Genomic DNA, 123609 nt, shown 5'->3' with positions numbered 1-123609 from the left:
AATCAATTTAAATTGTGAATATAACTCATGATATGGTTTATCTTTTATGAAGGAGAAAAAAAGGGCAATGATCCTATTCTTCCACTTTGTCAAAAATCTAGCTGGAGTAGGAAAAATGACAGCATGAACATCAGAAGAGTTGTTCTCAATTTCTTCCATTCTGGGACATCTTTCCTAAGGCTTTCTGTTCCATGGGCTCCAATAGCTCCCCAATAGCAACTAAAAAACTTGAAAACAAAAGAAAGATCAGAAAACACATCCCAACAAGCTCCTAACTTGTCCCTGAACTCTTCTTGAACACACAAGACTAACCAAGGTTGGGACAGAAGTAATTTATTTACAATAAACACTTGCACACAAAAAAATAGAAAACCTCAACTCCCTTAACTAATGGTTTCTAAAAATGCTTATTCAAACTGACATATGCATGACAAGTTTTGGCTGAGTACGATTTAAGGAGGAGGAGTTATACCACCCAGAAAAATGGTGTTTATGACAGAAATGACAAAGAATCATTCATCACGGGATTTTTCTATGTGGAGCTGTAATAAAGCCTAAATGAGACTGCACTTCACTAGTAATTTATTTCACAGATCACTATATATACACAAATAGCATAACTCTATTACATTTTTATAGTGCCATTTATTACTGTACTTCACATACTATATCCACATGGCAACACAGAAATGCAGCTTTCTCTGGGGAAGACAACAGCAGCCAACTGCAGAGCAGCACACAGGGAGGAAACCCTTCTGAGCCAGAACAGAAATAAGAATTCTCAGACGAATCAAGAAAAGGACGATATAAAACAACAAAACTGAACCCCCAGAGATGTGCAGCTAACTCAAAGAATAGTGTTGCGCCATTTTTGCTTGCCTGATACCCCATTTGATTTAGAAAGTAGAAATAAGAGGAAAACTGAATACCCTTGCCTTGTTCAGTCAGAGTGACCAACAACAGAGACTCCCACCAGAGCTCCCTGGCTGAAATTCTCTCTCCTTTTACTTGGTCCTTGAGCACTACACTGGCATTTTCCACTTGCCATGGGAAGGAAAAGAACATCAGCTCAATTGCTTTCATCAGTCTGTATCTGGGATGCCACACTTTAGGCATAGCCAAGGATGTATTCTCAAGACATCAAGAAAAGAGATGCATTTCTTTCTCTGCTATGACTTCTGCAAAGTGAAGGTTCAGGGCTATTCCACTCTCCACCAGAAAACAATTTTCAAACTATCACACTTAGAGGCCAAACATTTCCATTACACTTCCAGAGATGACTGGTGACTCCTGCCTTCCAAATGCAGGTGAAAACCTGGTATGCTACACAAATCCACAGAATGCTGTGAGAAGATGACAGATGGAAGGACACCTGCAAATGTCTCATCACAATGTTTGCTTGTGAAGTAACAGTGTCCAATTATGTAGTGTTGGGCCTCTGAAATAACGTATTATATGCATTATTTGAATGCCTTTTGAAATAAAAGTTTAAAAAATGCATTGCTTTTAACTAGTGAGGCATGTTTAAATTCAACAAATATTCTCTTGATTTTCTTGCCAAAAAACTCTGCTGTAAGAACACTGATAAGAAGGTAAGTGGCTTGTCAGCTGTAGATACTCCATTGTTAAAAATAAATTTTAATGTAAAAAACTTCTAAATAAAGACCCCATACTTGAAATGTAATTTATGAACATTGGGTCTTTGATGCTTGGAGAGAAAACATGATTTTACCTAGTACATTTTTTTTAATCTCTTCTATGAATTAACTGGAAAGAGAACAAAAAATCCAAACTATCAGGAAAATGTGTGCTGGGCACTAAGCAAAATCTGTTTGACAGCAGGGAAAAAAGTTTTCTTAAAACTTGTCAATATTGACTTTGACTGCATTGTGGGAGCTTGAGAATAAGTACATTTACACTGTTTGTCCTATGGATCTTGTTTTGATGTTCCTTATCAAGCATTCTGTTATTAAATGCATAATTACCATCCACAACATATAGTATCTAATTTGATAAGAGGCTGAGTAAATGTACATCAGTACAATTGTTCTTTCTCTTTTTGTGTCATATTGCATTTCTTCTCCCTGCTTTAGTGGTAGACTAACTACTTACAGTTTAAGAAATGAAACTTGCAATACTGAAATGAAATATTGATTTAAGATGCAGGTTTTAATTAGTCATTTAAATTATCTGCATTCTCAAGTTATTACATTAAAAGAGGGATACTGACCATCTGCAAAAAATATAATGCCCTATTTGGGTAGGTTAATGAGTCTGAATTAAGTGTATGAGTATTCATCATTGAAAATGGTAAGACTGTTTGAATCCCTAAGTGAGGCAAGTGAGCAGATGAAATTGGTTTGCACTCTCTCTTCTGTTTTAACTACTAGACATGCTGGAAAGCCTTTTTTATCACTCTAAGAAACCCTGCAATCTTACCACCAAATGCAGGAAGGAACAGACATTGTAGGAAAGATCATGAAACTGAAATTTTATTTCCAGCCTGTTACTCTCCAAATCATTTTCCTCAACAGATCTGAGCACAAAGCCTTAAGCTCCGGAGAAGATATTCCTTACAAAAGTGTGAATGAGTGGACTCAGTGCACTGGAGCTGAGAAAGCATCCATAAGCTTGTGTGAAAGGTGAAGGGCAGGAGAACAAACTAACAGAACTAATATTGACCTGGACATTGCTGGTAGAGCACCAAGGATGACCACAGGTGAAAAGAGACCCAAAATAAAGCAAGGCTTGAGAATGAGAAGTTTATCTTCAACACCATAGGTAGAAAAGCTAATTAAGTGATTTGGCAAGTTTGAAAGATTTGCTGCCCAGTTTCCATTTAGACAAATCAGGGAGCTGCACAGTTTTCAGGAAGCAAAGAAGCAGGAGCTGGTTTTAATAGATAAAACTTCACAGTCATTCTACATCTAACAGTTTTACCTAAGAAAGAACTGAATTTTTCTCCTTACTCTGTCCTGGAACAATTCCTAGTCAGTCAAATCAGCCTACACAAACACACTGTAAAAAAGTCTTATTAAAAAAAGAAATATTATACGATGCTACTTACCTGCCTGTCTACTTCTGGAAGCAAAAGCAGGAGGTATTGTTGAAAATGCTGAGGTAAAGAAGCAAAGGTGTGTTTATTTATTAAAGCCCTCAGGTTAGTGTTCACTAGAATAGATCCCGGAGTTTCTATGTCAATATCCTCAGCTTTGGTCCATTTCAAATGTCCTGGAGTAAATAAACAGAAATAACTTTAAACATAAATAAAGGAAGAGAGTAGGAACAAGACTTCTTTTTAAGTTTTTAGCTTTTATTGTATAATACAGTAAGCACTAGAGAAATGGTACTCTGAGAAGGGTAACACAGCCTTTTCTAGGTGTTATTCTAGGTGTCACAGCTTTTATATTCCCTGCATTTGTCTCTTGACCTCTTACAGGATCCATGTTCCACTCAACATCACAGCTGACATATTCTTACTTCCAGCTCGAGACCAACTCAAATGAGCAGCCGCAGAAAATAATCCTGTCATGTCACCACCAATAATTATATAAGCACCTATTTTCAAGCAAAAGGCTACTTGATGAGGCTGATGTGAATCAATCATTATGGTCAGCTTCTCTGTTATCATCAGCAGCGCCCTATGGCCTGCACAACTTGTCCCATTGCACCTGATAAAACTACCTCTGTGAATAGAGAATGATCAAAGAGATGAGAATATTTAATATGTTAATGTCTGAAAGCATGCATTTTTCAGAATTCTCCTAAGAACTGATGATCTAAAATGATCAACACACAGAAGGCAGCAGCAGGAGTTATGAGATTAAAAAACAGAGTATGTGAGGGACAGTACAAACCCAGGAGTAAGATAAAGACCCAGCAGAGGGAAAGGGAAATACACATATGGCTCATGCACAGTGCTACAGAACAATGTCTTCTTACTTTACCCAGTGGACAGAAGGACTATCAGCTTAAATTCTTGCACAGTAAGAAGTATATCTGTTAAGATACTGGGAAAAGAAAGCTTTCACCCACCAAGAACAAGGAGACACTGGATGAGATCCATAGGGAGGTATTACAGTCTCCATCAGTGGAAACCTTGTAAGAATATGTCAAATACCTGTCAGTAATGACAGATGCATATCTGATTTTGACCTATGACTGATGAGCAAATTAGATGACCACTGGAGATCCTGTGTGGTCTGATTTTGTTAGTATTTCAAGGATAATATTTAGAAGATACCTTTTAAAAGCTTCTTAAAGAGCTACCTGCTTCAAGGTATATATACTGCTACAATCCTTTTTTCCTCTAAGTTTTAATATATACAAGTCCAGGTGAGGTGGCTGGAAAAACTCAAGAGCTTCTAAACGCTGGCCCCCCCCCCCCCCCGAAACTTTTTCAGGTTTCAGTCCGTGGTACTTTCAAATATTTCAAAGATGGTGTAAGAGGGATCTGATCTATGTAAAACACACACTCCATCAGAATCTCTAAAAAAGTGATTTAAAGATTATTCTGCTGCTATGAGCAATGATGGCATTTGGCATTTACATAGGACCTCTCAGCAACAATCACAACTGACATGTTAAGAATAAATTATGCTTTAAAAATGAGAAAATTTGGGCATACTGATTATTAGGAATGTCTCAAATGCTACAAGCTACTTAACAGTAACATTAATAGCAGGAATGCAATTATGCTTGAGATTTCTTAGAGGACCTGTGGTGGTCTCTTCCCTGAAAGTCTGTAACCACAAAATATACATATGCAAGAAAATGCAGATTGGTAAATTCTAAAAGCTCTACTTCAGTCACAGCCTCCTGCAAACATTCTTGTAATTTTATTTTATTTTTCAGCAGACAATAGTACCTGAATGAGACGAGGACTACTTTGCACTCAGCACAGGATAACCTTTTCCAACACATATTTCCAACATACTTTATTTCAGTACAGCAAAGACTCCATTACCAACAAATGAATGCCCTGTTATACAGGACAATTGCATGGAAAAAGTGCCCATTTTCATGAATGCATCACAATAAACTATCTGCACCATCTGTTCCACCCACTAAATATAAATGTAGAAAGAACACAGTCCCTGAGCATAACACAAGTTGTATGATGTATTGAATTTTAATGCTTGTATGTATATTCTCTTCTTTAATCAATACAAAATACATATCCCCCTCTTCTAAGTGACTCCAAAATAGAGTAACATTTTCCCCAGCTAGCACTTCATATCCTATGAGAAGGCATATACACAGAGATAATCCAAACTCAAATAAGATACATGACTGCAAAATCAGTAACATCCTTCAGTGGCAGATATTCTCAGAGCGTGAAAAGCCCAAGAAAAAAAGACAAACCTAAATTTTCTGATTTATTTGACCTGCTATCACTTACAGAATACTATGGAGGTTTTATCAACTTCTGGAAGAAATGTGTGTATTAATTCTAGGCCAGTAGCAAACTGTGGATCCCCACCACACTCCTATTTAAAAAAAATAACCCTCAAAATCTGTTCAGAAGAACAACAAATTTTCTCTCCTGCACCCTTCCTATGGCTAATTTAGGATCTGTACAGCAGGTCCCAAGTTTGTAATAAGATTTAGTGAAGTATTTGGGAGCAGCATGGAAGCATGACACTACTGCATCACGAATCAGAGCTCTGAGAGGAGTTTATGACAAAACATGTGCCAATGTTTTCTACGTTGTTTTCCACAGAGAAAGGCATTTTGAATCCTTATATAGTTCAGAGGTATCACTGTCCAGATCAGAAATAGGAGCTGTAAGACAAGAGAGAAATTCAGGCTTGCAGCCTTGGAAAATACGAGAACAGTCTCCAACATAGAGAATTAACTGTAAGGAGATGGGAGCACCATGGTTCTACATCAAGGTATAAAAATGAAAACAGAAAAAGGACAGAAATCACACAGTTGGAAGAATCTGTTAACTAAAAGGGAAGAAAAGTCATATTTAATCAGAGCTCAGAAAGTCTATCAAACACAACATGTACTGAATGTTGGGCAGATCAGCAGAGTTTCAGACAATGAAACAGTATCTGGAGCTGAATTGTGCACTATACAGGACTCTGGACCCATTCTCAAAGCTGCTCTACAACTGCACTTTTAGCATCTCAAGAAATGTTGTGTCATGAGAGAAACATTTCAGCAAGTACAAGAGCAGAAACGCTTAAACCTTATACGAAGTTCCCTACATTCCGTGTGTGGTGTCCCAAAAGGCCAGAGAATTTATTTTCCAAAATCCACCAAGAAAACCCCTAATGAATTCATTTGATATCATTAGCCAACAGCTAGTATCTGAAGATGGGGAGGAATGTATACTTGAAATGATGTATCTCAGTCTTAAATGTAGAGAAAAATTACAGGAAATCATCTAACATTGAACATAACTTTGCACAGCAAAAGCTGTTATACTGAAGGAGTATTGTCTATTTAGAATAATGCTGTTGGATCAACATAGAGAAGTATCTGTCCATACGGGACTGACAGATAATCTGCAGAAAGATCATGTATGAAACCAAAGTACACTTTCATGGGAGGCTGTGATACAATAAGGCCTGTAGGTTACATTTCCAGGAACTGGCAATACCATACTGAACAAATCACCCATGGCATTTAAGAAGCGAAGTGCCTTGGAGCTAATTTACAGGATCATTATGTATAAAAATAGGACAAGGATGGATGACTAATAAAGAAGAACAATCTTATCCCCACAAAGACAGACAGAAAATAACTTTTAGGATTTAGCCACGACAAAAAGCTTGTTGGTTATCTTTTCCAACATGGCCACATTGCAAAATACTTCTCTAAATGATTCAGCACTCGGCTGAATGCAAAAAGTACTCGGTAAAGATAAAGAAACAGTTATGTCATTATTTGACTTTACTTAAGCAGAGACAAGAGTCTTAGTGAACACTATATTTTGTGCTCCCTAGGGAACTTTTCCAATTAAATTTCATGCAGGGCAGGAAAATCTGCCTATCACATGGAGATTGAGAATTTACTCTTAGCATCTCTTCAGAGAAAATTCTTTGTTAATTACAGAACATGATCCATGAACCTTGCTAAAAAACCCACAGAAAATAAAACCAGAACTGTATCTACCACCTCAAGAGATGTAGCTTCAAAATAATTACAGATCCAATGAAGAAATAAATCAGCCAAAGAAGGAGAACCAACCAAAAATTTTATGCCAAATCTCTATATGACATGCAATAATGCAAATGAAGAAAAGAGAAGGTTATCTCCTAACAGGGCAAGGATGTAAGCAAATATGCTACTAACTCTGGGAATAAATGCACATTAGATGGCAAGCAAATTCACCACAAAGAAAGAATTTCTGTTACACCCTGCCTCCATCCCCCAAAAACTCATTATGTAACAATCAGATTCTAATTGCTAAATCACCTCTCTGCCTGCAGTTGCTTAGCTCTGTCAAACTTTCAAAAGCGACTACAGACAATCATTCTGAGGAGGAAAAAAAAATTGACCATGGATTTTCCAGGTAGACAGAAAGATCTCTTCTTGAGAGAGGGTCAGCTGCTGAGTTTGAAAAAGGGACAAGTAAACAGAAAAATAAAACTTTTCAAGAGAACACAGAGATTATAAAAATATAAGTAAGATATTTATTTTACTCCTACTCACCTAAACCAGATTTTTTTAACCTCTTTAAGTGCTGGCTTGTCTGCTTTCCAGTTGGAGACTTTTGCCCATGTTTCATCTCTTTCTCAGAACCATCTGCTTCACCATTTTTAGATTCAGATCCTTTGAAAAAAATAAAATCCCTCAAATGTGATGCTTTTGCACTTTTACTAACAATCCCCTCAGCACCCCCTACACCGTAAACAAAACAAAAATAGGATTTTAAAAAAATTGACATCTTCTTGCTGAAAGGCAATATACTTTTCTGGTCACAATACAATTCCTACTCATCAGAAGAATTGGAAGTAAAAGCTCAATAAATCAATTAAGTGCTGAAAACTAAAGTTTACTGAACCCGTAGTCAATAAAAATGTTCACTGATCTAATAAAAAAAACATAGTTCTATAATGCCCAAGAGGTATTTTAAAAAATATTTTAACCTCAAGTTATGGGGCAGTAAAGCAATCTACGGCTGAAAAAAGATCATTTCTTTGTGAAGAAACATTTAAAGAAAAGATGTATTTGGAAATACAACTGTCAATTTGTGTTAGACATAGACACAGAAATCTCTTAAAATGAAGCAACTTAACCACCAGAGCTAAAGGTCAAGGTTATGCTGCAGTGATAAGCACGGTATAAGAAGAAGAAAAGCTAACAAAAGGATTTGAGTATTGCAACGCCGAACTGAGACACAAATTCACATTCACAGAGAAGCTTGCCTTCCCCCCCCCTCCTCTTTTTATGGCATTGAATACCAGCATGTGGTCCTCCATTAGAGCTCCAGAGCCAAACAAAATGTTACTTTGCATTCCTTTAAAGCTGCTGATATTACCAATTGTCATTCTACTGTGTGCCTTCAATTCTTTATTAACGAAAAATCTCCATCCTTGAGACACGAGACTTGATAAGGAAATAAAGATGTTAAACAAAGCCACCCAGTGGAAATATTATTTCAGCAATTCCAAATTCTGTATGCTACACAGCTGATTCAGAAGAAGGCTCTGTGACTAGAGCTGATCTTGCAGACGGTCCTTTAGCTATTTACCTGAAGGTGAATCCGACTGCTCATCGGACACCTTTAATGGTGTCAAAACAACACGAGGAACAGTCTTGTTTACCATCATTGAGACTCCATTTCTTCTTTTCTGCTGTTGTCTTAAAGCCTACAAAAACGATAACAAAACATAAAGCTGTAGCAAAAGATAATGCTTGTAAGTGAATTACACATGACATTTCTCTACCATTAAACTGAAACCCTTAAAATAAGCATAATTTACACAGCTACTGACTTGCCAGACTTCACACTCGTCCTCTTTATGTCATTTTCTTTTAAAATATAAATTCAGGCTTTTTTCCCTTTTTTTAATAGAGAAAGAAGATGCACCTTAGATCATTTTCCAATCCAGTTTTGACAACAAAGAAGCATGTAACTGTTTCCTCTACCTTAACAGCACAACGTGATAACCCCTGAAATGTGAAACTAAGACTTCCAAGAAAAAAAAAAAAAAGTAAAACCAAAATGTTTCAAAACCAGAATAAAAATATATATGTCTGCACATCTCTCGCAGGTGCATCCTCTCCAGTATACTGCTCAGTCAATCAAGTTAACACAGAGTGTCATCAGTATGTACAGCATGTAAGGACTACAGTATTGATGCACTCACTCAGCCGTGAGTAGTGCTGCACAAAATCACTGAACATGGCAGGAATCATTTATTTTCGTGAAGGGAATCAGTCCTAATCTTGGAAACCTTGCAGCATTTGGCTTCTGTCTGTTTGACTTTGGGCATTAACCTTCAGAACACGAACATGATGGTGTTCTGGCAAATCTGGGGAAAAATGATACACGAATAAATCTCTACAAATGGTAGTGCTTTGTGTTTCATAAATGTATCAAATACAGGGCTGGTAGTGTAATATAAAATATCTACAGACTAGAAATAGCAAATACCCACCAGACTGTTTTATATGGAAAATGATACCTCATTCAAAAGGTCTTAAAACATACAAATATGAACACCTGCCAATTAATGCATCTGCAAGCATTAAAATTCTGGAATTAATCAGAATGGGATGGGCTTAATACAGATCTCTCCTAGCCTCCTGGCTATTTTTCTCCATTCTTACTGTGCACTCTATTTTTACAATTGTGATTTGTGTTAGGAACTTTGGGGATTTATTAAAGTAATATCATATGAACAAGGAACATATTTGATATGAATTATCCCTATAGGTTTATGAGCATGAATGACTGATACCCTATAAGGTTTAAGTCTGTAACTTTAATGGATTGTAATACCTTTCCAAATTGTTCACATAGCTAAATAATAGAAGGAAAAAAAAAACCCTGAGAAGAAAGAAATCGATATCGGTCTATTCCTCTAAATAACACTCTACACAGTATAAAATACACCAGGCCACATAGAAGCTATTTCATGGATTAACCCATTTTATTGTACTTCTTAAAAGACACGTAAGCACTGTGCAATAAAAAGTAAATTAGAACACTTGAAACCAAACAAAGAAAGGAAGCTGGTCAGATCTGCACTGAACCAAAGAAGCAGAAGAAAGCCATAAAGAACAATCTATACTTCAAACATTTTTGAGACAGAAAATTCATACTGCTAATGAGCAAGCACAGCCAGACCTGTGGACAGAAAATTCTAAAGTGCTAACATTTCTCAAAAATTCCTCAAAATTCCAAAAATGACCCTACAAACCTAAGTGTCAAACTAGGGGATCCTTAATTAACAGTAATACCATGGAGACAGTGGGAAACAGTTCACTAAAAATTAACAGAAAAGACAGGCAATGTCTGCACTAACAACACACCAATATAACACAACCCAAACTTTGTATCATGGTGCGCCACAGCCTGATTTGCCAGATGCCATCCTCAAGCCATCCTCCCTAGACAAACAGTTAGAGCCCAAACAATGCTCCATGCTCTCCTCCTGCCTCCTCCTGACTTTCCAAGACAATTTCCACCTCTACCAAGGGTACACAGCCTTGCTGCCAGCATTCATATGGAAATACCATCTTAATGATTTATACAGCCACTGTGGCAAAGGGAGATTCTTTGTCAAGCCTTCTAGTCGATTTTCAATCCTTAGACTGAGCTCCCATGAAGGAGAGAAAGGAACCAGCAGTGTATCCACCACCAGTGACAGGCACGCAATGTTCATACACCTCAGGTGACACACGTGCTGCTGGAGCGAGGGCAGTACCCAATCTTTGTCAGGTGCACCACTTACCTTCTTTTCTGTTACTGGAAGGCCCCTTGTGGCCCTTAAGGACACATTTATGCAACCGATTTGGCATTTCCAAGAAGCACAGGCCAACTCATGCTCATGAAGCACTAATGCAAGGCACCCCCTGGACAGATAGATGAGGAAATACAGCTGGGAGCAGACAAAGCCACCAGAACTATTTACTTCGAGGCATAGCACACTTCTTGAGCTACAGGCTAAGCACCTCTATATGTGAGGGTCAAGCACAAACCTTAAAGACACCATTTCCTTTTGATGCGCATTTGTTTTTCAGGGTTTCTTTTTCCTCTAACACCCATTGATTCACTGCCAGTCCCTTCCCCAGCTCCTCCAGCTTCACAGCACAAGGAACCGATCACCAAACAGGGCCCAAGTTAAGTCTGAGAATCAAGCTGACAGTAAAGCCACACGCACCTGAAGGAAAGGCTGTAGAAACCTCCCCCCCCGCCAAATCCCCCACCCCAAACCCAACCCCCGCCATGTGGATATTAAAATCTAAGTAAAACTTTTAACACAAAGTGAATGAATTATCAATGAATCACCCTGTGTACAAAGAATAGGCACATAACCTTCCTCATGCCTCTCTGTCTTTTCATTTGTCAAATGAAAGACATGAGGCAGGGGAGGAGGGCACAAAGATATCAAGTAAATAATCTAACATATGATTTCCAGAGCAAAGAGATGGCTGAGATTCTGCACAGACATTCTTGTGATATGCCTGGCTAATCACAACAATTTTGTGTTAAATTCTCCTTCGATTTTGAAGCTGCAGGGTCTGAAATTTTGGATAGACAAATCTTTGCAAGACAACACTAGGAGCAACCCATCGGTGGGAGAAACTGCTGATTGACACCCAGATCCAAGGGAAGCCAAATACTAGAAGGAGTTAAGTATAAATGAAGGACAATCTCTGTAGTCTCTGCTGAGGACAAATATATAACTTCTCTACACCTAGCCTGAGGGATATTAATTTTAGAATACAAGACTACTGTAGGATAAGACAAGAATCTTGTAACCCAAGATTAATTCTACTTAGCTGGGAAGTCAATGAGATTACTCCAAGTGAAACATGCACCAAATGCCTGCTATACTGAGCTTTTAGTGCACCAAGCTAATTTAGTGCTTTCCTAGTCACCACAACCAAATAAATCAAATTTATAACTAGCACTGAAGAAAATGAGAAATGTTGTAACTCATTCCACGGAAAAATGGTTCCAGATATCACTGCAGATATGGAAACAGTAACTAACACATACTAACTACATTGTCATCCTTTACCGACACAGCCTTTTGCATCTCATCCATATTTAGAGATATATAACCTCCTAGCTGGACTTCCTGCAGAACTGCAAGAAACAGATGATGATTTTACCAAATGGTAAGGTGTCATTTTCCCTATGGAAAATTAGAGAAAAACACATGTAGTGCATATGATAGCTTACATAAAGAATATTTTTCTTTAACGAGGCTATGTTTACATTTTAAATGCATTCAATCAATTCATGCTAAATGCCTGAGTTAAAAAAGCTGCAAGTTTTAAATACCTAGAACTGATCACTGTTGAAGTATTCTGTAAGACATTACTACCATCCTGTTTGTACATCAAATAAATCAAAAGAAGGAAAGGAAATGAAAGTTCATGTAATATACAAGGTAAAACATTAAAGGGTCTCTTAAAATTACCACCAAAATATAATACTTACATCCAGCCTTTCACAAGCAGATTTGCAAAGGACATCTGTGACTCTCTTGCACATAATGAATATGGAGAATTCCCAATATTCCCATTCATAAAAATGAATCTGTGACCATCTGTTGAATAACACTGCCATGGTCATTATACAGTGCTTGGCATAATTATTTGGTTTAATGAAGTTATTTTTATTGCCAAAATCTTTAAGTAAACTATCAATCCATTTTCATCCAAAGAACTCAAAATAAAATAAAAAGATGATAATTAAGAAAACATAAACTCTGAAGATAGATGGCAAAAGAAAAACACCATGAAATTAACAGTGAACTTCTAATTCCAAGAGTTGTTTTTTTTTTTTTTAATAAAGACGTGACAAGAGCAAGGTTCCTTTTTTTTTTCAGGGAGTTTCTATCCCTACTGGAGTATGGCAGTATTTTGGAGGTTTCATGAATGCCATTATATGCTCTTAATAACAATAATGTCATGTTTAGTTGATCTTAACACAGGAAAGGCTTCTTCACCCATGTAACAAAATGGTTGACTGTCTTCATTAGAAACTCATAAAGCCATCTTTCAAGTAAGAATAAAAGGAAACAATATAAACCAAAAGATAACTGGAGATGGGGGCAAAATACCTCCCCAAAAGAGCACCAGAAGCAAAATGTCAACCTCTGTGCTCTGATTTTACCGCTGCTCATCAATTTTCTTTTTGTTATTTTTCTTTCCCACATCTTTTCAACTCAGAATGAAAAAATGCAGCACACAGATAAACCATTAATGCAGAAAACCACTTTCATTTGAGCTTAAATGCGTGACACGCTGAGAATGTTAAAAATTAAGTTATTAACAACAAAGACATGTAACACTTGGTTGCATTAAGCAATATCTTCCCAGATTTCTACTTGTTCCATAAACGTCAAGTCTACATTCTGAAACTCATATCATGAAACATAGCCTTTGAAATTTCACACATTTCAGATCAGAAATGTAAAGCTATGGAATTCTTCCATTCTGCCATGTGAAAATACAAGCTATGACAGACTGAGCAAAGTCTCTCGCACAAAATAAATAACAGCTCCACATCATGGTTATGGATCCCAAATTGACAAAGATGGAACAGGTTTATGGTTTATCACTGATACACTTAACACCACTATAAAATTCAGTCTTTGTCCTCTCTCTCACCCTCATTTTGTTAATAAAATAAGAGCCTTTAAGTCCCACGTCTGTTAAATTAAAATTTCTCAGTGGCAACCTGTTTCACAGACAGACAGAGCAGTTAAACTAAAACAGTAAGCACCACAAATCACAAAGAGTAAAACCCATTATTGTTTCCTGGATGCCACTAATTCTTATATTAAACATAAACAAAGTACTCAGTTATAAGCATGCAAACATAAGATTAAAACACAATAAAGATGTCCTATGAAAACAACTACAAGGTACAAAGTGCCATTTCCAAAGCAAATTAATTTACTTCCAACCAGACCATACACTAAACATGTCGGTATGGTGCCAAGTGTACACAATTATCATCTGGAGATGAAGAGCAGTGTCAGAATCAGCAGGATGGAAGTTTGGAGACCTGGGGTTTATTTTCAAACAAATGCTAATACCTCCTCAAATAAGCATCTATTCTTGTCCCGTGCTATCCTCCTTCCTTGTGATATTTACATCTGTATTTGGAATAAAAAGAATGTCTTGCTGTGTATTTGTTCTTTAGCTCTCAGTAGGGCTCAGGGTCTTTCTGTAGGACTACAGTACACATTAACACTGAACATTTACCTGTGTACCAACCAGCTCTGAAGTGCTTGGACCTTCGTGGGGCAGAGACACAGAGATTTGTGTGTTCATATGTGTGTCTCTACACCTGCAAGCCAGCACTACTTTCTACGGGATTGCAATAATGCAGGCACAGCTACAGTTGCTGCAGATCACAATGGACTGCAAAGCAAATGTTTTTGGTGCTTTCCCAAGCACAGAACCAAGGGCAAAAAACACGTGATGCGTTCAATGTCTGTTTTGACTTGCATGTGAATGGGAATGATGATGGCATATGCATCAACTCAGTGAAAGCTTTTTTACAGAGAGAAGAATTGGGATTTTTTAAATGGTTTGTGTAGTATTAAATTAATAACATCTATCAGCTGAAAAGTGTTTTATGGGGAATCTGTTCTTTGGCACAACAAAGCACATATAGGTAAGTAAACAGTTTGTAGAAAGCAGCTTAAAAACAAATTAAAATAAAGAGAGCAACATCAATACAAAATCTTAAAAACTGTAATCAACATTTTCCATGAGGTTAAATTTTCAAACACACTCTGCACAGGGGCCAAAGCATACAGCAGGGGCTTCATGTCTAGACTTCCCAGGCAAAAAAATCTTCTCACATTACCCCTCAGAGAATTTACATTGCACCAGCATAAGCAGTGTAATGTCTTTCTGCCTGACATCCTGTTTGAGCCTGGGTACTCCCGCTTGCCCACACATCCTGAGCACACAGCCTTCTGGGGACCTACCCAACAGCTCCTGGAACACCATTTGTAGATAACTGCTTCTCAACATTTTGTAGGAGGCTTCCTAGAGCTCTGAAGAGTTGTGAGCTGTTCCAAATCCTGTCTTTTCCTGAAAAGGCCAGCATTTTCTAGGACGCACTTCAAAATCAAGACATGATTCATTGTCACCTGGATATAATTTCATGTTACAAACTATTCAAATCAAAAGCTGTTCTTTTCACATGGCCCAAAAGAAGATACTCACACAGATATTCACTGCCACTATAAGGAAAAATCAGGTAACACCACTGGAAAAGCTTAACTGGGACTCTAATCTCTAGTGATTATATTTTCATTAATACAATAACAATGACCAATCCATCTGAAATAGTTCCCCAGGCTACTTAAGGGACAAGCTACTTAATGAATCAGACAAAGCAAGGCTTAGAACTAGGCTGCTGTCTTCAGCTTGACTATCTGAGACTTGGAAAAAGCAACTGCATCTCTACAGAACAGAAGAAAGAGAACACTTTCAACCCATATTTGGGAAGAAGATTCCACTATGTAGCAGTGGTAGGTTTAAACAAAGGTAATGCTCATGCCAGGACATACTTTAAGTGAGGGGTACTGTCCTACACTGAGGCAGAGGGGCAACTATGCTTCAGCACAGTAGTTCTGAAGTTGCTTTAAAATTCTTTAGTTATTTCTCAGACTAAGAAATTCTGTAAAATACATTTATTAAAACAGAAAAGGTGCAGGAGCGCCGTAAAAAGCATGCTGTGCAAACAGCCCCAGAGGAGAGACAAGCAGAACGCTCCAGCAACTGGGAGCTAGTTACTAAAAAGCAGTACAAAAAGAAAGCAGGGATTGTGTGGATTCCTGTCCCTTTCTTCCCATCACAGGTAAGGGCTGAGGACCAGGGGCATGACCCAGAAGAGAGTCTCATAAACATTGTCTTGCGTCTTACCAAAGCACTGTGTTGAGCAGCTGGTACATGCTGCCCATGCATAGGGACCTTTAGAGGGACATACCGTGCAGCCAGCCTTCGGGCAATGCATGTACTCCCTGAACAGCTTCTGCTGGAACTCTTGCTCTCCCAGCTTCTTTTCCCCTTTATGCAGTCTCCCTGCCATAGTTTCTCTGTCCTCTTCCCTAGACTTGTCTTGGCAATCAGAAAATCAGTTTAGCTTATCCTCTTCGAACTTCCATTCTCCTGAATGCATTTTGTAAACTCCAGTGTCCCTTCCCATGTCTCTCTAGAAGTCAAAAAGCAACATGTTTTCCTTCTTTTCCATTTGTTGTCAGGAAAATTTGTCAAGAATCATCACTTATGTTGCCAGACATCTGATCAAATGCTTCAGCTAGGGAACCAGAATTCTCCAACTGGGGCCTTGGTACATTTGTGGCATCTGAAATGAAACATAGGAAGATGGTTAACAGAGACAATGAGCAAGTGCAGCAAACTCTCTATAACGAGGAATTCAGTACAAAAAATATCTCTCAGTTCACAGTGGATTTTCAGAGCCTTTCAGGAAGACACCCTGCACTTAAATTCTAAGTGATTAGGACAGAATCATCATAATGATCTCCTCTGTCACCTTTGCTTCTTTGGGGTGAGGAAAGGAAAGCAGGGCAGGCAAATATATCAGGCTTATATTAGAGCATGTGTAGGAGCAGTTGCTCAGATGAGTCAAAGGAGAGACACCACAGACAGACTCATACGGGATTACTTTCTATGGACAGCAAAATGCTTCAAGATAACCTGCATCTGGCTGCAGTCAAGGAAAGAAGTCCTAACAGAATGAGTGTGGAGGGAGCAAGACTGGTGAGTTTGCTCTTGTTCTTCTCTCAAAGAAAGGTAAGCAGTGTGAGCTGAAGACAGGAAAGCAAATTCACACCAGCATCATGGGAGATCAGGATTCTACCTTCAGTGCCAACCTAGGCACTTGGACACCTGTGTCCAAAAAAAAAGAAACAAACAAAGAAATCTTGATAAACTAGTTCTATAGATTCGGGTAAATCAGGGCTAAATTACAGCGTTAACCATCCTGCTCTGAAATTTAGTCTCTTGTAGGTTGGTTTCTAATAAGAATTACAGTTGTGGTAGAAACGTCAACCTGAAATGTTATTTGGAGCTGTACAGGTCTAATATCCTACAATTCAGAAGCAACACATGAGCTAAACCATAACCTCCCCACTTCTCGGGGTGTGGCAGCATCCACTGGAAAAAAAAAAAAAGGGGGTGGAGTAGTTGCCAATTCTATTATAAGAACAAATCCTACAAATGGGTGCCTTCCTTCTCTTTAAAAAACTTCACCTACCCACTTTATGAATTAAATAGTGGCACATATATGAACCCAGCCACCAAGCATGCAGACAAAGCCCAAAGTTAAGAAAAACAAAACAAACCATGGCAGTGACATACCTTGAGTTGATTCCCTTATTTCCTGAGCTTCTCTCCTCCCAAACCCACTTGGCTGCTGTCTCTGGAGTTTCTGTCTCTACAAAGAGATCTGGATGCCCAGCACAGTCTCAGACATGTCCTGGTTCTGTATTCAGATCCTGAGTCTGAATGGAGTATCCTTCTCTTCTCCCAACAGAAATTTTATGGGTACCCTTCTTGGTGCTGATTCCAAAGTGCCAAAAGTGAGGCAGGATTTTCTTCCATGTCTGGGAGGTCTATTATCATCCCAGACACCATTATAGCGCATCTTCAAGTTCTTTCTCCTCTCTTGGTACTGCCCCAGGGAACACCTGGTACACTGACGGGCAAGGTGCTCTTACACTTGGCTATCAGAGTCCAATAGACACTAACACCACCTCAATGTCCTGGATATTCACACATTCTCAGTGTTACCTACGTGAGGCCAGTTTGCAGGTATGATCGCTTCTTCTGAGAAATGTTCCAAGAACATCTTGATAGATACAGATAAATCTGTATACAGTGAAGACTTCCAAAAAAAGTGTCACCTCAAGTCAATGGAACAGAAACTGGACCAGACAGAAGCATGTAGATACTATGCCATGACTTGATGTCCATACTGGAGTTAGCTTTGTCCAGAGCAAGAATAATGCACACAGTAGTGTGACCATGTACCACTGCTAGCAGATGCAGGTGTAGTTCAGCACTTTCCCAGGAAGAGGTCCTTACATGGGTCTGCATGCCAAAACTCTCGAGTGTCAAAATGAGGCAAATCAGTATGGAACTGATCAGTACTGATAGGAAATCAGCGTGTGACAGCGTGCCATAAGCCTTCTTTTCAAAGGTACAAGAGCAGCAACAGCTGGGCACACATGCCCAAGCACTTCCAACAGCAAAAAGGAAACAGAAATCTGTAAAATCTGCCATCAGAAAGCCAAGCATAAAAGGCAGCTCTACACCATAGGCTCTTTTGTCTAAACCCTCATGAACAGGAACTGGTTTGTGGGACATTACACTCAGAGCAAAGTGTAAGCATTATACAAGAGCAAAAATGAAACTCCCTCAGAAACCAAAGAGAAGCACAAGACACACTCAGCAGTGAAACACTCAAAATCTCTTTCCCAGCAAGGACACCATGGAAGGTGGTGAAGCTAGCAAGTTTCCAGACCAAAATGGCAGCCCAGCCTCTGAAAGGTGAGGACCAAGTTCTGACCTGTAACACAGACCTTATGAAAATCCACTGCAACTGCAAACCTCCTTAGTCCCCAAATCCAAATCCAAAGTACCCCAAATTCACTGCTACCTGAGAGAAATCAAAACCAAGAGCCAGACAGGGCTCAAAAAAGCCCTTTCTCCATGCTCCTTGCAGAGCTCAAGAAATGCAGCATTGTGACTAATTTGATTCATGAGAACATCCTGAAATGCAGGCTGTTACAAGCCAAACACGAGATTGCTCTTTGCAATCTAAACCCAGGAATATATCTAGAATTCATTAAAAAACAAATCATATGTAAATCCAGCACATAATAATTTAAAGAGAATTACATATGAGTAGAGTGGTTAATAAGTAGATAAACAGTAGAGAAAATCTTCTAATTCTAGCTCAGATCTTCAAGCAGAACTGGACATTATCAACTTCCCTCTCACTTTATTTTTAGTGGTTACAAACCAAATACGCACAAGATCAGAGTAATGTGAAGAACCCACTGGTTTTAAATAAATTGAGTAGGAAACTGAAAACTATCTTGTAGGTTTTCATTCTGTAAAGACTGTTTTGCAGTAGATAAAAGGCAATAGCTAAGGAAGACCCCATTACAATATATTATATACAGTATATACATGTTTATATATTACAAGCACTTCCTGAGAGTAGGATGATGGCTTATCCTCTGTTACTTCAGCATGGAATCAGTAAGTTTGTATCAATTTGAAGAGTGTTGCATAGCATGTCTAAAAGCTTCTTCAGTATTCAAAGTATTACAGGTTCTTTGTATGAATTTTAGGTACTATGCATCCATAAAAGCAATTGAAAGATTGGAAAGTGAAAGAATAAATTTCCAACAGCAATTTTACAAATAAAATCGCTGTTAAGGTTTATTCACCTCTGCTACAGTAACAAATCAAACCTGCAATGTGTATATATGGCAGTAGCCAACACCTGAAACTTTAAGAGAGAACAATGCAAAAATCTACTATTCCATCATACAAACGTCCATTTATCTCACACTGTGCACAGAGAAAACATTTTGCTGGTATCTGTAATGCTGCTCTCATACTCTGAACTACAGGATCTAATTACCATCAACTTACTTAAAACTAATTTCTTTTTATCGATTACTTAACTTTCTGATGTTGCTTTAACCCTACTGCCTTAGGGAATGTTTTCAAAGATTCACATCAGTGTTATGACTTTTTATATTAATTAAGCTATTCTGATTAATTTGCCCTTTTAAAATTATTTTCAATGCTATATATCTGGTAAGTGACAAATGGTAGAGTTTAAACAATTAGGGAAGTTCAAACATTTGTGGCTTTGCTCTTTTTTTCCCCTTCTTTCCCCTTCACCTTTCCCTTCGCCTGCTCCCTCCACCCCTAGGGAAGTGCAGAGATCACAAAAGATCTGTATAGGAGAGTTTCCAAGAAGTGTGTGTTTTTCATATCTTAATGGTTAGTGAGCTGCTTTGTGCCCACTGCTCAATTTTCCTGAACAAACACATATAAGACCTCAATCTAATAATCCTTTTCAGTCCTTAAAGCCTCTAAATACAACATAACCTTGTGTGAATGATAAACATCTATTAATTTTACTGGATTTAAACCCAGCCTGCATGAAAAACTAAAGCGTTTAGAGGGGATGTGGACAGGCTTTGCTTAACTTAAGCCTAAACCAAGAACTGAGCAATAAGCTCATATGTAATAGATATACTCATATATAATAGAAATACTAGATCTCCATTAACCATAACTCGGAGAGCAGTGGTGAGAAAAATTACAACATCATCTCATTATCCTGACACTTTAGAAAAGTCACATCTCAAAATGGAGAAGAGGTAATGATAATTTTTTTTTAATTCTAGTTTTTTAGTTTTTCATTTTTCTGGCTGTAAGCTGAATTAATTTGGCAATGTTGGAAAATAATTTTCACATTATCATGCTTTCAGCTAATAGCTGACTTTGAATAAACAGCTGCTTTTGCAAGCTTTAATACTTATCATGGAACCTAAATCATCCAAATCATAAGTTTTTTTAATAAAAATAACCCTACCCTACTTTTATACCCTGTAGTAGCAAATACAGCATGAAAAAAATTATTTAACAGATCATGAAGAAAAACTGAACAAGCATACCTAGATTCCTACCTATCTGCAGCACTTTTCAAATTTTTTTTAAAATTTATTTTTAACCTCACATAAAATTTTCAACACGAATGCTTACGTAGGAAAAGCAGGGGTGTGATAATATAAAGAATTCTGCTTACTTGAAATGCACTTAAAACCCCTTTAAACTCACAACACATAGGACTGCACCCTTGCTAAAAACACAGCAAAACCCCCAGCAAAACACCACTAAACATAGCACTAAAAATCCTCGGAAGACTCTTTAAATTCTGCTGACATCCCATTCACATAGGAATGGCAGAGATGCTAAAGGGAAGCCAATTGATGATCAGTCAATACAAGCTTACCTGTTTAAGTGCTTTCTTGGTGTGCTGCTGGAAGGAAGATACTAGCTTGCTTTGCACCGGTGCATTAGTAAGGCTTGAATCACGATTGGAAGACATTTCCTCAGATGTCTGCTTTGGGCAAACTTTACAAAAAGAAACAAAAAATCAGAATACTGTTATGGGGGTTAGCTTCCCTGTTTCTTAGAGAGTCATAAGGGTGGAAAAATAAACCAATACAAGCAAATTCCTCAAACCCAAAAGCTTGCTGCAAAAAATTCAGCTGATCATGAGGTACACATGAGCTGAAAATCCAGCCATATTCTAAGTAAATGCATTGCTTCAGAAGTATTTGTACCTCATCATACCCTTTCTATGCAGTTCAGGAGGCCTTGCATATTTTGCCTTTCAGGTCCTGAAAGGTAACTGGAATAGTTTAACAACAGATTTCACATAGAAGCTAGATAAAAACTATCTTCCTCACCAACACATTTTAATGGATTACAAGGTATCTAAATGAGCATTTATACAAGAGACACTGATGACCCCTGAATCTAGAAAGATTCATATATATGTAACTTCACAGCAGATTGTAATGCCTTCTTAGGAGCCAGACTCACCTATTTTACAAGTACTTCTTGGTAAAGCAAAGAACACACACTTTCCTGTTTAATGGGTAGACTGGAATATCCTGCAAAGATGAATTCTGGTTTCTCAGGTAATACAAAAAATGCTGCTATACTTGTCAGCCTTCTAAATAATACATGCTTTAATGAACAAGTACTACAGCACTTACATTAAACAGCCTCTTGAATAAATGTGTGAGATACAAAAAAGTCTCCTGGTTAAATGATTAATTTTTGTTTTTTAATATGATTAATTTTTGTTTTTTAAGAAACAGCTTTATTAAACAGATATGAAGCTGTGAGAATAGCTGGAGGATCCTATTAGTCTTGATGGTCAGGAAACTCAACTAGAAGGGCTGTAGAAACTTTTCCACTCTTAATGCCTTGCATTACTATTACTCTCACTAGTATCTTAAGGCTGCCCAGCAAAACCAGCATTAGCATGGATCCAGAAATGGAGCAGCTTTTCTCCCATTCTCCTCTGCTGAGTCAGTTCAAGTCTGCCTTCCAGCAGTGCTCAAAGCTGGTTTGCATGTTAACATACCTTCTTTATAATGTTTTGCAGCAGTAAACGCTTTTCCAAGATTTGCCATACTTTGCACACAACCAGAATAGTCTGAAGACACTCAAAGCAGCTGCACAGACATGTGCCAGAAATAATGCAGCCCAGTATTCACCTATTTTCTCCTCTCATCCTTCAGTGGGATGAGCAGACACCTGAAGTAGCTTTCTAAGTCCCCTGCCTTAGCAAAATTTCATAGAAGAAATTTTTTTTGTTTTTTGATTTGTGTTTGTAAGAAAAAAAGACACAGACAATTTAGTTATCAATAATTAATGGCCATCATAAGATGCATGTGATATTCTACCTTTTTTTCACACTGAAAGAAAAAATATTTAATACTTACTTCAGTAACAGAGAATAAACTCTATGGCACTGCTGTTATGCCAAGATAATTGTCAGATTAAAATCTTTCATTACCAGGTAAGAGAAATGCTGTTTTGTCACAAGATTTATAACTGATTTTTGTCTTTTTTTTTCCTCACACTTGAAGGATTTGTCAAAATATACAAAGAAGTTGCAACACAAAACAAGTTCTGAGTTTACAGAATCACCTGGTTTGGATCAATCTTTTCCACATGATGAGAAATGCTCACTATCAAATAAGACAATGTAAAGGAGCAGCAAACAATGGCTGGTTTATATAATCCAAATCACTGCAATACCTAAGCTCCTGAGACAAAGAACATCTACACCGAAATAAAAGCCTGACATTTCAAATTGCCAGATTTTGTCTTCTCCTTCAAAGAAACTTGTTTTTAACTGTGTTCTGGAAAATTTTGAGAGTCAAAAAATTGAAGAAAAAAATCCAGAAATAGTATGTGCACACAAACCCTGAAGTTAACCAGTAGAGAACAGAACACATTTAAAAATCCTTGAAGAATGGGAACTGTTAAACTTAAGTTTCCCTGCCAAAAGAGGATAGATACAACATGACCTGTCATGATAAACCTACTCCTGTCCCCCAGAATGACTGCAACTCCTATTACATTCTTGTTCAAATGGGAAATTCTGATTTTCATTACGGTGATATAGGATATTATCCAAGAGTCTCCCCTATTTATTTTGGTGATAAAGTTCATCCTGAAGAGGTTTGACAACACTATCTGATGATGCTCAACACTACAGCCATTAATGTCAAAGTCATGATACAGAAGGAATAAAAATAAGCATAGCTCTATATTAATTTTGTACTTTCATTCATTTCTCTTTTAACAATAAACCTGAAGTTGTGACAGGATTTATAAGAGGCCATACTTCTTATTTCTATCATTACTTCAATTTTGCATAAAACTATTATCAGTGTATTGGTTTATTTTGCTTCTCTTCCTTTGAATCTTTTACAACAAAGTTAAACCAAGGAACAGTGACTGTTGTAGTGGCTGAAACAACTGGAACTGAAACCCACTGAAACAATAAATAGCTTTCCATCACTGTAATCTCTCCTACAGATACAGAAGGAACACCTCATTTCAGGCTGATTCTTTAGCACAACTCAAACCTAGTTTGTTCAGAGTTTTGAAAAAAACCCCAACTTTTTCCTGTAGTCCATGATTAAAGACAGATACATGAGGTTGAAATCTGCTGCTTAAAATATTTAAAATGAGACTTTGATTAGAGAAAGTCAACCTAATTTATTTAGAACAAATGATACTTACTTCCTAAAACTTATTTTGTACATTATATCTTTCTTCATATACCTTGTAGCTTAAAATAGTAAGATAGTAGGAAACTATTTTAAACATTACTTTTTTTATGTTTTAATTACATTTCCATTTCCATTTAAAACCAGCTTGATACAAAACATGGCTCTGAATCTAACCTTCTAGTAAATAAGACATGTCATTGCCTATTTTTCAAAAGTAGAAGATACAAGCATTAAAAATCTAAATACATTGTGTTAAATTATACAGTTGATTAATAACTTACACAGTCTACTCACTTTATTAGCAAAAAAATAATACTAAAATTGACATACAGACTTTATTTAGAGGAGAATCAAGATATTGTTTTAAAACAATATGAATTGTCTTTTCTGTAGGAAATTAAATACAAATATGAGACAATGAATAAATTTAATCTTTAAAAAATGTTCTGCTACTTAGTAATTTAAATCAATCTGGGCTAAAATATGACTATGTTAAAATGCCTGTGACCACATAAAATTGTCATTATTTATTTCTTAATTTCTATGGATAAAGTCCAACTGCTTTTCTCTGAATGGGTCAGACTTAAGGAAAGGGAAAAATATGACACAAAGATATATAAGTGAAGTCAACATTGAAGATCCTAGTGAAAAAAACAATGCCTTAAGTACAGAGCAGGCATTTCTGCTACAGAAACCAAAGATCACAGGAAAAGAAAAACAAATTCAAAGTGTTCTTTGTACATATACACAGCTTTGGAAAGCTGCAACTACTTTTTCCTTAAGCGCTGAAGATCCATGAATATTATCAGATCCATGTTCACTTGGAAAGCTATATCAGAAAAGAATGCTAAAAATAAACTGGATGCTGGGGAGGAAAAAAAAAAAACCTGAGAGAATGTGACAGATAAAGGGAAAATATTTGGGTAGCAAATAAAGAGGATTCACCATTATTGCTACAGTAGAAAAAGGAAAGAAGAGCGGTTTTAAGCCTACAGGAGGCATTTCCATTTAGTGGAGAATAATTAGGCTCCATTCTTTAAATCAGCTTCCTCAAGGGCCAGGACCGAGTGAAGGAATAAAGAAAAAGCAACTATTAAGCTGTAAACTGTTAGGTTATGAGCTGGAAGAGCAGCTGGGTTTCTGAAGATAAGACCTCCTTAGTGAGTGTTCAGAGACTGTTAATATGAATGACAGAATTAGAATTACTTAGCAAAAAGAGTACATTAAAAATGTTTTTGCCAAACTCCATTTAAAAGAACTTCCTCTCTTCCATTTTTCCACAATTAGTTTTGTTAATTATTACAGAAGTCTATAATTTATAAAAATCAGCAATGCTGTCTTTGAATTTCAAATTTTACAGGCTATCTTTGTTATTTTTTTTTACCTTTTACCTTCCCCACTCAAGAAATGACACCTGTGTAAAATATATTAGAAGACATGTTTCTTCAAAGAAACAATTTTTTGAGAAATACAACTAAAAGTTATTCTGTCTCCTTGCCACTGAAAGTTATTAGGAGTAACTGTAAACAGATGTATGTAACTGGATGGACAGAGAAATTCCTGTCCAGTAAAGGGCTTATTTTCCCAAAATCAACAGCACAACTAATTTTGATTTCAGTCAGATCATAGTGATTTAAAATTAAACCAGCAAAATCAACAGCTGCTCACTTCCCTCTCTGTTAAAGTAACCACAGCAGATGAGGATTGTTTACTAATGACCACATTACAAAACACAAATTAATATTGTTACCATATGCTAAAGACTAGAGTCTACCTCAAGCATAAAATGTATGCACACGCTCTGGAGATACGAAACTTCAGAGAGAACTCCCTCAGGAGAATATACACACGAAATCTCTCTCTAAAATATCCATAAAATTCAGTATTTTCTTTGGGTGACACAGATCTATACTTGTATTGACAGAAATGGTTACACTTTGCCAACACAGATGTATTGAGTAATTCACCTCCGTCACTCTTTGATCTCCAGAGCCCGACTTGCCAAAACTGAACAATTCAGAACTCGGCTGTTGCCATCAGCTCTTGAAAATGAAAACCAGTTTGGGAGTTAGTTAATTGTATGAGTTTGCCAAAGCAAGCAAAAACAGATGTATACATCAAGGGTAGTACAGTGACTGCAATATTCTTTCTGAAAACCAATACTAGTACTGTGAATTAATAAATGGTATTGAATAGTATTTTTTGGAAAAAGACATCAAATACTAAATCAGCTTTGTAACTTGCACTGAATCCCATTATATTCACAGCATGCTTTTGAGCCCAAACATTTCACAAAGCTTAGAAAACTGTGAATCCTTATTCCAAAGCAAGTCAACATTTTCCACTAAAAATATACTGCCTGTCATCACTAAGCCACCGATTTCTTAGACCTCATTAACTACTGTACAGAAAAAAAAAAGCAGATGAGAAACATCCTCAAGCTCCACACTATCTTCTCTTATTCTTATGACTCCCTTCAAGTGGTAGTGAAACAAAAGAAGTTAAGCTCAATCCTGGGTACCAGATTTTTATTTTATAGTTGCAAGGAGATGAAACAAAAAACCACAAAAAAATCTAAAGCAAAGTGAAAATCTATCTCTTGCTGATGCATCACCCAAAACTCTTATGTTCAAGCTGCTACTCCATTGCTGCTCTTCTGCTTTTAGAAGAGTCTGTCTCACATCCAGATGTTGCCACGCGTCACAAACATTTTCAGTAGAATCATCCAATATTATTCCCAAGAGACAAGATGCTAATAGTAACAGGTTTCACTGAATTGCCAGTAATACCATTCCTGAAAAAGAACTGAATATCCAAATGTGGACTCAGGTTTCAAACAGTGGAGAATGTACATTCCTTGCTACAGAGTTATCCTAGGGTTTCCTAGTCCAAAAAGCACAAGGTGTGCAAAAACACAGTAGCTGGCAAAGCAAAATTTCAGGATTCAGCATGAACCTGATCCTCTGCTGTCCATCATTTTGTCAACTACCTCTAGGAAAACTGCCTAAGGAATTAACTGCCATTTCATGTTCATAGTTGAAAAACATACACTTCTAGGAAGTGCTGAAAAGTGTCTCAAGAGGAGACATAGGTTGCTCATATTTGGGCACACATCAGAAGCCCTGTTTGGGCTGAGGTGGGGAGGGAAGTCACGCTGTAGCAGGAGCTGCTGTCTCCTCCACACTGACATCATTGTGCATTCCATTGGCTCGCACGAAGACAATTTTTAATCAACTGCGCTCCATGGCTGATGGATTAGCCCTGGCTTCAGAAACCCTAGGGACAAATGCTTTTTGAGAACTGAACCTCCTATTGATGGGCAAAAGGATATTATAGTCATCATTTTCCCAGGCAGCAGTAATTGGGATTTTAATTCTTTTACCCACAGCATCTTTACATGCTACCCCTGTATTTGAGGGAAATGGAATTTTAGAGATATGAGACTGCTACAGAGCTTCTATTAGAAATCTCATTCCAAACAAAATCAACTGTAGCGTAAAGAGTTTCTTTAACATATGCCTTTGGAGAAGGTGGGGAAAGAAAGATTCTCCACAGCATCTGCAAAATCCTGAGCTGTGACCATTCCACTTGTCCACTTAGCAATACTGATGTGATGTAACAGCTTTTGCCAAGTCATCTGTTTATAATGGTTAGGAATTTTTATATTATTATGCTAATAAAATTGTTCAGTAGCCCGCATTTATACTGCGAAAAATGTACCTGCTGAGGAATGATGTGATTCTTCTCTGTCTGAGTGTCAGCTGGTACTTTTTATTCCAAAAGACTATCGTCTAAAAGCCCACAAATGGGCTGAGGCTGTTGCTTGCAGTTTCATCCTTTTGCTTCCAGCTACATTTAAAGAGGCATTTTTTAAACTCTTGCTAAACAATTTCTGATCACTCTGTCAGAACTGGGGCTTCTGGACTTTATCACAGTGGAAAAGAGCAAATAAAAACGCAAACAATCGGGCAATTAAGAATTCAATGTGCAAGCAATGCCCATCCTCCTATGTATCACACATATTCTAAAGCACAACTCAGAGAATTTCATAAAGTGTTTTTTGCACTTAATTAAATGTTACTTCTTGTCACAGAATAGTTTCCCGGAAAGAAAAAAACCCAGCTTTAGTGTGAAAAGTGTAATTGGTCTCTTAGACCAAGTATTTTCTATAGAAATAACTTTTCTCAAATATTTACAAACCAATCAAGTCACCACCTCACCTTTCATAAACTAATGAGACCATCCCTATTAAATCTCCCAGAACAAAGGAGGCATTTGTTCACTCAGGACTTCTTACATGTCTTTCCTAAATCCTTTCCTGTTTACCTTAATTCTTTCTTACAGCTATAATGAATGCAATACGCTGGTAATAATTTAACTAGTGCTATACTCAAAGGAAAATCTGTGCCTATATTCTTTAATCAGTGCTATCAGAATTATAGTTCAAGAACTGCATTGGACTAATTAGCAAAAGCATCTCATACATGTTCAATTTATTTTCTGTTGTGATCCTTAAATGCTTTTCAGATACACTGATTTATTGAATATATGTTTCTACTGCATAAACGTGACCTTTTTTCCTTGCTTGAAAGTCTAAAAAAAATTCATGCTGTTCGACTGCAATATTTACAAGGCAATCAAGAGAAGTCTCAAAATTATTTATTACCAATAAATTTAAGCTAGAATGATTTTATAGTTTTCAAAAAGTATTGACATTAAAAAAAATATTGAATGAAGAGTGGTTAAGGCACTCTCCAGAGCAAAATGCCTACTGTGGATGGTGATTCCTATGCCTTTGCAGATTAAATAATTTGCAGTTTCAATCCACTAAAAACTGGCTGTATTTCTTGGGCATGGTCCTATTTTTAAGCCAAGCCTTCTACACTGTAAATGAAATTAGAATTCTAAGCGTATATAAGTGACATCTTTAACAACAAAACTTGTAGTCTCAAGAAAAGCTATTATCAGACATGTTTGACAAAATTATGTTCTGTATTAGCTGACTGATATGCTATTCATGAAATATATGCTGCCTTCAATTCTCAATTGATCACATCCAGCGCTGGCAATAGAGACTCACTACTGCCCTCCTATTTACTTCTTTTAAATATATCTATTGATATCCATTGCATGAAAAAAAAAATTAAAATGCCTTGTTTTCAAAATGTTAAATATATTGCTCTGTTTCAAGATTTGGTAAAGATGACAAATGAAGGAAAGTTCTCAGCTTTAAAACCAATCTAGGCGTAATTTAATGCTCTATTCCAAATAAAATGTTACATTTTTGCAGCTTCTCTTTTATGCCATCACAAGTGCTATGATTATTTTTATTACTGTGAACAGTGAAAACAGTACATAGCCTGCTCCCAGTCAAAACCCAGCAATTTTCTACTTCTGGAATTATGACATCCCATTTACATTCTGTAACATCCTATTTACATCCTAACACTCCTAAATAATTGCCCATTTTTTTGTCATGATTTTTGTTTATAACAAGTAACATCAACTTTTGCTTTGTATTTGTAACTGTATTTACACTGCTTTTTACTGCTCTATTCTTCCTGCAATTTGAGGAATTGTGCATCAACAAATTTTCTGAGTATCAAACAGGAATTGTCAAAGAACTACAAGCATGTACGGTCACTTACACATGTAGCATACACCACATAAGCATCAAACCACTGCACATGCAGAGTCTGTTAATTTGTAGACAAAACATAACAAAGAAAATGAAGAAACAGAGACATTTAATAACTCTTGACTTTTGTTTCCACAGAGCTTCAAAACTTCAGTCCTAGACAAACCCACAACAACGTGTCTTGGATAGTTCCGCTACTCCTATCACCAAACACTTTATGATTTTTCAATGCTGCTGGAGAGCAATACTGAAATTGCAGTATCAGTCCTGTAAAGGTGCAGTCAAACAGCTAACTAAGTTGCTCCAGTTAAAAAAGGAAACCTGTAAAAGAACAACAACAAGAGCTGAGCCTTTTCATGCCCTAGTTGTAAACAGGACACCATCTCACCATACACCAAGCAAGCCAAAACAGCAGGCTACAGTCCAGCAGTGGGACAGGTTATGATGGGACAGAAGAAGTGAACTGATCAAAGAAAGGTGTATTTCAAAAGTCCTGGACAGCTGGATTTCCTTTAGAAAGCATTCACTTTATAATCATTACATGAGTGAAGTTGCAATAAGAATAATACTCACTTCTGTTATTTGCAAGTAATTTTAGGTGGCTGATGCTCTCTTTATGACCAACTATTAACTCTCAAAATGGAAAAAAAAAATTCTAAGCCTGCCATTTTTAAGTTATTTCAATGTTTCAGTTTGACATTATCTTAGAGAAAAAAAAATGCATAGAATTTGATACTTCAACATGTCTTTATGTCAGGATGGCACACAGGAGTATCTCTGGCTGAAAGAAAAAAATACAAACCTTTGTCCTCTGCACAGAACTCTACTGAGGGACCAACCCCGCATGTCCACACTGAAATCAATGAAATGTCTGAATCTGACAACTGCCAAGTCTGAAGCCTGGCAAAGGCAAATTATTCTTTAGCTCTGGGCCCTAAACAAAAAAATTGCAAGCTAAAAAATTACCTACTGAAAACACACCCAACAGCACTATTCTTTGTCTTTTAAAACCCTAAGTCAAATAAAGGCACTTAGTGTTCCTGATTCCTTCATAAGTCCAAGAAAGAAAGGGAGCCACTCAAAACAGTTCCACTGAGTACAAAATATTATTTATACCGCTTAGAAATCACACCACGGAAATCTGAAGAAAACAGTACTTTTTATTTTCCCAAAATATGCCCTCTAATATTGAGATTAAATCACCTACCACCATTTTCTTCTCCATTATTATTGTTTGTCTCAGCCATTTCAGTGCCATCTAACTCAGATTCACATCCTAAATCCAATGTTCCATCAGTAGGGCATGCTGATTCTTCTTTCTACAGTTAAAAAATAAAAATAAAAATAAAATTAACAAGAAAAAAATCAATCATGATCCGGCTGCATCTCTGAAAATAGATTACTGCAGTGTACTCTCATGCTTACACTTCAAAAAAAACCAAGAATAAAATAGAATATGTTTGTGAGTTACTTTAGAGAGAGCCATAAAAAAAGACCTTTATGAAAAAACTTGCAAACCAAAAGCAAAAAAACTGTTTTGTGAAGTCATAACATGCTCTTTTTAAAACCAAAAAAGTCACATAAAATGCAAGATCTTCCAGTTTTCTTCTTCTTTTTTTCTTTTTTTTTTGACAGAAACAGACTTGTGTGGCTGTTAAAAATCCTAGTTTTCCACTTGAGTGTCTACAACACTGCAGCAAAACACAAATCCTTTAATGTTTCTTTTCTGCCTTTGCCTGTTTCCTGAATTCAAATAGCTGAAGCAACCTGGAGCTCACAAGCATGGGAGTGATTGTGAATTCCTGGAATTGTGCCAAGAATATCTCCCGATTTAAAGAAAAACAACAGCATTTGTTCTAGTAAATTAGGAAAGACAGCTTCTGAAAACTATTAATTCAATTTCAGGTACAGGATTTTTAGTTAGCAGGAACAGACAAATCTATATACTTTTATGTTTTTATATGCTTACATCAAATACATCTGTGATAAATTACAAAAGATCCTTCCCCCTGGCCCAAAATTTTAGTTGACTACATTTAGACTGCCAAGCAGATAACCTCACTTTCTTTTTTCTCATCTCTGCCTCGCAATCTTCCACTTCTATTGTGAAACCCTCTAAGTTTGATTATGTACAACAAGAAAAAATTTCCACCCACAGTAAACATCATGTTCATACCAAAACAGAAAAATAAAAAGGAATATAAATAGCATAAAGGCAAAATTCTATCATTGCAATTATATTCCTTCTCAAAAGCAATGATGCAACCTTTAAATTAAAAGCTGATTTATATTAGACTTGCAAATAATTTTTCACTATTCAAAAATCAAACATTAATACAATTACTTAATTAGAAAGTCAGTGATCCTCTTCAGCTCACTGCTCATAAAACAAAGGCCTTACTGTGAACAACTCGGAAAAAGCAGCATTTTAACTAAGCTACATGTTTTTTATACCATGTGACAAATTCAAGAACATGTATATGCTTTCTAGGATAAAGCATTCAGTGTTTACTTTCATTATAAATCCTTTTAAAAGACATCTGAAAGCAGTTAGAAGGACTATCAGGTCATTTCCTCTCCAAAGAATCTAATCTGTTTACCTTTATATCTATTGAGACATTCATAAAATGGATTAATAGCTATATGTACAATCCATATACAAAATTTAAACTTACTTTGAGAGCATAGAGTCCTGATTTCCCAGGGATTTTGAAGAATGTTCCATCACCTACACGAGTGTTAGTATGAAGCATTGCATTCAGGCAAGCTAATGGAGAGGTTCCACTGAAAAATAAAATTGTGCAGTCTAAGATTGAGTGCCTCTTGTAAAACTATTCCCTCGGTCTATTTTTTTAAAAACTCATGCTTGCCTGGCCTTTTTTTTTTTTTTGCGCCCCCCCCTCCTTTTTTTTTAATTCTCTCAACCCTGACAACATCTACATTACAATAACAGGCCAGTTTCAAACTTAATCATATGCATCTGTCCCCTAGGCTTGAGGCAAAAAGTCTGTGAATTATAATTATGCTTTTCTTCATAGAGCAACCAGCTCCACATTCTGAAAGAACCAAAGTCCAAATATTTATGTGAAATTACTTCATAAATAACACCATGAAGCCTCATTTTTAAAATGTTACAGACAATGTGGCTGCTGCACATGAATGATCAAAACAGTACCAAGTTCAAGGGCAGCTGCATCCCATAGGATGAAAGGCAACAAAAGAATAATAAAGAGCCCAGAAAGAACACATTTAAAATTAAAAGTGATATATAGTAAAGCCTTCTTCTGGCTCAACATGGTCAGCATGCATTATTATACGCAAATATAAGCACACTTGTGCCTTTTATGAAGCACTATCTTTTCTAATTAGAATTGTTTTAGAGATTAAGAGACTGACCTACTCAAGGTAGTTATTGTAATACCACTGTGGAATGCATGTTAAAGGACTATTTAAAAAGAAACACAACACATTAAGAAAAAAAATCAGTATTTGGACAGAGATATCTTTGACGTATATACATGTTTACATCAGAAAAAGAAAGCAAATATTTCTAGCCTAGCTAGATGTATACTATTCTGAAAAGTTGATCTAAAAATGGTGGGGAAGAAGGCTGTCATAAATTTTTTTATTTAATTTTAATTTAAGAATTGAAGTACAAGATCTACAGATGTACTATCACATCTTTGTCCCCATTTACTGGCTAATGTACATGATGTACTCAGGGACTGAATCTGAAACTGTGCTTCTTCCCTGGGGTCCCCAGTCTGCACGCACGCTTATCTTTAGCCACATAAATATATTCCACTTGGTTAAGTGGAACAATGCCTGTGCATTAAATTAAGTGTGTTGCTAAGTATTTCAGGATTAATTATATACTCAACCATAAACCAGGAACAGGGCTTCAAAGTTCATCAGAAACTACTCTTCTTTATTCTGCAGTATTGTAAGACAACATCCAATCTTGGTTAAAAATTACACGTCTAATTTTTTTTTTTTAAATGTGAAAATGGATTGAAATTGTTGTATTTCATATGGTTATGCTTTCTGCTGATTTCCATGGTTCTGTTACAAAAAAATTCATCCTTACTGTACATGTATCATTATTTTAATGGTAAGATCAATAGTGTGGTAATTGCTCTTCCGGTAAAAATTAAACTATAAAGTGCCCTCAGGCCAGGAAATCCTGTCTATTACAATTTATTTACTATAGGTCACCTAATGTATCATATTACTACATCTAAAATAAAAAATTGCAGGTAAAAATGCTGCTTGTTGATAAACACATCAGATATATAATAGGTATATACTTTATAGGTATTCTGAACACGGTCACACAACCTGAAAATTCTGACAAGTTTTTGCTGTTTCTTTTTCTTCCCTGCAAATAAAACTAGCTCCACATTTGGTTTTGATATAATACTTTAAAAAAATACAAACCAAAATATGTTGGAAATAAAATGATACTGCTAGCAGTGGGACAGAAAACATTAAGAGAGTTCATTGAGTTTAATGATTACTTAAACACTTTTGTAATATGTAGGATATTTCTCTTTACACATTTTCCTTACTGTATTAATGCTTGACAAGCAAAGACACAAAGCATTTAATACAGCAGTTATGGTTGTGTAATTTCTTCCATATGTTAACATACATAACGTGAAGCAATTTCAACTCTCTCAGACTTGGATCTTTTTAGTGAAACATTATCACCGATTAAGGCTTTCTCTGCAAGATAGAAAGAACTTGCTGACTCTGCAGCAGAACACAAACTTGGTATGTCAACAAGAAACCAAACTGTGTGTGCCTGTATGCACGATTTGTATTCTCCTCCTATTCTGATGGAGATACTCTGGACTCCACACTTATTTTTAGATATCATTAACCAATAAAAATGATACAGGATGAATGAACTCAAAATAGAGGATTTGGCAACATCTCATGATCACTACTGTGCTCACAGCAGATATCTTAATCTTCAAAGTCTAGACAACTGGCAAGTGGACAATAGAAACTACTCTCTGACTTACAAAGAAACCTGTATCAGCTACTGAGCCAAGAAGCACTTTAACTACGGCAATGCTTGTTTCTTACAGAGACCTGCAACTCCTAATGGCATGCAACCAAAGGGCCATATCCACCCTTCCTGAAAACTGGACTTGGGTACATCCATAATGAGCACAAAAACCCCATGCAGAATATTTTTAAGTTGCAAATGAAAATAACCTGGCAACACTGAGGGGTGGGATTTATTTTGAGCTAAGAGATCAAACTGAAGTTCCATGATGCCCTTTGTCAGTGCTACTTTGCCCCATGTCAACCAATGACTTGCCAATTCTTCTGTCAGCACTGGCATCCTTAAAACACTGTATTAAAATTCCCAAATGTTACCCAAACTGATGCTTGCAACACATGCTATCACAGCACATGGGACTGAGGTTCAAAACAGCAGCAATCAAAGATCCCACGATGCAGACTGATGTCTGAATCATAGAGTACTTTCCAAGGGATCTGTACTACTTATTGCATGCTTTCTAAATTCTCCTACAGCCTGAGGACATGTTCTTTCTGCTCAGAGCTCCCGGCATGCATTAATACAGCAGTCAAGGCCTGCCAAACATAAGGCTGAGTATCTTTGAATATCAAAAATGGCACAGCTTGACCTAAGTTCTTGAAACACTCCAAATCGGTTCAACTTTGATTCAGTTAAATGAAATTGGATACAATAACACTTTACTCTGCAACTTGATATCTGTGAATTTTTAGAGCCATAATATATTTTAAATCGATATGCTGCAAGTTTTATTGCCATAGTCTGCACACAAGAAATATGTTTACCATTTACAGTCCTCAGATGCAGAACTTTCACACTATTTATCATCATTTAGGTGAGACTGCTTTAAACCACTGTGGTATTCTAGAAGTCATTCATATATGGAAGTTACAATCTGTTGCAGTATGTCTTTAAGATTAGTATTTTTCTGCTTGTATGTTTATTTTATATACATACACATCTATACACATATACAAGCAGTATACCCTCCCCACACACACACTTTCAAAAAGGTTTAGAAGATGAAAAGTTACTTACTTTCTGTAAAGGTGATGTTAGGATGTTACAACAATCAGCAACATAGGAAAGAAAACAAAACACTCATTAATCTTTCAACATAAAAATTGCTAATGCAATTTGATCATTTAAAAGACATTGGACATTTCAATGTTTCATAAATTCTGCCTCCCAAAATCACTATAAGCTGGTAGTATTCAGTGCATCCCTTCAAAATTGCTGTACATTATCAAATCAAACTTTGCACCCCCAACTCCCCCAGTCAAAAATATCGCCAACATTTTGTGACTCTGGGCTCCCTCTACTGGTCACGCAGCCCGTGTTACCTAAATCGAAATGCCAGACTGCACACACCAATCTCTGCTAAAACATGTAGGAGAAGTACAGATTTCGGTTACTTCCTCCTCTGCCACCCTCCCCAAAAACCTATAAAAAATTTGTAAAAACACCAGTAAAAGCGCTACTTATTTTTATGTTGTTGACTTCTCAAACACATGGTTCTGTCAGAAAAACCCAGAAAACTTCTATGGTTATACATATAGTTCTAATGGTCTTTGCTAGACTGCCTGCCAAGAGACAAAAATTATGATCTTGGCAAAAAAAAGATGCCTTTTATATGGAAAATAAATTGACTAAAGCTGCCTTGTCCAGGCAATAGTGTGGCAGACAGTGGAAGTTCCCTGACACTGCTGACGAGGCACCCCGGGTCCTGCAGCAGGCAGCATTTCAGCCACTCAGCCCCACTGTACATGGTGTAACTCCCTCCTTTTCCTGACATGTTCCCAAACCTAATGACGACTGCTGTAAGAAGAGCACCTAGGTGTCGTAAATTTGGTCAGTATTTATTTGTTTGAAATAATCTGCTCTTTTTATATGCATCTATAAATAGTCACAAGGGAGCAACAATTTTTACTCACTGCTAGAAACAAAGTAAAACCAAAAGGCTTAAGAACTAATTTCTTGGCATGATTTGAAGTCACACAGAAGACACTATGTTAATAATGCATGTAAGTTATATAATTTCAGAGTGACAACAGATAAAGAAAATAAAACTTATCAGGGAAGGCTGCAGAAAATCCATTTGTGTGTTACAGTAAAGGGAAAAATAAAAGAAGGCATAATTGTAATTTTCCACAAATATGTAAAAGGTTGTTGAAGTCAATGGAGATTAATGCTCTTCATGGCCACTGGGGGAAGAAAAAGAAAATTCATGGATAGTCTAAAAGTGTGAATGTAGCTCCTGATGTTTTAACCAACATCATAACAGAGCAGGGGAGTTTATAAAATGACCTTCATCAGAAGATCATACAGACACCAGTCCTGGCTGATACATAGACTGGAGCCCGTCTCAGTGTTTGTATTGAATGATCTCTTGAGCATCCATCCAGCACTGTAATCTGTGATCCTTTATCTCTTCAATAAATCAAAAATTTGGTTAGGGCTGAGGTTAATCATGCACCCTAAGTATACTTGTTCCAACATATACAGCAGCTAGAAACACTGGAAAATTAACTCAATGTCTAGATGTGCATTGTTTGCTGAAGTGTTCCACACAGCACTGCATGCCCGGTGTGGTGAAGCCCTGTGGCTTCTCTTAAAAGCTTTCCCACAATCTTCAAGGAGCCACGTTCCCACAGTCCTGCTGTCAAGTGTCAGCAAAATGTCCCAACCTGCCTCACAAGATTGTAGCTGTGACCTAGCTCAGGAGTGACACAGAAGACCACCAGGAACCTAAGCAGCTATACCAAAACAAGAAGATAGCTATGCTATTTATGAAGATGACAGGCAAACTGCTGCTGACCAGTCGAGAGCTGCTCTTCTCCCACAGCCAGGCTTGACTGAGCTGGCAGTGCTGCAGCAGCAGTTAGTGCTGGGGCCAAGGCAAATTCTTCCAGCCTGGGCTCAGGAGGAACAACCAGGAGAGGTCCAGTGAAGTGAAGACTGAATAAAAGACTCAGACGTTTCACTATATTCTAATGGCACAGGCACAGGATCCTTCCCTTGGCACAGAGGGAAGCAGAGAGCACAGGCAAATAGTGGAAAATAAAGCTGGTGAGTGCAAGATTTCCTGCCAATCACCTACAACTTTTTCAGCAATAAACGCTACAAGTTAGGCTAAACAAACCAACCACTAGACCCTGGCTGGACATCACTTGCCCACCAAAGCTGCTTTATCACTCCCCTTCTCAGCTGGGCTGTGGAGAGAAAATATAAGGAAAGGCTCATGAAGTAAGGACAGGGAAAGATCACTCAGCAATAACCATCATGGGCAAAACAGACTCGACTTGGGGAAATGAGAATTGAATTTATTACCAATCAAATCACAGTAGAAAAAAGAGAAATAAAACCTAACCTTAAAACACCTTCCTTCCCTCCACCCTTCCCTCCTTCCTGGGCTTAATTGCACTCAAGGTTTTCTCTACCTCCTCCCCAGCAGCAAAGGGGAACGGGGAATGGGAGTTGTGGTCAGTTCATCACACATTGTCTCTGCTGCTCACCCCTTTAGGGTGGGGACCCCTCACACTCTCCCCCCGCTCCATGGTGGGTCCCTTCCAGAGGGTGCAGTCCTTCAGGACCATGGTCTTCACCACGGGCTGCAGGGGAATCTCTGCTCTAGCATATGGAGCACCTCCTCTCCCTCCTTCTTCACTGACCCTGGTGTCTGCAGAGCTGTTGCTCTCACATATTCTCACTGCTCTCTGCAGCAGTAGTTGCTATTGTGCAGGGTTTTATCCCCCTCCTTAGCTCTGTTACCCCAGAGGCACCACCATCATTGCTGATAGGCTCAGCCTCAGCCAGCAGTGGGTCTGTTTTGGAGCCAGCTGGCATTGGCCCCATTGGACATGAGCAAAGCTTCTCACAGAAGCCACCCCTGTAGCCCCCCACTATCAAAACCTGGCCATGAAAACCCAAAACACAGGAAGACTCCAAGTGGTATATTTGCTTTCTCAGCCAATGTTATATACAGACTACATATTCCAGGTACAGTTGCACTCAGACATCTTTATTTCAGTAGCAAAATCATAAGACTAAACATGATAATCCAAACTAAACCAATTTAAATTATCAAACAGAAAACTTGATTTGAACAATCAATTAAAATCTCGCTTTTGATTTTTTCCATTTATTTTCCTACTGCAAGGTTAATTTGTTCATTGCTTGAAATTATTAAATACCGCAATCAGCCAATAAATAGAGCTTTAATGTAACCTCACTTTTTGTTTATTCACACTACAAATGTAGTCATCAATTATCTAACTTATTGTACAGAACTTAATCCATGCGTATTTTCTGATGTTAAAATAGCAATGACACCATATTTACTAAATCATTACAAGTGTACTTATTTCTGTAAAATAATTTCTGGAAAGAACCTCGATTTGATGAAGAGATTGACTCTTAAATGTTGAACGAAAATACACTAGATGTGTGGGATATAAAAGGAAAAAAGGAGAAACTTTCCAAAATATCACATATCCAACATGATTTATTAAACAATAAAACCATCTCTTAATATGTGGGTAGTAGGTAGCTAGGGAACCATCTACTATTTTTATATATACAGTCTAGTGAAACTGTAGAGCTGGAAGATCTCAGCCTCTCACACAAAGTTCTTATTCATAAATTGGTACAATAAAAAAAGCATTTTTCTTTTGGAGCTTCCAATTGGCTTTTTAATTTTAAAGGGACTACTAATGAGAACTACAGAAAATACTCAATACGAATAGTCGACGTGACTGTCGAAACTATTTATGTTCTGAAGTCTTAATCATTTAAAAAATAAAGTCATAATAAATAAAGTCTTAAGCCTTAAGTTATTTGCTTAAGTTTTATAGGAATTGAAGTATGTACAGGTTGAATACTATTTACACAGTCTGAATAAATCATACTTAAAGTTTATTGCTTACATAAGCTCTCCCACTTGAATCTTTAAATGTATTTTAAAGGATTAAAAGACAATTCTTAAATACATTTTTTAAAGTTTATTTTCAATCATTTTTATCTACATTAACCAGAATTAACATCAGTTTTGTTCTCATTTGGGCAGCACTCTGAAGAAAATTTTTACATCTCTGGTCCTACTTATGCTTCACACATGGTACCTGACTTTCAGCCTTCCAATACCACCAACTACTATTCTTGGGCAGAGCAAATAAGCCAGGCTATCACACAACAAGAGAGAGTAGTGCAGTTCATTTGTCTGTAGTCTCACAGACTGCAAATAACTACCATAAGATGCTAGGGGAAAAGATCCATTATTTGTACTACTGACACTGCTTCATACTCAACTCTCATACAAATTTCTTGTTTTTTAAAATCAGATGGAGATAGAAGCATGATTATTGGTAGCATGATGGAAAAAACAAGGACCAGTACAGACACGTACACAGATGTAACACATCTGTCAGAGATACCCAAGGTCTGTCTCACAAACTAGCAGAACTTAGCTATCAACCAAAGTACTGAACCCCCAAATATCTAAACCAGAAGAACCTAGTAATGAACTTGAACCCTGCCCTTTGCAGCTTTGAGGGAGTTACAAGCAGCTGGAATCACGGTTGACTAAAGTGATATGTGACCAAGAAACTGAACCTTATCAATGTCCTTCAAATATGAAATAATCTGCAGCAATAATGTATAAAAACTCAACGTGGATCCTAAATTCAAGCTAGGTATTATGAAAAAGTAATCTTTGTGCATTCTCAGCAGGTAATCTCATTTACAAACTCACCTGAGTCTAGTTTTACATTCTGAATTAACCAAAACTCAAATCAGGGAAGGAGTCAGAAGTGAAGCTGCTCTCACAGAACAGGGTTCCTCGCTCTATTACCAAACCGCCTTTGAAGCATTAAGCAACACGGTCTCTCCTTAGAAGAGAGACATACAAATATTATTCAAGTCTTCTGTGAAGAATATACATAATAAACAAATACTGGAGCTTATGTCACTACCCTTAAGACCTCTTTCTACTAATCCTCGGATCCTCTTGCATGAAGCAATCTCCCTCTGGGCCTTTTGTACATCTAGATACAGTCACTGTGTGCAGTAATTACATGGCATTAACACATACAATAAAGCACAAACGTAATAAACCTCTAGACATACATCACCATGTCAGAACTAAGGTGGACAAGTGAATGAAACTGCTAGCTGAAGGCAAACAGGACAGAAAGAGAGAGTATGCTGGTAAGAAAATGCGGGGGTTTTTTTAAGAGTTGGCCAGACTGGCTGCATTCACCCACAGCCAGTGACTAACTGCCACACAATCAAAGATGTTTCTTGGAAAGCAAAGCTCTCATGCATGGCTACACATAAATATTTATTCTAATTTCCTCTCAGTAGCTAAGAGTTTGCCTTACTTTTGCAAATGATGCCACAGACTTAGGCATTTTTTTCACCTTTTAGCTGTATTGCAGCACTATTGTATACCTGATGTCTCTTTTTTTCCTCAGGGGTAAAGATTACTGAAAACACATCTGATCCTGCCCTCTGCTCTGTGCAATGGCCTTTCACAGACATTTCAATCAAGTTTGGCATTTCCACCCTTACCTTTTGAGTGCTCTGTGATCTGAGGCCAAGGTAGATGAAGTTCTGATACTGTACAACACGGGTAATGAATCTTTTTACTATCTAGAGCAAAGTCTATTTTATCTCACGGTGCTGGCAGCCTGAGAAAACTTCTGATGGTGTCAAACCTGGTGACAATAGCCACAGTAATGCTTCAGAAGAAAACAGCAAATGGAGTTCATCCATGCTGAAAGTGGAGCTTTATTACAACTCTTCTAAAACAATAAAATGAAAAGCCCTGTGAACAAAAGTTCACTGAAAATCTCAGTACTCTTTAAGTCAGCCAGGTTTTTTCCTTTTTTTTTTAACCGTTTTCTGTCACAAGAAAGCCTTTATTTATAAAAGTTCCAGAACCTGTGTAAAATTTAAGTGTTCCTGAACAGAATTTTACAGAGCTACTGTTACAAATTTTTCCCCGAAAATATTCATAATGTATCTGAAAACAAGATGCTGTCAGTATATCAGGTAAATTTGAGAAGAGAAAATAAAAAGCACACAAACCCATCGTACCAATGCCACATTATATACTACAGACTGAAAGGTATTAACAATTTTCCTGAAATTCAAATACCCCATGCTGTTATTTTTGCTGATTATCTTTTGCCAGTCATGCCTCTGAGTAGGTCTCCTTGAATACTCTGAATGTTCTGTAAAGTATGTTTGAAACGCCACGACACCTCTTTAAATGATATTCACATATGGCAACAAGCATTCCTCAACCAGAGAGGAAATGAGAATACAAGTTTTATGGAGAAATGTTTACACTTCTCTGTGCTCCCTAACACCTGGGAAAACCACAGGTTTTTCTTCTTTGTGAAGAAAAATCTCAAGGAAAGGATATATGTAAATGCATCTCTGCACTTTGAATCCTTACCATTTCATTAGATGTAGTACAAATAATACAAGAAAAAAAGCAATGCTAACAAAAAAGGGCACTTTGAACACGTTGTTGAAAGACACAGGCAAATAATAAAGAGTACCTTTTGGAATCATCCTGAAAGAAAAATGTTTCAGAAAGAAAATCATGCCAAAAGAACAAGAAATCAGCATGCGTCAGAGAGAGTCATGACAGCTAAGGTGTCCCCTGGACTGAAAACACCCTCCTCATTCAACACCACTTAAAAGAAACCATTTGATTTTTTTTTGTGTAACAAATTCTTATACTGGTTAAATAACACAGTTCTGTCTGACGGCTACTTCCTATTCAAAAATGTACTTTTTTGTACCTTTCTCTTTTAATAAAATATTTCCTTTTAATAGTTTTAACTGATTTCATTAAAAAGCAGTAGTACATTTTTCATTTTCTACTCCAATATCAATAATCACGATGAAGGACAAAACCATAAATAAAGGAAAAAAATGAATTCCTGCCACATTAAAGGAATTCTGGAGTAGAGGTTAAAAAATGGCTTTCTTAACGAAACCATGGGTTTTATATATACGATGTCTTATTTTAGTATCAGATTTCACAGACCCTTGTGGGCTTTAAATACATATGTTTAGAAAAATGAAGTAATGACTGTGCTACATTCAAAAATGTACTAAACCCAAGAAAAACATTGCCACAAAATGTGCAATGTATAAAATGAAAAAAACCACCCCACCCTTCCAAATATTCTTGGCTTCATGGTGGGTGAAGCTTACTCCTCAAGGAAAAAAAAAATAGTTAAGGTGGAAAGTAAAGTGACTATGCTGAACAAGACATAGTCAATAATCACTGAATGCCTTTTGGCCTCTAAAACTTAATCACCCTACACAAGGGACCTGTATGAAGTTATCCCAAGTTCTCTTGTTTAATTTGGCTTTTTAATTGGCCAGCCTCCACAACTTTCCCTGTAGTATTTTAAGAATATCTTTGTGTGTGTGTGTTAATGTGTTATTGATATACAACGGGTTAGTCAAATGCAAAATAAAAAATACACGCCAGGGCACCCCCCCCCCCCCCCCCAAAAAAAAAAAAAAAAAAGTTACAGCTATTTTTAAGAACATTCAGCTCCACCAAGTTTCATGCACTCATAAAATTTACTCTGGTAGGAACTTCCAGAAGTTACCTAGTCCAACCTTCTGCTCAAAGCAGGGCCACTTCAATCTCAGCCTTGTCCACTCAAGATTTGTGCAATCTCCAAGAACGGAGACCTCACAGCCTCCCTGGACAACCTTCCTCCTGTGCTTAACTGCTCGAACTGGGAAGGCATTTTTCTTAGTATTAAATCAGAGTTTTTCATGTCCCAGTCAGTGTCTGATGCCTCTCATTCTTTGCTTCTCATGCTGTCACTATGCAACCTCCAAGAAAAGCCTGGCTCTGTCTTCCCTACACACTCCCATTAGTTAGCAGTGGAGTGCCACGGGATCCCCCTGAGCCTTCCCTTCTGTTGTGTGAACAAGCCCAGCTCTCAGCCTTTCCTCATATACCATATGCTCCAGCCTCCAGCCATCTTGGAGAACCTTCAATGGACTCACTTTGATGTATCAACCTCTTTCCTGGAATAGTGGGCCCAAAACTGGACATGGTTCTCCAAACGAGGTCTCACAAGTGCTGAACAGAGGGGATGGATCAGTTCACTTTGCCTGCTGACCACACTCCTGCTAACACAACCCGACATGAGCTTGCCCATCTTTGCTGCAAGGGCACATTGATGGACTAATAGCTGCCTTGTTAACCACCAGACTCCCAGGTAATTTTCTGCAAAGCTGATTCCTGCCCTGTTAGCCCGCAGCCTATACCACCAGATGGATTACTGTGTTCCAGATGAAGAAGTTTGCTCTTGCCTGTACTGAATTTCACAAGGATCCTGTTAGCACAGTTCTCTGCTGTCTAGATCCCTCTGAACAACAGCCCAGTCTTCAGTGTACCAATTGCTTCCTCTAAACCTGCTGAATGTGCACTCTGTCCCAGATTCTATGTGTTTAACAGCAACGCTACCAGTAACAGCCTCAGTATCAATGTCTGAGCAAGACCACCTAGTAACCAGTCACCAACTGGAGTTAGCACCTTTGATCAAAACACTTTGGGGCCTGCAGTCAAACCAAATTCCCATCTACCTTACTGTCAACTCTTTGAGTTCCTATGTCATCAATTTGCTGTGAAGACACTACGGGAAATGATGCCAAACGTCTTGCTAGAGTCAAAGTAGAACATATCCATTGCTGTCCTCTCATGCACAGAACCACATAGAAGGTAAAGAGGCTGGCCAGGCATGATTTGCCTCTTCTCACTCATATTGGCTTTCCGCCACATTTGCTGAACTTTTTGTGCATTATAATGAGCCATTCTCATTCACCAAGGAAGATGAAACAGCTTTCCTGGACCCTTTTGTCCATAGTTTGATGATCAACCATGGCCAAAGCAGTCATCGACCTTCATACATACCATCAGTCCTTCCTTGTTAACATGTAAGGAGTCCAGGACAGCACATCACCTGCATCAAGAAATTTACTTTCAGGAATGGCCTGGCTTGCCTGCATCCCACACAACTACTATGGTCTGCAATAATTGCAAGGTACCCAGCAGTTACTTTAAGGCCTCATCTACTTCTTGGCCAGATGGTCTGCAGCAGATGCTCACCACAGCATTATTTGTGTTGTTCTGCCTGAGGCTCAGTGCTCATTCCAGGGCAAGGCACTGTGCACTCCCACCCCTCCTTTGCAAGCGCTGCCCCTCTTTGTCAGCCTGCATCCCTCTATCTATCCAGAGTAGCACCCTATTGTGTGCATTACTTCCCCATGTTTATAACCCTAAGGCGTTCTGAAAGTGTGCAGAGACTGCATAAAGAAAACACAAGGTTTCTCCAATTAAGTTTATCATCAGACACCTCCACGATGATCCCCATGCCTTTACTTCTCTTCAAATTCCAGCAACCTGCACATCAAGAAGCTGCTTCAAAGCCCTATAGAAGAGATGACTCAGATTGTGTCAGCAAAGATACCTTTGCCACACTCCATCTCATGAATCCTGTCCCTATTCAGTAGTTCTTATTCCTCAAACGGGGTGCTATGGCTTTGTCTGTGACACCAGCCATGCAGCCAGACTTGGACTTGATGGATGTGTCCTCTGCCACCTGAGCATTTCCACCTCACTGGCAGGATTGAGAAAAACACCACTTAGGTATTTGTGATCTTCACCCTTGCCACCAGTCAGAGCAGTCACTTTTAACATACTTGGGCTCACCCCAGCAGTATCATGGGTGAACACCAAGGGGTGAAGTCTGAGGGCTGAACAACGCTCGTCTGCAACATCTGTGATTCAAGTACCCAACAAGAAGTAAACCTCCAGCTATAGCAAGTACACCAGGTTGGAAGACGGGTGATGTCTCTGTCATGATGATCATCTCAAATAACTGTCACCCTCATTTTCCTCTTCATGTACACAATGTGGCTGAGCCTCAGCTGGCTCTGACTGTCTCCTCTGACAATCCTACTCACCTCCCTCCAGTGCATTACACCTATCCTCTGTAGGAAGAGAAGCTTTCTTCTATTGCCAGAAGTCATAAATTTCCATCTTCCCAATCTTAGGAGTCTCTATCCACAGTGATCTTATGACTACTACATAGGTAGTCCACAACCAGTAAGTAGCCAACAAAAGCTGTCTGTCAGAACTGAGTCAAATGCCTCCAATAGCCCTGACATGCTGCAGCATACAACCAAAGTTCCCAGAAACAGAAGCTCCCAGAAGATTTTCCCTGAAGCTTCCTCAAGAAGCCTGGAAACTGCTGCAACTGCTCATTCTCTGCTTAGCTGCCTCTGCTGGAGATCTGCAACAAAGTGACAAAATATACTGCAAAAGAACAACAGGACGTCTGAGCTGCTGCACCACCCACAGAGGAAGCCCATGCAGCATCTGACAGTGGCTTCATTAACTCTGTTGCACAAAGAAAAAGGGGAAAAAAAGAAGAACAAAGTGTTTCCAGAAAACCACTGTGAGGCAGGCCTAGTTCAGAAGACTGAGAAGGATTCCTACTTTATCATGCTATACCAGGACCATAACCCTGATGCAGGTCACAGCTTCCACCCAATACTCCTCCCCTGATTGGTAAGAATTTCCAGCCTTTCTTATCATCCACAGCAGGGACTCCTGTTACCACAGCTGTAATGGTTACAAGACACCACCCTGCAGTAATGCCAGCAAAAGTGCATTTCTGTACCTTTTTGTAAGGCTATGGAGCAGTTGCTGCTTTCACCAGCGAGGTTTGCACCAGGACAAATACAGGACTCAGGTCACTTTCTACCAGCTCTACCACTCAAAAAGGCAGCTTGAGCGGCTTCCCTCTAAGGCAGACCACGTGTTCCTGTCTTCATGACACGTTCTCCCCCCACACCCCTTTTTTCTTTCTTTAAAACTTGGTTATTTCCCCAAACAGCCATGTGAACCCTTGTGCCAGCATACAGGGAGGTGGGCAGACCAGAATAGAAAAAGCAGCTTGGAGGGAGCAGGATTATTCTTTCAGCTACAATATTGGTTTACAGTAACTGGAGAAGGATGGCCTCAGACTGACACGACTGGTTCCCATTTCAGACTCCTCAGAGCAAGGCCTGTATTTCACCTTTTGTCAGCTAACGCACCACGCTCCCTCCAGCCGCTCCCAAACCTACGTGCCAGATGCAGCTGGCTCGCCTCAGCCGTAACCCCTTGGGTTGCTGCATCTGGCGCCAGAGGACGCAGAGGAGGGGAGAGGCGCGGGTACCACCCTGCTGAGGGAAAGAAGAATTACCAAGCTGGATGGAGCCCCACACACCCACACGTTCCACCACTGGAGCCTTTTGTCATGTTCCTGGCTCCCTCACATGATTTCGACGCAATTTCCCAGCCGCTGCCATTAAAACCAATTGCAACTAAATTTATAAAGCTGGAAGATGCGCCTATGAACGTACATCTCCTTCTACCTTCCCCCAGTAATGAAAACAAAACACAAAAGGCAGAACACAACATGCTGTTAAGACCTATCTGAATTAAATTCTAAAAGGCATGTGATGTATGTCAGTGAAAAGGCTTAAATTATGGCAAGATTTAACCATTTAAGGAAATAATAAAAGAGTACTGCCAAGCAAAGTACTATATAGAGAACTTCACTAAGTACTACATAATTTAAAACTATTCTTTATATTTTATGAGAATTATGGATTTATTTTTTCATATCAGAAATCTCGAAATCTTTAATCTGTTAGTGAATCTTGAGCTACCAGGCTGTAATATGACATTACTTTATTAAACAATATTTCTTCCTGATAGAAACAACAGCATGAAAGTAAATAGCTATGCTGAATTTAAACTGATTTTTTTTTCTTTTTTACTATCAAAAACCTACTCAGTTATCCCATCTAAACTGGCTCAGTAACTTTGCCCCTTCTTAAAAACTGATGCATGCCAACATGCTGGCCTGCCAGAGTTTGCTATGCCATTTCAGCCACACCACGCACCCACCCACCCACCCACCCAGTTAAGTAATCAGTCCAAATCAGTAAGAAAGTTCTTAATGCTTATTACAATTTCTTTGGAAATTTTTACCTGGAAATAATGTATATATTCATTGAATTGCAATGCTGAAACCAAAGCTGAGTTATTTTAAAATAGGTATTTTACCACTTTTACTTGACGGAAAGTAATTTCCAGGGTCTTGGTTACCACATACAAGCTTCTTTCTGTCAGTTAAAATTTTTTACTTTGCTGCTAACAGCATTCAGCTACAGATTCCTCAACCACAGTGAACTTGCTTCGACTTGCTTCCTTTTCATTATTTTTTTCTCTTATTTTCTTTACTGTCTCCTTTTCTCCAGTTCTTTCCCTTATCTTTCTCTTCTCAATCTTCTCTTTATTTCTCTTCCTCTCTTTTACTCTCCTTTTCTCTCTCCCACTGCACGTCTTTTTCTTTCCCCTTTAATTTCTCTCTTCTTTTCATCTTCTCTCCCTCCTCTGTTCTCCTCTTCTTCTTCTACGTTCCCTGTTTTCTTTTTTCTTACTTTTCATTGTTTTCTCTTCTCCTGTATTTTTTTCCTAGCCCTTTCTTTCTTCCTTTCCTCTATTCTTTTTATTCTTTCATCTTTTCTTTCTTATTTTCTCTTTTCCCAGTTTTATTTTTCTTCTTTTTTACTTCTCTCTTCCTTCTCCTTTACTTTTTTCCTTCTATCTTTATTCTTTTCCTTTCTCTTCTCTTTACCTTATTTGTTCCCCTCTTTTTCTCCCTTGCTTTTCCTTTCTTTCCTCTTGTGCTGGGTTTGCCTTGGCCAGCAGCCAAATGCCCACCCAGCCTTTCCCTCCCCCTCCCCAACAGGAAACAGGGAAAAGAGGGGATGAAAAACTTGTTAAGATTGCTTACAAGTTACAGCAAGAGACAAAACAGAGTCGACTTGATGAAAATATACTTATTGCCAATTAAAAAAGATTCGGGTAGAGAGAAATAAAGACCAAAAAAAAAATTAAAACAACAGCTTTCCCCTTCCAGGGTCAATTTTCCTCCTTCATTCCCAGTTCCTCCACATTTCCCACACTGAGTGGTGCCGAAGCATGGGGGTTACAGTCAGTCCACAACTGCCCCTCTCCGCCACTGCTTCCTCCTCACAGTTTTTGTCTGCTCCAGCCTGCGCTCTCTGTGGGCAACATCTCCTTCAGGAAATATCCAAATGTCCCAGCGTGGTGTCCTCCACTGGCTGCAGTGCAGATATCTGCCCTGCTGCGGCCCTCCACAGCCTGCAAGGGATCCTCTGCTGTGGTGCCCAGAGTGCCTCCTTCCCTCCTCCTTCTACTCTGGCCTTGGTGTTCACACCACTGTTCCACACTCTCTTTTTCACTCTCCTCTTCTGCCTGAGTGCTGGTTTTGCATTTTCTTCAATATGTTACTCCAGAGGCACCACTATCTCAGCCACAAGGCTGTGTCTGGCCCTGCAGCCGCACACTGCCAGAGCATTGTCATGAACACATCCTCATTGTCTGTTTTATTTCCCTTTCCTCTCTCCTTTATCCTTCTACTTTTCCATCTTCTGTCTTTGCTTCCTATCTCTTCTCTCTTCCTTATTCTTCTCCCAGTGTCTTCTCTCTTTCTCTCCTGCCCTCCCCACCTTCATCCTACAACTTCCTATTCTGATAAAAGGATCATATTTCTTTTAAAGCAGTATAAAATGATACTAAACCTTTTTATGAAGCAAGAACAACTGAAATCCGTAAATTTAATTTTAGTTTTGTCCATTTCTGTTCAAAATCAAAGAAAGTGCACCATATCTTATTCCTTCTCATTCACCAAAGTTCAGGAAAATCTGCACAGTTTCTTTGTTCCTCCTCTCCAGTTTTCAATTAGGACATAACTTCTAACTGAAGGAATTCAGAATTTTGAAACTAAATGTCAAATTCTGGTACAATTATGAAGAAGCCACATGCTTATTTTTAACATCCTAAACATTGCAACCAATCCAAAAAGAGAATGCTAGGACATAAAAAACCAATCTATTTCTACATCTTCAATTCACAGTCAATTGAAAAAAAATAAATTCTACAGTCTCTCATATAATGAGAGAGAATGAATGAATAAAAAGAATCATTCCTTTCCTTACAGAAGATTTTTCTCATTATTCTTGTACTTAAAGAGTCATTCAGAACTTGAGAATGTTTTACTCAATCACCAAAACAGGCAGAAAAATCAAACTGATACAAAGAATAAGGAAGCTGGGAGTAATCACGAATAAAATTAGATCTGAAGCAAATTATTGTTTTCTAGTAATACTTATTCCTAGAAAAACAGTTGTACAAGCAAGACCATACTTTCACCCTAAATATTAAAATAAATGTAACTACTACAACTTTGCTGACTAATACGTGCCAATTATGTGCATAAAGTATTGTTGTTAAGAGCCCTTGCCCATATGAAAAGCCTGAAAATAAATACAGAATGGGCAATCAGAGTTTACCCTGTACCTTTAAAAATACAGCAACGTATGATTTATTGTATTGTGTCAAATTAAAATATTTGCATTGATGTGAAATGTTTAAGTTATACTTGCTGTACGTAAGGGAGTTTAACTTGGCAAAACAGCACAGTAAAACTTCTTTTCCTTCCCTCAAAGGACCAAGCAGATACTTTTATTTTTGTGTTTAGCTTACTCCAGCTGTTGCAAATTAGTCTATTAGCAGATCTCCTTTTTCTTCTTTGACTTAAGACAGCTCCTTAAGTCTGGAACTGGGACACTTAAGTTTCTACTTAACTTATAATTAGAAGTCAATCTAATTTCAAAATGTCACATACAATGTTTTCAAATTATACAAAAGAAACCATCAAATATTTTGTGAAAATACAGCATTGGTAACAAAAATAAAAGTTTCAGACTGGTCATTTTTGATAGCCACATCATTCCACCTGAAAGGAAGCCTGCTGAAGTCCTTATTAAAGTGCCTTTGAATGAAGGACCTGAGCCACACATGACAAAGAAACTAAAAATAATGTGGATCACAAAAAAAATCAGTCTTAACCCCAAATTGCTTTCTGTTCTCAATAAAAAATGAATGAGAAGTAGAATATGAAATTAATTCACAGTACCAACAGTACCAATCATGTCATAATTCCTGGATTGTATCTTGGGCACAAATAATCTTGTACCAACACTACTTTATATAGTTCAGTGTATTATTTGACTGAATAATATTTTGATGCAATAGTTTACATTTATATCATTAGGCTGCCACTACAAACAGAGAAAGGTCAATGGTTGGACTGGGTTTAATAATGTTGGCTTTGGACAAAGGGGACAGACAGGAGTACAAATATACTTTGAAACTGTTGAATTTTCACTGGCTAAGGAAAGATTCCCTGATAGAATGCAAGCAGTCTTTAACAAAACAAAGTAACAAATAAAAGCCAAACAACAACTTCTTGCTTGTCATATATTCTTTAAGGTATCTTCTCAAAAAGTTCCTTGCTGTCACTTATGGGTCATAGGTTTTTTTTCCTTTGTGATGGTTGTAGAGGACACATGTTATTTTTTACACAAGGATTTCATGTTTGATAATGGTAATGTAAAATATTGAGCAATCCCAGAAAGAAAAACTCCAGGTGTCTTGGTAACACAAAAAAAAAAAAAGGATGGACTAGAAAGTATTAAGGGCCATTTGCAAGAGAGAATAGTTGTCTGGATCCCACACTTGTTTTATTAGCTAATTAAATATAAAGGCACACCAGTGAATCTCTAAATGGTGTATCTTCATGGATTCTGAGAGCAAATAAAGGTATCTTAAGCAAGCTTATTGAAACATTGCAGTAGCTGTGGATGCTGCAAGATCCTAAATAGGGTGACTCAGCTATGTGCACTTGTTTTTTTTCTTGCTGGGAGATAGCACTTACTGAAAAGAGCTGCTAGAACCCATTTTCCTTTCCTCATATTACAAATACAATGAAAACCAAAGGAAATGAGGGAGAAATCAATTTGTCCTCTTTTAGCTATTGAGGGCAAACAGCAAAACAGTTCTTGAGGATCGTTTGAGCTCCCATACTCAGCTCTTGGAATAACTGAGCAAAGGATGTATTTGATCATAATTTTGTGATTTACAATTTATATGCATACAAGGGCATGTGTACATGTACAGTGGTGAATTTGTCTCTGGAGGTGTTATTTGCACACTCAAGCCCATAAACAAGTATCATACATGCAGTTTTTAAGTTCTTTTATTTATACTTTCCTTTGAGGTATACATTTTGGTCCCCAGTTCTCTTTTAATATTGTAAATATTTGTCAGCCACACAATTACTGGTTCTAGCATACATCCATCATAAAACAGACTCGCAGACAAATGCAGACTTTATTGGGATTACAAATAGAAGACAAGAACTTTCTAAACTGCTGAAAGAAAAATCAGATCTTGAATAAAACACATTTTTACTTCACATGACAGTACATAAGCAAGCAAAATATGTTCAGGCACTTTTTAAATTCTGTTTTGAAATGACAAGGATGCACATAATTTAATTTCGTAGTACTTAAGACTACCTATGAGACTCAAATAAAATGGAACTGCTATCAGCTAGCCTTACAAAGAAAAGAAATTAATGTATGTAAGAAATTTTCTGAATAGTTATGCCTGATACTTTTCATTGTCCTCAGACACTGAAATTCTGAGGCTTTTTTGGGGGTTTGATTCTATAAAAATGTACTACAAAAATTTAAATTAAATGTGCCAGTGCATAGCCATCAATCTCTCTAAAAGAAAACTAGTAAATTTCTCAGCTCATGCAATATGAATAGCCAAAAAAAAAAAACCAAACCACCTTATAGATTTTTCTGTGTTTTTTCCCCTACAGGCTAAGGAATGGTTTAATTACAGGTAGACTGAAACATACACACCCATATCTTTATAGAAACATAAAGACATCCACAGCAAACTGTTCCAGAGAAATAAATTACTACTAGAAAATGGTGCTTTCATAGAAAGCCTGACAATGTTTTCTGCTTTCACATTCAAGTAAAACAGATTTAATTCAGTCTGCCAGAAATGGCTATGCTTCTGCTCTGTGAAAAATATGCTAATGATGAAAATAAGGACTTGACAATTTACTGAATACTAAGCGGAAAATCTGTAATGAATTGCCTGTGTTGTAGTGTTCAGTTTAGTCTCTTTTTTTCTCCTCAGTTGCTATGGAATACTAGAAATAGCATGAAGAAGATTATACTGTTTTGTGGGATGTTGTGCATGTCCCTTAGGACAGAATGCTTATAAATAAAGACAAAAGTCAGCTGTGGGATAAATGAAATTCAAAGCAGTAATAAATAATAGGCTTAAATACTAACATTTCAATGCAAAAGAGAAATACACAGAACAAAAACAATTGCCAAAAAAATTCAACCCCAACAAATAAATCTCAATCAGCAACCAGCAAGTTGAAACCTAGAGTAACTCATTTTACACCTGCAAGGAAAAGCAGCTTCTTAGGTTACTTGTATGGTGCAACAAAAGCTCACAAATCCATTAAACGCAGGCATGTCTTCAAGTTCTCAGCCAGACTTCAATTTTCACTGCAGGTTTTAAGCCTTCAGCAGATTAAACCCTTTTCCTAAGCATATTTTACCAGAGTGTACATTCAAAAGGTGACTCCTTCTAGCTAAAGTGTCTGTATCCTTCTGTGTTTGAAATTTTTATATATATGGCTGCTCCTGACAGGCTTATGTGTTGAATCACATTTGTCCAACTACTACGTGAAGTAAATACCGTAGATTATTCTTGCCTTTTCCAAGCACAAGAGAGCTGAGCAAGGTTACTGGCTACTCAGCAAGAATCTCACATTTTGCCCCTAACTAGCATCAGTTGTATCTATCAGTTATATCAGTTGCACTGACATTAAGCTCTCTTCCTTCTGACTTCTATTTCAAAACCACTGGTTTATTACCTCTCTACTTTAGTGTAAATACATGGTAGATCTTCATTTCAGGACAATGATGGAAAGAAAAACACATTCTGTCAACTTTCAGTTTCCATAAAATACTTTTGAAAATTTTGTGTCTGGACAACCATGGACAACTATATTCTTCTATGTCCTTGCTTCTCTAAAAGCGATGCTGGCAAAACAATCTGATAAAGGCAGTAAAATCAGAGAATGCATTTAATCTACCTACCTCTCACATAGTCATGTTTATAGAACTGCAGCCAGACCTCAGATAAAAGGACAAGAAAACAGTCTGTATACTGGAAAACTGCATCTCTTCAGTAATTTTTTTTTTTTTTAAATGAGGCTTAGTGCACTACATTATAGGAAACATACTACACACACACAAAACAAAATAACTACCAAACCAAACAAAACCCCCACTCCAAAACAAATAAACCAACCCTAAAACTTTCACTGCTTGGAGGATGGATTGAAGATATGGTGAAACTTTCCTGATGTAACTTCAGAGAGTATGTGATTATTTTGAATGTATTTAGGTCTCTTGCATATCTTTATTTAATTTCTCTTTCTGAAAAAGAGACACTATTTTTAATGTAGAATTACTCTTCAAAATACAGAAACATTAAAGAAAAAAGATCTGTAGCATACATTGTAGTTACACTGTCTAGGAGAGATGTGGGAAGACAGACATGACACAATACACTCTTTTGGTAACACCAATTTATAATGCAGAAGGTTTCTCTTTTCATCAGCCTGAACTACATTGTTGCTTTTCAGTCTCTTTCCATAGTAGTCTACACTGAGAGACACAACATAGGAAAAAGCCAACACAACTTAGATTCTTCCATTAAACATCAGAATAAACTGATAAAGGAATCACCACAATATGAAAAGCAACACTGGAATTGTTGACAAATTTACATTATCTAGTCACAGCTGATGTCCTCCTCCTACTTCAAAATAAAACAACCTTTAACAGGAAGTGGCGTCATGAGTGCACAAAGCTAGTAAATATTTTAAGATCTGCACTACTATCAATTATTTGTTACATTTAAGTTGCTGGATTTCCACCTCTATTAAAAAAGGAGCATCTTTAACATTACATTAATGGAGGTCTTAATTTCAGAATATCAGGCTGTGATAAGGAGGAAGGACTTGGATGCACTTAAACATAAAAAAATCTTGCAATATAGATCTTTAGAACTTGAAACATTTATCACATCACAAAATCTAACTATCATAATTTTTCCTAGCACAGGTAAAAAAGATAAACTTTTAAATTTTTCACATATCCTCTGAACTATTACAACTTGAATATCTAACAATCGTACAGGCACTCTCCCTTACCAGCAAAGCATCAACCAAATAAAAAAAGCTTTATATAGACAGATTAAGCTTGAGTGGAAGGAGCAGAAACCTAAACAGCACAAGTAAAATAAAAAGAGTTTAACAGCACCGAGGAGACAAGCATGTCACACAGACTGGATTCCTGTTTTCCCAATCTTTGCAGATGTATTTTGCAGAACTGCTAATAGATGGAAAGCAAAAAAGGTCTATGGCAGATCTTAAAAAAAAGAAAAAAATTAAAAAAATTAAAAAAAAAAAAAAATCAAGCAGGACTATATCCTGTCATTTACATGAAAGGTGGAAAGGCGGTTACATGTATGTTTTAGCACCCAAATACAGAGAAATATTGTACCAAATGGAAAACTGAAGTCCTCACACTAAATGGGCAAAAATGCATATGGAAAAGTAACAGCAACACACTAATCTTAAAGAAAAGAGAATCGACTGTTATAAAATCTCAGTTGACCCAAGAATGCAGGAACAAACTTCAACATGATGACAAATCAAGGGCTAAGTACAAAAGAGGAAACCATATGAACTTTTCTAAACCATCAGTTGAAGGTCCCAGACATGGCAAAATAATGGAATTATTTTATTTTCTCATAACTCCTCCTGGAACCAAACTAAGGAAGAGCGCTTGACTAGTCCCAAGTCAGAATATCAAATAAATACTGGGATGTTTACAAGGTAACACTTGAGAAAATTTCAGGCATGTGGAATCGAGTTTGAGTCCTCAAAAGAAGGGAAGAAGGATGACAGCAGATCAGGGTAACTGGAGACCATGGGGTGGGTGACCTTGTATGAGAAGGCAGGAAGATTTATCTTGCAGAAAACTTCTGGGACACAGGACTGCATATAGGTGGGAACTAGCAGATACTGCACAGGCAACACCAATTTAATGGACGGGATATTGGGAGTGGAGGAGCCAAGGACCTAGCTCTATGTTTAGCTTTGATAAATATTACTTTGCTTCTGTCTCCACTCTCTTTTTACATATGCTCAATTAATACTCTTATCAGTAAGAACAATATCCTCCAAAGTATTCTGTGTCATACTCAAAAGGTACTTACAATTTAAGCTATGCCATTTATCATCTGAAACTCAAATTCACACCTTAATTATAAAGGTAGCTTTATAAGAACCACTGATGTGGAGACTGATTTTACTTGACTGTTTATTAAAGACCCTAGAAAGAGACTCCACTGTCCTGTGAAGGAAAGAAGAACAGCATTAAAACAAATACAACTCTCCAGGTAATTTCTAAAATACTAAAATATGGAGAAAAAATTAAGATAATGGTAGCTCAGGCAAAAAAAAAAAAAAAAAAAACCAAAAAAAACCAAAAAACATACCAGGTAGCTAAATGCCTTATATTGAAATATATCTTATATAGGTATACACAATGGAAAACTCACCATGACTAAAAAATTCTTCGTCTTTGCAATTCACTGAGGTTTTATTATTCATTTGAGGTTTTATTATTTTACATCTGTTTTACATCTCACTCAAAACCAGTTTTCCAAATCAATACAAAGGTGGGATTACTTCTGTCCAGATAAAAGCAAGCTTTTAACAGTAGGGTAATCACTATGCAGCAATATGCAATCAAGAATTCACAACCCGGACTTTAGGCTTGAGTTAATACCTTAGCTGTTCTAGGGCTACATCACAAACAAAAACTGAAATAATTATTACAGAGGTGACAGGGGTGTGATTATGCAAGTTACAGTTCCAATCCTGGAATACATTATAGGAAACCCACTGGTTTTTACCAGGTTAAACTGCACCACACATAACAATGCTGGGAATGTCTAGGCAAGAAGGAGCAAGCCTGAGATTTTCAGCTGGCAAATTGCTGCTATCAGAACTGCCTACCAAATTAGGTGGTCTGTTGGTACACTGGGAAGAACAGCATTTCAAAGGCATGTCTGAAGTGAATTTATGCAGAAAGACAGGTTGTACTGAAAGTTTGCTTCTTTCACTGCTCTACAGCCAAAAGCCACATCTGTAGAAGCATGAAAATCAACCTAATAATGCCAGGCAAAAGAATCTGAATAGCTTTCTCCCTCTCTTTCCATCACGGCTTGGTTTCAGTCCATTGCAGGCAATAACTACCTTCAGACAAAACGATGCACTCCCTTCAGCTGAAGAGGCTCCCAAATAAATTCTATCAGACATATGCAACCACAGAAGCCTCCTAACTCTCTGTGCTCTTCCGTTGGCAACCATAGCCTTAAGACAAGAACTGTGGTTCTTTCAATTAAATTTTTAAGCGGTTTTAGTAATCGCAGGGCATTTGTTTGGTTTTTTTTTCTTTTCTAAGTGAAAGATAAAAACTGTGACTTAATAATTATGAATCGCAATGACATCTTGGAATGACTTTACAGAGAAAGAAAGTAAAAAATTCTCTGTCTATATGCACACAATAACAAAAGGAACCTGAAAACAATAAACAACAGAAGACAGTTGCCAGCTCATTTAGCCTATTTACAGAAACAGCAGCATTCAGAAGGGATTTTTTTTTAAGTCAATAGCTCTAAGGATGAAGTATGCAAAGGCTTAAAGAGACACTGTCAAAAAGATCAAAGGATTCACAAATGATGGTAATATTTTCAGGAGTCCCCTCTAACTTCAAAGCTAAAGACAGACCCTGCATGGATCCTGTGTTTTATTCCACTGATGACTCCACTCCACAGTTCAAAATGGGTTTAATTCTAGCTAACCCACTAGTTTCATGTTTTTGCACAAAGACTGTAAATCTAGTAAGAGTGTCTTTGAGATTTATTTGGGTCATACTTTGCTGCTTTCCTAGGCTCAAAAGACTTAATATGTTATGATATCATTCATGATAAATATTATCAACACCGTGGAGTGCAGAAGAAACAGCACTACTGCCAGCGCCAGTGGCAAGCATCTCTTCTTAGTCTTCTGAAAGACTACTGTCACAACAACAAATCAATAGCTTAGTCTTGCAAAGCAAAAGGCAAAATATGCAGAGGAAAAAACAGATGAAGAGGAGGAGATATGACTGGTGCTCTGATTCCCATAGTTGAAATTAAGATCAACAAAGAAACATCAAGAGAAAGAAGTTTAAGACTCCTACTGGAAAATGGAAAACAGAGTGAGACAAAGCAGCTTTTTAAAAACTCTTCTATGAATCACACGAACAGAATAATGCAAGCTAGTTGACCATACAGAAGGCAATTACTCCAGCTGAACAGCAAAACACTATGAAATTATCCCATTCCAGAGTTCACGCTCCTGAGTCTCATGGAGGAGGAACGCAAATAGTTAGCATAGCTGTGGGCTAAAGTTGTACTCCAAGAAATTAAGCAGCTAGTCCCATTTTGAAAGTTTATTGGCTTTTAACTTGTAGTGAGAATCTTTGGCTTTAATCTTATCCAGACAAGTCAATTTTCCAGCCTAACCAAGCAAAGGAGAAAGGGAACTACAGAAAGCCAAGACATAATCTAGGGTTATTAGCATCAAACATTTATCAGAGTTTGGCTGGATATTCTCCCCTAGGACTCAAACAATGTGTATGGCCCAAGTACTGAATATTGTTCTAAAAAAATCATAGAAAAACCTGGATCAAGGGATATACTAGTTCATTCCCCTAGTTCAAGGCAGGATCAACCTAATCTACGTAACTCCTGACAGACACATTGCTACAGTGGGTTTTGGTGAGACCTACCAATCTCTAACATCTCTTCCATAGCTCATGAAAGGAATTAATTATTCCTGTTACGAAAAAAAAAAACCTTTGTACTTTCTAATTGGAATCTTCTCTTTCTACAATTTAAAGGCCTTATTTCTTGTTCCATCCGTAACAGACATTCAGGATAACTTACTCCCTCCTTCTTTTCCTATCTTTTGTGTAGCTGAAGATTTACTATGCCTGTACTCAACCTTCTCTTCCTTTATCCAAACAACTAATTCATACCAGCTTCTGTCTTATTGTTATCTCCCTGATAATCTTAAGCGGTCTTCAACTGATCCTATTCTTCACAAAGGTGCAGTGCTCCAAACAGAATGGAACAGATAGGTTACTTCTGGTGGTTCTACAGGCAGTTTCCAGGGAATGACAAAAAAGGACAAAACCAAGGGAAAAGAAAGATAGGGACAGAAAAGTATCTGGCAGGTTTCTGGGACTGTACTGGGTTGACTTGAACCCATAGGGAAGAAGCAGCTAAAACACTGAGCATTCATGAAGGGATGATTCCTCATTTTTAGGAAAGCAAGGGAGAACACAAAAAGAAGAAAAAGGGCTTCAGGAAATTAAACTTCAGCAAACTCGCCCACACAACATGCACAAAGAAATTTGTGTAAGCACACCAGCAGAAAGGAAACTGACTTACTCTTCTCCAAGAAGGGGTTGGCACTGAGTACTTACACTCAAAGCACAGGAGTGCTAATGCCTAATCAGAAACATGTCTATGATTAGACAGCTGCTAAAACCAACACCAGGAACAAACATGGGAAAATTGATTAGATGATAATTAAATAAATTAGGTATTCTCACATCAGTTAAATGTGCTGAAATTTGCCATAGGTAATTAAAGCTGACTGGATCAGTCTCAGAATTATCAGTAGTAATTTTTGAGAATTTGTAGAGGATAGCAGTGACTCCAAAAGAATGGAAAATGCTCAGAGATTAGCTTTTAAAAAAAAAAATGAAAAAAGACAGGTCCAAAGAAGTGGAGATGCAGCAACTGAATTTATTTTCCCCCAAAATAAGGAATAAAAATTATTTGGAAGTATTTAGCAGATAAGAAGTTGAGTAATATATAGGCCTGTCAAGAACAAGTTACTTCACATCTATCAAAATATTCTCTGTGACATAGCAGCAGACCCTGTAGCTAGAGAAGCAGCAGTAAGTACCATATAGCCCAACCTAATAGTCATAATCGTATAGCCCAAAACCAAGTTTTTGGTCACTGTTTCCCATGGACTTCCATAAGCAAAAAGAAATATAATGCTACAAAAGAAAGCAAGTTCTAATCAGCAGATGACACTAAACCTTGGAAAAGCTGCATGCATGCTGGATGACAAGAGTACATTGTTAAAGCAATCCTACTGAATTTGAGAAACAGTCTGCAGAAAACCTAAATACAATTCAGTGAGAGAAATTTTAGAGCTTAACAAGAATAAGTAATAAAAGAAATGCAAGATGGAGAACAACTAGTGAGGCAGCAGCACAGCAGAAAAGGAGCACTGAGGCAAGAATGGATCATACTCTGACTAGTAGTCTGTGTCACACTAGCAAAATCAGCAAAATCTCATGCTAGGGTGTATAGACAGCAGGTGGAGAGCCTAGAAATTTACAGCAGGACAGGGAAACGTTTTCAGGACAGAAAATCCAGAGCACTGTGCACTGAAGTGAGCTGCTGTCTATTTTCCTTGTAAAGAGATTTCAGTGTCCAGGTCTGTTGGCCTGACACTGTTCACTATCACCACAGGCACGAATGTTAAGCAAACACTTCTCCCTCCTCCCCACCACCCACAGAAGAAAGCCATACATTTTCTACATCCCTAAAAGTTTTTACTCCTTCTAGGTAGCAGAAGAACTGCCTGCTGACCATTTTACAATGAACCAGCATAACAGGAAATATATTTAAGAAACAAAAATGAGTTTTTCCTTCCCCAAGATATAAAACACTAGGTGCGTGTATACCCTCTCACAGGACATATCAGTAGAGTTGTTGGTTTTCTTCTAACATATATCTGCTTTGCAAATTTGGAATTTAATCCTTTTGTATTTAATTACATGAGTAATACAAAAATAAATGTGCAACTTGACGTATTTATGGCAAAAAAAGAAAAAGAGGCTGAATAGTCTGACAGTGCTTTTTTAAAGATCACACATAATGACAATGAGAGCTGAAAATCATATATTATTCTTTCAGATTTACTATCACAGCAAAAAGTTTTAGATTAATTAATGCTGCAACATATATGAAAAACGACTAAGCCAATTAACCTCATTCATCTCTAAGTGGAAGAGTAGAGAGGAGAGTTTTTTAAGAACTTAACGTAGAATTGCCAAGTTTCTACTGACAATGATAATCAGTATAAAGGAATAAGTAAAGTGTACTAGAGTAGTACCATATTCCTGGCACAAGTTCAGACTTGGAAGAATACACAAATCAATACAGAATAAACTATGCTAGTGCCATTCCACTGCTTATGGCCAGGTGACTGCACATCATAAATTTACATCCCTTGCTCGTCTTAGCTGGCTGCAGCAGAGAGACCAGGAAAGACCATCTTTAGTAATGGCAAAGGAACCAACTGGCAGAAAGGTACTGAAAGAAATTGCAGAGCTGGCTGAAGCGAACAGCAGACTCTAAATTCAAGTACTGTGAAAACCAAACATTCCTTACACGCTGAGGCCCCATCAACAAATCTGTGTATGAAGTCAAACACCTTATTGGCTCCTACTATGTGTTAGGCACTCAGACAACTCTGAAAGTTTTTCCCTAATCAATATTAAAATGCAGCAGAAACACAACTTTTACATTAAATCAGAAGTTAAATGAAAATTCAAATACTTAAAAATCAATACAGAATGAACATTTTTTCATTTTACAATTGCCGAATTTACAATTTTTAGGCTCAGGAGTTTAGGAAGAAAATATTTCAAGTATAAGGAACATTGAATTTTTTCCTTCTCAGTTTTTCAGAACTCATGACCGCATATAGCATCCTGCAATCTACTACACTGTCACATGTACCTGCATGTACCATGAATAAAAATCAGAACGAATCTGAATTTCTTTCCTATTTCTCTGCAATTCTCAGTTTCTTAGTAATCGACAAAATGAAAGATCATCTAGTTTGGAACCTCTTTAAAGGAATCTTTCTCTTACTATTCATTCTGCAGCAATTAAAAAGGGCTTTGACTTTTTCTATATTTAAAATATAACACATTGCCTTTGCTCCCTCCCATAGGTTTTCCACTCAAAATTTTATTCATGCACTGATCACAAAAACAAGAACATTTTAGAATTACAAAGAAATGCTATTATCAGGCATTTGAGCCCCTCCCATGCAATTGTCTCATATCACAAGACATAAAAAGAAAGCAATCCATTCACTGCTGTGAGAAACAGTATCTTAATAGAACAGATTTTCAAAACTGTGGTTTTTTGCATTTTGTTGCTGTTGCATGCAAATCATGCATGTTTGGACATTAATTTTCAAAAGTTTTCATCCCCTTGCTTCCTTGAAATCATTGCCAAATATACTCAAAGCAATTTCTTGACAGGAACTAAAGCACTTTAAATCTGTAAAAGGTAGCAAATTCAATTTCACTTTGCATATCATCTCTTTTGCAATTTTATCAAAATACAGCTATTATGAGCATGTTATGAGGCTACCAACAAAGAAGTGCATGGTTATGCTGTGCAAACAATCATGCAGATTGTATTCTGATCTGTTTCCTAGGAACACAGAATTCAGTAAAAATACGTCCCGTGGTTACTTCTGGTTCACCTTTACACGGACTTTGAAGTTCTCTTGTTCTGAACATTAGGTTCCACACTAGAAAAATATAATTAAAATAAAAGCACGTCTCCCTGTGCTCTGAGACAGCAACAAGTATTAAAACAATTTATCAAAGTAGAAAAATTTTACTATAATATTTGGAGAAGAGGCAAGTCCATCTTGTAGGAGACCCCCACCAGCCAACCAATTTTTCCTTCTTTTCACTTCCTGCCCAAGTTGCCACTTGCAGGTCACTAGAGCACCTAGCAAGTAGACAGTCACCTTTGAGAACAAAAAGCTGCACGTACATCTGAACCAGGCAGCAATGGAAAACAGATGATTGATTTCCACAGTCTCTGGATAACCTATCTATCCTCTAAAAGCCTAACTATCATCGCTTGAATCTACACCCAAAGTACGCTGTTATTAAGCAAGCCTGCAGCTGAGTTGCTGTATCAGTTACCATATCCATGCTCTGCAGACAAACTAGTGTCCAAACCCTGCTCTCCTTCCATCCCAGTTCTTCATCAGCACAGTCTCTGTTACCACAGGCAACACCAACATGTCCTAACAGTGGTTTAAGTGCCAGACCATAAACCCAAGGGAGAAGTGCACCAAGCGTCATCCTGCACTTTCTCTATGTACACAGTGGCAGAGGCAACCCAGCTGTCGAGCTTCAGTCCTTAAGCAAAAATGAGACATAGCACTGGGCTGTTTGAGCAGATCACACTGTCTTTCTAAACAAAGGCTACTGGACTGGAGCAGGCCCACAGACTCCTTTGGGAAGATACGAAGTTAAGCCAGTCACTAACCCTTTTAATAGTCTTGACCTAACAATCAAAACCCATCTGCTGTATTTCCCACTCTGATACTGGAGATCAATTCAGTCAGCACTTTTAAGTTTTGTAAAGATTATATACCATTCATAGATCGTTTTCATAGAAATAGCAAAAATACAGAATATATAAACACTGACCTTGTTTCTTTTAACCCTTCTTTCTGAATGACTTCCAGTATTTGTTTTGCAGTCATTGGTGAGTTGGGGTACTTTTCCAATGCCTAAAAAGAAATAATAAATGTGTAAGTGACAAGACACAGCTGTCCTGTGAATCTGAAAGGTTATGTGATCATGCAGTTTTTATGCAGTCATTTGTGAAAGGCAGGGAACAATAGTGTTGAGACTGGAGTCCTCTGTCTGTTGGAAGGCCAGGTACAAGCCAGGAAACTGTAGCAAGAAAAAGATATACTTGCTGCTTCTGCACATCGTCTGCCACATCTGCCTGGGAAAACTCTTACCAGGTTACAAATAAAACAGTTGGAATACGCAACTGGTTTTATGACACAGCAACAGATTTTCTTTCAGGCATGAGGGGAAAAACATAAAACACAGAGCCAAAGAGGAAAAAAACCCAAAAAAAACCCACTAGCACTTTCTCTGATTTTTATTACTTGAGAATTCTTTGAGGTCATTTGACTATTCTACACTTAGCTTTGTCACGACCTCAGAAAAAAATTGGCTAAAACCTTCCATTTGTAGACCAGGAGCTACTGTAAGAATTGACACAGTGGGATTTCAATTTTAAAATGCTTTTTTATTCTAAAAACAATGAAAAATGAAGCAGTCAGAACAGTCACAGCACACAAGATGCTACATGACAGAGTGCAGTACATTTTTCCAGTTCAGCTCAGTTTTCCACTCCTTTGCCTTTTCCAATTGAGCCCAAAGTAACTCAGTCCTCTTTACAGATAGAACCATCTTGTAAGGATTTTTCTGATTTTCTACTTCCTTTTAGTCCCCATCAGTTTTATGCTGTTAAACAAACAGCCACTCTTTTGCTCATGTAAAATGCCAGACTGATAGCCCTGGAAAATGAAACCCTTCAATCAGAAGTAAAAGGTGCGGCACAGGCCACAGCAATCAAGCTTCCCAGAGCATCTTGCCAACATATCTCAGCCAGAACTTATATTTCTACCCCCGTAAATATGAAATCAGTTTGGTCTGATTCAAATGATCCTGAGCTTCTCCCTAGCAGTCACCAAATAATGGCAGCTGTGAAAGTAGCTACTACTATGTGGATACCTGCCCACTAGGAACTAGACACACCACCACATCATATCACACAAGTCAAACTGAAGGGTGCTGGCCAGGGCTGTAATTCAGCAGCTCACCTAAAGCCAAAGACAGCCTACTCACTACAGCTTGACCAGCTCAGCCCTTTTCTGCCATTTTACCATTCTGATTTCCTGCCTGTTCTCTTTCACAGCCAAAACGCAGCTTACCAAATCCTTCAATTCTTTGTTAGAGATGAGCTTTGCATCCTTTATCTTTCAGTTCCACAAAGGGAAACATATAGGTGAAAGCTGCACTAGCAAGGTCTGGGAGCTGAACTGAGCTTATCTCATGTACATCAATAGGCAAGATTCAAAAGGGACCCATCAGGAAAGGAAAACTGAAAGGTGATTTGAAAGGAGAAAGAAGAGAGGGTTGGAAAGAGTAAAAGTACAGCAATGAGTAAGGACAGAAGAAACTGCACAGGGCTGGGAAAAGGGCCACTGCACACAAGGGAAGAGAAATGATATGATGTATTAGTGACAGAACAACAATGACACATTGGAAAAATGACAATGTGTATAAAGATTAAGAGTAGGATGAGAAAAGATTAATGGTGTGAAGAGACAAAAATGGAAACTTTAACCTTCAGAGAGAAGACAAAGTACAAGGTAAAATGAGAATACAACAAAATAAAGGGAAAAGAGGAGAACTAAACTGGGAACATTCCAGAGGGAAAACTGGAAAGGACAGGAGAGGGTACTACACTGTACTGGACACGGCTATGAAGGAAACTTTGTGCACTTGAAAGTGGGGTTACTCACTGTGGAGGATTCCCTGTTTCTCTTCCTGAGTACAGGCCCCTCAGCACACCTGGGCAGCTCCTCCCTGCAATTGAGAAAATTTGGGTAGCCCTGTCCCCTTCTCTACGACATCACATCCTACTCTATAAAGTCAGTAAAAGTGCCAAGTATTTACCACGAGAGTTCAACAACAATGGGAAAGAAACAATAAAGCTATGCAAACATCAGAAGTCACCCTGTCCTGGACAATGGGAGAAGGGAGAGCAGTTTGTGCTGAGGAAGCTGCACTGAACTGGCAGTGGAAACAATGGCCAGACATACTGATATGGAAGATCATCTTCACCAAACAACAATGAAACCAACAAGTAGGATGCATAACACCACTACAGAAAGTTTAATGAAACCCACAGGGCAGATTTCAAATACCACAGTATGAAGTGAACACATTCAGGGTATAATGACAAATTGAAATGCAGACTATGTCAGACAGGCTGAAAGTGCTGGAGTAAACAATTGCCCATTGTGTGGATTTGCCTTACACTGGACGTGTAGCGTGGGCTGCAGTTCATATACCCCATGAATTTAGTTCTGTTCATCTAACCCTTTAAACCCTGTTATTTAAAGAACTGTTCATACCCTAACTGAAAAGCATTAATTCTCTGATTCAAACACTGCTGAAGTTGAAAATCCTGTTATTATGTACACGATTAAGTTTTCCTTATCATAACGAAGATTAATTAGCAGACAACCTTCATAAGGATGGGTTTTTTCTGTCGCTCCCACCATGCTGTCCATCCTCATCGTTGTTCCTCCCCCCCCAGTTTTACCCTAATCATTTATCACAGTAAGAAAATAAAAATAATTACTTGTAAAAACCTTTCAATGATAATACAGTTTTCCTCCCTGAGTTATGGAAAATAGCATCAGAATATTATTTAAGATTCTGTGAACTAATGAATACACTGAACTGATAATTACACTAGTATCTCTTGCTTCTGTATCTCACCGCTAACACTGCTAAACGCCTCCAATTCCTTTTGCATTTCTATGACTTTTAAAAATAATATTAGAAATTCAAACTGAATAACTAACTGTGCCTTAAGGCAAACAACACACTGAAACGCAGAAGGCATAGTTAAGTCATAGGCTTCTTGGTCAGACACAGTAATGCACATCAGGGGAGGAAACCCTAATTTGTTTTAAATATCTTTCTTCTTCCTCCCACTCCATCCACCAACACTCATATCATATATGGGCAGTGACTAATAATGCTGAAATTAAAGCACGCCAAAGTACTGTCATGAAGAAAATGACTGTTTCAATATATTTTGTTATGAAGGACAATGGCAGGAGAATGGTTTGCACTGACTGCAACCCCTATCAGGGCGGATCAAATATGCTCTACTTATTCCTGCCATTCAACCACAGCCTTAAAAAGGGACAGCTGCTAAATAACTGGGACAAATAACGTGATACCCATCAGGACAATCGGAAAGAGAACACAAGTAGTCTCTGCACAGAGCACATTCTTGGTGTTCATTCAAACCCTGTTTAACAGCTCAAAGAGAAGAAGGTTCAGATCCTACCAAGCACAGTGGAAATCAAACCTCCCAACAAACGGCAGCAGCCTGACAAATTGTTGTATTTGTGTCACCTACAGATAGCAACTCACAGCTTCAGAGATATTAAATACTCACACAGATGCCACAAACACATGTATTCCCAGTTTCATTGGAAAAGTCATGTCAGTAATATGGGACAAGAAGAAATACAAATTCCTTTTCTCACCAGGACATCTATCATCATCTCTATGTTGACAACTACTCAGAAAAAATCAGTTGCCACACCAGGGAAAAACACTTTCCAGTGAACTGTTAACAGGAAGACTCTAGTGCAGAGTCAAGACTCAGCTTTGCATAAGACAGAAATCCTGAATGTTCAGCTTGCCTACAAAATCGGAAGAGAACTTCTATGTAATTGATGGGATTATTAGTTTAATTTATATACACAGATGTTTTTGACTACCTGAATCAGATCTGCTCAATCATTTGCATTTCAGACACTGAAGGGAACACAGCAGAGGGACAAAGTGAAGAAAGGCAAACCAGAGAGTTGGCCCTCCTGCCCCCCATAAACATTCCTGCAGAAAGTGGGAAGCTTTGCCTGCAGCTATCAGTTATCACACTGACAGAAAATAATTCTTCTAAATGAGAACCAAGTGTGTTCTGACACTGCGTTGTAGTCCAAAAGCAGTGGGCAGATCAGCCTAGTGGGCTTGATGCTGCTGATTGTGTGACCAGACAGTCTGAAACCAGCCAGAGCTTCTTCCATTTCTGGATGCTGCTGGCAGGGATCTGAAGGTCAGGTAGCTGACAAAAATCAGGACCATTTTATCATAATAGGCTGAGCCACTAGTCACAAACTAAAGCAATTCTCCTTAGAACATTATTTTAAAAAACTGAGGAGGAGGAGAAAGAGGAACAGTACAGTTATTCCCAGTGCTCCTACTCATCAGCTAACATACAAGTCAGGCTGAACTACACAACAGAATCTTTACTGCCTAAAGACAGCAGGGTGAATAAAAGAACAAAAAAAACCAACCAAACAAACAAGCAAACAAAACCACCAAACAAAACCCCCCAAAAACTTTCTTTCTCCTAAGCAGAAAATATAAATTATTTTCTAGCCACCCATTACTAAACAAATGAATTGCAAGATGGAGTATCAAACAGGGTACAAGAAATAACAGTATCCTGGAAAAAATCCAGCATTGTCTTCTACAGCTGCTTATGTGAGGTTAACAGGAGGACTGACTTCTATTGTGGGAAATGCCCCACTCAAATCTTTTGTGTTCATTTTTGATTAACAGCTTTAGTCATTGGGGAATTATCAGCAGCTTGGTAAAAGTTCAAAGCCCTTTGTGTGAAGAAAGATGGGTAAATGGTTTGGAGAGGAGGGGAGGGTACACAGTGAGGGAAGAAAGGAACTGCACAGAGATGGACGAAGAGGCAAAAACTGCAAAGAAAGGGTACATGATACACAAAAAAGAGGGATGATAACGGTAAATGAACTATGACCTATTTTAACACAAGTTCTCATAGAGGTATTCACAGAACTCTTGATGATAGTGATCAAGAGAAAGGTAAAGAGTAGTTTCCAGGTACTAAAATATTAAAAGAATTTGAAACAGGAGTAATAATTCTCCTGGTAGGACTTTTGTCTTTGGGCAGTTGCAATTACAATAAGGAAATTATAAGATCTAAGTAAAAGAAGGTGTATTTCCTAAGATATGTGCTCTCAGTATGCTCCATATTATGAATTTGTCTTTGTAATTCACAGGACACTACAGATAAGCAAGAAAAGAAACAACAAGCAAGGAAAGGAACAAAGGCATCAAATGAATAACAAAGCAACACATAGAAAATACCATAACATGATGAAATATATTAAGTCTTACCATCTTGCTAGTCCACACTTTTTTTAGGTTCGGAGGTAATGCTACTGACCAATAGAGCTCAAATGGTCTAAGCACACTCATAAAGTCGTTTTCCCCAGCTCTCTTTCAGTGAAAAGCACTTTACTGTTCCTTTAGCGTGAACTATAGGGAACAACTGGGCAAGTGTTCCCTGCAAGAGCATTTCTGCTATAGAATTTGTTTGCGAGTTGGTCTGAAACCATCTAGCTTTGCTAACCTGCCAGATACATAAGGCATTATCATCATCTCCTAAAGTACTGAATGAAAGAAAAGGGCAAGAAAGAAACTGAACAGTTTCTTTGTTCACGTCATTGCTTTAACCGGATCATTTGAGGCTTGTTCTAAGACGCCTGAAACTTTTATTGTTCTCTCCAAAATTTATTTATAATGTCATATTTCAAATGGATATAAAGGCAGCTTTGGAAATTCCAGATAAACTGTACACTTGACATTTTGAATTCAAAAGAAATTGGATTACAGTTCAGTTAAAATTAAGATACAATTGGGCTATTCCTTTAAAAGGCACAAGCCTTAACAGCAGTGACATCCTGCCATTCCTAGTGGCCTCATACATCACAACAGAAAATGCAGGGTAAAGTTTTTAGCTCTAAACAACTGACATAATAACTTATTGATCTAGTCTAATATACTGAAAAAAATGGAAACCTTATATTTCTCTCTTTATTAATGCAATCAGCCTGTCCAAGCAACCAGGAACTTTCACTTAAAGGCTCAGTCAGGACAGATCATAAACACCTCTGTGACTGTAACAGGATAAACCTAGTGAGCACACAGAATCCTATCAGATTTCTAAGATCAGGATCAAAGATACCCCAGTGGGCATGGTGTCAAATTTGCTACCCCAGTATGGGTTCCACTGTCAGCAGCAGGATTACTAACAATGATTTCAGTTCAAGCCAACGGAGCACCCAGATTCCCAGAATGACTGCTCAGTTCTGACAGCAAAGTCCAGACTTCTGTTTTGCCATGCAAGCCACACCTTTCCTTGTTTTCTACAGCAATACTCCATTGCCTCTCACTCTGCCCAGCCTTTCCCTACTCTCAAAGTGACACTCGTCTTCTGAGGTGTTGCAATACCCCTAAATCCCACCTTCCCACATCCCTACCAAAATACCTTTCATCCCTAGTCCTTACCACAGTACAGGCCTACAGGATACTCCTACGTCCTCTACCCCTTCAAACATGAGCACATTCATACAGATGCAGCTCATGCCATGGGTCTCCCAAAACCTGCACACAGGCACACAAGTGCTGTCCAGATAGTCAGCACTGGCACCTTGCTGGCAGCACACTGTAGCTGTTAGGTGCTGACAGGAAAAATTGTGATGCAAACCTCCTCTGGCTTGTGGACCATATTCTCTTGCCTACTTAGTTTAGAGTAGAAGTTTCACCAGTGCTGAACCAGCTGAAAAACTTGGGCCAAAGCTTTTAAAACTACAAATCATTATTTCAGAGAAGGGACAAGAAGCAAAAGAAAAGCTCTGGCATCCAAAACCATTACTGAAATCTGTATTCATTCAATAATGACACAGGCCACTTTCCTGAAATGCCTGTAATTGTGGCAGGGATAAAAATTCCCCTTTGGCACCTACTTGGTACAAAATGAAGAGACACCTTGCTTAGGTGACTGGAAGCAATGGAGCTGAATGGATACCAGTGCCCTGTCAGCTGCCTTTACATTACAGATAACAGAGGAAAGAACTACCATCAGTGTGAATACATTCATCACTACTAAAGGAACAAAACACCCCTAAAAACCTAAGAAACATCAAACCTCAAACACATTTTTTCCATATACGCTGTCCTCTCTATTGGAAGATGATGCTGATTTTTTTTTTCTGAGGCACTGAAAGGTTTGCTGTATAACTTACGTTTCAGCATAGTAGGATAAATTAAAAAAAATTATTAGAAAGAGCAAAACTCTACAGAAAAATCAACAGAGAGAATGAATATATGTTTGTTTCAGAAGCTTTCATCGTTTATTTTCCTCAGGCAAGCGTAATATGTAAGGGTTACTTTTAATGCGAGAAATAAAATTCCTACTGGCTACTCTCCGAATGCACCAAATTTAACAGGAGGTGACAGTTGTGCTGATTTTCTTGCCATTGCTTTACTATCAGAGCTTATCTTGTTTGACAGTGTCCTAAAGATACAGACCTAAGACTTCTGGAAGGCGAAAAAGAAAACAGGAAAAAAGAAAACAGAAGAGAAAATAGAAAACAAAATATTTTAAACTATGCACTCTACATAAATATTCTTACATATTAGTTTTAACCATTTTAAGCACTTCATCCAGGTAAAACTGACCCACTAGAAAAAGAAGTTTAACAATGCAACTGACATTGATTCTATTGATGCACCATTAATATATTTATGTTTATAGAGTATGTTTAATGACAGCAAACATAAAACCATAAAAATTATCCTTCCGTTTTAAGGAAGGATAAGCTAGTTAAGAAACTAGCTCATTAAATTTACAGCACATTTTGATGTTTTGGTGAACGACCAGGGTAAGTCACACTGATCCTCTTAACGTCAGAAGGGAAGTCCATAAACTTCAGAACTCATTAGTCTGGACTGTTCCTCATTCACGGGATGATACACCCTTCAAAACAATAAGCAAAAGGAAATGCAGAACATAACTAAGAATCTTTCTTAATAATTATATCCCAGAAGGAAAGACCACAATGTGTCTAATACACAAAACACAGAATTAAATTCCTGAGAGGTGTACAGCAAGTAAAAAAAACAGAACAGAAAGCCACTTTCAGTTCTTTAAGTTCCCTGAGTCCACCTGTTCAAGTACTGAGAGAAAATGGAAAACCAGAATTTCCACAAAATGGAAACGGAAAACCAAAATTTCCACAAAACTAAAAATTTTGATCCAAAACCAATGGCTTAGTTTTGGAGTTTTTGGGGGGAGGGAGAAGTGTTCTTTATTTTAAATAGGAGAGCTAGTCCTTCTTGTTGGAACAGACAATAGGAAAGAGCAGAGCTACGAGTTCTTGCATGTTATGTACCTTTTTTCCTTCCAAACCCTGCACAATTATTTCACATCAGGCTTTATTAGTCTGAATCATGACATCATTATGTACAGAGTACAGATCACTGGCACAATCCAGATCTACTGCCTAAATTGCTCTGAGAATAGATATGATAAGTCATGTTTTTGAACTAAAGAAATACAGCCTTCTCAAAGAATGTGTAAAGAGAGAATTCTTTTGTTAGCTGTCAGGGAGATTTTGCTATCTCTGTTAAATATATAATGGTTAGTGTCATAACGAAGATCAGCCATCGTGTTATGGCATTTATCTTCATGAGTGAAGAGAGGAAGGGCTACTGTGATTTATTCCGTCTCTCCTCATGAGATGATTAATGCCATAAGAGATTAGTCTTCAGTACTGACTTGTACACAGAATATAACACAGGGCTGGAGTGGGATGCTAAGCAGTTTTAATTGCCACAAGTTTGGAAGCCCACATTACTTACATATGGCACGGTTGACAATTAGTCATCTAAGATTTTCAAAAATAGGAGAATATTTTGCAGCTCACTACCTCATATCCATTTTGTGCCATTTATTTGTTCAGTCCTTCTTAGCAGTCTTTCCACATAGTCCCTTCCCCCATCTCATCACCTAAGTCCACCCACACTTGTCCTCTTAAACACATCATTTATTGTAAAACTGAAGTCCATACTAGTGGTTTATATCAATTTTTGGTAGCATCTGTTTAAAGGTTTAAAAAATACACTATTTAACAGCTATTACTAAGAAACATTTGTCACAACACAGGCAGATTAGAAAGAGTATATAATGGCTCTGTATCTAAGTTTGTATAAGCTTTCCTCAAGATATGAGAAAAGTTATGTGCTCATCTCTTCCCAGGGACCTTGTAAAATAATCTGACCAACCTAAACTGAAGGTAATAATTTTTCAAAAGCTTATAACTTCGGAGAAATGCACACAAAATGTTTTGTTAACATGCTGCCTGCTTCTTCTTATGGAAGCAAATACTTCAAATAATACTGTAGTAAAATAAAAAAAAAAAAAACCAAACCAATAAAACAACAAACCAAACAAAATAACCACCAGCATGATAAGCAAAAGTTCTGTTAAAAAGGGAAGAATTCTTTTTCCCCAAAACCGAACATGAATATTCTGCATTTTCTTAAATCTCCTTTTCTGAATACTGCTAAATCAAAAAATCCCTTGATATAAAAGGCTTTTTTGTTAAAACCAGCAATTCCTTACCATTGGTGTACATCAAACAGAACACTTTATTAAAAAGCTCTCATGATAAAGTGTTATCTTTATCTAGGCTCCTCAAATATTGACTTAAACATTTTTATCAGGCTGTTAATCACATCCACATTCAACATGAACAGCAACTGAGACCAGTCCTGACAGCCAGGTAACAGGGCAACATTATGGCAGGGAAAAAGTATTGTGAAAGCTAAGGACATTTCTTATTGATGGTAAGTGGATAGGAGAGAAAAATCAATGGGTCCTCATCAGTACAACTGTCTACCAGCTGGATGCTGATCTTCCTTAGAGATTAAAACCAATAGGAGCAATCACTTGGCACAGGTGAACAAATTCAATAGTACCTCCAGTCTATAAAGAAGAAAAGTGAACAGTGAATTCAAGGCTGGAGTTCATGAAGAGACAAAATGCTGATTGTTAAACCAACAGTTTGCAATCAGATCTTGAAACAAAATACAGAACATGTCTTGCCCCATGGGGGTACGACCTGAAACTGTTCAGGATAATCTGCAACTGTTGTGAAGGTTCCAAACTCCTGACTCTGCCTAAAGGAATTATTTCAAGCTGCAAGACTGGCTGACCCCTCCAAGTCAAGCTGGACTGGACTGACCAGGTTACAGTACAGTGTGAAATGGCCATCAGCTACACACATCATGCAACTACCAAAAGCCAGGATCACAGCAAAGTAATTGGTCAACAGAGAGGAATCACAGAGGATTTTATAAGGGAATATAAATGCAGAGACTTCTCATAAAACTAGGCTTCCTGTTCAAGACAGGCTTCTTTTTTTAAGGGTCCCTAATATCATAGCATATTTCTTATCCTAAGACCCCTCACTACACACTGAACAGATCAAACTGTTATCTATCAGGATGGTAACTGTAACCCAAGGAAAGCAAACAGAGAGTAAAACATGGCTGTTGTACAGTATATTCTATCATGCATTCTTTGCTTTTTCTATGAGAAACAACATAGGTACACATAAAGATCTGAGTCTTCCCAAAGTCACATCTCCTCAGCAAATGTAGCACTAAAAATTGTCAGCTCCTAAGAAATGCTACTGGCAAATAAATTCGATGTATATGGGATTTATGCACATAATTTTATATTTAGTGTTTTAGAAGTTGATAATAATACATTTTAGCTGTATGGAAAAATAATCTATTTTAGCTGTAGGGAAAAATTACAGTGCCTCAACTTGGGCTTCTGGTGTAACTACCAACCTCATACTGTACCCTTGAAACAACCAGAATCACAGAATCACTGAGGTTGGAAAAGATCTCCAAGATCATCGAGTACAACCTTTGACTGAACACCACCTTGTCAACTAGACCACAGCACTAAGTGCCACGTCCAGGCATTTTTTGAACACTTCCAGGATGGTGACTCCATCGCCTTCCTTGGCAGTCCGTTACATTACTTAAACATATTCCAGTAAAAATTTTCTTCCTGTTGTTCAACCTGAACCTCCCCTGGTGCAGTATGAGGCCATTTCCTCTTGTCCTGCTGCTGGTTTCCTGGGAGACCATTCCCCACCTGGCTGCACCCTCCTTTCAGGTGGTTGTAGAGAATTATAAGGTCTCCCCTGAGCCTCCTTTTCTCCAGGATAAACACGCCCAGCTCCCTCAACCACTCCTCATAAGACCTGTGGTCCAGACCCTTCCCCAGCTCTGTTGCCCTTTTCTGGACATGCCCCAGTGCCTCAATGTCTTTCCTGTAGTGAGGGGCCCAGAACTGAACACAGGATTCGAGGTGTGGCCTCACCAGTGCCGAATACAGAGGGACCATCGCTGCCCTCGTCCTGCTGGACAAAAGCTTTCTGATGCAGGCCAGGATGCCATTGGCCTTTTTGGCCACCTGGGCACACACCTGCTCATGTTCAGCCACTGTCAACCAGCGTCCTCAGGTCCTTTTCCATTGGGTCACTTTCCAGCCACTCTTCCCCAGCCTGTGGTGCTGCCTGGGGTTGTTGTGACCCTGGTGCAGGACCTGGCACGTGGCCTTGTTGAACCTCATATCACTGGCCTCAGCCCACAGATCCAGCCTGTCCAGATCCCTCTGCAGAGCCTTCCTGCCCTCCAGCAGATCAACACTCCCACCCAACTTGGTGTTATCTGCAAACTCACTGAGGGTTGACTTGATCCCCTCATCCAAATTATTGATAAAGATATTAAACAGGATGTCTCCAATACTGGCCCCAAAATGAGCCCAGGGGAACACCACTGGTGACCAGTCACCATTTGAATTTAACATCATTCACCACTGCTCTCTGGGCTCACCCATCCAACCAGTTTTTAACCCAGAGAAGAGTGCACCTATCAAAGCCATGAGCAGACAGGTTCTACACAAGAATGCTGTGGGAGCCAAGATCGAAGGCTTTACTGAAATCTGGTAGACAACAACCACAGCCTTTCCCTCATCCACTAGATTGATCACCTGGTCATACAAAGAGATCAGCTGGGTCAAGCAGGACCTGACTTTCCTAAACCCGTTCTATTTGGGTGTGATCCCCTGGTTGTCCTGTATGTGCTATGAGATGGCACCTTCCCAGACACCGAGGTCTGGCTGACAGTTCCCCAGATCCTCCTTCCAACCCGTCCTGCAGGTGGGCATCACACTGGCCAACCTCCAGTTCTCTGGGTTCCCCCTGGCTCACCAGGACTGGTGATAAATGATGGAGCAGCCTGGCTCTTCCAGCGGCTCTCTCAGTACCCTGGTGTGGATCCCATCCGGCCCCACAGACTTGTGAGTGTCAAGGGGCACAGCAGGGCACTGACTGCTCCCTCCTGGGTTCCAGGGGGTCAGTGTGCTCCCTGTCCCTGTCTACCAACTGAGCAGGCCACCTGCCTTGAGGATATCAGGTCTTTCTGTTGAAGACTGAGGGAAAGAAGGCATCAAGTACCTCAGCCTTTTCCTCATCTTTGGTTACAATGCTCCCCTCCACCTCCAATACAGAATGGAGATTTTCCTTGGCCTTCTTTTTCTTTTTAATGTATTTATAAAAACACTTCGTATTATCTTTCACAACGGTGGCCGCATTGAGCTGTAGCTGAGCTTTCACCAATCTAATTTTCTCTCTAGAAGACATGATGACATCCTTGTACCCTTCCTGAGTTGTCTGCCCCTATTTCCCAGGGTCATAAACTCTTTTTTTTCTCCCCAGGTTCCAGTGAAAGCTCCCTATTCAGCCAGGCCAGTCTTCTTCCCTGATGGCTCATCTTTTAGCACATAGGGACAGCCTGCTCTTGCGCCTTTAAGACTTCCTTCTTAAAAGTATGTCCAGCTTTCTTGGACCCCTTTGTTTTTAAGTGCTGTTTCCCAAGAGGATCTCTGAAGCACTGTCCCGAACAGGCTGAAGTCTGCCCTCCAGAAGTCCAAGGTAGTTTTGGTGAACTCTTCCTTACTATGCTGAGAACTGAAAACTCCATCAAATCGTGGTCGCTGTGCCCAAGATGCCCTCGGACCTAGAGTCTCCACTGGGAGATTCTAGGAGAATCTCTCCAAAGCAAGAATCTAGATTATTTTTTTTTTATTGTTGTTGCTCTAGTAATAATATGGGAAAGATAATTTGAAACCAATTCTGAAAAATTCTAACAGGAGATCTTATTACCAAATAAATGAGAAAATAATTCAGATGACAAACTGGGTTTTTTTCAGTTATTTCAAAGCCATTACTTACCATTTCAACAACACTCCTTTAGCCAAGATAGACCATAGCACAACTTGTTCTAAAAATAAACTGAATGTAACATCATGTAAACATAGTATTTCATTTCCAAGACAAAGGCCCTGTATTTTATAAAGGAGAGAAGACAGACTACTTTTTTTTAATCTTAGTGTTTCATTGAAATCCTTATATTCTTAAAGTCTGAGAAAAATTCAAATTTTAAAGATGAAGGTTGGGGACTTTAGCTGATGATATAATTAAGTAAAATGGTAGTAAAATTAATAAATAAACACATTATTTATGACTTTATCACTGAATTGAGAAAGTGGGGTTTTTTCCTCATTTTTTCATTGTCAGTCAGATTTATTGTTTTACTCCCCTCAATATCTTTGCTATTTTATTTCTCATTGGTACAAGAACTTCTCCATTTTCTCCACTGCTCCCCAATGCAGTACAGTCATTTTTCTCCCCAGGATTACGTCAGTATCACCCAGGCACACACTCGTCTCACCACGACATGCCAACAGACATAAACCCAGTTTCATTCTCTCCTAATCCCAGAAAATGTATTCAAGTACTCGAAGTAATAAGCTTCATAACTATTATCATGTATGTATGGAGCATTTCAAACCTCTTTTTTTTTTCAGAACATTAATTCTCAGAATGCTTTTCCCAGATCCCCTCCCTCTTCCTCCACACACATATCTTTCTATAAAATTAACTTCAACATTTGACAACACTTGAACTAACACATGAAGCTTCTTGCCACAACAGTTCCAACAGTGCTGATAACAGCAAACAAGTGCAGTGTTTTTAAAATTTTCTTAAACCTTTTCTCCTCTTTGCAGGTCATGCAGAAGCATTTTCCAATCACCATGCATATATACCAGCCTCCCTTATCCAAGCTGCCACTTTTGTGGATCTGGCTCAAAATGAAGACAGGAGCATTATTTCACTCTATTTAACATTTCTTTAAATAGCTTGAAACATTTTTCTACAGCTCAGACCCTAATATAATGAACTAGCACAAGAAAATTACAGTAAGAAACTGAGTCTGTCCTCATCAAGGACAGTTAAAATTGACTAATACCGACAGACATATTATTTTCATGGGGTTTTTTTTTATTTAATGAAGTGTTATGGATTCTGAGAATTATAGAACCATAGAATGGTTTGGGTTGGCAGGGACTTTAGAGATCATCTAGCTTCAGCGCCCCTGCCTTGGGCAGGGACACCTTTCACTAGACCACATTGTTCAAAGCCCCCTCCAACCTGGCATTGAACACTTCCAGGGACTGGGCATTCACAACTCCTCTGGGCAACCTTTTCTTGTATGATGACAAAGTTTTGATAATGTGTCAAACAGTCTATTTCCAAGCAAAGTAGCTAACCCTATGAATTGCTGGAGACAGAAATGTCCTGTTTTGCAAAATAACAATTATTTAATTAAATATTAATCTACAAAAAAACCCAAAAACCAACAGGTTTCTGAAGAAAAAAATTATTTTTTTGTTACTATTTTATTTATTTTTATTAAAGTGTCTTAGTTTTTTTTGGTTGGTTGTTTTTTCTAAACAGATTAAAAGTCAGTAAGACAATGCTTTTCTGGTCTAACTTTCAAAATCCATTGAAAACATTTTTAATCAACTGTTTTGACTCTATTACTCCAAATTTTTTACAGTTCCCCATCTTCTATTTAATTTTTCACTGTGTAGTTCACAGACCACCTGAAAGACTACCTTTCTGGAGTCCATGAAACACAAAAGCTAAAATTGCTGCTCAAACACTGACTTTATTCTCAAGGCCTTTCACTCTGCTCACTCCCATAACTGTTACTCTCTTGCATTACACCCTGCATCCTTCAGTCAGTCATGCATCTGTTTGTTCACACTTCTCCCATATTTATACTCCCTTTTATTGGAGTATTGGAAAACTCCCCAGACAGCCATATGAGAGTTCTGAAGCCTCCTCCTCAAGTGCTGATGCTTCTGGGACGGGAGGCTAAATTAACAACCTACAGTGGTTGCAGTGAACATCAAACATTTACTGTGAAGGGCTGATCAATAGCACAGGTACTGAAAAGCTCCTGTGGAGGTACTTGGTAAATGCAACAGTTGCCACCGATACACATATCAAAAGCATGCAGTAACTTGCACAGACAGAGATAAAAATCTCCAAGTTTAACTTGTGAGGACAGAGCCCTCTACTTTCAAAGTGCTTCTACAAATCCAAACCAGAGCTGTTTTAACATCACAACCACTTCGTGGGGCTCACTGTCATTGGAACACTGTTATTACAAAGAGCAGGAAAGATCCTCCCTCATAAGACAACTGCAGCGTTCAAGATGGCTCAAAGCAGTAATTCCATTTTCTTTCAGTGTTTGCTCCTTGGGAGCCAATCCCCTGCTCTAAAAACCACAGATTTCACTAACAGACTTCTTCTAAAGACAAGGGACATCAGCCCAAGACAAAGTCATAGGGTTGGTTATCCCTGACATTCCACTCAGATGGGTAGCTCTCATTCCAAAAGCAACAGGGGAAGTTGGCACTGAATCAGCTGATCCCTGAACACTGACTGGAGGAACAGGATTTCAGCATGAAGAATCTGACTGCAAGATGAAACAACCACAGAACCGGGCCAGCCCAAGAACTGGAAGCAGCATCCATTTCTTGCTACTGATAATTGTCTACACAAAGGATGCTGAGGCTCATTATGGGCAGATCAAATGTCCCAGGAATCTAGCCTTTTTTCTGTGATTCTCCCAGTCAGTTTCACAGGCCTGTAACCCAATACTTGAAAATCTACATATATAATCATATATTTATATATATTTTATACATATATATAAAAGATTAGGACTGCAAGTCAGGAATTCGAGGGACCACATTAAAAGATTTAATCCTTATTCTTCCCTCCCACCAAGTATTGCCTACTGGGATATCTAGCAAAAAGCACTTTAGCTGCTGCCCAGGAGGGCACCTTCAGGAGTGCACACTTATGCAGCCATAGGTCATCCTGAAACCAGTAACAAAAAGCTATTAACATCTCTTTAATAGTACATCATTTGAAGATTTCTTCTACAGTGAATTCTGAGCTTATTCCACACCTAGATGATGAGCCTCACTACATTATTCTACTTTTTAATTTTTAAAACAGAAGATGTGTGCTTGCAAAATGTCTCAAAAATCTGCATTACGAATGAAACAAATTATGGAATAGATTAGAATGCATTAAGCACTACTACTCTACGTACAAACCTGCTGCAGCACTGCCGCATCAAACTCTCAAAAAAAAAAAATCAAGAGACTAAGTCCAAAATACCTCAAAAAACCAGAGAATATGAATGAGAACCATTAACTGAATACAGAATTCTCAACCTGTACAAGAAAATTGATGCTTTCTGTCTAGTCACTGTCAGAAAAAACATATCATGCATCTGAATTCTAAATCATACCCACTGGACAACTTTTCATAATAATTTTATTTTCTTAGTTCTCCCATTTTTTAAAGCAGAATGTAAATTTTCACTAAAAGAGCAGATTCTGGAAAAGGCCAAACAATTCATAGTTCCCATCAGCCATAAAAGTTACTAATTTTATTGATTTCACAAAACTAAAACTAACTTGGGTTGTATGACTTCTTTTCAAGTCTTAATAGACAAGGTGACCTTGAGGCCCTTTCCAAGTCCACCTTCTATGATTATCAAAGTAATCCTCTAATTAAGATGCTTTTCTCAATCTAAGCACCAAGGTCCAACAAGATTCTCATTGGTCTTACCTGTCCAGAATTTCTAAATGACAGAAATGCCAAATGAGATTAAAGAAGGTAGTATGAAGAGAGAATGCCTGGTTTTGAGATAGCTGCCAGAATCTTGGTCCAGAAGAATGACAGCAGGCTATGGACAATAAGAATCTATTTTTTTCCCATTACCCCTGCTAGGTAATATTGGCAGGCAGGCATAGTGACATGGAATGCCACATGCTTCTCTGATACAGCAATGCCAGCAGGTGATGGATAACTGGGAATTTTGAGGCATAAAAAGAATTATAATTTCTCTAAAAATAGGTATCAATAGATATCCAGTTTAAATTTATGGGGCTGAAAAAGAAATAATCAAACCAGATGGTATCACTTAATGAAAAATGAAGTTAAATAATTTGGCGATACAACGATAGTGGTAAAGCCTCATCTTCTATAAAAAGAAGGTTCAAGTCACAAAAGCAGGAACAAATCATATAGGACATGAATTTGACTGTGATTTACTAAACTATAGACATTTCGTAAGGCATCTCACCAAATACGTGAACCACTACATACAGTTAGGCAGGTTCTCCAGGCTGCTAAGAGTCAGCTGAAATGGAATAAAACTTTGACCTTCAAATGTTTGATATATACTTCAGCTAAGGCTATCTTCCCTCTCTAGATGTCAAGCTACACAGGAAACTAACTAGGATAAAACAGTTACAAACCCTGACTAGAATGATTCATTAAATTCCTAATTCTGCCTATAAGATCTAAGCAAATTCACAAAAAAGAAAGAAAATAGCCTTGAGTTCTCCAAAGCAAATAACCTAGTAGGTCAGGATCTTGCCTCTCAAGAAACACTTCTGAAGTTGTAGAGGTTTAGGAAATGCTGTTATCTGTAAGTCAGACTATGCTCTATAGGATGAAACTGGCACCCACAGGATAATGACCTTTAGAGCTCACCCTCCACAATCACTGAGGAGATTCTCATCACAGGCTTCTCTAGACCAAGCTATGTATACAGGAGGACAAGCTTCAAAACACAGCATGTAATATGTGCCTTCTAAATAAATTACATTCTGATGATCCAAAATCATGAACAATAATCTAGAATGTGACCCGGAATATCTTCTACACAGAACTGCAGCCCAATCCTCTAATGAGTCTGATGATTCCAGAGTAACAGACTGAACTGTGGCTGCTGATCCTGGCAAATGCTGCCAGACAGAAACAAAACTCGATGCTCCACTACAAAGCAAATCTTCTGAGGTACAAGAGGGCGCATCGGTCATAACCTGCAATGCAAGAGCTGGATCCCATTATGTTAAAAAACTCAAGGAAAAGGTCCTCCAATACTGAGGAAAGTCACATGCCAGGGTCCACAGATTTTGTCCTGCTGAGCTCAAGAAGTTAAAGAGAGCTGAACTCTTAAGTCAAAGGATGAAAACATCAGATCACCCAGAGATTCCTGTTCCAACATCAGAAACACCAGGGCTTGCTTGAACCAAAGTGAATGGAGTTCCTCTAAACCCGTTTAACACTAAGTGCCATCCCTAACCACAATCAGTGCACTGACATCAGAGAAGCTCCAGGAAGACAGCATGTGCTGCCAGATGGCTTATCTGTCTCCCGACACTCCTGATGTCTGTGCTAAAGCCCTATCACCATTCAGAAAGTTGTAGGTCATCCTTTCAAACCAAGATTAGCTGCAGGAAATAAGCAGGCACTTCACTACCATTTTACATTCCCAGGAACTACATATCCCAAGACAGGAACTCCAGCAACAGAAAACTATCTGGCAGGACTTCTCAAAAAGAGAGCAGCAGTACATCAGTAAGCTGGGGTTCTTCAGGGAGGGTAATTGTCATTCAAAGTTGGTAAGTGATTAAATGGACCACTTATGACCAATCTGTTACACTTGAGCAGCACAAGAATTTGCTACCTGAACTCACAGGATGAGCAAATGGGCTGTACCAGGATGTGCTGCTTATTGTTCTGCCTTTGCATTGGAAGCTGACCCAGAGTGAAGGCTAAGATGTTTGGTTTCTTCAGTCTGCACGTTCCTCAGAAGGAGGATTTGCTCAAATTCATCTAGAACCCATGGAACCATAATGAAATAATTTCCACTAATCACATCTTCTCCCAGGTCTTGATAGCACAAAAGGAGGCCTCTATTTAGTGACTGCTATTGACAGGGAATACCAAGACCATCAGCATCACACCCAGCAAAACAGAAAACACTTGGAAGCTTACAACATTTAAAAAAAAAACCAAAACAACAACAACAAAAAAAACCCCAAACCACACCAAAAGAAAAACAATTACTTCAAAGCCAAGAGGTCAAGTTTAGCACATGATTCTCCACATGACTCTAATTTGCTGATCACAGTATAAAGAACAAAAGAAGCTCCAGCAGGAAGTTCAGTAAATTTGGCTTTTCAGCTTGAGAACAGCATGCTACCTGGTCCAGACTATGATGCTGCAAAGGCATGGTTTGGATCCAGGGAATTGGTGAAACGGGCTGTCAAATCCAAAGCTACCTAGCTGTGAAGGGTGGTAGGGTCTTGAGTGTGGTTAGTGGAAACTATTTCACTGTGGTTGCACATGCAACTGACCAAATCTACTCTTGGAAGAAGAAAAAAACAGATCAGTTATTTCAACAGAAAATCCAGTGTAACAGGAAAATATTGGCTCTTCTACAGACAAGGGTAAGACAGAAGACATTGGAAACATTCACTGTAACAGGCAACACTAAATCATACCTTAAGGCACGGAGAACACCTGCACACTACCAAGGAATGCTCATAGTTAGGTTCTTGTTAGGGTTTTCTCCCATGTTACCCTGCTTTGACAGAAGTAATGTGACATTACTGAGAACAGGTCCCACTCCTGGGGAAGGTTGCTGCCTACCTAAAGGTCTGCGATGCCAAGGGTTAAAGGGCTGTCTCAAAGAGTTGGAATCTCATTTCTCTCTATCTACCCTAGAAAAACACAAGAGGTGAGCTGAAATAGATGACATTGTAGAACACCTTTTAAAATAAAAATACTAAAGCTACACTTATTAATTCACACTAACAAAATAAAATATTGACAACTAAAACCAGACAAAAAAAAAAAAAAGTGCAGGTTCAACCTTGTCTAACAACTGCAAAAATTACTTTGAATAAAACAAACTGGAGGAAACCCTAGAGCCTACCAAACTAAAATATAGCTCTTCAAAGCAGCATTGATTGTGGATCAAAGGGAAAGGCCATCAAAACTTCCCAAGCTACAATGTTGCTGCATGTCTGAAAAAGAATTAACTCAGAACAAATATGGAAATAATAGCAGGTCTCTGTGAAGCCAACTACAAAGAAATCCTTAATACCATAAAACAAAGCTATGTCAAATTTCCCATTTTTAAAGATATACAAAGCTCCTTTAGCACAGTGCTTTAAAACATTATTTAGAGTAACAAAATCAAAGACTTAACATAAAAGTCAAAGGGATTATCATCAGTGGTCTAGCTATGGCAGAAGTTACTCTTCTACTTTTTTGTTTCATTTGTGGTCTTCAAATATGAAGATGCAATACAAAAATACTTCCATACTTCAACATGATCTGCTTCAACTACACTATCTCAGCATACCAGATGAAGCAACAATCAGTTTTTGGACAGCCAGCCACATTAAACAGTACCATGCAAGCTAACAGTTCCAATGGTTGGTTTTCATGGTTTTTTCCATCATCAGTTTCCCTAATTAATTGGCATAATTTTCTTAAAGTTTACAAGAGCAAGCAAACAGCTCCTAGTTAAGAGCTGGATGCTGTCAGGTGACTACTGCAAGAAACACAAGAATTAAGACATGAATATTACTCACCCAATATGCACATGTCACCTGAACCACAAGGACTCTCCATACAACTGTAAAGCAGTAAGTCTTCAGTAACACAAGAAAACCTTTCTTTCAGAACAAAATTTGGAGAAGAAAGAGCAAAAATACTAAAGAGGTGATCCAGCACACAAATAACCAAACAAGGACTACTGTTCTCCTTCTTGGGATTTTCTTCCGCTTTATTGTCAGCTTGTGACAGAGACTTAACTGAGCTGCATTTCAAAATACCACTTACAGGAAAGAGGAAAGGGCAATAATAAGGGCAAGCTATTAATAAAAAAAAAAATCTTTTCAAAATGTTACCATGAACTATCACCCTTCATAGGCAGACGCTCTATGCTTCTGAGCCCTGCATTCCCAAAGTGACTAGTTTCCACTCATTCTGTCCAGGCCTTTGGTTCAAAGTTCTACAAATAACAAAGGATCATGTCTAGAAGTCAAATGATAAAATTTGGATCACTGCAGCATACTTAAAACTGTCATCAGGTCTTATGTGGCACAGTATCCTTGGGCATATTTTGTTCTCAGTATTTCTCTTTATGCAGAATTTTATGACATTAAATTTTTAAGAGGCAGAATTCACCATTTCAGGACTTCTAGCAATAGCTTGAGAGTCCTTGTGAAACTGAACGGATAGAAGATGTTTCATCTGAAAGGAATCACTACAAATTGCTCTAACTACTCAAGTGTTTAACCTTTCTATACAATTTTAATGAGTCCATGTATGATCAGAAAACAACAATACGGCTACATCAAATGAGGATCAACTAAAAGACAGAGGAAAGACAGGATTCCTCCTGCCTTGAAAGGTTTTCTTTTGTTCTCATTCTTTTAAGTGTTCCATCTTAGTCTACGAGACACAAAAAGCAGAAAACTGGCATGGAGATAATGCCCAGGTCATACAATAAGCACTGCTGTAGTCTCCTGCAAAGTACAAAGTGAGTTGACATATCAGGTCTACATCAAAGATATGCCCTTTGGCAGGTTGTAAAGACAAGTTGCAATTTTGTCCATAAAAATGTGTGTTCTACAAAATGGGCTCTGTAACATGAACTGTTAGTGGTATGCCACCATTCCATCGATCCTGCACATGCGTTCATTTCTCAGGAATGCTTGTAAGCTGGGCTGTGTCTTGCCCTAAGATAAGCAGACTTGCATGAGGAAAAAAGCAGCGTGTCACAGACAGAAAGATTCGACTCTCTGCAGGAGACTTCATCCATAAAATGCAAGTTCTGATACAGGACATGCCAGTGGCTCCTGCTTTATTGCCTGTATCACATATTTACAGCAAGAGATTAATATAATGGGAGTCCTTTCCTGCTTATATTTTAGAAATTAAGGGAACAGCTTGAAAAAACACTGCATTGCGGGAACTTAAGTTTTCAAAGACCCCTTAATCAAATACTGAAAATGGGTAAACACAACACTGACAGTCAGTTTGGAGCCTCACCACTTACACATTACAATGTGTTTTAAGACTGCCATGTAATACATTTTTCTGAAGTACTTCTGCTTTTTTCATTGTGAATATGGGAAATGGAGAGCTGTGAAACAATTTCAGGCTCAAGTCCAGTTTTTGTGCTCCTTTTTATCCAGAATTATTATAGAGTACAGCACATTAGGAGTTTCAATACAGATTGAATACAGAGACATGACCGTATCAATTTCTGTCGTAATTTCTGTGAGAGAAGTAGTAACAGAGAATGAGTGAGGCAAAAGTGTAGCCACAGAAGGAAGATGATTTTACGACTGCGAAACAGAACTACTACACAGACACTGTTGGTATCGTAACTACCTCTCCCACAGATTTCCTGAACAGCTTTGAGTAAGGTACTTAATCTTTCCATGTCTCAACTCCGCATGGGTAAAGCAGAGGTCAAGATACTTAACCTCATAGGCATGTTGCAAGTATAGAAACATTTGCATTTGGGAAGCTACTGGGTGCTGCTAATAATAGCTGCGTACGCACAATTGAAACATAAAATAAAAATCTGCTCCAGCACTGTTTGAAAGGTGTACAAAAAATTAAGTGAGGCACCTCACTACAAACAAAGAAAACATAATTATAATTCTGCAGCTCTAGTGAGTGAACTTAAAATAGTTGGGAAACTGGCATGCAAGTACATCATTTAAAGTGTGCATTGTAATATATGGACATGAACAACAGACTGGAACAGTAATACCAGCAAAATTATCAGTATCATTTCATACTTTTAGGACTTCACTTTGAAAGCCTAATATTGTTGCAATGTAAGGGCTTTTATAAAAAATCTACAATGTAAATATCCATACAGTTGCTCTATGTATTAATTCACTCTCTTTTTCCTAAAAATAATTCAGCAGTATACAATTTAACAACCTATTGATCTAGGTAAGTCATGAGTCATTTTTTGTGCGTAGGTATCAATCACTTCATTGTTTACTTGTCTGTGGAAAAAATTGATTTAATCAAACCTTGCAGTAATACATTATCGATGTATCTCAAGAAAACAAAGTCATAATGAACCATCAGGGTCCTAACATAAAACACTGTAAGGAGCAGCAATTTTGGCTTCAATCTTTCATTGTGATTTGCAAACATATGTGACTATATACAAAAAGCAAAGACCAGTGAAAGTCTGTAGTTAGTCTGAGCAGCAGCACATATCATTCACATAACAGACTTGGGACAAGCTCTGCAGAACTTGGCAACCCCAGGAGGCTGGACAAAACCACACTGTGGACCTTGTGTATGTATCTCCACCACTTATGTACAGCAGTGTATCATCTTACATTCTACTTGATTTTAGCAAATCATTACTCTTCTGGGGGGAAATGAGAGGTGGTAGAACATCATGAAAATAAGACTCTTAGCCCTTCTCCACAGCAGTGGCTCAGCCTTTGTTCTCCAGAGGCTTTAAACTTTTCCATGTATTAGACCACATGGGAATAGCAATTTTACTCAATACACAATAAATTCCTTTATGGACATTTGTCAAACAAAATACAGCTTACAATGGTAACTGTAGCACCAACATGAAAGAATAAAGTTAGGATAGCAATTGATGTATTTTATAGACTTTTGAATGCATGTTCATCAGCTTAGAGCACGGAGAAACAAGTACCGTAGCAACATCTGCTGCCAAAACTATTTTGGCAAAGGTGAGTGAGTATTTTACTGCAGTAAAACTTGTGTTACAATCATGAGAAATAAGAGCGTACAGTAGCGACACCATATCAGAGCATCTTCACTAATGCTGCATTATTACAAAATGTTGGGGGATGTACAATGAGCCACACCAGAATTTAGCACTGCCCAAGCCTACGAGAGTACCTCGATACAGCTTTACAGAGACATCTATAGGTAGTGTCTGTCTAATACCTTATAATTATTTACGTAGGAGAGAGGCTGAACTTCCTATCTAGGAATTCGTATAACGAGGTGAAAACATTTTTACAAGGTAAGTGCTTCACAAATACACTAAATAAATAATAGTAATAAGGTATCATTACCCACTACCAGAAACAAATGCAACACTAGTAATGGCATGTTACTTAAACAATTCAGTCTGTATCAGAGATGAATAGAAAATAAAGTTCGTGTAGATACAAAAAAGCAACGTAGCCAGCAGCCTATCTTTCCAGCTTTGTCATCTTTCTACGCACTCGGCTGGAGCTGAACCAGACCCAACTTTGCAGAAGACACGCATACGGACGTGTACAACCATACGTGCTGCACTGTGCGTAACTATTTGTTGTAAAATTCCTAGAATGGAGAGAACCCAGACATACTCCGAAACAGAAAAACAACATAAACAATGTGCTCTGTTACACTTAGCAAACAGTAATACAGTATCATGAAAACAGATACAGTAGGGTACAGACAGTTTCTTAATGAAGTGGGAATGGACCGGGTCTCCAGAGCCACGGAGCCTTTCCAGAAGCGGGTTACATTGCCCTGGATATTGCCCGGCTCGGTGGTGGAAGTAGAGAGGGTGAAGCGAAATCCCAGGACAGAGTTGTTTCTAACGCCCCTCACCCCTGTCCTGTCTGCACTAAAGGGATGGAAAGGCAATTCCCGGCTATTTCACTTTTCCCTAGATTAAAAGGAGGGATTTCCTCGGGATATCTGATGCATGAACTTTGCAGAGATAGACGCGATCCCTGGGTATTTACACACACACACACACGCAAAAAGAAGAAAAGAATAGAGGCATTTCCTCACGCACACACCGCGGAAGGGGACGTAGGTATTTCTCCTCTCCAGGCAGGCGGGGACGGGCGGCAGAGCCGCGGGCTGCCCGGACCGCCAGCCCGGCTCAGCCGGGCACACGCACCCGCACCCTCCCGCCGCTCCCGCACGGGCACTCCCGCGCTTCTTCCCGCTCTCTCGCACACACGCCCCGGCTCTCTCTCCCTCGTTCTCCCTCTCACTCGGAGTCCCTCGCACACTCTTTCCCCCAGACTCGCTCACACGCTCTCGCTCCCTCTGTCTCTCCCCCTCCCGTCCCGCCCCACAGTGGCCCCGACCGCCGGCAACAAAGCGGCGGGCGGGCAGCGCGCCGGCGGGACGCGCTCACAGACACACACACACACACACACACACACACACACACACAATGCTGCCGCTGCCACCGCGGCACCTACCAGGCGGGCAGCCTCGGCCCAGGTGCGGTCCTTCTTCTTCCTCTTGTCTTTCATGTTTGCATCTCATTGAGGTGGTTCGGGGGGGGGAGCGGGGGGAGGGCGGACCGGGAGTGGGGGGGGGGGCCGGCGGGGGGCCCCCCGGCCCATGATACCGCGGCCCCCCCCCCCGCCCCCCCCGGGGCGGGCGGGGCGGGGGCGGCGGAGGAGGAGGAGGGTGGGGGGAGAGGCTCCCCGCGGCGGCGGCACAGCTGTGACAGCTTGAGGGATGCTCCGCCGCGCTCACAACAATGCGCTGTGACGTCACGCGGGGGAACCGCGCCCGCGCCCAACATCCCCGCGGCGGCGGCGGCGCCCCCCGCCCCAGAGCGCGCCCGCCCCCCAAGCCTCGCGAGAGCGGGGCCGCGGGCCGGGGGCGGCGGGGAGGGGAGCAGGATGGCGGGCCGGCCGGCGCCGCCGCACTACAACTCCCGTGGTGCTCCGCGGCGGCTCCCCGGGGACGCGGCGCTGGGGGCGCTGCCGGGGCGGGGGCGGCGGTCGGAGGTGGCGGCGGGGGCGGCCCCCTCGGCCCCTTCTCCTCCCTCTCCGCCCTCTGCCCGCTGCACGCCGCGCCGCGTTCCGTGAAACCAGCCCGAAACACCGCCCGGCCCTCCCCCGGCGTGCGAGCTGTTCCCTGGCTCTTACTTACGGCTGGGGCAGTCCCCCGCCCCTGCGGTGCCCGCCCGTGCCCTCCTGGCTTCGGCCGGAGCCGCTGCGGGAATGTGCCGAAGCGAAGTCAGCCCCAGGCGGGCCGGTGCCAGCGCGCTGGGACCCCGCGTTAGCGTTTCAGCTCCTCTTCTTGTCGGAACAGGAAAGAACATCTTGTTCCAGTGTGTAAACAAAGGGAGTTGATGTGCTGCGCTCGTAAAACCGCCGAAGGAGGTTTTCTTTAATTGGATGACCCAGGATTAAGATACCCACGAAATGCGGAGCGAAGGGACTTGGCACACCTTCCTGAGTTGCAGGATATTGTGATGCGGGGATTTTCCCCCCCCTTGTTTCCTCCCCTCGCCCAGATATTAAACTGCATTAGGAATATTATCGAAATAGATTAGGTATTTTTTTGTTCGGATTGAAACGAGTTAGAAATTATTCAAGGTTTTCTGTATCCATCTATTCAGTGCCTGCTCCCTCCTTTGTCCTCTCAGCAGCACCCGTGTTACGCCTTGCCTTCTTCCTTTGGTAACATTAAACCTTATTTCTCCGTGAATACACAGTTTAGTGGGGGAAAAAAATCACGCCCAACTACCACAATGCTTAGCCTGTTTTATCAAGAAAAGGTCCAGGGCAGCCCTGAGGACCTTCAGCCCCTCAAGGAAACCTGATAGCATCCCCCAAACACTCTAAACGAGCAGTCACATAGCCTGGTGTTTTCGCCCTTCCTTCTCATATTTATGTTTTAGTTGGAAATGATGCACGGGGATAGCACCTTTCCAGATTTCCTGATTCACTCCCACTTACATAAAAATATTAAAAATACGAGCAAAACAAAATTCTATTAAAACAGCTGCTTCTAAATTTAGTTTTGATTCCAGCCTGTATAGTATTAAGCAGAGGATTTGAGTATGCCTCAGAAATGTTCTTGAGAAAAATGTTGCAACTGCAACGTTTCAGGTTTCACAACGAGGTCATGCAAAAATTTTTACAATCAGCCAGCTGTTGAAACAGGTACATATTCGTTTGTTATTTAATGAATGCTCTCTTTGTCACCTTAGTAACATTTAGACAGTAGCTGTTACTATCACTTCTCTGTGTTCTGTGGTTTTGACTTCATTTTCACCTTTTTATGTCTCTATTTCAAATTTTTTACATTTGTATTTCCTTGCCTTTAGTGACTTTGTATTCCAAATCATACAGGTTTTATGCCCATCTCATCCCCCATGCTAAAAGTCTGTAATAATTGAGTACTTCATTACAACTGCCTTAGAAATACCTTCATTGTTTTCAGTATTGAAAATGCAACAAAATAAAACACCATAGGGACATTTATTAGTCATTCCCATCATAACTGCCTGTTGGAAGACTGAAAGAATGTTCTGCATTAATTCCCATCTATTCACAGGTAGCTGCATCATGTACGTAACATGAACTTCTGTTACTCACGAGACCTCTGGTGTTGCAGCAGTGGTGTTGGACAGAAAAGGACATTTGTTGGGAAAAGAAGTTCAGTGAGCCCCTAAAGCTAATCTGGCTTTGTGGATTTTTTGGTTGGTTTGGTTGGTTTCTAGTATTGTCTGCTGCACTCAGGATTAGACTTTCTTTTGGTATTTCTGTGGACCCCTGGAATAATCTTTTTAGTTCTATATCCTTTCTATTACAATGGTGAAGAAACAAGACCAGTGTCATGCTGTCATTTAATTTATTTGCATCTTTCCTACACAATCCAGATGCTCCTAAGTCATAGAATGGTTTGGGTTGGAAGGGACCTTCAAGATCATCTAACTCCAACCACTCTGCCATGGGCAGGGATGTCTCCCACTAGACCAGGTTGCCAATGCCCCACCCAACCTGGCCTTGAAAGCTGCTTCTGTTGTTCACATGGAAATATTTGGGAATCATATAGGGACAGGTAGTGGCACTGCCTTTGCTGGAGAAAGAAAACCTCTTACACTGTTTGCTGTATTGGAAAACCCACTGGAGAGTACCCACCAGAGCAGAGAGCTGGGGGGTACTCTCTGTTTCATGATGGGGGAAAAAAAAAGAAAAGGAATGTCTACTCCTAAAATAGATTTTTTTCTCTGCAATAAGTCTTGTAGCTGAATCCAATAAAGTTTACCAGCATACACAGAAAACAAGTGCCTCAACAGAACAGTTAAAAATCATACGTAAGTCTAGAAGCACAGCAGAAAAAGGTCAAGTTTATCTTATGGAAGAAGGCATTTCCTATTGATTATAGATAGTATTTACTGCATGAATTGGACCTGACAGTACAGGATATCATAACTGTTGCTTGTCTAACTAAATTGGCAACAGGAAAATTGAGAAATGGTGTACTGCCTTCAAACTGCATCCATTGGAACTATGGCTAAAAGCTCAGCATATATAACATGTACAAGTGTGTATATGTGTGTGTGTGTAAATATTTACAGCACATCGTAAACCAGATTGGATAACCTGCAAATATTGCAGAAAGATGTTGCAATAAAATATATAATTAATTTTTACCTAAGCAATATTTATGTGATGTTACAGTACCAGATGTTACTGTTTTGTCCATGGATGGAATCAGTTGTTTATTATGGATGTATTTGTGTCCAGTTACTTTTTCTTGAAGCAGTAGAATGGTCATATAATACTAAAATAACATTGGAGGCTGATTTCTGAGCTTCAATACCCAGCGAATGCATTTGCCTGAACTGCTACAGAAGTTTTAGGCCTGACATCATCTAGTAAGCCACCTGTAGAACATTATTCTTGTCGTTTCCTGCATACAAAAATTACTTTTGATGTCTACTGCTAATATTTATTCTTGTGTACAGTAATACTCCTGTTAAGCAGAAATCTGTGACCTCTTCTTCTTATGCAAGTGTTTATATATATATAAATATGCATTGCTTCAATACAATGAAACACTGTTTCAATACAAATTCCAGCTTCAGCTCTTACAAAAGAACTAGTATCAGCTGGTACATGAAAATGCCATATGTGTGCAGAATGATTTATTCACAGCATGACAATTCAATCTAATGTGCCACTTCTACAATGGAAATTATATTCTCTACAATTGAGCAAGAGATGCTGAGTTACAAGATAATTAAAAAAATACCCCAGAAGATACTAATGGAGTCACTGCATTTCATAAATTAGTGTCAGCACAGTGGTGACAAAAAGCAAAACAGAAAATTTGGGTTTGTGTGGACTTAGGGAAACCAAAGCCATTGGGATTGACAGTTGACAGTTAACCATTTACAGATACTGATGTCATAGTTGTAGAGTGTGTTTTATACTATTGATTTAAAGAATGCCTGTTGCCAAGTATCCAGTTTGAGCTTCACAGCATTTATTACACTTAATGGAACTTTTCTCTTTTAATCATATGCCATACGGACCTGAATCAACATCCTGATTTTTTTCAAGCATGTTACTAATTCTAAATGACAAGATCAGAATCTGGTATTATCAGGATGATGTTACTGTATTTGGAAAGTCTCCTGAAGCTGATGAAAAAGCCCGGATCCTATAGGCTATCCTTGAACAGGTCAACACAGGAGGGTGAAAGTTAATTTTGCTAAATACTAAATCAGATGCACAGTATTCTTTTCTTGAGCATGCCATCTCTTCTTTGAGATTGGTAGAGGTCATAGAATATGTGGAAGAGCTCACTCTTCTCCCCCTTCCCCCAACCCCTCACACAGAAAAACCAATCCCAACCATATTTTTCAGTTCTCAAATCAAGGTGTACATTATTTATGTACACCTAAATGATGTACGTTTATTCCTAACTGTGCAATACGTGCAGAACTATTAACAGTGCGCTGTAAAATCTAAAGTTTACCTGAGACCTGTTCCACCATAGCAAATTTACAAATGATGAAAGCTTTGACTGTAAATACCGAGGATTTATTCTGTTGGCTTTAGAGTTCACCACAATTGTCATTACTTTTGTCTCAGACCAGGAATGGCCAAATACTATAAATGTAGGGTTATTTCCTCTACTCACTCCTAGCCCTCCAGCAGCCAGATAAACACTCAGGTCTTTTTTAAGGCACTGCAGCTGATCAAATAGACATGGTTGCAGCTAAGCTGAGGTCCACTTTGCCCTCCCAATGTGTGAGAAGTGATGCACCCAGCAGAGAGAGATTCCCAAGCACTCACCTTCCAAACTACCTCCAGGCAACACTTCCCTTGGCCATGCTGGCCATCATTTCTTGTACTACAGATATGGAACCACCCTTTCCCAAATCCACGGGGACAATTTCTATGAGAAGACCATTGTCTTTGAACAATGCACAGTTTACAAGATGCCATAAAAATGTTGGAAAGAAAATATTTCTTTGTGCATACACAACAGAAGAGTAGAGAACCTGCCTCTGAGGCATTGCACTCCAACTGCATACAGATCACACCTCCTGGCAGTTTTGTAAACCTCAGAGGAGCAGGAACTGTCTGCAGATGGCTCACAAGATTACTTTCGTTTTTATATGACACAGTTTAGTCAAATCAAAACCAGAGCAGCTGATAGTTTATCTCATCTGCTCTTTTTTAGATGCTTATCTAGTTGATTATATGGAAGTTGCTGCACGGATTATAAATATGCAATTACAGGAGAAAAAAATTAAAACTTGCAGTGTCTGATTTAACAGAAATTACGTATCTTCCTATCTAGAAAGTGATTCCAGAATTCCAAATGTATGGATGCTATTCTAATACCATATTTCAACCTACAGAATGAGCTTTACCCACAAGATAGACACATAATGAAATATTACCTCAATTTATATATAATTTCAAGGAATTGTGAAGGTGTCCGAGAGGAATTACAGGCAAAAAAAACATGCTCATGGTAAGTCCCAAGTTGTCACAACAAACCAACAATTGTAGGACAAGTAGTGGTATCCAGAACTTGATATGAAGGACTGCAGCTCAATACTAAAACTACTTACCAAAATTAAGACAAGTGACTCATGCAGTCCCATTACAGCCTACCCCTTGCATTTTTTTTTCTGTGAATGACTGATATCACAGCTTCCTTTGGCAATTATTCCAGCTATCTAGCTATCTTTCTGTATTAGACAACAATAAAATGACCAAAAAGAGCATTTACATTGTGTGATATCTGCTGCTGCACTTGCTTTCTGGTATGTTTTCATCCATAATTGAAAGCTGTAAGAAATAGTACCATTTAACATACATACATAATACATAATACTCATAATACAATGAGTATTTTTTTTTTCTGGGTATATATATAAAAGGTCATCATCAGGTTATGGTAAAGTTGATGAATAACTAGAATTTTTAAAGAGACTTGACAGATGATCTAAAAAAAGAGAAAAGTACAAAAAAAAAAAAAATTTCGAAGACCTTTTCAATGGGCTAATTTCAAGTTTAAGGAGTAACATGACATGTATCACATAAATAATTTCCTAAACTAATGCCTGGAGACCTACACACATTGAACTAAATGTTGCTGTGTTGAGATTCAGATACAAAACACGCAGTCCAACAGCATGAAAAGTAATAAAGATCTTGGTTGTACTACAGAGATGCAATTCAAAATTGCCTTTGTAAGTTCAAAAGCCTGGAATCCTGTGAGAAAGGAATTCAGGATTTAAGTTGTCTCTCTAGTTTGTTGGGGGAAAAGGACTACATACAATATAAGCTATCTTTGGGATAAGTACACACCTGCTTGCACCTGCTTGCCAAAGGCAACTTAGAAATATTTTGAATTGTTTGTGCATAATGGATTGCTTTCCCTTACCTTCTCTGCATTATAAGATAAATGAACAATGCAGTCTGCTCAGCCTTCTGCTACTTGCAGGTATCTACCTACATGCATCTGAAACTTTTAGACAATAACAAAAATAGGAGAGAAATAAAATATTAGTTTATTAACACCACAGACTTAGGAAGGAGAATGGGGTTGCTGCAGTGTTGTCAGAGGGCATTTCTGAGGTACACTGATGTGAAAAAGGAACTTCATTGTGGGGAATCTCTGTGTTTAGTCAAGGCTCTTGCTGCAGAAGTGATGGTGAGTTTTCTCTTTTGCTGCTCCTTTATGGCTGTGAAAACAACCATCAGCTACACTGCTTTAGCACAGACCGATAGACAGCTCTGATCTAGATGTATTACATTACATTTCTCTACTTGAGCTGTGCCAGTTCTGCAGGAGGAACAACATCTTCTCTCCTGAACTTAGCAGAGTAATCTGTGAATGCTTGGAGCAAAGAAAGACATTGAAGTGCTGGAGTGTGTCCAGGGAAGGGCAACCAAGTTTGTGAAGGATCTGGAGAGTAAGTCCTATGAGAAGTGGCTGAGGGAGCTGGGGATGTTTAACCTGGAGAAAAGGAGGCTTGGGGAGACCTTATCACTCTCTACAATCACCTGAAAGGAGGTTGTAGCAAGGTAGGTGTTGGTCTCTTCTCCCAGTCAGGTAGTGACAAGACAAGAGGACATGGCCTCAAGCTGCTCTGGGGAAGGTTCAGGTTGGACATTAGGAAGAATTTCTTCATGGAAAGAGGTTGTCAAGCATTGGAAAGGGCTGCTTAGGGAAGTGGTGAAGTCACCATCCCTGGAAGCATTCAAGAAATGACTGGACCTGGCAGTTAGTACTGTGGTTTAGTTGGCATGGTTGTGTTTGGTCAAAGGTTGTACTCAATGATCTTCAAAGTCGTTTCCAACCTTAATGATTCTGTGAATCTGTAAATCTCCTGATTGAGGCCCCAGCTCTGCAAGACACCCCATTCACATCAATACTTGCAGCGCCAGTGCCATTTTACATACTGTCTTATATTAGCTATTTAAGTGTAGTATGTTAGAAGCCAAATAATGACCAAATAACATAGTTACTAAAATGACAATTTTTTCTTATTATCTGTAAAAATGTATGTGTCGTAATTTGCAGCAGAGACTGGTCCTTGGGAGTGTGAATGTAGTGTGGTAATCATATCAGACATTAGTTTGTAGGCATCATAACAGCAAAAGTGTGTGTATATATATATATATGTATATATATATGTATAAGTTGAAGTTATGCATATTAGACTTATATACTCTTTTAAAACTTTCAATAAATAATAAGTTTAAAAGTCCTGTGAGTATCACACAAGAAACCAGGAGTCTTAAAAACATGCTAGTCAGAACTATGAGGTTAACATTTTTAATGTCAGTTTTCAGTGCTTGATTTCTTCAATCATCTTTCTGTTTTTGTTCTCAGCTACTCTCTGCTATATCTCAGATAAACTTATGCCCATGCTTGGACAATTCTGTTCCTCTGAGCCATCCATTTTCTATACTGCAGCCATTCAACCACAGATCACTTAAACCTTAAAGAAATAAAGACAATTAATATTTGATACCGCCTTTTTCCTTTCGTAAGAAAGAATTTCCCACTATAGTTAAGGAGTAAAACTTTCATTTCTATTCATATATACAGTTCATCATGCTCATTATAGGCTACAAAATGAAATTAAAATATAATATCAATACTGAGCATATGACACATCACAGTTTAGTCGGCATGTATTTGCCCACCTAGTAATATTTCAAATTTAAAGCAAGTTGAAGTCTGAATTCCTTACTATTCCCAGTAAGGGAATAGTATTACGTTTTTCAATTTAAAATATGTGAGTAGCCCACTGAAGTTCATGAGTCTAGCTGTGTTAAGGAAATATTTAAACATTAGTAGAACCAGGCTCCCAGCATGGCAGCAGGTAATATGCGTACTGGAAACTATTTGGCTGGATTTCAGAGGGCACATGGAAGAGACATATACCTATGATGTTTGGATCTGCTATTTCTTTGTAGATTCTTAAAAAATCTAAAATGAGTGTAGCATTTTTCTACTATGCCTAGTAGATCTTGTAGTAAGATACAGGGATAACTTACGGAAATTAAATGTTTTAATTCTCTGTTTTCCAGATTTATTTTTTAAGCATCCTTTTAAATGACGAGTTTATGAAGTTAAGAAAGTTAATTTTAAGTAACCATTTAAAACTAATTAAACACAGACACAGATTATTTTGTAGGTTCTTCTAGAAGAATTAGCACCTATGGATGTTCATTGTCATTACTGCATGTTAACTACATAACTACACTGGGTTTTATATGGCCCTTGTGAAGTTTATGGATAGGAAACCCTTTCAACAAATTATGATAAGTTACTGGAAAGCTAATTTGGAAAATGTGAGGATTTGCATGGCAAATGACTCTTTTTAGAGCCTTAGGCTAGGGCAGGGGCAGGAAGTAAAGGTTACAAGGCAGATTATAAGTGTGTGTGTAATTCATAATGAAGGTTTGTGGACTGTGAGCTTTTTAGATCAATCACTACAAATAGCTGCCTTTTAGGTTAGACTCAACAATTATAAGGGGGAAAACCTGTAAGGAAGTTATTTTGGGAAATGAAAGAATCTAACACATTTTTAACAGGAGAGTATAATTTCTGATAACTGCCTTTATAGCGGACTCGGTTGCTCTACTCAATTTGCATTTAAGAGATGATTAAAATAACCTTATGATTTGCTGCATTCATCCTGCAACAACTTACGAAAAACGAAAGAAAATAGCTATGCATAATTACTGAAACTGCAAAACAATAATATTCTGTATGCATAGCATTTACCCTGCCTTTATGAAAGCCAGCCATTTGCATGCACCAAAAATAAGACTTTTTATAAAAAGGGTGAAGTTGCCTTTATTTGGTTTAAAAGATCTAAACTGGTTTTTTATAAACAAGCAAGGTAAATGGTACAAGGAGTGCATTACAAGCAGTTTTTCAGAGCATATGACAATGTTCTATATTAATAAGCATTGTGGGAATAAAACATCACTTGTGCAGTCCAATTGTAATGATATTTTAGGCAGATAAATTGAAGTGTTACCACTCAACAGCAAAAGGCCTACTGTAAAACTTCCTTACACAACATATGCTGGCTAAATTCTTAGATGCAAATTTGCTATTGAGGAAGGGGCCAACTCACAGCCTGTAAATCATTTACATGATACATGATAGTCTACATTACCTGTTATGCAAGAGCATACTACAGCAAAAATACAAAGATGTGTTTTTAGTCTTCCACGTGACAGAGATCACTGCTATTTTTCAGCTGATCGGTCCTACTAAGCAGCCCAACCACATCAGCTGCAGCCACATCCCATCCCAGGTCCATTTAGCCTATAAGTGAATGTGTCTTAGCAATTTCAAGGAAAAATTGCTCATTTTTAGTTTTCCACATCAGGATTAGTCTAAGGGTACTAAGATGTATACAATGCTGTTCCTCTAATTAACTGTTTTGAAGACCAGTTCTGTAAACATGTTTGTGGAGGATTCATTTCATGCATCCATGAGGTGATCCTAAGAAATATTTCTCATGCTTAAAAGAAAAGGCTAAGATACCTGAATTAGGCTCAGGCATGAATGCCTTAATCCAAAGTCACAAAGCCCAACACATGCCTGGAAATGTATAAAGTCCCATGGAGCCTCCCTGTTGAGCTGCCCATTCCATGCATGCTTGCTACCATGCTGCTTCTGTGCATGTCTTCTGTGAGCAGCCAGGCAAGGCACCTCAAACTGTACCTTAAAGGTAGCAAGCAGTGTGTGATGGGGAATCTGGTTACATTTAGTGATTTACTGAAAGAAAACAGTCTACTTGTAATCACAGAATTTACTAAGGCGCCTAATACTCCATCTACGATTCTGAAAAATAGGAAGGTATTCTCTTATTTACTTTCTTTAATGTTGTAGTTACACTTTTTAAAAGAGTGAATAAGCTAGCTAAAATATACAGATTTTCTTTCATAAGATCAAGTTTCACATAAAATTACTCCAGCTTTACTTTTGTGGTTATCCCTACGTTATTAAAACATTCTTTTCCTTTGGCATTTCTTCTGTGGGGAAGAGGTTGGAACAAGAGTTTCAGGTTCCAGAATAAATGGAGGATGGTTATTCTGGTCTGAACAAGCAAAACTGTGGTTGCTGTAGTCAGGGCTGCAAACCAGATTTGGTTTAAAAAGTATCATATGTGAAATCCTACAAGACATAGAAGAAAGAAAATGTTCAAATCGAGGTGCTGCACTATCGCAGAAATCGTACACTTGGATCCTGGCTCTGCTCTTTCTTTGAATCCCTGGAAATCAGCTGCTTTTTCTGTAGCACAGTTCTCCAACTTGAGATATAAATATTTCATTTCTTCCTCCATTTATCTTCCTTGCTTATTCAAATTGAAAGCTTGTCAGAACAGGGACTGAAAATCTCTTGGTATGTATACATCATGGAATAAAGAAGAAACCTGATCTTGGTTTGGTCTCTCAGGCTACCATATGAAATAATTTATATATATTTCGGTATATATTAAGGTAAGTTTTATGATATTTGAAAAATAAATTTTCCTAGTGAAAAATTATTACCTCACTTTTTGCCCATGAAGATTTCTAGGGAAAGTCAAATGTTGAAATGTGGCATGGGAGCAGTCTAGTCTGTGGACTGAGGGGGAGAAAATTGTCAGCTGGCCAATGACAGCAGCTTTCTGGATATTTTGCACAAATGGAACATCACAAAGATATGAACCAGTAATAATTTTATCTTCTACAGTTGGGGATTTCAGGTTACAGAATATTATTCCATCTGGAACTTACAGGTTTTGACCTTTATTCCTAAATGCCAGATTTCAATAGCTTTATGGAGTTCAGTAATCCACATAGTATACTTGTTCCATACAAACAGTCTCAGTGTGTCCCATAACTGGTTAATTAAAAATGTAAGAAGGTTGAGATGCAGATCGTTTGGATTTATGTACTTATGATATTTACATTTGTGGTGTGTTGACCCTGGCTGGATGCCAGGTGCCCACCAAAGCTGCTCTATCCCTCACCTCCTCAGCCAGACAAGGGAAAGAAAATAGAACAAAAGGCTCGTGGGTTGGGAAAAGGACAGGGAGAGATCGCTCACCAGTTACTGTCACAGGGAAAACAGACTCAACTTGAAGAAATTAGTTTAATTTATTAGCTGTCAAATCAGAGTAGGAAAACAAGAAATAAAACCAGATCTTAAAACACCTTCCCACCATCCCTCCGTTATCTGCAGGGTCAACTTCACTCATGATTTTCTCTACCTCCTTCCCTGCCGGGGCACAGGGGGAACAGGGGCTGCAGTCAGTTCATCACACATCTCTGCCACTCCTTCCTCCTCACACTCTTCCCATGCTCTAACATGGGGAACAGTCCTTCGGGAGCAGACTACTCTAGTGTGCGTTCTCCACAGGGTGTCAAGTCCTGCCAGTGAACCTGCTCCAGCATGGACTTCCCATGGGGTCACAGCCTCCTTTGGTCCTCCACCTGCTCCAGCGCAAGGTCCTCCAGGGCTGCAGGGAGATCTCTGCATCCCCACGGACCTCCATGGGCTGCAGGGACACAGCTGCCTCACCATGGACTGCACCACGGGCTGCAGGGGAATGTCTGCTCTGGTGCCAGAAGCACCTCCTGCCCCTCCTGCACTGACCTTGGTGTCTGCAGAGTTGTTGCTCTCACATATTCTCATATCTCTCTCTGACTGCAACTGAGCAATTTTTTCTCCCATTCTTAACTCTGGTGTCCCTGAGGTGCTGTCACCACACTGATGGATTTGGCCTTGGCTGGCAGTGGGTCTGTCCTGGCACTGGGTGGCATTGGCTCTCGAGGACATGGGGAAAGCTTTTAGCAGCATCTCATAGAAACCACCCCTGCAGCCTCCCACTACCAAAATCTGGCCACACAAACTCAATACAATGCTTCAAACAGTTTCCTTACATTTTGTTTGGAAACTGATACTTTGTTCTTCCAAATAAATAATTCAGAAAATGTACTACATTTTGTAACTCAGGAATGAAAGTCAATACCATTCACAGTGCTGTTGACATGCCTTCTAGTAATTTATGGAATAATTATGACCATATTTGGGATATATCTGTTCCCTACATTTTGATTTGTCCTCCTCCAATACATCTTGACAATGTTGTTGTAATTCATGTGTATTGTACAGACTGAATAAAGACAGGCAATTCGTTCCAGACAAATACATTAAAAATGTATAACAGCTGTTTGGAGCTCACTTTCTCCATGAGACTTTTACAGTAGACATTTAGTTAGTAATGAAGGGATTCTGCATTTCTACCCTTTGTTCTTAGTCCATGAGACCACAAATGATAATTTGTATTGAATCAATATTTAAATCTGTATAAGCCTTTAAAGAATTCAGATCTTACATGCATGAAGTGCTTTCTTTTAGGACGTGAGCGATAGGCAGCATTGTACATATATGGAAATAAATCTTCAATAGCTTAGCCAAATTTTATACAAACATCTAGTCTTACCTATCATAATTTTCTCAGATTTTAATTTTCTCAATTAAAAGACCTACACAAAGATATAAACTTATTTCACTTTTAGTGGTGATAATTCTCCTTATGATTGTATTTTGCAAGTGTTTTAATCTCTTTAAAGTGTCAGTCATGTCGAAAGAGACAACATATTTCAAAGAACAACACAGACAAATTTCAGCTGATGTTAGTGGAAATTTAAAAATGGGAAATCAGACTCAGGAGAAGAAAATTGGTAGGAATGTTGCCATTGACTTCTTGAGACCAGGGTTTTCTTCCAGTCCCCACTATATAACTTGGGAATGTTGATTTTACAAATTTTATTGAAATTCGTGTTTCCGTAACACATAGCTCATTGGCATCACTCCATAAGCCTTAGAATTTGCAAGGACAGCAATATTAACAAGTAAAAAGTACAACTAATACTTGTCAGCACATGTAACATTTTATAAACGTACATTCGTGTTGTGTTTCATTATGATCTAAAAGCAGAGTTCCATCAAAAGTGACATGGCTATTCACATCATGAAAACAAATAGTTCTAAAAATTTCATTAGAAAGCAACAGATTTTTCATGGTGTCTGAACTGAGTAACTGAAAATATAATTAAAATATCACTGTTGGTTTTATTGAGAGTAATCAACTTAATTAACAGACTCTCTTTTGTTTAAATTGACTATTTTCTTTAGGCGACCATCAATAATTTATTTAAACTAATTCCTCCTGAAAATTAAGTATTAATTATGAAATTACTGTTTCATAATGGCACCGTAAAAATGCAGATCATTTGCAGATAAAGACTGGCATTTTTAATTGTTTTGTGCACTACTCATTTTCTTTCATCGCAAATGAATACTGGCTTACTTTCAGTGATTAACAAGAATATTCCAATAACGTTAGAGGATTTAAAAACCTTGACTATTGTTAAAATGTATCTTCTCACAGTTACTTGGTTATTTACAGAATTAAGAGAATAATGAGTGTCTGATTGTTGATTAAAGCCTTGGCTCAGATAAAACATATATAAAAGAATGAGAGGTAGACTACTGTCACAGTTACATACCACTTGATAAATAGAACTCGTACTAAATCTGGCAGAATAGGGAATATTTACTAATTTTACTATGATTATTTAACATAATTATGTGTTAGAAATTGTTTCTGTTTCTTTTTGTCTCTGACTAGAACTTTTTCTTGTGGAAAACCATAGAAGAGACTGTCTGATTTGGGACAATGTTCATTATTTAAATGTAACAGAAATACAGGCAGTACAGAAATATATCTGCACTTCATGCATCGAATATATAAATACATAAATTTCCTGTACCAGTGAATGTTTTCAATTACTTGCAAATATATAACAGCTCTAAAAATTACCAGGGACAGTGTTATTAACAGTAGCCTTTTTTAGAAACAAACTGCAGAACAAGTATTACTAGTAAATTGTGAGACCCACAAATGAAGATGTGATAGGTAATGCATTTCTTTCTGAATGCTCATGTAACCAGTAGAGCATTACTTTGTGTAGATATTGTTTTTGTAGACTGTGACAACATTATAGAAGAGCTGTCCAGAGAAATGAAAAGATACATTTGGAATGGAATATTTTGGGGACTTAATATCATTTTGGTATTGAAGCAGAGGAGGTCTGCATCATCAACAGAATATAATTGACTTTATCAAAGTAAAAGGTTTCAATTTGACTTGTATTTTTAAATACCATTTTGCTGGAAATGTGAACGCTGCATTTGTAGATTCTGATTTAGAGTGACATTCTATCCCATTCCTTTCCCCTCCCCAATTTACATTTTATTTGAAATAAAAATTTCAGATGCCAGCTGCATTTACTTTCCCTTTTTATTTCAGGTAACTCCTTCAACAGCCAAACACCTCTTCCCAAGATTCTGCTATGCTTCCTGTAGACTGAACCTTCAGGATTCCTCTGAGCTCTCACTTGTGCTTCAACAAAGTAGTTAAAAATCCAGATGATAAAATAGTGAATCTTAATGGAATTAAAATTCTAGGCAGACCACTACAACACTTCTGGAAAAATATTTCCACTGTCAAAGTCCAAGTAAAGTTAGCACTTTCTGAAAACTCCTAGTTTTTGTCAGATAATTCTATTTTACTCAATCGATAACACCTTTTAATTAATCTGTATCTGCTGCAGTATTTTTAAAAGAAAGGTCCTCGGAGGATCTTGCAATGGAACCTTTTTATCCAGAAAAGGAATTCTATTTGAAATATGGGGAGGCTACAGCAGTGGTATGTGCAAACTACTGAGGGCATTTTAATTATTACAGAGAAATGAAACATTTCTTTAACATGTAATGAGCTCTTACTCAGCAGGTTCACATGCTTTCCTTTTCACCTTTGAAATAAGCATCTCTTGTTCTTACTTGTGAATGTTACGAACATGTTTCACAAGTGTTAAAAGTTAGATAGCTCGTTAAGAATTCACATGCTTGGACACACCAATATGAATAAGGGATCCATTTTTTACTTTCTCTTTTTGTCTTTTATTACATATACTTCTAGAAAATTTAGATAGTGAGCATCCATGACCATAAAAGTAAAAAAAAAAATTCTTCTGCTGTTTGTTCAGAATGTAACAAAACCCTTTAGAATGTTCTCTCAAAATCCATTGCATATATATTATTTAGTTTTGTGCTCTCACTAGATAATGTACCATGAAAATAGACATGAATAGCAAAACATGATTTTATTATTCAGTAATATCTGTGAAGATAATGATGTGAAATAAGAATGCCACTTTCTCCAAGTAAAACAAACATTAACAGATAACATGCATTTTAGACTTATCTGAAATGTTCACTAGATTAAAAATTCATTACATTCATTGTAGTTTTTCAAAATTCAGAAAAATGTCTCTTTCATTATTGGCTTCCTTAAAACTTTTCCTATGAGGGCATTTTAATAGGAATTCAAACTAAAAATATATAATTACAGGTCTAGGAGCATCACTGCTGTGAGAATCTCAACTATTGTCAGTACATATAATTAAATTATTTGCATTATCTAGGCAGCATGCTGATAGTTAGAAAACACATTTGCTTTCTCAAAATTCACTAAAGTGTAAGCTGTTTTATCTGCTTTCTTCTTGAAACTACAAAATTTTGAGACCTAAGAGCATCTGTGACACAGCTTTTGAATGACAGTTCTGACAGGGTACATGTATATTTGAGTATATCAGTTGCAGTCTGAAAAAACTGAAAAATATTATGAAAACAATTATTCTTTTTCTCTATCTTTAAGTATTTTCCTTAAGTTTCATTTAAGCTATATTATAAATAATGAAAAACATTATCATTTGCCATATGTGAGAGATAAGATTAAAATTATTGGCAAGACTTCAGCTTCTAGACAGCTTCCAAGTGAATAAACACTTTTTGTTGCCAGGAGCACATTTTGGGAGGTATTTATATTTGCTGTTTATCTCATTGTTAAGTGTATTGTAAATTTTGTTTAAAAAATGGAAAATCTCAAATTTACGCCATTGCCTTCTGCTGCTGTTATTATATTGTGTTTAAATATTGTCGTGGTTTAACCCCTGCCGGGATCTAAGTACCACACAGCCACTCGCTGTGTATAATTATGGTAATCTAAGATATATTCAGGAGCCTCTCCTGGCTCAGTATCATTTATAGGAGTGCTTAGTTAAGGAAGGGATCCTAGGGGAAAAAAAAAGGAAAGTATTCATGTGTTTTTCTGCATTAATTGTAATGAGGTCCTCTAGGTTAAAAATTTGTTTACAGGGTATGCATTCTTTTTGTGTTTGGAGGTGTGTACGTGTTAATCCACACATCCACATTGTGGAACATTTTTCTTTGTCCAGGGTGGGCTTCGTATGCTTTTTCAGATAAAGATTCATGATCTACATTGTTGCACAGTGAGAATTTTAAAAAAGGGAAGTAGTAACACCGAATCAATGGAATAGGTAGTGGTTTCCCTAATGGGCAATTTCTAGTTAGGAGTGCTGACATTCATGTATTAATGTACATGTTCTGGATTATGTAGGAACACAGATCCATATTTTATAATTTCTTATACACAGATGTATTTCTTGGGAAGAAATGCTCAGTTGGTTTCAATCAATGTTTCGTTTTTGCTTATTTTTTGAAAATTGATTATTATGTCATTCTTAAGTCTTAGTTTCAGAATTTTCCAATCCATAACTTACTTTTAAATGAATATAAAGTCAGACACAGTTTTACAAACAGTATTATGTCCTTCCACACAGTGATGCATTTCCATATCTATTATTAATGCCTTGGTTGCTACTGTCTACTTTAAATTACTTTGTGTGTATTATGCTTGTAGCCTTTGTTTTTGTGCATTATCTTCACATGCTTCACCTTGTTTTCCTGCTCAGATCTGAGTGGGGAATTTTTCTTTTTAAATTCATGGCAGCAGCTTCTGAGTTATCAACAGCTCTGTCACAAAATTTTGCATGTCTCACCTCATAATGGTTGGAAGACAATGTCTGTCTCCCTGTACCATGTATTTTGATACCAGATATGGTCTTTGTCAGCTGTTCAGTGCAAACCTACTCGACTCAAGTGAGAAACTCTATTTCTTTAGTGATGATTTCTTTCAGACTTACAGAAATCAAAAAGAAATTGGTTACCTAGAAAGAGGAATATAAGTATCACCCTTAGAATTCCTGCTAGTTAGAGAATGGAACAGAGACAGCATTTATAGACATACATGTAGACGTAGACGTAGACGTAGACTTAGACATAGACATAGATAAGTAAACCCTGGAAAAAAGTACCTGATGGCCACAGAACTTGCATTTTAGCACATGATATGTTGCAGTTTTGTGAGAGGCCATGATAACAATCATGTACAGGTATATTAGTTTAGGCAGCCAGGACACCATTTTTAAGCATAATATTTGGATTTCCAGCATTGTCATAGTGGCAGTGTGTTCTAAAGAGAGTTACATGAATAATTGAGTATTTGCCTTCTCAGCCAAAGTGAAAAATGTATGTGGTGGGAATGAGTCATAAAGAACCAAATTCACGGCTTTTTACACTAGGAAAAAAAAATTAGCTAAATTAAACATATTGTTTGTGCTGTAACATAATTTTTTTTTTTTTGGCAGCTGAAAGAAAAGAAAAGCTTACAGACATCCACATACAGCTGACTGCTCCCATTCAGTAACCCAGTAATGAAAAGCCACCCCAGGTGCAAGAAACCAATACCTACCATTTCTCTGACTTATGTGTGCAATTCCTTGAGGGATTAAAACTGTGCCTCACCAAATTTAACTCAAATACTTCAGCATTTCATACAGAATCACAGAATAGCTGAGGTTGAGAGGGACCTCCTACCCCCTGCTTAAAAGGGAACAAATACAGCATTTTTGAGACCATAATAAAAAAAGTGAGGTCTCTAACTTGCCAGAAAATCTTCTCCCTCCAGTTTTCATAGCTAGTGTACTGATCTGAAGTGGTTTGTTTTGATCGCATCTGACTATTTTTTTTCAGTTATGAATGCAATCTGGATAATTGTATCACACTGTTATAAAATTTGCAAATACATTTCATTGAATAATCTATAAGATGCAATAAAAAAATCTTTCAACAAAATCTCTGTTTCATTCTTTTCCATGAACTTTCATAAAAAAGTGTTGCTGCTTAGTCTTCTCTCCAGTAATGTAGCTGCTTTGGGGGGTTATTCACATTTTGCCCTGAAATGTAATTTCAAAAACAGGGGATGGGGCAGCAGTAGTACATCCTGCAGTACATTTAATTTTCTCCCACCCTACATATTACATGATGAGCTTTAAATGTCATACAGGAAGAACTTAAACTTTCCTCCATCACACTAGGAGTTTCTCAAAGTTACAGAATGGGAAACTCATGATAAATTCAATTCATTTTTCACTACTTGATTTGTAGAAAGCAGACATTATGAAGTAAATCTGGGACACACATTCTATTTTCCCACATAAAACAATACTGTATTATTAAAATATTGCATAAAGGCTGAAAATATAAAAACTCTTTAAAAGGAAACCTCAGGATCTGGTTTTGTTCTGAAAATGTACTTAATGAAAATGGTGCACTGCTAAACAAATAAATTTTCTCCTTGAATCTGCTGAAACATTTGTAGTGCATTTAACGAGCAATTGAGGGAGGGTGTCAACTTTATATGTTCCTCCTAACATTTCAGAGTGAGTAGGACTTGCTTGCAGTTTATACATTACCAAAATTTGTGTTATTTATTGTTTTAAGCTACGCAAAATTTGCGTTGTCAGTTATGCTCCCGTATATGTAATTAAAGCCACAACTTGGACATCTAATAATTTGTTTGTGCTGAAGTATGAAATGGAAGAAAAAAAATAAGGGAATAAAAGCTGCATTATTTTTGCAACACTCTGGTTCAAGACAACTTGAGACTGGGCAACTCCATTCCATTTCTTGAGATGCAGACCACAAAGGTGGCACAGGAAAAGTGTAAACTCAGGTGCTGAAATTTTGAGTTGTAGATGATTTTAGGCACCTCATTCTAAGTGAAAACATTGGGTTAAGCTCCTAGTTAGCAGCTAGGTGTAGAAATACTGCTATGGATGCTGGCCTGGTGCTGCTTCTGATGTGGCTTAGCATCTCTCCAACATTTCTTCTCCTTCATTATGGAGAAGATACATAATGTTATGTTTGCTCTTGTAATTCTTTTTGTCATTCATGTACAAATTTCTCACTTGTGTTGCAGAAGGGAAGATTAAAGAAGCAGTCCCTGAATTTCAGTATCACAATCCAGCATTCAATGCTATGAGTTCAGCTTCTTGCAGCTTCTGTTTGCAGTGTATGCTTTGTGTTTAGGCTGGGAAAAAAGACACAATTGGTCCCACATTTTCAGATTTTCCTGTTCTGCAACACACACCATGCAGACCATCTGCACTTCCTTTATGGACTGATCTAGCATATATTTTACTGTCAATAACAAAGGGGAAAAAAGCAGGTTCAGAAGAAACCTACAGAGGAGTAAAATAATCTATATTTTAGCATGTGGTGCGCTATGGTGCAATATTCTTTATTGTGTCATTTTAAGTTCTCTGGACTATAAGATAAATCTCAGAAAAATTCACAAAACAGTGACATATAGTACATGTTCAGGATTTTCTTAGTTCTGTTAAAGTCTTAGTTGGTCTTTAATGAAGGTGAAAGGTTATAAGAAAGGTCTAAAGAGTCATTCACTGGAAATATTTAGCTGGTAACATGCTAACTAGGAGCTGAGGATCTACATGGGATTTTTTCTGGTTTTTATATGCTTATAATTCCACAGTTGTAAAAATTTAAAATGTTTCTTAATATACCTATCTGTGATTAAAACATAATGTACTCAGTCCTGCTTCTTTTCAGCAACTTTTAAAACATAACTTTTAGTGTTTAACTGTAAGAATAATCTTAATGCTATTCTAAGAAAAAAAAGACACCAGACAATGCTTTTTATGAGATTAATGAATATATTAATAAACTCTTGAAGCTGTATTCCCATTTATGAATAAATTATGCATCTAACTACAAAGACACTCAAATTCTGGATAAATCTAGTTTTTACTACACCATCTAAATTTTTCAAAAGTATCAGTTATCTGGCAGCTATCTAAATTATTTTTTTCCTTAATTTGGTTGAGAAATCTACAACTAAGGATGGCCACAGTACTCTTACGATAGCAATCAGAGGATTAGACAACATGTTCTTTGTTTCACAATGGTTACCAAGATCAGTAAGTACTCCACAAGATCAAACACAGTAACGATGAAACTAGTCATATATTTGTGACTCAAAAGAGTGACTTATTGCTTCAAGTGTAGTTTCATTTTTCCTTGGAAAAGCACAGAAGAAAGCAAAAACAGTGTATTGCAAAATAGAAAAAGATTAATCAAAAAATGAGAAATAAGTGCAACAGCTTGGTGATCTGAAATCCTGAATTTAGCCTGGAAAAGTAAAAATGCAGTATCTATCACCTTTACCTATCTCCTTTCTTAAGTCTTGGTAAAGGTTAAAATTGTGATTTCACAGCCTATAAAATATCAGAACATGGTATTTATTCTCCTGGTAACTGCTGTCCCACAGTTTTCTTGGGTTCCAAAAGTTATTTTTTTGTTCTCTATAAAAGGATGTTTATTTTGAGATATATACTGCAATGCAACATTGTTGGAGAGGTAAGTGTAGTTTTGACTGCTTTTCAAGTTGCCTCTCTATTTACCAGGAGGAGCTGGCATTGAAAAAACATCATTGTTAGAACTGGCTTTGAAGTCAGTGTCTGTTTTACAGACTCCTTTGTTCAGTGATACTTGCTGAACCTACAGTATATGACACGGGATTAATGGTGGTAGTGGCCTGTGCCCCTGATAGAGCCTGTCAGAAGGATGAAGGAAGATGTGTAGCTGATATTGCCATTCTTTCCAGGTGATGCTGTAACACCTGTCACAACAGCTCTTAGATTTGCTTTGTAGCATGATGCATACTTTTACTAAAAATAGTTTTAGCTACAATAACACACCTATAATTTTTTTTGTTCTTGTGATACGTAAAGGGGCATGATAGTAGTAGTGCACAGAAACTGGATAATATTCCTTGATGTTTGTGAACCATTTGTGTCTGGTCTTTCAGCAGTCACCCAGATGTTGCCAGGACAACAAAATGCAGATATAGTTAGTCTTCATATGATATATAGAGAGAAAGAGATTTAATAAACTGGAGATTTTAAAATTCACTGCTTTTATGTGATTACTTAAGAAGTGCCCCAAATTGTCTTCACCAAGATTAGACTGAGGAAGTAAAGTGAAGTAAGTTAAAGACTTCATCATCCCTCTTTTTTTTCTCATTAAAAGCATATGGGGCTGAAGTCAAGTATACTAGAATTCACGTAAAGCTTACACAAAGAAGAGATGAGAAGGACACAGAATACATGAGAAAGTAATTTCTGGATTTTTGGACTGTCCCCTAAATGTCTTTTTTTTCTGGTATGGTACAAGGTGTTGAAAGTGTAAGCAAAGGGCAATCTAGGAGTAAATACAAGTGAGGCATCTTTTGCCTATTCCTTTAACTTAATTTTAACCTTCTGTCTTTAAAGTACAGGAGAAGTATGGAAGGCTGAGTATATACTTCTCAAGAGGGAACCAGATTTAACTAAGAGCGCCATTTGAGCCCTCCATGAGTCCTTGTCCTCACTTAAATTTAAAGGCTTTTCACAAAGTGCAAGAATTTCCAAGACTGTTTTTTAATAACCAGGACTGGCAGCAACCCTGGGAATGGCTCTGGAGCACGTTTATTAGTAACTAATAATATATATACAAAAGAATTAAAGAGGCAAAGGTTGTCTTTATTCTTTGAAATATTAGTTCCCAGATTTTGGATGATGCTGTTGAACATTATAAAATTTCATTGCACAGTCAATCTCAGCAGCAAAGTTCTAACTGAAAACATGAAAAATCAAGGTGGTTTCAGGGCACTGGCCGTGCAATCACTGAAAGTTGGAAAGCACTGATTTGGCAGAAGTGGGACATGGAGCAGGTTCTGAGTTTTCTCAGATCTTAGAATGGTTTGGGTTGGAAGGGACCTTAAAAATCATCTAGTTCCAACCACCCTGCCCTGACCAGAGACACCTTCTACTAGAGCAGGTTTCTCAGAGCCCCATCCAACCTGGTCTTGAACACTGCCAGGGATGGACTCATGGGTGCTGCACCTGTAGACTTGACCGAGTGCTTCAACAGAACATACCCTAAGCAGAATCCCCTTCTTGTTTTCCTGTATTGATCATATTGAGATGTACATTGAAAGTTGAGGGGCTGGTTATGATCCCAATTAAAAATACAGTATGTGATCATTCTGGGACTGGTCATGTTCTTTCAAACTGCCTTTTTCTTTCAAATGGAAAAATGAGTATGTTTGCTAAATGAGATCCTTATTTATTTGAGTATGCTTTTGGCATCTAAGAGATTCACTAAGGTTTTGAAGGTATTTTATTTGGAGTCCTCTAAAATCATTCCTCCTGGATTTGCAGCATGGTTGTCTCCAGTGACACCGTCCCACTATCATGTACAAAATTGATACCTCTGTCTCCTAAACCTGCTTCCCTACTGAGGGGCTCTCAATTTTGCTCTCATCTTTTCAGATTATACAGCCTCTGTGAGATTAGAGTTTGCCTGACTTTAAGGTGTGGTATTATTAAGATGTACCTATGATGGTCAGATGGTCAGTGGTTTATATACATGTATATATACATATATATAAAAGCACACATATATACATATATACATTGTATATATTTGTAAGCCTTTTTGTAAAGAGCTTTCATATGGAGCTAAAGGAAAAGCAGACATGGTAGCAGTACCTGCACTCTAGCTGACTGTTTCAGGTTTGATATTTTGCATAATAAGACAGGTAGGTCTGCAACTGTTGATGTGAAGACAGAATGAGGGAAAGCATCCGCTTTCTAAGGGTGATGTTAGAATTTTATTTCAATTTGTAGGCTAGCTGTATACCTCTAAAAGGGCTTTGCACTGGTATTGCTCCCATCAAGGAGAGTAAAGACTCTTAGGATCATGCCAGTCTGTGCCTATGGATAAGAAATTAAAACTCTTCCGGTAGCAAAAAATAGATGTTTATATGACCTTTGAATTCTGAACTATTATGTATTTGAGAGCAAATATGTGATAAAGAAGAAATTTAGAGAGAGAGTAAATCCAGCAAAAAGTCTCTCTTGCATTCTTTTTTCTCAAATAGGTAGCAAAATCTCACATAAAGTTTTTAAAATCTATTTATGTTTTAATTTTACGGTGTGTTTTTTAGCTTCGTTTGAAAATTCAAGTTGAATTGCTAAATTATGGGGCACAAACACCCAGTAAAGCTAATGATCACATTTCCTAAAGAAAATTTTTTGTCGTTTAGGTTGTCTCAATTCAGATAATGGTGAGAAAGGATTTACTTGAGTGAGCAGCAGCTCCAGTTAGCTTGGGGATATTGCTGGTATTTTGTCTATCATTACTTTTCTAGTCTTTTTTTCTCCTCTTTTTTTTCTTTTTTCTTTCTTCTTTCTTTTTTCCCTGTCATTTACAGCTTTGTCTCAGAGGAATAATTTTTTGTGGTTGTGTTGCATGGCAGGTAGAAGGATGTACTCTTAATGTAGCTATATTCGATTGTGTAAGTTAGACTTTCCTTTGATGTTGAATCCTTATAAAAATGGAGTCTAAGACTGTGTAAGTTCTATATAACATCAAGACTTAACTAGCTGCTAAGATGTAAGCAGTGCCACAAAATACATCTTACTCCAACTGAACAAGAATATGTTTGTAGTTACTCAGCACTCAATTTGGAATTTGTCAAGATCTTCTCCTCAAGCTAGAGAACACACAGATGCAATTTCATGTTGTTTAGTGGTGTGTTGTGTTCCCTTTTCTTATTTTAAATAGATTGCGTGATCCTGCCAAATTTTCAACTCATTTTGTTTCTCTAATCTTTGCAAGTGAACTATTTAAATAATATACATAATGGCTAAAATTACTATTTAAATTCACGTCCCTCTGAAACATAAAGCAATAAAATACATACAGCTTAAAATGAGAACTCAAATAGAGATGGATCAGCATTTTAAAATGTTCTCCTTTTTCTTTTTTTTCTTTGAAAGAGCACAGAACCAGCAAAGCCATGTCTTATGCATGGCACTGAACAACGAAACAATGCAGACTGCAAGCACTTACTACATGATTCTTTCCCAACTTTGACACAACATCTTGGTGGAGGGGAGCTGCAAGCATTCCGAAGGACAAGATCATTTGGAATGCGAAACGATCTTCAGAAGTCAGACAATAGGGTGTAAATCAGGAAGAAAAAGTACCAAGTACTATCCATAACAGAAATAATGGATAGAGAGGACAAGAATTTGCTAGATAAAGTACAAAAATATCTGTTGGTTGAAGTGCTAACCATGAAAACCAGTGTCATGCTGTTGTGATAGAAGCAAGAGCTTTATTGGGATATGAAACCAAAAGCATTGCCAATTCTTCAAAGGTGAGACATCAGCTGGAAGGCTGTGGCGTCCTTATGTGTATGTCTGGAAAGACCTGGGCCAGCTGGGGAGAACTTGGAGAAACAGAGCAGGAAAAAGTTGGAAAGTATAATCTCTGGGGTAGGAGGGGGTGTGTGCAAAAGCTTAGAAGAATTTGCTCTGTTTAGTTGTAGATGCTAGAAAGCCTGGCAGAGAAATGTTCCTATTTTGTACAGCTGCTTGTGGAAGTCTCCTTTCTCATGCAAGCTAGCTGAAAACAGTGTAGAGGGTTTTGTAAACCAAGCCTTTATCTCACAGGTGCAAACTTGTTATGCACAGTCTTGTTTTCCACACGGAAGAAAATATTTTGAAATGGGTGTCGTAGCATTCAGCCAATCACTCTGGGAGGTGTATGGTCAAGCACCTGATAACGTTATACCACTCTTGAGAACAAAGCTTTAGAAACGAGTCTGTAATTAATTAAATAATCCCATTTTATCCTGGACTTGGATTCCGTGTCATTCTTCACGCCGCCCCTGCAGACAACAGCGACATTTAGTGTAGAGAAGGAAAGCGATAGCAGCTCTTAAATCCTTGAGAAGTTGTTTACACAATGAATGCAATCTGTTGTTTTCTGTGTCCATACAGATGTGACGAGGAGAGTATATTATACATTGGGGGGACTAACTAATGATAAAGATGGTTAAAAAGCTTGGTTTGAGTTTGCCTAGATGTTTAGTAGAAACTGTCAGTAAAAGATACTTTAACAGATTTGACATGAATCTGTCATAAATGATTTAGATTTAGATGAAATTGTCTTAGATCTTTCAATCCATTGAGGCATTATTTTGCAATGGAATCAGTTTTAACATTTCTTCTACACTTCCATTATCACTAAAGAGAAAATAATTTTTCGACCTAATTGGACCCCTTCTGCTCTGTCATGGAACTATGTAAATGCTTAATTAAGTAATCAATTTATTTTTTACTCTTACAGATGCTCTGTCATTTTTACTTGTATTGTCCCATACCAGTTTTGGCCCATAGGCTTTGTCATTCTCTTCTTTTTCTTTCCTCTAACTTCCATTTACTTTGTCACCTTTGTATCTTTGTATTTATTCCATTTCCCTCCTGTGCAACATATGTTTTTTAGCTTTTCTTGCAAGCACCTTTCATTCATTGAATGCACTATCCCACCTGCTTTTCTTTACTATTGCCGGCACCCTCGTGCTTTGTTCTTTCACTTGTTTTTGTCTTTTTTCCCCTATATTTTTCTTTAATTTTTATTCTGTGCAAGATCTGATCCTTTTCTTTTTTACCTGTGTATGTTTTGCTGATGAAATAGTAAAGTTTGAGATCCTGGCAAAATGTAGTTTGATGGAAAGCTTATGAAGCAAATGACTGCAGTCACTGTAGGGACCCTCCAAGTAAAGAGGGAGGGGTTTTTGTATATCTTAGAAAACAAAGTATATGCTGTCACCATATATGGTCTGCCAGTGCCCGTGCTCCGGTAGCTTTAGTCTCTTCCAGCCAGATTTGACAGATGGCTAGGAGTCTCAAAGATGCTAACTTCTTCCAAGTTTCATGAAAATTGGCAGACCCAAATTTTTTCCTTATCTGAATGAAAGAAATTACAAATTAGCCCTGTACATATTCTCTGGGTAGCAGTCAGCTGACTGATTGACACATCTTGAATAGCCAGCCAAGCTCCAAAGCAGTCCTGTGCATATGCTCAGAAAGGAATACCAGGGGAAGCTAGGCTGGTCGGGCTCAGTGACACTAGGCTCAGTGACACTGGGCTTCTGTGAGGCAATGTTGCACTTGTATCTCTGGAAAACCTGGCTTCACTGATTCTAATGGTCATGGGGATGTTAAAAAATCTTCGTTGTTCCTCTGTTATTTGCAACAGCTGTGAGACATCTCGTTAAAAACAGTGATTATTTCAAATAGTATGAACTTTCATTCATCTATCCATTATTCTTGGTTTATCATAATTTTTTTTTGAGAACCTGTTATATCCTTCAAAATTTGTGTGGATCAGTTCCACAAGTTCTTGAAGACCTTGGCCCATTCACGCCGGGAAGGGTCTGAGGAGATAAGGTAAACTGAAAATTATATATTTGGTACTTCAAGTTAGAAACATTACAATGTGTGCTAAACAAATTCTTGGACTTCTAGTTTGCATTTCTTTGTTGCAAGGCATAGGATGATTGCTGGTTTTCGTTCAACGTATGAGATGGATTAAGAAAAAATTTTGAGTTTCTGAGACCTAAATTTTTCAAGCAGAAATGATCTGTGCTGATGTTAATAAGAATTTGTCTCTTTGTTCTGTATTATCAAAATCTCTGAAATTATGTTTGTTTGTATTTCTGAATATTGAAATGAAAGGTACAGATGATAAACTTGGTAAGTATAAGGTAGCTCTGAAACAACACAATCAGTACTGATTATTGAGCAAACAAAGCTAGAGAAGGGAAAGGATGAAAGAATTCTAGTTCTTTAGTGAAAACAGAAATTCCCCTGTCCTACTGTTCATCTGTCCCATGGGGTTGTGAGATTGTTTTGGGGTGGGGATTTTATGAGACATTTAAGATTCATTCTGGGAGCTGATAAGGAAGTAGAGAGGAGTTTGTAGATAACTCATAGGCTGGCTGAAGTGAGTTAATTTGTTCCTGTTGAATGTGTGTTTTTTAATGCTGCTGAGAAAATTATGCTGTTGTAATACTGTCAGCATGCCTAGAGTGCTTTTTCCTTTTCTACTATTTCTTGAAACTAAAGACACACATAAATTTATCCTTATTCAATGTGAACCTCATTGCAAGTGATAAAAACAAAATAAGTGTGTCCCAGGCTGCTGGGTGTGTTTATTTTTTGCTGTAGTTTCTATAGCCCTTTCTGGATGTTTGAATAATAATATATTTATTATTCTAAAATAATAATTTGAACCTAATGACAACAACAGAACTGACTTAATTATCAATATAAAAAGATAACTAAAACAGTACTTAGCTAATGGTTTAATAGAATGTAGGAAAATATACCCTAATTATAAAAGAAAAGCAAATGAGTGAATTAAACAACAATATGTCTATAAATACTTGATCTCATTTTTTGTTTCTTCATTGCTCTATTTTTAAAAAATTGAGTTAAGAAGTGCCTTCATTTCTAATGCTCAGAATAAGAGATGTGATTTGTATGAACATATGCAGCAATTATGCCAAAACTAAATTTCTACAGTTCTGTTGTTACTATGGTAACAAAAATTCACTGTATTTCATTTAGACATATACAACAGAATGGAAGATGGTAGATTTAAGATTTAATAATATTTGCAAAAATATTGTGCAATACTACATGATATTTTAATTATGTGTAAGGGGATAGATCAAATAACTAACATGCTTAGTAGCATGAACATTGGTACTAATCATATTTAAAACATATTTGGATGATTCTTGTGGTAATGGCATCTTGGATGCTCATTTCTAACAATTGCATTACATTTTTTTGCTTGAGCATGGAGATTGCTCCTGCTACTGTCAGGTCTCTTTGACCTCCCAAGAATGAGGAAGACGACAGTAATTCTCCTGTTGTTTGGTTTCTGGCCTTGGAATGTATGAGCAGGGACACTGAAACAGAAGATTAGGTAGCATCTTTAGTCAAAGATAGTTATGTTTTGTGTGAACCCAAATCACAGAATGTGCTCTCAGTCTTAAGGTATTTATTTCTTAATACAACTTGGTAGAAGTGTAATTCCTCTTTTCTGATTCATGACAGAAAAGTGGAACTCAAGAACATGTAGAGAAAGAAAAGTGGGGCATTCATGACTATGGCACAGAATACCTGGATTTAGTACCCTTGTATCTTACAAATATCCAGTGTTCTTGATTTTCATCCTGTGTCATTGTCTGTGGGTTGGTTTGTTTGTTTAGAGTTCAGAGTTGCACTAAGGTGTGTGGAAGAAGAATAGGTATTAAGTTTATTTGAAGTGCAGATTGTCCAGCTGGAAAGAACCACAAGAGTAGTTGAATTCTGATAAAAAATCAAATTTATTTTGATACAGAACTGTTTCAGGTATTTGCATGATAGCAGTAACATCTAAGCTGTAATATATTTAGTTTTGCATATCATTAGAAGTTTGTGAGAATACGTTACTTAATGTTAATTCCTTGCTTAAAGCTAAAGTGACTGGTGTAATGGACTAACTTTGGGATCTTGTTCCTGTAAAAGGATGAAAGCACAAATTTTTCTTCTCCTTTGTTGATTTTACTAGTAATTCTAACAGTTTTCTTACAGTTGGTGGTTTATCTTAACCCCTTTTAAAATTCTACATGAAGGCTTGTTTTCAAGTGGGAAACCAGACTATCACCATAACAGATTTTAACGCTTAAAATTTCTATTTAAAAAACACCAAGTACTGTTTTGGAATATCTGCACTAAATGTAGTTTGGGGCAAGAATTTCAGGCAGGTAAGTCCTCTTCTGTGTATTCTGAAGTAAACCTGGGCTGCATTTCAGTGTTTAAAAGAATTCACTGAATCACTTCAGGACAGGCAAAATTCTAGGAACCTAAAATCGAATGGTAAAATACTGTATTTTCAGAAAGTCAACATTTGGAGGTCAGGAAATGATAAAGTGGAGATTGTTCCTGGAATGTTAGCTTTTTAAAACTATGAGTAGTTTAAAATTTTTATTTAGACTGACTAAATTTTGTGGAAGGACAAAATATTCTAACACAAATGGCATAGTCACAGTAAAGGAGGAATCAATGAGAACATTTTCAACAAATATTAAGCCATTTCTAATTGCTCTTATGAGGTAGACAATCTCAATTTGCACTTAGTTTATTTCATGGTGAACTATACTTTTGGTGAAGACGTAAGTGTGGGAGCTGATGAGAAAAAGATTCTTATAGAATAAGTTTTTTTTGAAGCATATTTATGAATATCCCAAGTCTCTGCTTTGGGAATGGCATTTATGATGAAGAATAGTTGTACTAGCTTATGTTAGGTGGATAGAGATACTAACACCTCTATTCTGCCCTCTTTCATTGGGAATTTTTTTTCAAGGATTTTGCTTTTAACAGAAATTTTGAGTTTCTCATCCTTCTGTTTGAGATGTTGTTATTGGAAATTAATTTTTAGCAGCTGACTGCTAAAGTTATTTATGTTACAGTAAAGCACCAAGAAAGTATGTTGTATGCATTTGCTTTAGTTATATTTATATTTTATAATACATATGAGGCACAAAAGTTTTGAAAATTATGTAAATATGCATATCTGATGGAAGATTCAAAAGTTTCTTTTACTTCTTCTTACAGAGTTGTGTAGAAGGACTTAAAAGTTATACTGCAGTAATATGACTAAAGTAGTGGTTATCTCCATGAGTGAAAATGCTGGAATTCTGTAAAACTGTGCAGAGTAACAATTCCCTAAGGTCAGAGCTATACACTCCAAAATTATGAGTGCTAACTCACTGGATTTGGCTAATTTATTTTTCTGTGTAAGACAATATAAATTATTTTTAATTTATATTTTTATAGCTATGGCTGTGAACCGAAATAATGTAATATTTATATATATTGGGGCTAAGATTGTCAACAGATACAAAGTGAACTGTATGTTGACTAATTTTGTTTTTCCTTCCTCATTTTGAAATTATATTTTTGTCATCAACTGTGGATTTGTCCAATATCTTTTACCTCAGTGTGTTGTTTGGCACAGTGGAATCCATCATTGTGTTGTGTAACTGACTGCTCATCAGGCAAGTGATGTTCTCACCTTTTTCTTAATACATGCTCAAATATCAGGTAACAGTCAGTTCATACCTTGTTGTGGATATATTACTGTCTGCATAAGGAACAACAAATGGAAACTGTCATCTTAAGCTTTTGTTCTGGATTTCATCCTTCCATATGTAGTATTTTTCTCATCTTTCCTTCTTTGTCTGGATCCATTCTGTCAATACTTTTTTTTTTATTATTTACTAAGAATTTCATATTCTTTTCTGCTCGTTGTTGGAGCTAGTATGGTCCATCTGGTCTGACTGTCAGGATGAGCCTTTAGGAGATTCCAGTTTCACTTTGCAGAGTCCAAGAAGCTGACATCCTGTCACAAATACAGTTGAAAATTCCTGCTTGACAAATTGGTACATTTCTTTGAACAACACTGAATCTCACCATTGAAAATAATTGATTCATAAAATCTAAAAAGCCACCAAACTTGAAAAAAAATTATTAATGTGCAAATGACATGCAAGAATGACTCATATAATGCATTTTCCATACATTTCCTGGGGAGGGTTGCATAGCTGAAAATAGGGTGACTTGAAGCTTTGTTATATGCATTATAAATTTATTTCAAAAATCCCTAGCTTTAGATTGAAAGGTATTTAGTTTTCTTGCTATTGCCCAGAGCTTCCCAGTCAGTTAGTTTGTTCTGGTAACAGAACAACAATGCTGTCTGCATTGCAGTACATGGGAGTGAGTGTCAAAGGTCAGCCATGGATTCAGCATTTCTTCTGGCAGGCTTGGCACGCTTACATTCTTCTAACATTTCTTTGGAACAGTCTTGAGTTTGAGTTTGGTGGATCAATAAACTGAGGTGTGAAGAGCATCTTTTTTTTTTTTTTTTCAGTATTTTGTATTGATGAAGACTGTAATGTAAGTGTGGGGAATTTTTGCTTTTTTACTAGTCATTTTTTGTAGGTTGGTAATTCAGTTGGAAACTACAATTTACCAGGAACTTGTAATATGCTAATTGTAGCATCCAGAAGGTGCCTTCCTGGAAAGGTGATAAAGTATTTTGGTAAATTACCTCGTTTTGTGGTCCTGAGATTTAACTACCCAAGTTTTCAGCCAGTATTATTTTCTGAATTATGTAAATTACAAATAAATAATATTGGGGATTTTATTGTAGTAAATTTCAGTTATACATTTACATGAAAATAAGTAGATTTTTTCCTCTCTTACAGGTCTCCTGCCCACTGAAATGACAATCCTACAAGTTTATGAACCTCCTTTCCACTGATAGTTTCTTAATTAAAATTAATTCCATAGGTTATCCATTTTGTTTTCACATTTTTCCAGTTCGTAATGGTTACCACTGTCATGATAAGATCCCAAATAACATGTGTAATTTAAAAAGCCAGGTCACATAGTTTGAAATTGGGTTGTTTTCATTCTTATTTGCTTTTTAACTGTAATTTCATTACTTAAATGGGATCCAGTCTGTAATTTGTAATGACATCGACTGTTTAGTTGTTGCATTTCCCTTGGCTGGGAAAAGTGAAAATGGATTTGCTGACCCCTAAAAGTATACCTGATGTTTATCACTGATGTATTGCACTTTATATTTCTAGCTTGCTTTTATAAAGGGATTAGAAGACTTGCATGTAAAATTGCTTGCATTTACCAAGAAAGACCAAAGCAGTAGAACAATGTTTTTTAATCAAAGCTTTTCAAAAATCTAGGGGTTTTTTAAGTGCCTATATTGTTAGTTGCTGTAGTGCTGTAAACAGAATAAATATAATTACGCAACAGTAGAAGCAACCAAGTGAAATTAATGCTGGTCTTAAAATCTGAACTTCTGTGTTGGGCTTCAGAGTACTGGAAAAATACAAATTCTATATAGGCTTTGTTAGGATTGTGCTGTGCAGGCATCCTGTAGAGATTTCTGGCTCTAAAAACAGGCAGAGCAAGAGTCTAGAAAATGGGTTTTGTTACCCATTTTTGTGGGCTGTCTTTTTAAACAAAATATTGCAAACCATTTCTTCCATTCCAGTACATCTGTTTATGATAAAGTTATGTTAAAAGAGCCTTATGTAACATACAGGCTGTTAATGTTTTAGGCTGGCACTTTAATTAATTAAAACACTGAGATTATTCTTTGAAAAAAACCCCAACAAACAAATCTACAGACTGTCTATGAAGGCTGTCTGGTTCTCTTTTACTGTTTAATCTCCATTACTGTTGTTATTTTTGGTCCATCTCCAAGGCACATTGAAGCATTGTATCCCTCTGAACTTAATTAGGTTAATGTTTCATGTTTGTAGGACAGCTTCTTAGATTTTTTAATAGCTCTAGTGCTAGGTTTCAGTATCTTGTTCTCGTTCCTGACACCTTTCATTAGTGACCTCTGCAATCAAATTCCTGTGCTGTGTATTAACTCAATATTTAACACTCAATAGTGTGACACAGCATCATTAATTTATGTAGCTGTAAGGCTAACAGAGTTTAAAGAAAACATAATTCTGAAATCCGCATGTTCTCATAAAACAGTTCATTTATGTCATGTAGCTTTAAATTCCCATCACAGGAATTAGTGTTCTGGAACTTCACCCCTTCATAAGGTGGAAGCAAACATTTGCTGGAACTAAGTATTGTGTGCGTAAGAGTAGTCTAAGCTTGTCTCTAAGTCCTTGTGACCTTTTCGATTTTGCTCTGGGTGTTTTTATAGTAGCTGCCACATTTGCCTTTTTGGATTGTGGTATTTTTTCTGTTTGGACAAAATCCGTGCTGAGGACTACTGTAAAATCGTAAGAATCGATTCATGTGGGGTTAATTATATAAAATCATTTATAGCGAATTGTAGTATGACCCTCGCCCTCTTTATCATATCTTGTTTACTTGAAATTATTCCTTCATATTCTTCAAGCATTTTTCAATCTCCCTGTGTTTGACATCGTATTAAAAAAAGAGTATGAATTAGAGCAAATTGTGTGCAAAGTAATAGATGTAGCCGTTACATTCTGTGTTAGTCCTTTTCATGACCAAAGCTAGCAAAGTTGAAAATTAAAGGAAGAAAAACAGGTACCAGAAAACCAGATATCAGTCTGCAGATGAAGTTTAGTAGCCTTCTGTATTATCTTTCTTTCTCCAGACATGAGTAACTGGATCACCACAAGACAACAGAGCTGTGCTTTTGCAAATAGTCCATTACCCTATATTAACAAAGTTATTCATCATATTCAAAAATTAGAATTAAAGGAGGGAAAATGCTTCTGACTGGGACATTCATGGTACATTTTTGTCCTTATAGGATCAGATATACAGTTAATTAGGGTTACTATGTTGATTTTTATAAAAATTTTAATTTTCTATGATATGTACCCCCCAAAATAGTGCCTGGCAACCTAATTTACTAGTCATTATATGTTTCGCATTAACTTAACAGTTTTGGCAAATGAAAATATTTTACTGCAATCAGTATAGCACAATATCCTAATGCAATATCCATATATCGTAAGGATTAATAGATTCATGCATAATGAGTCTGAGTCAAGCTGATATCATCTGTAAAATAGTTTTTGTTGCTAATCTTGAATAGAGAGTCAAATTGAGCTGTGTGCCATTTTCTGTCATTTATAGGAAGCTATCGCAGTGACCGCTCTCTCCAGCCTGGCCAGCACTGCGGTGTGCGGCAGGAGTGGGGAGCAGCCCAAGGCTCGAGGCTTTAAAGCTGCTCCTCTGGAGTTCAGCTCTGCCCAGGGGAGCTGAAGCTCCAGGTGCTGTGGCTGTC

General features: G+C 37.9%; 1 protein-coding gene and 1 long non-coding RNA gene across 4 annotated transcripts; one reads left to right on the top strand and one right to left on the bottom strand.

The window, feature by feature from the left end:
* Positions 1 to 3034: 3034 nt before the first annotated feature.
* LOC121672817 (putative Polycomb group protein ASXL3) lies at positions 3035 to 90121 on the bottom strand. Of its 3 annotated transcripts, XM_042045717.1 has the most exons (10): positions 89022 to 89093; positions 65371 to 65434; positions 63473 to 63555; positions 63129 to 63131; positions 32349 to 32457; positions 30881 to 30992; positions 21227 to 21348; positions 8708 to 8825; positions 7666 to 7785; positions 3035 to 3231 (listed from the first exon to the last, which is right to left on the bottom strand). In XM_042045717.1, exons 3-10 carry the CDS (start codon positions 63526 to 63528, stop codon positions 3050 to 3052), a joined length of 822 nt encoding a protein of 273 aa, XP_041901651.1. In that variant the 5' UTR covers positions 63529 to 63555; positions 65371 to 65434; positions 89022 to 89093; the 3' UTR covers positions 3035 to 3049. The 3 variants fall into 3 exon arrangements, with proteins under 3 accessions (XP_041901651.1, XP_041901652.1, XP_041901650.1); XM_042045718.1 differs by lacking the exons at positions 65371 to 65434; positions 89022 to 89093 and adding an exon at positions 89703 to 90121; XM_042045716.1 differs by lacking the exon at positions 65371 to 65434 and having other exon boundaries at positions 89022 to 89122.
* LOC121672819 lies at positions 88515 to 91391 on the top strand. Its single transcript, XR_006019004.1, has 2 exons — positions 88515 to 89043; positions 91120 to 91391. It is a non-coding gene; the product is annotated as an uncharacterized LOC121672819 (long non-coding RNA).
* Positions 91392 to 123609: the final 32218 nt, after the last annotated feature.

This window comes from Corvus kubaryi, unplaced genomic scaffold (genome assembly GCF_017639235.1).
Source record: "Corvus kubaryi isolate FWS band 111438036 unplaced genomic scaffold, C.kubaryi_AGA036_p1.0 64988, whole genome shotgun sequence".
NCBI lineage: Eukaryota > Metazoa > Chordata > Aves > Passeriformes > Corvidae > Corvus > Corvus kubaryi.
The sequence above is the reverse complement of the archived record's forward strand: the minus strand, read 5'-3'. Positions and strand labels throughout refer to the sequence as shown.

What these genes read in the sequence shown, in the direction of transcription:
- LOC121672817 (XM_042045716.1), bottom strand. Translation starts at nt 89,075, where the DNA reads ATGAAAGACAAGAGGAAGAAGAAGGACCGCACCTGGGCCGAGGCTGCC. An exon ending in GGGCCGAGGCTGCCCGCCTG is followed by an intron (nt 63,556 to 89,021) that starts GTAGGTGCCGCG and finishes ATTTCTTTTTAG; the next exon opens with GCATTGGAAAAGTACCCCAA. An exon ending in CCAAGAAAGCACTTAAACAG is followed by an intron (nt 8,826 to 21,226) that starts GTAAGCTTGTAT and finishes TCGTTTTTGTAG; the next exon opens with GCTTTAAGACAACAGCAGAA.